The 121,896-nt window shown below is 39.3% G+C and overlaps 3 protein-coding genes across 5 annotated transcripts; all 3 read right to left on the reverse strand.

The window, feature by feature from the left end:
* Positions 1-31,216: 31,216 nt before the first annotated feature.
* Positions 31,217-35,995, reverse strand: LOC125232737 (fibroin heavy chain-like). Of its 3 annotated transcripts, none has more exons than XM_048138499.1 (4): positions 35,929-35,995; positions 34,560-34,589; positions 33,906-34,086; positions 31,217-33,863 (listed from the first exon to the last, which is right to left on the reverse strand). In XM_048138499.1, exons 1-4 carry the CDS (start codon positions 35,962-35,964, stop codon positions 31,357-31,359), a joined length of 2,754 nt encoding a protein of 917 aa, XP_047994456.1. In that variant the 5' UTR covers positions 35,965-35,995; the 3' UTR covers positions 31,217-31,356. The 3 variants fall into 3 exon arrangements, with proteins under 3 accessions (XP_047994456.1, XP_047994457.1, XP_047994455.1); XM_048138500.1 differs by having other exon boundaries at positions 31,217-33,846; positions 33,889-34,086; XM_048138498.1 differs by having other exon boundaries at positions 31,217-34,086.
* Positions 35,996-44,384: 8,389 nt separating this feature from the next.
* LOC125232651 (sodium channel protein Nach-like) lies at positions 44,385-55,523 on the reverse strand. Its single transcript, XM_048138406.1, has 9 exons — positions 55,318-55,523; positions 54,684-54,893; positions 54,372-54,540; positions 53,793-53,920; positions 47,077-47,203; positions 46,605-46,754; positions 45,993-46,173; positions 45,578-45,770; positions 44,385-44,543 (listed from the first exon to the last, which is right to left on the reverse strand). Exons 1-9 carry the CDS (start codon positions 55,521-55,523, stop codon positions 44,432-44,434), a joined length of 1,476 nt encoding a protein of 491 aa, XP_047994363.1. The 3' UTR covers positions 44,385-44,431.
* A 1,702-nt stretch (positions 55,524-57,225) lies between these two features.
* LOC125232539 lies at positions 57,226-121,371 on the reverse strand. Its single transcript, XM_048138247.1, has 5 exons — positions 121,035-121,371; positions 79,929-80,034; positions 78,834-79,017; positions 63,678-63,911; positions 57,226-60,550 (listed from the first exon to the last, which is right to left on the reverse strand). Exons 2-5 carry the CDS (start codon positions 80,013-80,015, stop codon positions 60,459-60,461), a joined length of 597 nt encoding a protein of 198 aa, XP_047994204.1. The 5' UTR covers positions 80,016-80,034; positions 121,035-121,371; the 3' UTR covers positions 57,226-60,458.
* Positions 121,372-121,896: the final 525 nt, after the last annotated feature.

A 121,896-nucleotide genomic window follows, 5' to 3' on the forward strand; every position in this document is an offset into this window, starting at 1 on the left:
TTTGTTGTCTTTGTAATTAACCTCTTCAAGGATTGTCTGTAACCTTGGTCTAGCTAACGTTAGTAATAATGCATGATTGAGTATTCTAACCGTTGGTCGATTAACGGCAGTTTGAGGTCAATTTGTAGTACATATATGTATATATCGTACTTAGAAAACTTTCCGAGCTGTAGCTTTTTATTTCTAAATGAATTGGTTCAGAAGTCTCTTCTGGGTCGATTGCTACAGAAGTGATACTTTTGTCAGTTCGGTATACTGAACAACATATACTGGAACATTATCCGCCATTAGTCCGACTAGACGTTTCAGCCGGACAGCTATAAGTTTGCTGAAATACAGACTAATATCCAGGTTTCACAGAGTAATGAGCCTAGTACAAGAATTTTCCTTTGCGGTAAGTTATTTTGTAGCTAATAGTCAACATTTGCTAAGTACCTGAGTGGTTCTTCTGCATTTCTAAAGTCCGTATCAAGACCCAAGACCATGCGTCAATTATTGACGCCCGTGAGTTGATGAGACTAGAGCTCTAATCATTCATTTAGAAGAATCTGCACTCTAGGAATAGCGTAAAACAGTAGCATAAATTAATGGATTTTCTTTTTCCCATTGGTATTTTCACCGCCCCCTCTCCCTTTCTGATTGGGCAAGAAGAGCTTTGTAATATAAAGTGGTTTTTCATTCTGTTTATCATCACTATTATGTATATTTCTTAATTCGCTTAGTATCTGGCAACAAAGTGCTAGTTAATTGCTACCGAAGCTCCACCCACACGTTTTTAGATGTGGAAGTGGATTTTCACAACGTCAAACCTGCTATATTGTAATAAACCTCTATCATGACGAGCATTTTAAAAGTTGACATGACAAATTAGGTTGGCAATAACGGCGTTGCTTTACAGTAATTGGATCACACATTCGTCATCATTATGGCCGTTCAGATATTCACGAGTGAGAGAAATTTGGACATTCCTCACAATCATTCATCTGTTGGTCAGGTGACCACGCTGATTATGTATTAGCTAATTAGGCAATTGAGACGACGCCGATGTCGTTCACTTTACCTGTCTAAAACGACCCCACTTATGGGAACCCATCACGTGATGATTTTTGTCTAATAAGACAATGACTAAACTGTGTAATTGTGTATGTCTCAGGTTAACACGTACGCTGTGGTTCTGATTCGAAAGACCTTCTACGAAGTATATATGTTTAGAAATACCTTATACAAAGTATGTTTAGTTAAGAGTTGTGCTAATTCTTATAGTTCTTAATTATTATTATTATTATTACTTTTTTTTTTTTGTCATGATATTTTTATGCAATAAAGTTTTTATCTATCTATCTATCTAATTACCGCAAAGTAGATCTTAAAGCGACATAATCTCATTGAGATTCGAGTACAAATACAACATTTTGCCTCGTGATCATAACGCTCGTCTCATGACACGAAAGGTGAATTAATGCATAGCATGTAATAACCCAATGGGTTCTCACAGGATGTCGTAAATCATCGCATAGGGCAACGAAATCCAAATTCCAAGTCGCTGCAAAGTTCAATCTTTTACGGGGCGCCGCTTGTCAATTTATATGACAGTGTACTTTTTCGCACAGCACAACTTTACTCATGTTGTCTCTAATGACGAATCATGTCTGCACAATGAATGATTTCCTTCGTCATATCACGAGGCGATGCCCTATTGGATCGTGGGCCCTATCTTTTCATAGGCCAGGTTATCTAAAGGGACCTCATCTGTCGTTTCAAGACATCTCTTGTGTCCTGTCACCTCACGAGGCGAAGCTATGACTTTTCAAGGGACGAACCTATGTCGTCTCACGGGACGTCGCTCTGTCTCGTCTTACGTGAGCGTAGCATTTGTCCTTTATATTCTTTATGACGGTGCATAGGATTACACTGCGTCCCATCGCTGTCAATTTTCTTCATCGTCTCCATGCCACCACACAGGAACAACCCTGTCGTCTCGCGGGACAATGCAATGTCATCTCATTGGACGACGCCTGTCGTGTCACGGCACGACGCCATGTCGTCTAACGGGACGACGCTTGTCGTCTCACGGGACTACGCCATGTCATCTCACTGGACGACGTCATGTCGTCTCACGGGACGACGCCTGTCGTCTCACGGGACGACGTCTTTCGTCTCACGGGACGACGTCTGTTGTCTCACGGGACGACATCTGTCGTTTCACAGGACGACGTCTGTCGTCTCACAGGACAACCTCTATCGTCTAACGGGACGATATCTTTCGTCTCACGGGACGATGTCTGTCGTCTCACGGGACGACGTCTGTCGTCTCACAGGACGACGTCTGTCGTCTCACAGGACGACATCTGTCGTCTCACAGGACGACGTCTGTCGTCTCACGGGACGATGTCTGTCGTCTCACGGGACGACGCCATGTCAGTCTCACGTGAGTGAGGCATATCTATCCGCGTACTTATGACGGTGCCTACAGGAGGTCACTGCGTCTCGTCGCTGGGCCAAAGGCACCGAGCGGAATATCATGAAGTTAGAAGTAATCATAATCTTCTCGATGTTTTAAATTTCTCGAACTTTTTAAGACTTGCTTTTGTAAACGTGTTGCTCGGCCGAGTTACAAAAGCGTACTGAGGAAAAAGCAGCCGAGCGCTGGTAACCGGGCGACACTAGTACTTGACTGGCGCGCCAGATGGCGCTACTAGACGAGGAATTCACTCGATTAGGGCCGAGTTATGAAGGTGTTAATCTCATTAGTGGTTCAAGCGAAGGCACGGACACCTAAATACGTCTATTATCGTCGCATTACAATCACGCGCATAATATAAATACCTAAGCGCTGGTAGCGTAGCGGTAAAAGCGGGCGACTTTCAATCCGGAGGTCGTGGGTTCAAATCCCGGTTCCTAAGTTTTTCGGGACTTATGTACGAAGGAAAATATCGTGACAAAAACGGAATTTTAAAATTGTCTCTGACCCTTTCCAGTTTAACCTTTTGGTTTGAAAGGTCTGTGTGCGTAGCCGAATGCACAAACGCTCACGAAACGCTCACGATAATATCTCTTTCGTAGCTATCTATCTCTATCGCTCTTGCGTAATATTGGCGCGACAGAGCCAGACTACATTTCTCTAGCGTTACGATTTCGTTTCGCGTTGCAGAAATGCCATTCGGCTACGGCACCAGATGGCGGCAGTCGCTTTCGTAAAAAGTAAGGTCTACGCTAAATCTTGGGATTAGGTGTGAAAGACCTAAACCAGGACCCCAGGCTCTTATGAGCCGTGGTATAGAAATACTATAGATATATACAATTATACATAGATAGAATACTCTTTATTGGCACAAAGAGTATTCTATCTATAGTATTTCTATAACAAAACAAAGGATTAAAATAGAGGCAGACAACAGGCCGTTTTATCGCTAAAGAACGTTCTCTTCCAGACAACCTTTGGGTAACAGAAATTAAAAACATAATCGAAAATCTAGATAGAGGAAAATGCAGAGATAAAAAATGAATAGAAAATAATGCGACCACATTGAACTAATTTCTATAATAGAGAAGTGAAGTAAGATAATATGTCAGTTATAAAAAACATGTTAGAGTGTTCGAAATACAAATAGAACAAATAGTAAAAAGGTTTGACAGAAAATAATATCGGGACAAGTAGGAGGAAGAAGTATGTACCTATAATGCAAGTCATTGACATAAACAAGAATTATGTCACTACAAGCCGAGATTATTTACTTCCTCATACCCTCACTTCCGAATAGTTAATGTTTGTGTGTCAAACACTTCCGACCAATCTGTTTATTTTATCTGTGTGCTCGTGTGTGCCGTGACATTCACACGTCACGGTCGAGTTGGGAAACACTTATCATAGTTCTGATGAAATTACTAAGGGTCAACTTTTATTAAAATTATTTTGAAGATAAATTAATAGGTGTACCAATAACGGTGAGATTACCATGAGTTTTTAATACCTACGTTTTTCTACTCCCGAACTGTTATTCTTCATTTACAGGTTTTTGAGGATCTATGCATGAGCACGAGCTCATGCATAGATCTTCAAAACCCTACATAATAGTATTAATAGTACATTGTGCAACAAGGGGAGGAAGTTGAATATTACTAACGAGAGTAAGTTAAATCGCGACGGCTTGCCGGAGCGATTTAAAGACTCGAGTTAGTATATTCATACTCCCCGAGGTGCACACAATGTTTTTCATCACACTCGCAATATAAAAAATATGTAAGTAAATAACTTACTTGGGAGAACGATTTTGCCTGCGTGCAATAGCACATTTAAAGTGCGGGTGTGATGAAAAAAGTGGGGAATACCCAAAGCCCAACGTCCGCCGGCTTTACGCGCATGCGCGCAGTATCGAAAAAACTGAAAACGCATTGTTTGGCTCTGTAATCATGGTCACGCATTGTTATAACGATACTGCGCGCGTGCGCGGAAAAGCTGTGGACAGTTGAGCTGACAGTGCAAACCTTTGCGTCAAAATACAGGAAACAGTGTGAATTTCACGAAAGTTATTCAAGAAAACTATTAAAAACTAAGTGCATGGTCGTAGAAAAAGTATTGTATTCAACGGTGAGTCAAAAAATACTCGTGGCGTCTTAATAACCCACGCCATTCGTCTTTTTTGACCTCCTTTAAACGCCTGTTTGCATAAAATACTACTTTCCATAGCACAACTTTATGGCCATCTACCCCGGAATTGCCCTAAAATAACACATGTATAAGTATTTAATTCTGTCAACCTACATACATGAACTTGGTGAGGGCGGTTATAAATAACAACATGAACGTACAATCATGCTGACTGTCATAACACTTCTCCATCATGCTGATTCATGGAAATGTACTGATAACCCGGAAACGGATCACTTTTTTCGTATAATCTATAATTATAATTATACAGTTTGCAGGAAAGTACCTCTAATGTAAAATAAAGCTGTTGCTCAAAATATTGAGTTTCATGTCTTTATTTTTGTGTAATAATAGTTTATTTTTTAAGGAAACATATAATGATGTGTAGCGGGTTTATTATTTATATTACCACATCTTAAGCGCGTCACACGCTAAAAAGATGAAAAAATTAGCATACAAAAACTATATTTGCCGATGACTATAATTTTATCAAGATTTGGCACGTGTTTAACGAATACGAGTAAGTACATATTCAATTCTAAAATCATAATCATAGGTAACAATAAAACGAACCCTTGGTAAAATAATGCAATATGTGACTTTACGTCGATATTCTTTTTATTGCGGAAAAAAGCTTAAAATAGTACATTCTACAGTATACTTTAAGAAAATTATTTTTATCTCTTTTAGTTTCTGAGATATTTTTCTGAAGGTAATTAAAAGCAATGGACGTAAAATAATGCCACAAATGCATATGCTTCGTTTTTTTACGTCGTTTCCGGGAGCGCAATACGGCGCGCATGCCGTCGTAAAATCAGTTGTGTCAGTGTTACTGGAACATTTACATGTAGGTACCGCTCGATAGATCAAAATTGGCATAAATAGGGTGCAAAAATAATATCCCGAATGGAGAATAGTTTTAAATGTTATTAAGACAGTCTTGCGTAAAACTATCGCATCTGCACATACGGCTGCTGAAGTTCTGTTTTTTGGAGTAAATTAGGCAGTCGGATCATCACATACGATATTCTTTATTGATTTTTGGCATATTAATAAAAACTATCTTAAAATGTTTTAGGTATGTTTTGCTGATACTATGCTATGAATTTAACGTAATTCTGACGTTTTTTAAAATATTTACAAATAACGACGGATCATCACATGCGTCACTTGACCTTTGGTAAAATAATGCTGTATGTGCACATCCGACGTACTATTTTAAAAAATAATGCATTAAATAAGACAGAGTTAAGCGTATAGAATTACTTGCATTTACAAAAATACTCACGCAAAATTTTGGGGACATTGCTTTAAACACTAAAAAGTTATCCTCAAAAATTCACTCGCGAAATTTTTAAACCTCTCTCCTGAAAAGTGAACATTTTGTAGATGTGTCATTATTTGACCAAGGGTACGAAGAATAGGCTTATCATTCTTCTACTCAAATTACAATAATTTACCAGAAGCAACATCTATGATGACAATAATGACACAAAACACATATAAGCGGAAAAGTTATTTTCTTGTAAACCTATTTTAAAAACATTCCATGTCGCATCGCGTGATCAATTGGTTATTTATTTCTATTGTAGCATTAGAGCACTCTCACACTGTCCGATCTGATATCAGTGCCGGTAGACAAGTGACAAATCGATAACACTCCGCAGCATATCATAAAATTATCTCTCTGTCTATTGTTTTTCAGTATTACTACGACATGGGGCCCATTTCTCGAAGCTACAAGTTACAATTTACAAGTGGTTGTCAATGTCTAATATGACAAGTTGGAAAGAGACTTCCGCTTGTTATTTGTAACTTTCAGTTTTGAGAAATGGGCCCATGGTCAGTTGGGTTTGGCCATAACAGAGTGTCAGCGGTGGACCACTTGATTCTACCTTCTTGTCCTTTATAGGAACGGAACTTGGGCTTTGCGGAGACTACATGTTTAAGTGTGGCTGGAGAAACTCTCCGACATGTGACTGCGGAGCCTCTGCCCAGACAATACATCACATAATTCATGACTGCCCAAAGAGGAAATACACTGGCCACTCCCTGGACTTGCTCAGTCCTGATGTGAACGCAGCCCGTTGGGTGAAGAAGCTGGATATAAAATTGTAGTCCTTAAGTTGATAATAGTTTGTTAGTAAGCGACCAGTTTATAGCCATACGATTAAATAAAATGTCCTTTATAGAATAAAATAATATCGCAAGTTGCAAAAAAGCTCTAAGCCCTATGGTATTCAGTCTTTAATTTCACGTCGTAGTGAACGAAATAAATTGTCACTGTCGCATCTACTAATATTCAAAAGTAATACCAGTAATAGAGACATAAAGCGTTTCGCTACCGTAGCATTTGTAACCTTTGCTAAGCCGCCTGATCGGGCGATGTGAAAACTCTCTTATGGAAGAAAAGTGTAACTAACCTTCATCTCATCATATACAGCAACCATTACAAAATCATTTTAAATTTGGAATTTGCTCGAAGTTCTAAGATATTACGATAAACAATTGAATGGGTATTCAAATGGCAGTTATGGAGAACCGTATTACGGGTATTATATGGATGTTATAAGACTCTTGGGCTGAGAAGGAGGTTTAGTCAGGATGAGAGCGGTGCAGTGTTTGTTAGTGCTGGTGCTTCTGTTGTGGCAGGCTTCGGCCGTGCCAGCCGCCAGTGTAGTAAGTTAAAATCCACCTGTTCATCACATTTTAGTACTAAAATGTCATATAAACTTTCCTGGATATTTTTCATTCTTCTGACCTCAGAACTGCGTGGTTTAATAGTTATTTGTTATACAAGGGTGCAAAGTTGTATTTTAACGCCGAGTGTGGAATTGAAAAACGAGCAAGTGAAAGGATTCTATAGTTGAACCACGAGCGAAGCGAGTGGTTCGAGAATAGAATCCTGAACTTAGCGAGTTTTTCAATACACGAGAAATAAAATACATTTGCACCCGAGTGTAACACAAAACTTTTCCCCTCACTATAGCGAGGAAAGTATAACGCAAAAAACGCATTTATCACTGCTTCCAGTACTACCACAGGTGGTAAAACATCGTCATCACTAGACTAGCGGAGCGAAACGTCGATCCAAAATTTGATTATGTCTATAATAAATATTATTAAAAATAAATTTGAAACATGTTTTTCCATTGTTGTAATTAACAATTGTAAAAAAGATTCTTGGGTGACAGATGAACTCTATCAATATAAAAAATTACTATTTGATATTACTGAAATCGGAAAACTAGTGCCCGACAACAATACGATTTCCAAATTAATAGGCGACATGAATAACAAATATTCCAAACTATTATATTTAAAAAAATCCTCGCACTACATAAACAAAATACAAACATCCAAAAATACCGTAAAGTCCATGTGGAGCGTGATTAACCAAGAAAAAGGTAAAGCGGCCCGCGAACTGCTTGAGTTCACGGACGTTATTAGAGACCCTGCTGGTAATCCGTTTCTTAGCAAGAAGGATGCTGCAGATTCAATTAATTGTAGATTCGCGGAGGCGGCGGCGGCGTGCAGCGCGCAGCCCGCCGCGCGCGCCGCCGCGCTCGGCGCCCTGCGCGCTGCCCGCCCTCCTGCCGATCGGTGCATCCGATTGAAGCCGTTTTCGCCGGGTGATGTATTTACCATTATCATGTCAGGTGTTGCAAATAAAACAACGAGAGACATTTTTGATATTTCGGTAGTTATGCTCAGAGCGGTAGCTGCGGATCTAGCACCGATCCTGGCGATCGCGTACAATAGGTGTATTCGCGAGGGAGTATTTCCGGAAGCTCTAAAAGAGAGTCGGATAGCGCCACTGTACAAAGGCAAAGGCAAGAGAGAAGATATGGACGCATACCGACCGGTAGCGATTATCCCCGTCCTGGCTAAAATCTTTGAATATGGTCTCAGCGCGAGGATAACAGACTTCCTCGAATCGACCGATGCACTCTCTGAGCAACAATATGCGTATCTCAAAGGTCGATCAACGACAGCGCTAACACGTGCGGTCGTGCGCCGTATCTTAGAGGCCCGAGAAACCAAAAAACAGGTCGCAGTAATCTGCTGTGATCTGTCTAAAGCCTTCGACTTGGCAGATCATGGAGTCCTAGAAGATAAGCTTCGCCACTACGGCTTCGATGACCGAGCACTGAGTCTCATGATAGACATGTTGCGCAATAGAACTCAGGTCGTGGTGGCAGACGGGGGACGACTACGATCAGACCCGGTTCGAACACACATAGGCGTAGCGCAAGGATCGTCCGTCTCCAACATACTGTTCTCGCTGCTGCTGAACGACCTACCAGAGGCAGTGCACAGCGGTGAGACATTCATGTATGCGGACGACGTAGCTGTGGTGGTTACTGGTGAGAGCTGTGACGCACTTAGCAACCAACTGAATATTACTGCCGCACTACTTTCCGAGTGGTTCAACAAAAATGGCCTCACCTTAAACATACGGAAAACGCACTTTGTCCACTTCGATCTCTCGGGAAAGGAAACGAGACCCATATTTGTGCACACCAATGGGCTTAATATCGAGCAAGCTACGAGCTCAACTTTTCTAGGCTTCGAACTAGACAGGGCATTGACATGGGCGGACCACATTGACAAGGTGTGTCACAAGCTGTCAGCGGCATGCTTCGCGCTTAAACGTCTCGCTCGGTTATTGCCCCGCGATATGCTGAGAGCCTGCTATTTTGCATCGGTGCATGCACATCTTCAATACGGGACCGAGATGTGGGCTCGAGCCGCAGACTGGGAACGAGTATTTCGGCTACAAAAGCGCGCCGTACGGGCCATAGTCCGAATCACCCAAACAGAATCGGCGAAACCTCACTTCCAAGCCCTTGGCATCTTAACCTTGCCGTCGATGCTAATATTTGAAGCTGCAATATATGCACGCTCGCAAGCAGACAGCGCCCCGGCGGAGCCAGCTCACGCGGCCGCGCGCCGCTACCCCGCGCGCCGCGGCCGCGCCGCCCGCAGGCTCGCCCCCGTGCCGCACAAGCTGGCCAAGTCGGACAGGCTTATTCACATATTGGGCCCACGAGTATACAATTGTCTTCCGGATGCAATAGTAGCCGTTAATAGCGCAGTAGTGTTTAAATACAAGTTAAAACAGTGGTTAGTCGAGCAAGCGTTCTATGACCACAAAGAGTTCTTTAATGAAAAACCTAGGATATAAGATATTAATAAAATAACCTACCATATGTCGTAGAAGGATCTTAATCTTTATGTACCTGCTGTATAAAATTATGTGACTTGTAATTTGTATTATTAATAAATATTATGATTATGATTATGATTCACTCACTTTTATCAATTTTAAAGCAGAAAAAATTACTATATTCAAGGTCAAATTACTTTACCCGCTAGTGGATAAAATGCGTTTTTACCCGCTGGTATTAAAGGACAAAACACGTGTTTCCGAGCTAGCGAGGAGAAAATTAAATTATTCGGTTTCCTTATGTAACACTATGTATACCGGCGGCAGATCATACAATCTTGAATATTGTAAAATCTCAAGGCATATCGTGTACAAATACGGTTCTCGTTATTTAAGTCGACGGAGTCCCGCTATGCGGGGCTCATTTTTCTGGGCATGTTGCTATCCGAGCGTTTTCTGAAGAAATCTAACCAATTTTCCTATCCTTTCTAAGTACCTATCTCTGATAGATTATTTTCGCAGTTCATTGCTAAGCTAAGTAACATTAGCTTGATAATTTTGAATTAAGTACAATTGATAAAATTTGTGGACGACCTTTTGGAACCACTTTGCATGATTTGACTTTTATTTTAGAACATGCTTGTTTTGTGTTTAACCCTTCATGTTGAGTTTAAACATGTTGTGACAGTTTGTCAATGTTATAAGTATGCCATGGAAAATTCCCAGAATTTTATGCGCAAACAAGCCCATACCTACTGCATTCAAAATATTCAAATCATGGGCGGAACTAGAAACCCGCCGTGTGGGTATGGAAATGAGACAAGTTTGTGCGCATTTTTTGCCCCCCAAATAACATGTTTCATGTTATATGTGACTCAGCAAAAATAGTGCTTACGATATTTGGTTTATTATGGTTAACAAGAATGACAAATCCGATTTTTTAAGTAGATTTCTTGACACCAAACATGATCTATCTACTATTATTTTATTTTATTTATTTATTCTATATTAAAAATCTTACATTTGTTCATACACCAGAGTGCCATGAAACCCTATCAGGTTTGTGTTGACACTCGATTCGTGGATACATTTTACATTTAATTTATTGTGATACATAGGATAAATTAAAATTACAAAGCAATAACTTACACTACAAAATTAGCGGGTAAAAATGAAATAGCACCCACTCAAGTAGATACACAACCGACCGTGCATTGCATTCCTTATCTCACTGCATCGTGCGCGTCCAGAAGGACTTAAGCGGCTAAGGTTTTCCGTAAGCGTATCGCGTTAGTTAAGTAGACGTTAATTAGAATAGATCGGACGAGTTTGCGTAGGCACTGAGTGGGGCGAGTGGCGGATACAGGATGATTTTCTTAGCTACCAGCCAATAATTGATCCAAGAACAATTAGTTAATATATATGCATTAGCTATTAAGCTTAATTAATTGTAGGTGTTTAATTATTTCTTATTTAATATCTTTCTAAATGTGTATATATTATATATAATTAATAATTTTAACATATTATGTTAGAAATTATGTTGAGATGCAATCAAAAAAGTATTTTTTAAGTAAGTTTTTTTTATTTTTCTCGTTTATAGTTTCTTTTAGGTTTAAGGGTATCTCATTAAATAGTCTTGGTGCAATATACGCTATTGTTCTTTCGCCATATTTGTTGATACTGTTAATAATTCTTACTTTCTTTTGAGAAATCTTTCTTAGGTTTATTTTTAGTTCGAGAGGTTTCATGATTTCTTTGTTATGAATGTTTTCCAATAAAATTAGGTATTGTAATTTAAAATGAATGGGCATCACCTTACAGAATTTGAACAGTTTGCTATAGTCGTCTCTAAATTGTTTTTTTATGTTTTTGGGAACTATAAGCTTTAGTAGTCTAAGTTGAAGGTTGTATATTTTGTCTAAGTAACTTTTAAACGTTCTACCATAGCTTGTAAGCCCATATGTTATGATTGATTCAGCTAGTGAATTGTACATGTTGATTAATATTTTGTAAGGTATTTTATATCTGATAATCGAGAACTTTGAAAGTATTGCTCGCAATTTATCGCACACAACATCAATGTGTGGACCCCAATTAAAGCGTTCATCTATGATGATCCCGAGGTATGCGGCTTGATTAGTCTGTTGTATTGTTGGACATGAGCATCTAGATAAGTTGTTGTCGGTTGTTACATGAAGACAGTTATGATTGTGAGCTATAAGCTTAATATTGGTTGGTTCTAATCTACGGCGTGAGCATATGTGTATTAACTGGGTTTTTTGTGCATTCAGTACTAGTCCTGCATCATGTGACCATTTGCTTATAGCGGTAAAGTCAGCTTGTAGTTTCTTAAGAGCTACATTTACATTTTTGTCTGATATGACCAGGCAAGTGTCATCTGCATATTGGTAGATGGAGCAGTATTTGATTACATTACCTGCATCATTCACGTACGACAGATAATGTAACGGACCGAGTACTGATCCCTGAGCTGTGCCGATAGTCACATCCACGTCTTCGCTCAGAGAGTTACCTATTTTGACTTTGTAACTTCTGTCGTTGAGATAACTTTTACACCAATTTAGTAAAGGACCTCTTATGCCAGTGTTGCCTAATTTTTCGATTAATAAGTCGTGTTTTAAGGTATCGAATGCCTTACTATAATCTATCAAAACTAGGAGCACATGTTCTTTATTGTTTAAGTGGTTATTTATTTCTTCTGTAAATTCTGATAAGAGCATAGTCGTACTTTTTTTGGGCCTGAATCCGAATTGTCTATCCGTGAGTATGTTGTGCGTGTCATAGAATTTTAATATTAATTTAGATATGTATTTTTCAAAGATTTTGTCTATTATTGGTAGTATTGTTATAGGCCTATAGTTTTCATAAATATCAGTTTTACCTTTTTTATAGATTGGTCTAACGATACCCGTTTTTAATTCTTTTGGATAAATTCCCGTGCTTATGCTACTATTGATTAAGTTTGCTATTGCATTAGAAATGTCCTCACTAGCCAGTTTTATGTCTAAAGGGCGTATGGAATCACAGCCGGGGCCTTTATGCGGATCTATATGCCTTATTATTTTTTTAATATCAAGATTAGTACATTTTTTATAATATATTGACTTATCAGAGAGTCGTGTAAAGCTGACCTTATCTAAAATTGTTTTGTTACACTGTGGTACTGTGGTACAAATTGAATTATGGAAGGATGTTGCAAAGTTGTCGGCAATGTTTTTTGAGATAAATGGTTAGAACCAAATGCTTTATCTATTATATTTTCAATTGTATTTTTATTTCTACCCGTAAGCTCATTTAGTATTAGCCATAAATTTCTAGGATTACTTCTACATTCGTTAATTTTGTCGTTTATAGATTTGTTTTTTGAATAGTTAATCTTTTTATGTATTTTATTTCTTTCTTTATTATACACTGATCGTACGTACCGTACTAGGTACGGTACATACTTTTTTACATGACGCACACAAACGCACCTAGCTCGAGTAAAGGCGGTCATCAGCTATATAATATTATGTATGTATGTTTTTATACTTACAATTTTACCTCTTCTTCTTCTTCGTACCCTTATGGCACGTTATGTGGGGTCGGTACAACTTGTCTTCCTCTTGCATTCTCTTCTATCTTTTTTAACCGCCACCTCAAATCTCTCAAGGAAGGAAGGTTTTCAATTCGTCTGTATGTTTTTTTTTATATAAAAATTAAGATTAACCTCTTAAGATGGTATTATGATTAAGCTTTGTTCTTCCTCAATATTTCGTAACTCTAAACCGGATTCCTTGATATTTAAATAATTTAAGGATATTAATAGCACGAGGAAATCTTTACAGCGGTGGATTATTACTTATCTTTGAATCTAATTACCTGACCTTGTCAATTTTCTAAGACGATTTTTTTCTAGTTGCGTTTGAAATGTTTAGGGCTTATGTTTCTTCAAAACGGATGATACACGTATAGTACGGTTACAATGTGTAAATTCTGAGGAAGATTCCCTTAACCATTTCTTAAAATATCCACCAAATTGTAGCATAGGATGACTGTGCCAGTCGAAACGGGCTAAATATTCGAATTTGACTAAAGCGGCTTGCTAAACTGTTTCCTAAAGGCTGATATTCGTAGGCCGTTGAATAAATAAAATGCTAAATTATTATGGACAAAGTCTATCAAAGATTACCGTCATAAAAATGTCAACGATCTTACACGTGTACTTTGTGGTCGGAAAAACTTTACCGCGCCTTTTCTATGTCGTATCGTACTTGGAGGTGTGGCCATCAGTGAATTCTTGTAACATTTGACGTCACCCTGAATCTAAGCGAAAATACCAACAAACCTTTGTCTTGTCATGAGTTTATTTATGTACCTATATGTTATTGTTATTAATCCAAAATTATGCCACGCAGCCAATAGGCAAAGACTGCTTGTGTTTAATTATGCAAATTATAATTATGACACTAAAATAATAGTCAAAGTTATTATCTCTTAACGATGACTTCTGAAATTAAAAATATTTACAAAGCTATATACTCTACCAAAGGAAAGTCCTTAAAATCTTAACAAGGTCACCCTAAACTTCGTTGTTCACAGTTGGGTCACGATCCCTCCTCCCACCCCCAGCGCTGGCCGCCGTCTCCGAGCTGACGTCCCGCGTGGTCAACAAGGCCCCCCGCCTCAACATGAAGGACGCCAGGTTCCCCATCCCAGGACCACAGGATATAGAGGCTATCAAGAAAGTGGCCCAGATCCTGGCGATGTTAGGAGAACAGGTACTAGGGTAGGTTGGAGTTAGCTTAAGGTTACACTTGACAGCAAAGCTCCTCATCTTAATATGAAGGAAGGCAGGTTCCCCATCCCAGGACCCCAGGATATAGAAGCTATCAAGAAAGTGGCCCAGATCCTGGCGGTGTTAGGAGAACAGGTACTAGGGTAGGTTCGAGTTAGCTTATGGTTAAAATTGACAGCAAAGCTTCTCATCTTAATATGAAGAAAGCCAGGTTCCCCATCCCAAGACCCCAGGATATACAGGCCATCAAGAAAATCGCCCAGATCCTGGCTATGCTGGGAGAACAGGTACCAGGGTAGGTTGAAGTCAGCTTACGTTAAAGGATCTACGGGTAGCCAGAAAGGTCCCCCGTCTTGATATGAACGGTGCAAGATTCGTCATCCTAGGAGTTAGGACCCCAAGATAGAGGCCATCGAGAAGGTTGAAAAATTCTGGCCATGCCGGGAGAATAGCTACCAAGGGTAGGTTGTCAGCTTAACTTGCATAGATCCTGACATCAGCCATGACCAATATATGGGCCTCAATCAGAACGACGCAAGGCTCCCTATCCCCAGGCCTCAGGATATAGAAGGCATCAAGAATATGGAACAGATCCTGGGTAGGTATACTTAACGATTTTTGAGATTTTAAGAATAGATCGAGAGTATAAAAGATAAGGTTGTAGTTTAAGTTATGAAGGGTATTCCTGATACAGGGGGACCAACCCATTTCTGGTCCCCAGAACATTTAGAAGCCTCAACGAAAGTTAAAAAAATATTGGCTACATAAATTCTTAATGTTTTCTTCAAAGCTTTGTGATAACCAGGTCTCAAGTAAGAGTTTGAGCCAGTTGGATGGATATATTTGTGCATGGCGATAATAATATAAACACTAAACAGCCCCTTCTGTTGCAGGTGATCCCTGCAATAATAGGGGAGCCGAGCACCGGCGGCGGAGCTGTGTGCGATCCTGTGGAGGATGCTCCCAACGACGCCGTCAGCGAATCTTAGACTAGACTTGCCACTGAGTTTTCACCACTCTGTTTTATTTACCTAGTTTTATTGGGCATTTTCCGCAAGTTGACAACCATGTCGACAATAGAAGAGGTAGACCTACTCTACAAAACCTAGCATTGTTTTCAGGTTGCTAAAATCCTCCAGTGTGTTCGACGTACCTAAGTACTTGTTCCTATATACTTCTTCCACCACTGTCTTTGTTTATTTTGCTATAATAAGGTACTAGTGCTCGAAAGTGTACAGTAGATACCACTTTAAATCTTGATTGTCAATAAATATGACAAAAACGTATCTTCTATATTGGGCTAACGTGTAGATTACTTGGTAATTCTACCTTAGATATTGTAGCCTTATAAGGTATACGCGATATACGAGTATAGCAGTTTCAATTAAAGCATAGCAAGTCTTCTCAGACTTGCGATTATTGAAAATTTCGCGAAAATTTCGTTGATGCCTTTGCCTCAAGGCAATTCCGAGATTTGGTTACGACGAATATTTACACTTCCTAAATTTTTTTTTTAAATTCTGCTAATGTTTTAAACGATTTCACCGATTATAACACTGTTTTAAAATACAACTTCGGTGTTCGGATTGGAGGTCTTCATTAATTTGAGTAAATTCTTATCTCCTTTCAATTCTTGTGTCCTATTATTTAGAGCCATTTGCTGAATGTTGCTTCCCGCTTTTTCACTTAAGTTTCCCTCTCAGTCCATATTTATGTTTTAACAACAAATATTGGAGGAGTTATTATTGTTAAAAAGCTATCCAGTTTTCATTGCATTTTAATTTAATATTTTCACAAAACTATTATTTTCAGAGCACAATTCTTTGTCATTTGGAGACAGACTGAAGAAAACCCAGTTGGTATTTTATTATTTAAGAATAATTTAAGGTTTATAAAGGGTAACTTATTAGCGACTTTCTGTATATTAATAATAAACTGGAGATTGATTGCAGTGGTGTGTCTTTATTTTAGTATGTAAGTATTTGTAAATCAATCCAAGGGCACTCTCAAACACTGTAAATAGGTTGTTTATTTAATAATTGAAATCTTCAGGTAGGTACTGTTTGAGAACAAAGCAAATATTAGCCACACGATTTTATGGATTTCCACAATTTGTCAATATCACGTTTTTAGACTCTTCTTTTTATATTCAACACTGGTTAATTAGTTCATTACGATACAAGTGGGGGAAAAAAGGAAGTACGAAAGGAGTGGCGATAAATTAAAAGATCGACACGAGTTACGAATCTCCTTTTCGCATGAGTATTGTACAAAGATGTACATTTTTTGCAACTATGCATATGCACTCTGACCCAAAACAACATCTTAATGCAACTGATGCATCTGGACTTTGTCCAAAAGTAGACCGTCATTTTGCATACGCATGAAAATCTCCCACACAACCTAGTTGTAATTAAACATAAGAATTTGTGTATTCGCATTACATTTTTTACCGTGACAGTAAACACAACTATTCAGATTTTATGCATTTTTGCTGATACCCTGGCGCCCGTACCTTGACATTCTCTTACATAAAGTTTTTGGTCCTTCGATAAAGAGACCTTCGGTTCGGTTTTGTCGCCGTCGTCGCGAGATTCAGTGCCAGAGGTTTTGGAATAGAATCAGTGACATATTTGACATTATACGCGAGTGCTACGTATCAGCATTGACATCAAGCATCCAGCATCAGCATTGACATCAAGCATCCAGCATCAGCATTGACATCAAGCATCCAGCATCAGCATTGACATCAAGAATCCAGCATCAGCATTGACATCCTGTATCTGGTACCAGAATACGGAGAAGTAGCTGCCTTTCAAGTAAGATCTTTCCATATTTATTCTTTGTACGATTGCCATCATGTCTAATGAGTTAATCGCGAGGCAAGCCGTGATTTTGGAGGAGATTAAACGGATACAGGGGAATTTCAAGAAGGACTCCGCGGTCAGGAAGACTTCTAAATATCTGACAGATAGATTACGAAAGTTGGAAGAGTTGTGGTTAGAGTGTGTAGATAATAACGCTCAATTGCAGAAAGAGCATGACAAAAGCCATCAATATTTTACTGAGAATATCTTCAACGTAATTTCGACGTGGTACGAGGGAACTCAGAAGGCCCTGCAGGCTAGCAACGTGCCCGCAACGTTGACTACGGAGACGGGAGTTGGTGACGTGAAGAAGACCGGCGTCGAAGAGGGGGTGTCAGCCGCGGACAAGGATAGTCAAGAGGGGACGGCGGCAGACATTATTTTTGACACTAAGAAGTTTCTCGGAGATGACACGAAGTTGATGGAACATAAGCAGCTTCAAAATGCAAATTTCAGAGCTCTAAAAAGATACGTGGAAAGTATTAGCCTTGATACAATAAGTGAAAAATGGGAAATTGAGGATAAGCTTAAATTGTTGCAAACGCGCTGGACTGCCGTAGAGAATGCTCATTTGCAAATTGACAGTATTACAAACGGCACTGACATTGACTATTATGACAGTTATATGCTCCACGAATTGAAATATGAGCGATTAAAAAAGGGTCTTAACAGTAAGCTTTCATCGTCCATTCATCAACAGCTCACTTTGCCTAAGCTGGATTGTAGTAAACCTCTTTATTTATATCCTTATTTATTGTCAACTGCCTATTTAAAATTGTCATTCACATACGTCATGTTTTGCTAATTAAAACCTATGATATGGGTTTTGCTTATTATTTCAATTTAATTAGCAAACAAAACGACTTTTAAGCATGGATAAATACTTACGCCCGGAACGGTTTGAAGGGGATCCATCAAAAAGCACCGCTACCACAGAATGGAAGCATTGGAAGAAAACCTTTAACAACTTCCTTGCGGTGCAAGTTCTTACATCCGATCCGGTAAAATTAAACATACTAATTAACCACTTATCTCCGAATATCTATGACTTTGTAAGCGAGTGCCAGACGTTTGAACAAGCGATTGACGTACTAGATGGTATTTTTATCAAACCCCAAAACATCCTGTACGCACGACACGCTCTCGCCACTCGAAAACAGAACAGCGATGAAACCATCGACACATATGTTCAAGCTCTAAAACATTTATCTAAAGATTGTAACTTCACTGCTGTCGACAGTAATAAAAACCGAGACGATAACATTCGCGATGCCTTCATAGCAGGAATTTCTTCAACAAAAATAAGAGAAAGACTTCTTGAAAACCTTAGCCTAACGTTGGATGAAGCTCACAACCAAGCTCGCTCCTTAGAGATGGCAGAAGTCAACACACGACATTATAATAATCCTGCTCCTGTGAATGCGATTAGCGAAAACTTTCGGAATACTCCCACCTCTAGTGAAGCCGTCTCCGCTGCCACACCAACCCTCCCCAATCGCTCAAATCGTAAATGTTTTTACTGTGGAGGACGCGTGCACGCACGCAAAACTTGTCCCGCTTTCGACACCTCTTGTCAACTTTGCAACAAGAAGGGACATTATGCTAGCGTTTGTCGAAGCAGGAACACAACCAGCGCTGCGGTATTCGATACGAATGATGTCAGTGAAAATATCGTCGCCGCTTCACCATCATCTTTACGCCGAACGATTGTGCCTACATATATCAAAGGTATCAAAGCTGAAGTCTTGCTAGATAGCGGCAGTGCACATAGCTATATGAGTTCAGAATTCGCTGAATTAAGCTCAATGAAGAGTAAGCCAAGTAAGCAAACTATAACGATGGCTCAACGAAGTCATAGCGCGCCATGTAAAGGAGAAGTTAATATCACTCTTACATTGGGTAAGCACTCATACGAAAATGTGAAATTACAAATAGTAGAAGACCTATGTGCCGACGTGATTATAGGACTTGACGTACTTAGTCAGCATTCCTCTGTAGAATTCGAGTTTGGCGGCCCCAGAGAGCCATTAATTGTTTGTAACGTGACCGAAGCATCTGTGCCTGCAGTACCCCTATTCGGAAACTTAACTCCAGGATACAAACCAATCGCCATCAAGTCACGGCGATACAGTAACGATGATCGATGTTTCATTGAAAACGAGGTAAAGAACCTTTTGAAGGGAGGCATCATAGAAGAAAGTAGGTCACCATGGCGAGCGCAAGTACTAATTACTAAATCTGCGACTCATAAGAAACGTCTTGTAATCGACTACTCAAGAACAATCAATCGGTACACTGAACTAGATGCTTATCCACTCCCCAGCATTGAAGAATTAATTTCAAAAGTAGCGACATACTCTGTCTTTAGCGCTATAGACTTAAAAGCGCTTATCACCAGGTGCCGATATTGCCAGAGGAAAGACATTTTACTGCCTTCGAAGCCGCCGGAAATCTATATCAATTCCGACGGATCCCGTTCGGTGTTACTAATGGAGTTTCCAGCTTCCAGAGAACCATCGATTGGCTTATACGGGCAGAAAAATTAACTGGCACATTTGCTTATCTTGATGACATAACAATATGCGGCAAGACACCTGAAGAACATGACACAAATTTGAGAAATTTTCTCAAGGCTGCTGAGAAGTATGGATTAACCATAAATGAAAGCAAGTCAATTTACAAACAAACCTCAATCAATATACTTGGTTACACTATCGCCAACAACGTCATTAAGCCTGACAGCTCCCGGCTAGAACCTCTCTTAAACTTGCCACCACCACATGATTTGCCTAGTATGCGTAGAGCTTTAGGTATGTTCGCCCACTACTCAAAGTGGATACCAAACTTTTCAGAAAAAGTTCACGAGCTTGCAAACATGAAAACATTTCCACTGACTGGAAATTTGATGAAACAGTTTGAAGAACTTAAAAACTATATAGTAAAATCATGTGTTCACGCCATTGACGATAAAGTGCCTTTTACGGTGGAGACAGATGCGTCTGAGCACTCAATTGCGGCAACACTTTCACAAGCCGGCAGGCCTGTAGCATTTTATTCGAGAACTCTCAATCGAAGTGAACAAAACCATTCGGCCATTGAGAAGGAAGCTTACGCAATCGTCGAATCCTTGAAGAAATGGCGGCATTTTCTAATTGGAAAACAATTTATGCTCGTAACTGATCAGCGCTCTGTCTCTTTCATGTTTGATAAGAAACACGCAAGTAAAATCAAAAACGAGAAAATCCAACGCTGGCGTCTAGAGCTATCTCCATATAAATATAACATCGTGTACAGGCCTGGCACGCAGAACCACGTAGCGGACGCCCTCTCTCGCGTCTGTGGTACTATCGACGCATCCGCCAGACTGCGATCTCTCCACGAGGCACTCTGTCATCCAGGAGTAACAAGAATGGCACATTGGGTTCGCTCCAAGAACTTAGCCTACTCCATTGAGGAGATAAGAAGTATGACGAAGCAGTGTCGCATTTGTTCAGAGATAAAGCCTACATTTTTAAAGGCAAATGAGCAAAATAAACTTATTAAAGCCACCTCGGCTTTTGAAAGGCTAAGTATGGATTTTAAGGGGCCAGTGCCATCAAAAACTAATAACAAATACATTTTGACAGTGATTGATGAGTACTCACGATTTCCATTCGCATTTCCATGTTCCGATATTAGCGCGAAAACTGTAATTAAGCATTTAGATACAATTTTTAGCATGTTTGGCACGCCGGGCTATGTGCACTCAGATCGTGGAACGTCATTTTTATCGGCAGAAGTAAAAGAATATCTTCACTCCAGACAAGTAGCTACAAGTCGTACAACGCCGTACAATCCTCAAGGCAACGGCCAAGTTGAAAAGCTAAATTATACGCTCTGGAAAGCGATACAGTTGGCATTAAAAACCAAAAATTTGCCAATTGAAGCATGGGAAGCAGTTCTACCACAGGCATTGCACTCTATACGATCGCTTCTATGTACCAGTACCAACTGTACGCCACACGAAAGAATGTTTCGCCATACTCGAAGATCAGCAAACGGAGACTCAATACCAACATGGCTAACGGATTCGAGTAAAGTCCTAATGCGACGTTTCGATAGAAAGACGAAATACCATCCGCTAGTCGAAGAGGTAGAAGTGCTAGAAACTAATCCCACATATTCGTACGTTCGGACTTTGGACGGTCGTGAGACCACTGTGTCCAATCGACATTTGGCGCCTCTCGGGTGTAACGAGGGAGACGTTCTTGAGATCGGCGACTCTGAGGAGGTTGGGTTGGACAGACCGCAGACACCGCCTGTACCATCGTGTTCGCCAACACCGATAACACCTCATTCATCACCGACACCTCCTTCATCACCGACAGCACATTCGCCTCCAGCTTCGCCTTTTGCCACGCCTTCTTCACAGTCACCATCGGAAAGCTTGCAAGACGAGGCAGAGCAACCGCGCCCAGACAGTGGTGAACCTACAGGTTCAGACGCACCCCGAAGATCTGGTAGAACCCGTAACGCGCCAAAGTTTTTACTGGATTATATTTGGCCGGGGTGAATGTAGTAAACCTCTTTATTTATATCCTTATTTATTGTCAACTGCCTATTTAAAATTGTCATTCACATACGTCATGTTTTGCTAATTAAAACCTATGATATGGGTTTTGCTTATTATTTCAATTTATTTTTCCCCAATTTTTTGGAAACTACACCCAATGGCCTACTTTCAAAGAGTTGTACACCGTGGCTATTCATACCAATCCTGCGCTAACAAAGGCACAGAAAATGCAGCATTTGAAAGGAAAGCTAAAAGGAGAGGCGGAAAAACTTGTGCAGCATCTCCAAATAACCGCCGAAAATTATGATGTTTGCTGGGAGTTATTGACACATAGATACAATAACAAGCAAGTTTTATTTACGAAGCAATTCCAGACGTTTATGAGACAGCCTAGTATACAAAAACAAGCGTCGACAGATTTGAAGCGGTTATATGACACTAGCATGGAAACAATACATGCTATACATAACTTGGGCGTAGATACGGCAAGTTGCGACCCAATACTTGTCTATATACTATGCGAAAAGTTGGACACTGACACATATTCAGATTACATGGAAATGAGAGCGCATCCACGCGAATTACCCTCTCTTGATGAGTTCATGGGGTTCATAGAGGCGAAGTTTACAGCTCTAGAGCCTTTGACAAAGCGTAAACCTGACAGCAATGTGGCCAAACCTGTACAATCGGGTCACCGACAAGCGTATACTTTTAATAAGTTCACAAAATCAACAAACCAATCAGCAAGAGGCCCGATTAACTCGAAATATTCTAACTATCACGCATCTACCATTAAATTTAAATGTCCATTATGCAATGACGAGCATGCGTTATTTCAATGCCAGCGTTTTCTCGGCATGACACCGAGTGAGCAACTAAAGTATGTCACTAAGGCCAACATATGCAAAAATTGTTTATACGTACATACCAAGAATTATTGCAAGTCTGAGAAACGTTGTAAAGAGTGCGACGGAGCGCACAATACGGTCATACATAAGAACCAACCGTCGTCTTCGTCCGCTAGCGTACCGCAGAGAGAGCAGAGACAGGGGCAAAACAGCTTCGTCGTGGGCAGTGATGCGGATTCGCTGTTACCCACGGCATTGATATACGTGGCCGACAACCACGGGACTTATCACACCCTTCGAGCGCTGATAGACCAAGGGAGCGAAGTTTCATTAGTCTCCGAAAATGCAGTACAGACTCTAGGCTTACAAAGACAAGCGTTAGCCGGGAATATCACAGGGGTCGGAACCCTATCCAACAAAAGTAGGGGAAAGGTACATTTGCAATGTAAATCGTTGCATAATGAGTTCGAGTTCTTCACAGATGCACTAATATTATCACGTGTGGTCCGCGATTTACCCAGTGTAAGCTTTGCAAAAAGAAACTGGGGACATCTTGACAACCTTACGTTAGCAGACCCACAATACAACATTTCCCGGAAAATAGATCTTTTATTGAACGTTCAAGTTTACTCGCAGATAGTAATGAACGGCCTCGTGAAGGGTGAAACAGGACCCATAAGTCAGCAGACGCAAGTAGGATGGATACTTTCAGGCGCCATCAAATCTTACAATTGCCATGTGGTTATAAATGACACAGAAGATTTAGCAAGATATTGGGAGGTGGAAGACATCACTGATAATAACCAACAACTGACATCACAGGACGAGTACTGTGAAAACTTTTATGTAGCCACTACTCGGCGATTAGAAAACGGAAGATATGAGGTCCGATTACCCATGAAAGAAAATTTTGAACAACAGTTGGGGGAATCGAAACCTCAGGCGATAGCCCAGTTTCGTCAGCTGGAAAGGAAGCTCATGAAAGATGACAACCTGTCGGTAGGCTACAAAAAATTCATAAACGAATACCTAGAGATGGGTCACATGAAGGAATGTTCCGCAGTGGTCAATCCCCAATGTCATCTGAGTCATCATGCAGTGCATAAGACCGATTCTTTGACTACAAAGCTCAGGGTCGTCTTCAATGGATCCCAAAGGACCTCCTCGGGACATAGTCTGAATGATTTAATGGAATGTGGACCCAAATTACACCAAGATTTGCAAACCCTCCTACTCCAATGGAGAAGATACAAATTTGTTATGACTACCGATTGCGAAAAGATGTATAGAATGATTTTAGTTCACGAAGCAGATCAACATCTCCAGAAAATCATCTGGCGAGATAACCCGACTCAACCATTAAAGGAATATCAATTGACAACGGTGACTTATGGCCAAAAGGCTGCCCCATTTCTGGCACTAAGAACATTAAAACAACTGGCAACAGACGATGGAAAAAAATACCCTTTAGCGGCAGAAGTCATAAATAATGAGATTTATGTTGATGACATTTTGACAGGAAGTGACAACTTAGCCCAAGCGCTAGAAATCCAAAACCAATTGATAAGCATACTCAAGGGAGCCGGATTTAACTTAAGAAAATGGATGAGCAATACACAAATTTTGCTGGAAAATATCCCGGACGACAGCATTAGTCCCACCGTGGTCGACTTCAATAACGCCCATACAACAAAAACGCTCGGGTTACAATGGCATCCCGCACGCGACACCTTCTCATTTAAAAACACGCTTAATGACAAACCCAAAGGGAAACTCACAAAACGCACTATACTATCCGAAATTTCAAAAATATATGACCCCTTGGGATTCCTGACACCACTGACAATAAAGGCTAAAATCCTGTTTCAATCTACATGGCAATCTAACTGCGAATGGGATGATGCCGTATCCGAACAAGTACAAAATGACTGGCATAAATTTACCACTGACATACATGACATAGAAAGTATAGAAATACCCCGATGGGTGGGTGACATAACACATCGTTTCGAGATACATGGATTCTGCGATGCGTCCGAAAAGGCTTACGCGTGCTGTATTTACGTCCGTACGACAGACGTACACAACAAATCGGTCGTGACTTTGATCGCCGCCAAATCCCGATTGGCACCCATAAGTCAAAGTCAGAAGCTGACTCTGCCTCGATTAGAGCTGTGCGCCACAGTACTTTTGGCACAACTCATGAAGAAAGTGATTCAAGCTTTTAAATGGGAACACATACATGACAATACTTTCGCATGGTCCGACTCTATGATTGCCTTAAGCTGGCTCAAGGGCGATCCTACGAAGTGGAAGACGTTCGTAAGCAACAGAGTCAAACAAGTGGTCGACGTTATTCCTGGTGAGCATTGGAACCATGTCAAATCAGAAGATAACGCCGCCGACTGTGCTACACGAGGCCTCAGCGTGTCCAATTTGAAAACGAACACGCTGTGGTGGCAAGGCCCTCAATGGTTACAACATTTTGACAACACATTTCTTGACAACCACATAAAACAAACAGACTGTGAAATCAAACCAAAACAAGCGAATGCTGTGCAATTAGAGCCTCCGTCGCTAATAATAGAATTGCTAAGTACGCATAACAACATGACTCACATTGTTAGAGTTCTAGCCTGGATTTTGCGCTTTACTGACGTAACACGTGCGACACAGCGGACTGTGCACGTTAAGTCATTCTACTTAACAGTGACCGAGTTACGAATTGCAGAAAGGGTCATTGTCAAGCACATTCAACATTACGACTTTCCTAACGAGATAAGGAAGTTACAGGCAAACAAAACTGTCAATACAAATAGCCCCATTTTGAAACTCAATCCGTTTTTAGATGAATACGGTATTCTGAGAGTTGGAGGCAGGCTCGACAACTCATCTTTACAGTACTCCACAAAACATCCGATGATTATCACAAAAAATAGCAAATTGACACAGTTACTCATAAACAGAGCACATACAGAGACCCTCCATGGGGGTCCGAAGCTGACCCTATCACATTTACGGTGCAAATACTGGATCGTCGGAGGGTACCAAGCAGTAAAAAAATACCTTCATCAATGCGTTACTTGCCGAAGATTCAACGCCGCTAAGCAACAACAAATCATGGCTGACCTACCTCAACCGAGAGTGACAGTATCTCGACCCTTCTTACACACTGGGGTCGACTTTACAGGTTTCGTTGACATCAAAGCAAACAAGGGAAGAGGAATAAAAACATCAAAGGCTTACATAGCGGTATTTGTTTGCCTTGCGACAAAAGCCGTACATCTAGAGTTGGTTTCTGAACTGAGCAGTTACGCATTCCTGGCAGCTTTCCGACGGTTCTGTGCACGACGTGGCGAACCAAGAGATATGTACAGCGACAATGGCACAAACTTTGTCGCCGCGAATCGACAACTCCAAGCAGAGCACAGGGAAATACTGCGCAGCATGGATACAACAGTAATAAATTGTCTTACGAACAAAGGCACCACCTGGCACTTTAACGCCCCAGCATGGCCTTCAGCAGGGGGTCTTTGGGAATCCAGCGTACGCAGTACCAAATATCATTTGAAGAGGACAATTGGAGAGCAAAAACTAACATACGAGGAGTTCTCGACTTTATTATGCCAGATTGAGGCATGTCTGAATTCGAGACCACTGTGCCCATTGACGGAAAACATTGAAGATTTGAAGTGCCTGACACCGGGTCACTTCCTCATTGTGGGCGAAGCCCACCTGACAGCCCCTGAACCAATCAATTCGGATTACGATCTCAGGAAGAGATGGCAACTAGTACAAAAAATTACCCGTGATTTCTGGCGCGTCTGGTCCCAAGAATACTTACAGCAACTACAAGCAAGAAATAAATGGCAGAAGCCCACAGAAGATTTACAGTTGAACGACATCGTATGCATCCGAAGCAATCAACCTGTCGGACGATGGGCATTAGGTCGAGTAATTGACACCCACCCTGGAAAGGATGGACACACAAGAGTGGTAACCCTAAAAACAGAAAATGGCATCATGAAACGGCCAATTGTACAACTAGTACCACTGGTTCATAATTCAACCACTAACACAAAAAATGACAACGAAGTTAACCACTCATCATTCACTACCACCCATACCAAACCTTCCTCGCAAACACGCAAGATGTCCTGGATGACGCTCTTATGTTACATCCTTCTGCTCCTCATGACACTATTCACGCCGGGCACTCAAGCCGAACTAAAAACCTTTAAATTAACTCCGTTAGAGACGGACCGGACACTGTACTTTGACAAGATATCTGACATGCAAGAAATCAAAGATGATTGGAAAATAGTTTTATACTATAACATGACAAACTATTGGCAAAATATAAATGCATTGAATACTTATGTGACACAGATAAAACGTTCGGCACGACCCGAAATGTTAGAACAATTCCACATTATTATCAACCAGCTCGACCAAGACATGCAAGAGTTGCGTTATTACAATACATTACTTAAAAATCAACCCATGGAAACTCATCGATATCGACGAGGGCTAGCCGATGGGGTGGGATATCTTGCAAACTCCCTGTTTGGGGTACTGGACCAGCGTTTCGCCGAAAAATATGAAACAGACATCCGAATGACACAACATAATGAACAACATTTATTACAATTAATAAAGAATCAAACTAGCATAATCGAAGCCGAGGGCAACATTCTAAAGCGCAACGAGCACACTATGAACAAACAATTTCGGATTCTTACTGACCACTTAAACAGACTAACAAAGGAATCAACCCAAGAATATACTCAACACGAAAATGCATTGCACATTATGACTTCCTCTATGGCAGCGAACGGAATCCTTCAACATCTGAAAAACATACAACAAACCGTTATAAATACGTTGACCAACATGTATCATGGTCACATCGACGTCCATCTCTTATCGCCCAAACAATTGCAAACTGAGCTAAACACAATAGCTCGCCATCTGGCCAGCAAACTGGCTCTTCCGGAGATTAATGACAATATACGCAACTTATACAAGTTACTCCAAATCCAAGCTCGCTTAACTGACCAATATCTTATAATAGAAGTAAAAATCCCTCTGCTAAGCGATGAAATATACGAAATTGACCGCTTAATAAGCATTCCGCAGCACGTATCACCCGACAACGTCATACAGGTTATTCCCGGAACCGATCTAATCGCCTTCAACATTAACCAAGATACATTCATACCAATGGAAAGCACTGATATCAACAGGTGTACCCAAATGAACGGAAAAAAGGTATTATGTCACTTGAACAATCCCATTTATGACGTACAACAAGGCAAATCCATTTGCAACACAGAAATACTAAATCATCAAAAGAAACATGACTCGTACTGCCATACGGAAACAAAACCCTGCGCCGACAAGTGGTACAAATTGCATAAACAAAACACATGGCTATTCGCCTGTTGCGAAGAATGCTTAGTTCGCATCTTATGCCCAGACGGTCTGGCGACAAAAGTACTTCATAGCAACGGACTGATTCAGCTCGGCCAAGGTTGTGTCTTGAAAGGCGACACATTTATGCTATACGCCAACAAAGATTACATCGAAGAAGCATTTACTGATTTAGATCCTCACAATTTATTACTCGAAGTGTCTCCATTAAATAATGTACTGAACACATCCCTCGCTCAGATGACTTTCCACAATGAAACACACGAACAAGAGTTTCAACAGCTCCATCGGGATATACAAATGCTTAAATCCCAGTCCCAAATTGAGGAGATGTCCACTCATGATCGATATCAATATATTACAATCGGAACATCCTTGAGCGTCAGCATTCCCGTACTGGTCATCCTGTTGTACACATACCACAAATATCGAACGGGGATCTGGAAATTTGAACGGCAACCCCGCTTGACAAAACGAACCAAAGTGATAGTGATAGTGAATGTGTTTATACTGAACCAAAGCCAAGTGCGCGAAAACATACAACCCCTCCGACTGAGGTGGTTTTTGACTCAAGTACTAATCTCTAAGTACCTATAGTTCCTAAGTAAAACTTACTTTCTATTATGTTTCAACCTACTAGCACTACTAAATTCTAATAATTTTAAATGATTTTAATGATTTGTAATGATTCTACCTGCACTTAATTTTATCATAGTTTACATTCATGTATTTTAGTCTACACTAGTTTTAACTAATTCAAATTGTCAACAATTCTACGTCCCTTTCCGAGGCGGCAGTATGTACAAAGATGTACATTTTTTGCAACTATGCATATGCACTCTGACCCAAAACAACATCTTAATGCAACTGATGCATCTGGACTTTGTCCAAAAGTAGACCGTCATTTTGCATACGCATGAAAATCTCCCACACAACCTAGTTGTAATTAAACATAAGAATTTGTGTATTCGCATTACATTTTTTACCGTGACAGTAAACACAACTATTCAGATTTTATGCATTTTTGCTGATACCCTGGCGCCCGTACCTTGACATTCTCTTACAAGTATCGAACGACGTTTTTCAGTACTGATGGCCCTCCGAAGTTTCGACATGACAAGAAATGAATCACTTCTCGCACTAGTTCGTAAAAAAAGCACCATCTGTACTGAAAAAATGTGCTCCCTTCGGTCGTGTTTTAATTTATCGCCACTCGTTACCAACTTCCTTTTTTCCGCACTTTTTGCTACAATTTTGATACAATGTAACTACCTCCTCCCCTAATATGTACTTCAATAGATTGTTTTATGAGTGTTAGTGAAAACTTTCTAGTTAGGTTATTTTTCAATACAGATGGTGTTTTTTTACGCACTAGCGCGAGAAGTGTTTCATTATATGACAGGTCGAAACTTCGGAGGGCCATCTGTACTGAAAAACGTCGTACGATAAACATGCGAAAAGGAAATTCGTAACTCGTGTCGATTTAAAACTCTCCCTTCGGTCGTGTTTTAATTTATCGCCGCTCGTTTCGAACTTCCTTTTTTACGCACTTGTATCGTAATGTACTATTTTGTAGTTTTACTGTTAGCATAGAATATATAATAGTACAAGTACAGAAGGCCCACTGCTTTGATGTTCACGAAATGCCGCCTTTTTAAATGCCTACAAAATTCTAACAAAGAAACGAGCCGCACGTGCGCAGCTTCGGATGATAGGGTTGCCTATATGGATTAAAACGAATTAATTCTCAGATAAAATGTTATACTATATATTTAAGTCTTGGGTACTTTCTAGGTATACGAGTATATACAGTTTTTATATATTTTGTTTAAGCCTTCAGCATCATAAACCTTGTTGGACACTTCCGTGGGACTTAAATAATCAATAAAATCTGTGTAAGATTGTCCTATTTTATTCATGATGTCTATTTAACTAAGCATTATTAGCCATTCCACACGTGGACATCGCATATGAACCCTAAAAAAATTCGCGACGTAATGTAACAATAGGAAGTGCGAATGTGCGTTCCGTGAGAACGCGCGCCACCCCTGATTAGGCCGCGAACTCGCGGCCGCCAGCATGTACTTGTAGCGTGGCGATAGAATCGCGGAGTGAGCCGCCCCTGCTGTTAGTCTAAAATTTGATTAGAATTTGTCCTTTTAGAAGGATGTAAATTTTGGATCTCAATGCTAAAAATTTCAATGCAAAAAAAATCAAATCAAGTAAAAATATACAAAAACAAAATAGTCAAAGCAGTGCAGTTGACTTTTCAAATATTATGTTAATGGTCACCTTGACCGCTCAAGCGCGTGTTGCAGATGCGTCCGACCGGTCATTGGCAGTTACGTTGGCGTTAAGTAATTATTAATGTCCATTATAATATAAATTACGAGGTTAAACTATTAGATTGTTAGCTTAGATTTGACTTCGGAAAGTTGCTTATGTGGCCTTTCCAGACTCGCCTAATTCATTCTCAGTAATAATTTCTGTAAAGATAATATTCATTATTATGTATTTGTTTTTTGTTTATTTACTAGTGACAGTAGTGACTATGTGAGATAAGATATCGGACTCTTCAGTGACATTATTATTCACTTTTGGCTATGGCTATTCGTTAGAAAACTTTTTCTTAACATCATTTCTATCCGAACTTCAAATCTTAGAAGCACTTACATTGCTTTTTTTCCATCTAGGTACAAATCAAGTATATTAGACAGACCGCCCTTCGTTAGTGCGTTTTCATATTATCCGATCTGATATCGGATGTATGACCGATATCCAGGCGCCATTCCATTACAGGCGCCATCTTGAATTTTTTCCAAGAAAATGAAATCCTTCCGACATCCGATATCGGATCGGATAATGTGAAAACGGACTTATTGGAATAAAATATCACAAAATTTTATAGTTTTCTTTATTTATCGAAGAAATTATTTTTTTACTCAATAAACAATTAAATAACTTAAATACTATTACAGCAAAAACTGCTGTAGATCAATATCAACATAAATCTAACATAAATTTCTCATTTGATTATTCAGCAATCTTCGTTGCTGGCTCCAGAACCGCCTTTAGCAGCATTTCCTCCAATATTGGCTTCTTTCTGGGCACTGCCAGAAGCACCGAGACCGGCACCCAGGCCGGCTTTAAGACCGGCTCCAGCTTTACCACCAGCATTCTTGCCAGCTTCTACTCCAGCGTTGGCTTCTTTCTCAGCATTACCAGCAGCGCCAGCGCCTGCTCCATGACCAGCTTTAAGACCGGCTCCAACTTTACCTCCAGCTCCTTTTCCGGCATCTACTCCAGCATTAGCTTGCTTCTCAGCGTCACCTTCGGCTTTACCACCAGCTCCAGCGCTACCTCCGGCTTTCTTTCCAGCCTCTACGCCACCGTTGGCTTGGTCCTTAGCATCACCTCCGGCTTTTTTTCCAGCGTCTACGCCACCGTTGGCTTGGTCCTTAGCATCACCTCCGGCTTTCTTTCCGGCGTCCACTCCACCGTTGGCTTGGTCCTTAGCATCACCTCCTGCTTTCTTTCCGGCGTGTACTCCACCGTTGGCTTGGTCCTTAGCATCACCTCTGGCTTTCTTTCCGGCGTGTACTCCACCGTTGGCTTGGTCCTTAGCATCACCTCCGGCTTTCTTTCCGGCGTGTACGCCACCGTTGGCTTGGTCCTTAGCATCACCTCCAGCTTTCTTTCCGGCGTGTACTCCACCGTTGGCTTGGTCCTTAGCATCACCTCCGGCTTTCTTTCCGGCGTGTACTCCACCGTTGGCTTGGTCCTTAGCATCACCTCCGGCTTTCTTTCCGGCGTGTACACCACCGTTGGCTTGGTCCTTAGCATCACCTCCGGCTTTCTTTCCGGCGTGTACTCCACCGTTGGCTTGGTCCTTAGCATCACCTCCAGCTTTCTTTCCGGCGTGTACTCCACCGTTGGCTTGGTCCTTAGCATCACCTCCGGCTTTCTTTCCGGCGTGTACTCCACCGTTGGCTTGGTCCTTAGCATCACCTCCAGCTTTCTTTCCGGCGTGTACTCCACCGTTGGCTTGGTCCTTAGCATCACCTCCGGCTTTCTTTCCGGCGTGTACTCCACCGTTGGCTTGGTCCTTAGCATCACCTCCGGCTTTCTTTCCGGCGTGTACTCCACCGTTGGCTTGGTCCTTAGCATCACCTCCAGCTTTCTTTCCGGCGTGTACTCCACCGTTGGCTTGGTCCTTAGCATCACCTCCAGCTTTCTTTCCGGCGTGTACTCCACCGTTGGCTTGGTCCTTAGCATCACCTCCGGCTTTCTTTCCGGCGTGTACTCCACCGTTGGCTTGGTCCTTAGCATCACCTCCAGCTTTCTTTCCGGCGTGTACTCCACCGTTGGCTTGGTCCTTAGCATCACCTCCGGCTTTCTTTCCGGCGTGTACTCCACCGTTGGCTTGGTCCTTAGCATCACCTCCGGCTTTCTTTCCGGCGTGTACTCCACCGTTGGCTTGGTCCTTAGCATCACCTCCAGCTTTCTTTCCGGCGTGTACTCCACCGTTGGCTTGGTCCTTAGCATCACCTCCGGCTTTCTTTCCGGCGTGTACTCCACCGTTGGCTTGGTCCTTAGCATCACCTCCGGCTTTCTTTCCGGCGTGTACGCCACCGTTGGCTTGGTCCTTAGCATCACCTCCAGCTTTCTTTCCGGCGTGTACTCCACCGTTGGCTTGGTCCTTAGCATCACCTCCAGCTTTCTTTCCGGCGTGTACTCCACCGTTGGCTTGGTCCTTAGCATCACCTCCGGCTTTCTTTCCGGCGTGTACTCCACCGTTGGCTTGGTCCTTAGCATCACCTCCAGCTTTCTTTCCAACGTGTACTCCACCGTTGGCTTGGTCCTTAGCATCACCTCCGGCTTTCTTTCCGGCGTGTACTCCACCGTTGGCTTGGTCCTTAGCATCACCTCCGGCTTTCTTTCCGGCGTGTACTCCACCGTTGGCTTGGTCCTTAGCATCACCTCCAGCTTTCTTTCCGGCGTGTACTCCACCGTTGGCTTGGTCCTTAGCATCACCTCCGGCTTTCTTTCCGGCGTGTACTCCACCGTTGGCTTGGTCCTTAGCATCACCTCCAGCTTTCTTTCCGGCGTGTACTCCACCGTTGGCTTGGTCCTTAGCATCACCTCCGGCTTTCTTGCCGGCGTGTACTCCACCGTTGGCTTGGTCCTTAGCATCACCTCCAGCTTTCTTTCCGGCGTGTACTCCACCGTTGGCTTGGTCCTTAGCATCACCTCCAGCTTTCTTTCCGGCGTGTACTCCACCGTTGGCTTGGTCCTTAGCATCACCTCCAGCTTTCTTTCCGGCGTGTACTCCACCGTTGACTTGATTTTCAGCATCACCTCCCGCTTTCTTTCCGGCGTCTACTCCACCGTCGACTTGATTCTTACCGTCACCAGCAGCGCCAACGCCGGCTCCAACAGCGCCGTTCACTTTACCCCCAACTTTACCAGCAACGTCACCAGCTACTTTGCTACCAGCATCAGCAACTCCTTTAACACCAGCGCCAATTTTGCCAGCAGCGTCACCACCAGCTCCAACACCAGCACTAACTTTGCCAGCAGCGTCACCAGCTACTTTTCTAGCAGCACCAGCGCCTCCCCCAACCCCAGCCCCAATACCAGCTCCAAGGGCGCCTCCGACGCCACCGCCAAGTTTCTCACAAGCTTCGCCACCAGCACCTTGGGCGCCACCGGCGGCTCCCACTCCTAAGTTAGCTCCGGTCTTAAGCCCAGCGCCGATGCCTCCAGCCTGGAGAGACAAATCAAATTTAGTATATCGTGAATAGTAAGAAAAACTTTGGTGGATATCATCTTTAGAGAAGAATAAAAAAGCAGGTACCGTAAAATCCCGTCTTTACACCTAGAACAGCTATCGATTGGTAGATTTAGTACATTTTAGGGAACCTTCAAAAGTTGCTAGGCTTATTGCTTGCTAGGAGGCAAATTCAACTTTATTTTATTAAACCAAGCGAAGGTATTTTAGACGATGAGACGGATTTTACGGTCTTCTTCTTCTTTATTGTGTCATCGAGATATTTTGCACACAACGCATGAAAACCTAGGATCCGCTTTGGCTAACAATCCTAAGAATATGGAGTAACCTATATTTACGAAAACGACAATTTTTTCAAACAAACGGGTAGGTACAACACTAAAAATATCGTATCCGTATTCTCATAGCTTAGTCCTGATCGACTGATAATAAATTGACAATGAACTCACCCCATGTGGTTTTGCTGCTGCCAAGGCAACCTGTAAAATGTAAAACAACACTTGTACTTCAGACTTTTGAAAAGAGTCCTCTCCTATGTACAAAAAATAATATCGGGACAGTTTTCCCGCTAGCAGTTTTAGAAGATTTGATCATTTGTAGACAAAACGAATTCTAACTGTTGCATGAAATTTGACGTAAAATTAAAATAACCCAATTATTATTACAGAATAAATATACAGTGTCTCTTTTCGCTTAAAAACTGTCATGCAGTTTGGCAAAGTTTTAAAGCTATTTTGATATTTATTTATTTATTTATTTATTTAAACTTTATTGCACAATATAAAGAAGTACAAATAGCGGACTTAATGCCAGATGGCATTTGATATGTGTTTTTTAGGGTTCCGTAGTCAACTAGGAACCCTTATAGTTTCGCCATGTCTGTCTGTCCGTCCGTCCGTCCGTCCGTCCGTCCGTCCGTCCGTCCGTCCGTCCGTCCGCGGATAATCTCAGTAACCGTAAGCACTAGAAAGCTAAAATTTGGTACCAATATGTATATCAATCACGCCAACAAAGTGCAAAAATAAAAAATGGAAAAAGATGTTTTATTAGGGTACCCGCCCTACATGTAAAGTGGGGGCTGATATTTTTTTTCATTTCAACCCCAACGTGTGATATATTGTTGGATAGGTATTTAAAAATGAATAAGGGTTTACTAAGATCGTTTTTTGATAATATTAATATTTTCGGAAATAATCGCTCCTAAAGGAAAAAAAAGTGCGTCCCCCCCCCTCTAACTTTTGAACCATATGTTTAAAAAATATGAAAAAAATCGCAAAAGTAGAACTTTATAAAAACTTTCTAGGAAAATTGTTTTGAACTTGATAGGTTCAGTAGTTTTTGATAAAAAAACGGAAAACTACGGAACCCTACACTGAGCGTGGCCCGACACGCTCTTGGCCGGTTTTTTTTGTTTTAAATAAATAAATTAAATATTCCGCCATTTAACAATCGTGTCGCTTACTTTCAAACTTGGGTAAATCTATTCTGCTTTAAGGTTGAATATATAAAATACATAATATTGATCAAAGATACTCAACCTTATATCAGAATGGATTCACCCAAGTTCGAAGTTAAGTGACACAATCGGCCTAAACAGAGATGTAGGTACTTAGCTAATAAAGCTCTTTTCATTGACGCTTAATGAAGTTGGTTAAAAATTGATTAAAAATGTAGGGGCAAAGGTTTAATTCCCATAGAAAATTTGAATTTCGAGCCATTTTACTGCTAAAAGCTAAAAGGTTGACCGTCTATAAAAATGTTGCAAACAAAGTCAAAGCCGTCGAAACGCTGGTAGAAACGGCCAAAAATATTACTTACGAGAACGAGGATTGTAAGAACTTTGATGGCAGCCATGGTACTTAGAAGCCCTTAGTTTCAGGTATATTTCATCAGTAGCCTGGAGTGGGTATTTATACCATTTTCGGTCAACACAAGTGTTCCGGATGACGTCAGAGCGATTGCTAAATTTAATAATTAATTATATTCGGTACAGTTCACTGCAATATATGGTTTCAATACACATGGTGTTTTTTTTCGCACTAGTCCGCAAACTGTTCCATTTCTTATCAGGGGCCCATTTCTCGAAGCTACAAGTTACAATTTACAAGTGGTTGTCAATGTCTAATATGACAAGTTGGAAAGAGACTTCCGCTTGTAACTTGTAGACATTATGTTAACGTTTGAACCCACTCTTAAGCCGAATCCTTGTTTTGTTCATAATTTTAATAGTGGCGACTATAGAAAAATTAACTTAGAATTACCTAAACTAAATTGGAACTCGCTATTTGAAAACAATGATTTAACAATCTGTGTCACAAAATTTTACGACATTTTAAATCGGTTAATTAATGATCACATCCCCAAGCGAAAGATTAATGTGTCAACGTCCGTCCCCGTGTGGTATACCAAACCATTAAGAAAGTTGCTAAGTGAAAAGCGCAAGTTTCACAGATTATGGAAAAAATATCGTAATCCTCTGGATTATGAGTCCTTTAAAATATTACGCAAACGGGCACAAAAAATGGAATTGCAATGTTATAACGGTTATATTTCTTACGCCGAAAATAAAATTAAATCATATCCAAACTATTTCTGGTCGTATATTAAGTCTATCAATACCAAAAATAAAATGCCACAGACTATGAAATACAAAGATATCACTAGTTCAGATGGTGCCGAAATTTGTAATTGGTTTAACGATCACTTTCACTCTGTTTTTGAACAGTCAAATCTTAGTAATTTTCAAATTGATACTTTGGTGCCACCCACTGAACCCATAATTGATATAAGTTATATATTAACCGCGCCACTGTCCATAGGCTATTAAACACAATTAATACTAATAAAGGCGCTGGCCCTGATGGTATCCATCCAATTCTTATAAAAAATTGCTCAGCAAATTTATCTTACCCACTTACTATTATTTTCCAAAAATCGATTAAAAATGGTTACGTTCCCGAAATTTGGAAAAAAGCTTTCGTAACTCCTATTCCTAAGGGCCAAATTAGCCAAAATATTGAACAGTATAGACCAATTTCTAAATTATGCCAGTTTAACAAAATTTTCGAAAAAATTGTCACAATGCAACTTACCCAAGTAGTCAAAAATCATATTAGCCTTAATCAACACGGTTTCTTCAAGGGTCGTTCGGTAGACACTAATTTATTAACATTCACAAATGACGTTTTAGTAGCTATGGATGGAGGCGCATCTGTAGAGGCCGTGTATGCTGACTTCGCCAAGGCTTTTGACAAGATATGTCACAACACACTTTTACTCAAGCTTTGGCACCTCGGAATACACGGAGACTTATTCCGTTGGATTAAATCTTACATAGAAAATCGGACCCAATGTGTTGTTCTGGCAGGTTATGCTTCGCAATGGAGGTCTATTAGTTCCGGAGTACCACAGGGATCTCATTTAGGCCCTTTACTATTTACGCTTTTTATTAATGATATAGACAAATATATTAAAAACTCAAAAGTGCTACTCTACGCGGATGATACCAAAATCTATAAAATAATTAATTCAGTCGAAGATTATCATTTGCTCCAAGAAGACTTGTTAAATCTTGAGGCCTTTTGTACTGAAAATAAATTATTTTTAAACCTGAATAAATGTTACGTAATCAATTTTTCAAAGAAAAAACATAATATTAACTATAATTTAACAATAGGTAACCATAATTTGAGTAGAGTAACACAAATTCGGGATCTTGGAGTCATTATGGACTCAAAACTAACATTTGTACCTCATTTAGACTCGATTGTAAAAAAAGCCTACAAGCAACTGGGTTTTGTTTTACGTGTAGGAAAGCCTTTCAAAAATATTGTAACTTATAAAATCCTTTTCAACAGTTTTGTTCGCAGTCATCTCGAGTTTGCCTGCGCAGTTTGGAAACCCTATCATAAGGTACATATTGCATGAGAGACTAGAACGAATCCAAAAGAAATTTGTTAGAACCCTTGATTTCAGAACCAGTCACACATACCTTAACTATAATGATTCGTTGGCACATCATAAACTCCAAACTCTCTCTAGTCGACGAGACTGTGTAGATTCTGTCCTACTTTTCAAAATTATGAACAATGTGTTAGATGTCCCCCAACTATTACAGCAAATTAATTTAAAAGTTCCTCGTAGACGTCAGCGCCTTTGTCAGAAGAAGAAAATATTTTCCATTCCCTTTAGTAGAACATGCTATGTACAAAATGTATTTATAACACGTGTTTGTAAATTATTTAACGATAATGAAAAACTTTATCAAATTGATTTGTTTAACAGTTCCATTAATTCAATAAAATGTATTTTCGGTCATTAATTTTCTAAATTACTGTTCTCGTAATGCCGGTAATTATGTTAGTACCCATAATTTTCTACATTTAAGTACCTACCCACATAGTTTTATAATCTTCATGTACCTACACCTATTTCAATTTTTCAATTTCAATTTCGTTTATTTCACATATAAGCTTACAGTGTAATACAACCAAAACACTTATATGGTAAAACACAAATATTATTAAACAAAATAAAAAAATGGAACGATTCGCGAAACTTGGCGAGAATAACTTGATGTTAATATAATAATTATAAAAATATAGACTATTGCCTGGCTCTCGTGAATCTACCCATGAAAGTAGTATTTTTATATAGACTGCAATATTGTAAAAAATAAGGAAACTCCAAGTCTAGATTTAAGAAAAAATTGTAACAATATTTGTAAACGACTGTTTGTTTCTCAAATAAATAAATAAAAAATAAAAAGTAACTTTTAGTTTTGAGAAATGGGCCCATGGGCCCCTGAGGCCCATGTATCAAAACATTCAAAACTGAAAGTCTCCTTCCAACTTGTCATATTAGACATTGACAACCACTTGTAAATTGTGACTTGTAGCTTCGATAAATGGGCCCCGTCCTAACTTCAATGGGTCATTTGTAATGAAGAGGTTCACCCTGTTGTTGCATAATTTTTTTATGAATAATTCTATTGTGCATAATCGATTTAGTCATAATTGGCTTTGTGCATAAACTGCTATGGCATAGTCAAGTTTAGCATAATCTGTTTAAGCAGATTGTGATTTGTCCGAATATTCTTTGTACATAAATTTGGTGCTCCGAATCATTTATACGCATAAATTTTATGTGCATAAACTTAGTGTTCCGATTTAATGTTTTGCCGAATTTATTTTGGTGGGTAGGTTTCACTTTTACCTAGCAGGGCGATTTTGTTGTGGTCGCAGTTGTAACCTAACCTAACCCACTTTTTCCTAGCGGTAATTTTCTGTTGTGGTCGCAGTTCTAACCTAACCTAACCCACTTTTCCTTAGTGGTGCTTTTCTGTTGTGGTCGCAGTTCTAACTTTTTTTTTTGTTCAGGGGGGGAAAATGCGTTCCGCATACCACTCGGGTACGAGGGGGGACCCGAGCGGTTATGTGGGACTCCCGTATTGGCTAATGAGGCCACGGTATACCCACTAAACCCCCCCCACATGCCACCTCGCCGCCTTGTTGGCGGGGTTACCGGAACACTTGCGCTCACAACGGCGACCCGTCACTGTACCCATAAGTGGCCGAGGAGGAAGGTGCGCCCTGTCATCTGGCGCACTCATTGTGGAGGGCCGTTGGGCATCCGCGTAGGAGCTGCACGTGGGCGGCTGCCGCCGGCGGGGTCGCCGTTGTGAGCGCAGTTCTAACCTAACCTAACCCATTTTTCCCTAGCGGTGCTTTTCTGTTGAGGTCGCAGTTCTAACCTAACCTAACCCATTTTTCCCTAGCGGTGCGTGTTTGTTGTGGTCGCAGTTCTAACCTAACCTAACCCACTTTTCCCTAGCGGTGCTTTTCTGTAATAGTCGCAGCTCTAACCTAACCTAACCCACTTTTCTGGAGCAGTGAGTATCTGTAGAGTTCGCAATTCTAACCTAGTGTAACCATTTTTCCTTAAAAGCGCATTTCTGCTTAACGAAAAATATGCCAAAAATATTTATGCTCATCTAATTTCTTCCTAATGACACTCGGCCTCAATAATAGTAGGCCAATATATTTTCGGACAAAATAATATTCGAAATATCGTGAATTATACAAAACAATGTTTATGCTACATTAACATTCGGCTAAAATCGATTATGCCAAATCTGTTATGACAAAAGCGTTTCGGACAAATAAAGTTATGCCACATAGAAGGAACCCGTAATGAAGAACGTCGTATTGTACTATTTCGGAAGCAGGAGCAAGCCAGGTCACTTTTAAAAAAATAAACATAGCACATAGGTATAATTATTTTACAATTTGTTCATATCAGGTTACCTATGGCCCATTTATCAAAGCTGAAAGTTACAAGTTACAAGCGGAATCCTCTTTTCAACTTGTCATATTCGAGAAATGGGCCACTAGTGTTAATTTTGACAGTATTTTAAATGTTTATTTCACAGACAATCACACACACATCACAATCTCAGAATGGGGCATTTTCTTTCATGCTTGAAGGCAAAGTGGCACTTTTCCTATCTGCTTATGAGAGAGCAAAGTAATGCTTAAATTGGCATGTATAATGTGTAGGCACTAGTTTCTATGAAAGCGCCTGCCATCTAACTTTCCAACAGTTCCATCCACAGATCAAACGTATCTACTGAGTTGTCCGTCTGTAATCGCAACTTGTAGCTTCCAGGTGTCAATTTTTGTACGTTGAAGTCAACATTAAAAATGCCTCGTTACGTTATATTTAATTGCAACAAACAACACAAAAATTATTAACACTTATGGGCCTGAGACTAGGGATGTCACGAATGTCGCATGTGTCACATTCGCGAATGCGAATGCGAATATTCAGAATGCGAATGTGCGAATGCGAATGCGAATGCGAATATCGCTGAATTTCATAAAAAACCAAAATAAAAACCAAGCAATCACCAACAACCCGCTAGGTAAAAAAATTAGAATGCTTACTATTGGTCAAAATGCCGAGTACGAACTTCACGCCGTACGAATTTGACCTATCTGCGCATGCGCGAGTCGACAGTCGACAACACAGAGAACCTCCTATAGAGTGGCAGTCTTGTATATTTGGTTCGCGATACGAGTCACCAGTGTTTGGGGTGCGAGGAGCGGGCGGGGAATGTGTTAAGCGCGCTGTGATTGGCCGTTTCAAGGACGGCGGGCAGTCGCGCCAGATGAAAAGGGACAGAAGTATGACTGTCCCTCTACTGACGCGTAAGTGGCCAATGTAAGTTGACCTATGCCGGCTCTGAATAAATTATAAATATGACTTATTTGTGGAATGTAATGCCGTCTGTTTTTAAATTTGAGCTTCTTGTTACCTTTCCACACCATTTCATACTACAGGTGGACATCTTTAAGGCATCAAAATACCCTTTTCCAATTTTTTTGTGCGAAAAACACGCGCTGCTTTCGGGTCTGTTACTTGGTCGATACTGATCGGGCACGGCGAGCGCCCGCGCTTATATCAGTGCAAATACTAGGAAGGCTGGCCACCGCGAGTCGTCTTGTAATAGATGTCTATAGGGGTTGGTCTGTGGTCGACAAGTAGCAATTGGAGCGGCCGGCGCGGGCGAGGAACAAGCTGCGACTTGCACACATTCGCATTCGCAAAACATTCGCATCGTTTGAAGCGAATGCGAATGTCAATGCAAATGTTTAAAAGAATGCGAATCATTCGCATATGTGAATGCGAATGCAAATATTCGTAACATCCCTACCTGAGACATATTTGAAATCACAGGCAAGTAACATCTTCAGTACAAAATCTGACACGTCACAAAATGATTCGGCCCCTGTACAAAAAGATGAACTTGTTTCTTCTATCTATCTAAATAAAGAGTGATGAACAGGCATCTTCTGGGCGTGCTCACTCCATCGTAGGCCACGTCTGTGCCTAAGGACTAGTCTGTGGGCCAAGATTAAGCCCATATATAATTAAAAAAAAAAGTTCCGTGATTCCAACGCATAGGTTAACGAGTTTGACTGTACTAGCTGTTTCATCACACTATTAAAACAGGTGGTATAATTATCTTATTACTTACCTTGTATTTGTTTTTAAGACAATGCGTGGTAAAAATAGTTTAAATGTACATTTTTGCATTCATTGCCAAAAATATATATTACGTCGTAGTAAAGGAAAAATAACTCGATGACAAAGAAAACACATTACAGTTAGCTCAAAAATCAAATTTATTTAAAATACGTAGGTATATGATTAACTTAATAAAAATACTAATTAACATTACTATAAAACTAATTCCGGGCCCTCTCAGGTGCAAAGGTGCCCATCACAATCGATGCGTTCCCAAGCTAAATTGCGAATGCGACAGCCTTTGCATCAGAAAAGACCCGGAACAGCTAAATAGCTCAAAAATTAATTTAAATTATATAATACCTAAATTATATCAATTAATTAGTATGAACTATTGTCATATATTCTATAAATATTTAATAGACAGAATAGACAAGACATGTTCGTTGTAAATATTTGTATTTACAGAGGTTGACATACAATTGGTCGTAAATTACTGAAAATTCTAAGGCCTTCGCCTAAGTGCGTTTTCACATTATCCGATCCGATATCGGATGTAGGACCGATATCCCATACATTACAGGCGCCATCTTGGATTTTTTCCATATCGGATCGGATAATTTGCACGGACTAACGCTTAAGATGGGTACGGGACGTCATAGCACAATTTTCCATACGACTATAATAAGTGACGGATATCCAGTTATTTTAACAAAAAATCATATAATTTTCAAAAAGTTGGGGGGAAAAAGCGGTACCACGGAACCGATTGAGGATTGAGTATCTGTATTTTATCTCTTTCAGTATATGGGTATCTTTATAAGAGTGTGCAGGACGACAAACATCCCAGTCAATTTTTAACCCCCGACGCAAACGACGGGGTTTTAAAGTAAGTTTGATGTATCTGTCTGTTTCTGTGTGTGACATCGTAGCTCCCGAATGGAGGAACCGATTTAGATTTTTTTTTTTTTGTTTGAAAGCTGAATTAGTCGGAAGTGTTCTTAGCCATGTTTCATTAAAATCGGTCCACTAAAAAAATGTTAATTTTACTTTCACAATGTCACGGCCGGGGGTTTTCCAAATTTTAATTTTGTGGTTCGGTTATTTTTTATGCTTATGATATGCGCAGTCGCTTGCTCCTTTTGTAATGGTGGAGCCATCTCACGGTGCAATGGAACACTAACTCGCACAAGGACACCAAGCTCACGCTCAACAGGATCACCCATTGGCTGCTGATCGAAGCTAAAAAAAACATTATAAAAGTCAATCGCCACAATTAAGTATAAATAATCCATAAAACGGTCAAACACATTTTAGACAACGCTATGAACTGTAGAAATTACAATACAAATGGGATAAGTTCGCCTTTGTACAAATTATGTGTGTTTTTATTTTTGTACAATAAAGTGTATTTCTACTACTACTACTAGGTACTATAAATTTAGCTACTGGATCTCTTCTCAACCCCACAAAGTGGAAAGGCTTGTCGGAAGCCTGGCAATTAGTTGAGAGTAGGAAATAGAAATAGGCAAAATAATATTCCATAAATTTTCCTCCGCAGGTACTAGCCCCCTATACTATATCACACATCTTCGTCTATGTGAGGTGGACGGGTAGTCTACATATGTCGCAGCGATATAGGTATATAGGTCATCCCACGCCGATCAAAATGGAATTCCAAGCGCCATACCAAGTTATCTAAATCCGGATCTACAAAAATTAATATTTCAAGGTTTTGGGTGTTGACAAACCCATAACCCCAGGACCTAAGGTACTAAGGTAGAATAGAATAGAATAGAATAGAATAGAATATTTTTTGTTTAACATCAGTTTGGACAAATATAACAGCGATATAAATACAACACAATCTATGTAGATGCTAAATTGGGAGCCCACTCAGCATATTGCCAGGGCATGCCGAAGCGCTGATTTTCAGTGGGTCCCGGACTAAATAAACTAAGCAAAGAGCTAAACTAAGTGACAGCACAAATATCAAACAGATGCGGAATACCACCACTGTACAAGTAAATTGACAGCAGACATAAGACGTAATATTAACGTAAAGTAAGCTCTATCACCCGAACTTAGGTGGCTAAACCAAACATAATTAGACCAGCTTTTGCCCGTGGCTTTCGGTCGCTAGAAAGAGACAAAATGTAACCTATGTCACTTTCCATCCCTTCAATTCTCCACTTAAAAAACCACGTCAATTCGTCGCTCCGTTTTACCGTGAAAGGCGAACAAACAAACAGACACACACACACTTTCCTATTTATAGTAACTTGTAGGAATACTAACCGATCGTTTCAAACCAGTCGGTGTTGCTCATGACGGAGTAAAGGTGCTGGTCTTCTGAAGAGTAGAAGAAGTGGACCACGCTTGTATTGATCAAAGTTAGGCCGTGTCTGTAAAAAATATATTAATGGAAAGGTACCTATTCTATCAGGTTAGAGTATCTCTTTCGTCTTCTATCAGCTATTTCCTCGCTAATAAATCTTATGTTTCTGCACTTCGAAAAAAAATCTCTGTCGTTATGTGCCTTCCTGTATATTTTGACGTTAGTTTAAACAAAGAGCCAAGTCGTACGCGTCCCTAAAATTACTGTTTCTCCCTCCTAACCAGATAGGATAAAGAATTAAAACTGAAATAAATTACACGCATGAAAGAAAAAGTGACCAAGGCCTGGAGGCACTGGAGTGCCTGAGGCTGGAATCGAACCAGCGTACTCTGCAATCGCAGCAGATGCCTGTTTCCGCTCGCCACCAAGGTCACAGCTGTTGAGGTCGAAATTATATCTCATATGAGTAATCTATAAAAGGACTCGTAACCTCTTCTGACCATCCCTAGAGTAGAACGATATGGTTCTTGCCCCCCCCCCCCTCATGTGAACCAAACTCAGGTTGCTTTCAACATAGCTCGAGAGATGGCGCTGCTAAATCAATTCTAATTAACACAAGGATAAAGAATAAAGACTGACAAACTCACGTGAAATTTTCCAGGAACACAGAGTTGTGCCGACCATGATATGGGGTCGTAAGAAACTGTGATATGGTAGACAGGACGGTTGCAGTCAGCACTGCATCTTGCTTAGCACTTTCCTCACTGATTCCTCTAAGATATTCTCAAGACATGTATGTTGCTGCTATCCGCTGTAGATGTTAGCAAGATTCTTTGTTTCATAACTCATAAGACACATTGACGAAAGACGTACTCAGTGTACTCACGTGAATTTATTCAAGAACACAGACTTGTGCCGATCGTGGTAAGGGGCATAACAAGCTGTCACATGGTAGTTGGGACGAGCGCAGTCCGCACAACAATCATAACAGTTTTTTGCTTAGCACCTTCCCCACTGGCTCCTCTAAGATTGTCTCAAGAAATATATCGGATAACCACGATTCTCTGTCTAATAAGATACGTTGATGAACGACGAACTCACGTGAATTTATCCAAGAACACAGACTTGTGCCGACCGTGGTAAGGTGCATAAGAAGCTGTCACATGGTAGACGGGACGAGCACAGTCAGCACAGCAATCGGAGCAGAAGAGGGCGTCCTGAAGCTCCTCGCTGAGAGCCTCCCCGGCTGTTTCTTCTAGGGAGTATCCCATGGGGTGGTAGTATATGAACTTTTCTGGAAATAAACACATTTAAATAACTGCTGGAGGTTAATGGAACGGTAATTGCTTAACGTCAGACAAAAGCTTGATTGTCACCAAATCATTTAGTAAGGTCTCATTGTGCGTGCAAGACTAGTTCCTTCCTTGGCTGTAGGAAGAAAGGCACACAACCACACAGCTGCAGTGTAGCATCATGACACTCCAAGAGACCTTAGCTGCCACTCGGTGGCACCTACCTCGGTGCTTGTTCAAACAGCTGAGTTCATTGAGCGTGCAGACTAGTTCCTTCCTCGGTTGTAGGAAGAAGGGCACACAACCACAGAGCTGCAGAGCGGCATCGCGACGACACTCCAGCAGACACCAGGAGTAACTGCGGCTGTCGCGAGTGTGGCTTGGCTTGGAGATGCGGCAGCCGCGCTAATAACAAGACCATGTTTATGAAGATTGTGAAGCACGATCTTAGTAAAAAGTATAGTAAGCAGAAAACTGGATCATGCGAGTTAGAAGAACTTGAACATTGGCAAAGTGGCTAATTAAATCCAATGTTGTGGGAGAATAGGTTGATAGATTGTGTGAGAGATGATATGAAACCTAAGCAAGTGAATGATGAAATGACGTCCGTATGGATGAAGATGACATGCTGCGCCGACCCCAAGTAGTTAATTGGGATAAGGTTAAGCGACCGATAATTTTGGCGGTGGTCATGGTCAGTGAAGGACAGATAGGTAATCAATGTAATCATACTGTGTTTTTAAGAAAAAACTGCTGAAATATTATCCATGGAAGGTTGGTTGAGTTTTTTTTATACCTACTATGAAATGAGTTTTTCTGACTAATAGTGAACATACCCACGCCTCGGTGAAGTAGACGATCTCGGGGCTGACGACTTGTGCTCGGACGTTTATTGTGTAGTAGGTTGAGGTCTCACGCGGAGCGAGCTGAACGCGCACGGATCCGCCCTCCAGGAACGGGTATTCAGCTCCGTCGAATATCAGCATCTAGCGATCATATTACTAATTTTGTCATTTTGTAAGCCCTTTATCGTTCACTAAGATCGTTCTCGTCTTGGTAAACCGATCCAATAGATAGACATTAGAGCAGGGTTGATCAAAACAAGGAATTTGGCAAATACTTCTCCAGCTAGGTAAAATCCAGTTCCCGCACAGGAAGCCGCTACCTCGAAATTGACCTAGCGGCAGTTTTGAAAGATTCGAAGGAATAATAGGCAACATGGTCCTGACAAAGAACCATTCGCTGACAGCTTGATGTTTCCATTAAAGAATCATAAAAGGTTAAGGGAACTTGTAGAAAACAAGATACCTCAGTCCCACTTGAAGGTTTTCTGACATAAGCGAAGTCGTCAACGTCTTCTCTGATGGCCACTGAGAGGCCGTTCTCTGAACCGACCTTCTTCAAGATCTTCGGAGGAGTTTGGCGGTCTACATTTCTGGAAATAATAATAAATAAAGACATCACCATTTTATAATAGAGGTATACTAGAAAACAAAGATGCAAATGTTTTGAAGTGCTTGTCGAATCAATTTTGTCAGTTTTATAAAACAAGCTTTCAGAATCTAGCTTATGAAAACTGTGGTAAAGTCCGCCTGAAACAAGAGTGAGCGCTAACGAACCAGCTTGAAATCGCATCTGGCTTTTGCATCCCTCGGTTTACGATGTAACTTCGGTATATTTTGACTCGGCATAAGCAGCTCTGTACCATTTTAGTTTTTAGGTAAAGAAAATTAAAGGAAAGATTTTTTAAGTACTTAATATGTAAGTATTGGTCAGGACACATCATGTTGGATGCATCCAGACAGATGGGCCAAAATAGCGATCGAATGGGCTGTTGGAAAAATCAGCATGCTTTATAAACCAAAGAAAATGTTAGGTAACCACGTAAACGCACTTAGAACATAATTTAAATGTTTGAATAAAAAGTCAGATGAATGTTCTGGTGCGTTGGGAATTCATTCTTGTTTCGATCCTACTACTACTAACATCCTAAATTGTATCAGTGTCTTCCGTTCTCCGTTCAAGTAATAAACCATCTTCATAACCAAGTCATCGTTTCCTTCTATCAGGTCATGGGCCTGCGCTCTTCCAATAAAAATCAAGTTTTGAGCGATAAAAAGTGAATATAGTTAATACGGTTGCCGACGGCAATGGCGTCGTCCAGTATAAGTTCCTCAGCTCCACTCGTAATGGAAAAACTAAAGGGAATTGAAAACTATAGTTTTTGGAAATTTATGATGAAAATGGTGTTGATTCACGAAGATCTATGGGAATTTGTGGAAAAAGAGGTTGACGAGAAAAAATCCGAAGATGTGAAGAAAAGCCAGAAAGCGCTCGCACGCATTGCATTATCCGTGCAATCGACGGCCTTCGTGCACATAAGGAACGTGACCTCGGCACACAAAGCATGGAAGAATCTTCAGAATGCTTATGAAGATAAGGGATTATGTCGAAGACTAGGCCTGTTGCGAACTTTGTTAAGCACAAAGTTGACGGAATGTCAAAGTATGGAAAGATATGTCAACAGAATCACGAACGTCGCACAACAGTTACAAGATATCGATGCAAAGTTGGATGATGACTTTGTTGCGGTAATCATGCTGAGCGGACTTCCTGAGGACTACGACCCGCTGATCATGGCAATTGAGAACTCAGACCTCAAGTTGACTAGCGAAGTTGTATCGGCGAAGTTGCTGCAGGAGACGTTGCGACGTGAGGACAGCAAACGCGACGGAGATGGAGTTACAGCTCTGGCGGCTGCGAGGAAGCTTCCCAGGTGTTTTGCTTGTAAAAAGATGGGACATATCAAGAAAGATTGTCCAACGTTGAACAAAAAGAAAAGTAGCAAGGTGATGTCATCGTCAAAGGTTCTGCTCACGGCGCTGTCGGTGAACGTTGAAAGTGATCTTTGGTACGTGGACAGTGGGTCGGCGAGTCATCTTTGTCGAGATGTGAACATGATGAGTGACATGAAGTCAGATAAATCGTTGCAAGTGACTGTGGCTAACGGAGATAAACTATTTACGACTGGTAGAGGCAATGTTAACGTGGAACAACGTGATGGCAATGTAAAATAAATAAATAAATAAATAAATAAATAAATATTATAGGACATTCTTACACAGATTGACTGAGGCCCACGGTAAGCTCAAGAAGGCTTGTGTTGTGGGTACTCAGCAACGATATATATAATATATAAATACTTATATACATAGAAAACATCCATGACTCAGGAACAAATATCTGTGCTCATCACACAAATAAATGCCCTTACCGGGATTCGAACCCGGGACCGCGGCGCAGCAGGCAGGGTCACTACCGACTGCGCCAGACCGGTCGACAACCGGTCGGATGTAAAGACTATAAGTGACGTGTATTATGTACCTAACTTAGCAGCTAACTTATTGTCAGTAAGTGCCATGGCTAAAAAAGGCTATAAGATAGTATTCGACTCCGATGGTTGTGAAATTTTAGATAATGGGGTTATTGCCGCGACGGCTTCTTTGAAAAATGACGTGTATATCCTTGACACTGTTGAGGCTTGTTCGAAGGTTCCTTTACAGAATAAACAGGTGGCCAACGCAGCAGTGGAGGAGGAGCGTGTGGTTTCTAGCGACGAAACTGTCTCTGCAGCTTCAGAGAAAGTTTGGCATCGTCGTCTTTCGCATCTCAACAGAAGAAGCATGGAACTTTTAAGAAAAGGTATGGCTTCTGGTATATCGTATGATAGTAGAGATTTTGAAACGTGTATAGCGTGTGTCCAAGGTAAAGCGAGTAAGGTACCGTTTCCGAAGAAATCTCACAACAGGGCTAAAGAGGTCCTGGGTTTAGTGCATACAGACGTCTGGGGACCGCTACCATCGGCCTCATTCAGCGGTGCTAGATATTTCTTGCTCTTCATAGATGATTATTCTAGGAAGACGTTTGTGTACTTTTTAAATAAAAAAGGTGAAGTATTTGATAGGTTCAAAGAGTTTAAGGCTTTAGTGGAGAACCAGACAGGTAAAAAGATAAAATCGCTACGCAGCGACAACGGAGGGGAATACACCAGTTCTGCTTTTCAGGCATACCTCAGGAGCAATGGCATCGTGCATCAAACAACAGTTCCCGGCTGCGCTGCCCAGAACGGGGTCGCGGAGCGCGCGAACAGGACAGTGATGCAGGCGGCAAGGTGCATGCTACAAGATGCAGGCCTGAGCAACGAATTTTGGGCGGAAGCTGTCAACACGGCAGTCTACGTTAAGAACCGTTGTCCTACGAAAGCTGTACTGGGGAGCACTCCTGAAGAAAAGTGGAGTGGCAAAAAGGTATCACTGAGTCATTTACGTATCTTTGGTTCTGTGGCTTATGCTATGACTTCAAAGCGTTCAAAATTAGATCCGAAATGCAAAAAGTACATTTTGGTTGGGTATTGTGAGCATACAAAGGGTTACAGGCTCGTAGACCCGGAACAACCAACAAAATGCATCAAAGCCCGAGATGTAACCTTTTTAGAAAATACGTTCATTGAAAAAACATCAAATGATGACATTGACAGTGTCATTGTGTCAACTGAAATATTTACACAAACTAAAAATGCAGATGTAAATAAAAATGTTGAGTTCAAATTGTCTGACCCATCTTCTGTACAAACAGAAACGTCTGTAGTGAGTGGTACGTCTGATAATGCTAATTTGACAACAAATTCTCAGAATACAAGCGATCGAACGAGTACGATCACAATTCATGATTCGTCTAGCTCTAGTGAATGTGATGATCCGGCCGATAAAACTTATATTCCAGAGGAGGAGAGTACGGAAACTTCGGTATATGACAGTTCATCGGGTTCGATACTTTCCGGATTATTGGCGGGTACGTGCGATCCAGATGCTCCACGAACTGTACGAGAGGCACTGAGTGGTCCAGATGCAGACAATTGGAAAGAAGCTATGTCTTGTGAGTACAACTCATTTATTAAGAACAAATGTTGGACATTGACAGATCGACGAGAGTCACAAAAACCTGTCAAATGCAAATGGGTGTTCAAAGTGAAACGTGGATTGAACGGTGAACTCCTAAAATATAGGGCACGCCTGGTAGCTAAAGGCTTCAACAATATGGCATAGACTATGAGGAGACGTTTTCACCAGTTGTCAGATACTCCACAATACGTATTCTGCTAGCTTTAGCTGCTGAGTATGGTATGAAGATTGAACATCTTGACGTAAAAACAGCATTTCTCAATGGTGATTTGAAGGAGACTGTGTTCATGGAACAACCGGAAGGCTTTGTAGTTAAAGGGCGAGAAAGTAAGGTCTACAAATTAAATAAAGCTATTTACGGGTTGAAACAAGCTTCAAAGGCATGGTACGAGAAGATTGATCATGTTCTCTGTAATAAGTTGAAGTTCAAGAAGTCATCATCTGAGCCTTGTGTCTATTTTCAGCGCCAAAAGGGGTCGCTTATAATCATTGCTCTTTACGTTGACGACATCATATTGTTTTCAACAGGTAATGAACGTGATAAGCTAGATGTCAAAGTCAAGTTAATGAAAGAATTTGACATGACAGATCTAGGGTCAGCTCATCAAGTATTAGGTATGAGATTGTGTAGAGAAGAAAAGCAAATTACTCTTGATCAATCGAACTATATCGCGATGGTGCTGAAGAAATATAAAATGGAAGAATGTAAGTGTTCGCCTACTCCTATGGAAACCGGACTTAAATTACCTAAGGGAAATCAAAGAGATGATACCCCATAATGGACGGTGATGCCATTATGGACAAAAAAACACAAATCCTTAAAAATAAGTATCTAAAATTAGTTTCTAAAAACTGACGGCTATGTACCATAAACTAGAGTTGTAGGGCTGCTTCATTTTGAAGTTTCAATTAATTCGGTTATTTCTGAAGGATTTGGCGACCAGATAAAATTCATCAGTTTACTGAAAAAAATATCAAGACGAATTCTTAGTAATGTTGCTAAGAGAGTTGAGTTCATGTATAAAATAATAAAAAAATAATACTCGGTGTAAACTTGAATGCGTTTTACTTACTGCATTAAGCATGAGATAAGGTATAAAACATACTAGTTTGTTGCTCCAAAGATATAAAGAAATCGCTTTATTTTGCGAGTGTCCATTACTGGAACCGAAAAACTGCCTACCTCCTATGATGGACAAGGAACAATTTACAAAACCAAAATTTACAAGAAACAATCCTATGTTAAAATAACTCAAACTAATTGTATTTATGGTATATAAAATTGACTCATTGAGTATCCGTTGGCTTTAAAAGTAAAATTTTAAACTTATTTCACTGTCCATAATGGGGGATCCATTACTGGAGAACTGCCGTCCATAATTGGAGAAAAAACACCTGGTTTTAATTTGTTAAGTATGAAGAAACTAATAGGAGTATCCATTCTGCAATACGCCTGAAATGTAAAAAAAGGATAGGATATTCAAGATTTAACACGCTTAGCGGTAGAATTTTAACATTTATGAGTGAAATATCAAAAACAGGCGAAATTTTTCCTAAAACTGTCCATGATTGGGTCCGTTACCTTATAGAGGTTTAGTAGGTTCACTAATGTATATTGCTATCTGTACCTACCCGACCAGACATTGCGTACGCAGTCAGCTACTTAAGTCAATTTAATGAATCATTTACAGAGACCCACTGGAAAGCGGCGAAAAGAGTCCTGCGTTACTTGAAAGGTACCATGGATCTCCGTTTGACTTTTAAGAAAGGCAAGCAGCTGGACATCACTGTATTCGCAGATGCAGACTGGGGTGGAGACACCGTGGACAGGCGGTCGTACACGGGATATGTCTTCAAAGTAGGTGAGTCAATTGTTACTTGGGCAAGTTGTAAACAAAAAACAGTTAGCCTTAGCTCAACCGAAGCCGAATACTATTCTTTGTCGAACTCCTGTAAAGAGGGTTTGTTTATTCGTACATTTCTAAAAGAAATTAACGAAGAAATTGTGCCGACAATTTTCAATGACAATCAGTCAGCGCAGAAATTGTGTAGGAACTCTTTACATCATGCTAGGAGTAAGCATATAGATATTCGCCACCACTTTATTCGGCAACTTGTGAATAGTAATACGATTACTATTGAGTATCTTAATACAAATGATATGTTGGCAGATATACTGACAAAGGCGTTGTGTAAAGTTAAACACTATAAGTTTGTGAGACAGCTCATGTTACTTTCATGTAAGTAAATGCGTTAAAACTCTGTATTTATTCGATAGTTAAGAATGTGTTCTTAATGTAATTACCATCATGGTTATTTCTGTTACTTGTTAGTTTGCTTATACATGATAGTGATTACATGATATTTAAATGATTGCATATCAATATAATTACAATTCATAATGTGAATAACTGAACTTGGTTGATGCATTGTAGCGAAAGTTCAGTGCATATGTTTTTGTTAATTGATTTATTGTTACTGTGAAGTGTAGGTCACTTCTTTAGTTATGAATTTGTTTGTGTGTTGAAACAAGACTGTTTTTGGTTTAAGGGCCAGTGTTGGAAAAATCAGCATGCTTTATAAACCAAAGAAAATGTTAGGTAACCACATAAACGCACTTAGAACATAATTTAAATGTTTGAATAAAAAGTCAGATGAATGTTCTGGTGCGTTGGGAATTCATTCTTGTTTCGATCCTACTACTACTAACATCCTAAATTGTATCAGTGTCTTCCGTTCTCCGTTCAACTAATAAACCATCTTCATAACCAAGTCATCGTTTCCTTCTATCATGGGCACCTTTCCATCAGGCGGGCCGTATGCTTGTTTGCCACCGACGTAATAGTATTAAAAAAAAAACCACCAATTACCCGAGGCTGAGGTAGGCCAAAAATGAGATGGCGGAAAGACCTTGACACATTTTGTGGCGATTGGCGGGAGCATGCACAAAGCCGTGACGAGTGGTGGAAAACAGGGGAGGCCTTAGTCCAGCAGTGGGACACATTAAAAGGCTATTTAAAAAAAGTAAGTCAACATAAATGAAGATAAAGCATTAAAACTCACTCGTATCGCCCGTTGAAAACGCAGCAAACCCCAACAGAAGTGATGCGCCTCGCGAACAGTCTCTCGCAGGGTGTCTGTCTGCCGGCCCAGGAGCATTTCAGCAGGACGTCCTCGCAGCTTGGAGCTAGCTGAAAGCAGAACTTTTTTAAAGTATGCTGTGTATTCGATTTTTGAGAACATGTGATACTACTTCAATCCACTAAACTTGAAGAGCAGAAAAATGTGGATAGAATTATTTATGAAAATAACTGTCCGGTCAGCCTCGATCTACATCAACCATGAGTAAGGTAACGTTCAGTCCCCCAGAAGTCACCTGAGAGTGATGTAGTGCATGAACTTAAGTGGGCTATTTCACTCCAGTGACACTTGACACTGACTATTTCTGGGTTGATAAGTAACATTGTTACTCGGCGTCAATATTTCCTTGTTGAACAGGCAATGAACGGCGAAGTGTCACTGTCGGGCGACAATTGTCATTGTCACGCGTTGCAGTGTCAAGGTCAGCAGGGCGCCAGAATCCTGCAGGTTCCAACGAATAGCTGCGTGAGAGTGGGTTTAACACTGGTACTGGGCTCTTACCTCCAGCATAAGTAAGGAAATGTTCAGTCCGCCAGGAGCCACTTGAGAGACGTAGTGCATAAACTGTAGATCAATCTTGGGCAGCGCCAGGGTTAACAGGGCGCCAGAATCTAGCAGGTTCCGACGAATAGTTGCAGCGGAATAGGTGCGGTTCCGGTCAATCTGGGATCTGGACGAAAAATTACATTTATTCAAAACCGACTGATATGGCCTAGCGAAGCGTTTGGCGGAGCGTGCAGCGGGGCAAGCGAGCAGGCGTCCACATGCAGCGTCAACTCAGACACGCGTATTATGACTCAGGCTTTCACTTACACTTTCTGTGCAAACATATTCAGCTTCCGCCTGCTGACCACATTAAAGCTGCACAACGCCACGGCAGGGAAGGCCAGGTCCTGGATGGAGTGCTGCGCGCTCTGCAGGCTGATGACGAGGGGCGGCTCCATCACCAGCTGCCGCAGGTTCAGGGAGAGGGTCACAAGACCCGCTACCAAGCAGATGGTTGCTAGAAGCATCCAGCGGTATCTACAATGTTCAAGAGAAAACTCTGCTTATGTTTATGAAAGCTACTGCATTCTAACCCTCGGTTGCCACTACTGCCAGGTTCAGGAAGAGTGTCATAAGACTCACTACCAAGCAGATGATTGCTAGAAAAATCCAGCGGTAAGATTTAAAACATGATTTGATGATGTAATATTTCAGTATAACAGACTAAAGACCTCCAATGACATTTGTTCTTGCGTTATCACGGTTTTTGTTACGACTCACGGGAGTCCGCTTGACAACTAATCTGACATCTAAATAATTGATGTAAGTTGGTAGTAAGCGCTGGTATTTATAGAAGCAACTACTACCTATTTACTCTCCTCACTTTAAAGAGACTGTACCTACGCATTGTCATCATGTCTGGACCTCCAGAGCCCGACATTGCAAGAAACTTAGTACTTACCTCTCGCTTTGTGTTGTGTCTTCATTAACAATCCTCTTCACGCCTCCTACAGAGCAGTTCCTCCAAAACTCTTCCATGGCGTCTCTGAAGCTGCCCCTCACGCGGGCTTCGAACCCCCATTGTGAGCCGAACCTCAGTGGACGGGACAGGTCCAGTTTGCGACGTTGGACCTTCTTGGACCAGAGTATTGGATCTACTGTTCGCATCACGTACGTATCGCCTGAACGTACGTATCTACGATGTTGTCTTAAGCTAAGTCAAGTGATTTGTATTAGATAGTATAATATATTTTAGTGCATCACAGTAATTATTTCTACAAATAATAAGCTATTTTCTACAAATAATAAGTCCTAAGATCCTTTAAGTTAAAATATTTTTATGTCAGCAAAGTCGGGCTTCGAGTGTTGCAATTGCAAATCGGTAGGCGTTCGAAATAAAATATTTTTATTTTTATTCCAATTATTCCAAATGAACTGGGACAAGTCATGAAATGACACAATATAACGTTGCATTAAGTATTTGAACTGTTTTTTTTTATAGAAAACATGAAAAGTATGGTTGACGTATTGAGATAACTTTAAATGATAGTTTTTTTATCTCTTTAAAAAAATACCATTTCAATATCTTAAACGATATTTCAGTTCACTCGCTCTGTAAATAACTTTGTTTAGTTCAGTTGGTTTTATTTTATTTACAGTTATATTACTTAGGTATTGATTTGACTTGCCACAGTTGCGTGTGTCATGTTGTCATTTAAATATGCATAAGTAAAAATCCGACACTGATATGCTAATCAAGGGTATTTGGAATATTAAATTATTCTAATTGAGCGTGAAGTCACGAAAGACCATAAGTAAGGTCAATGTGGATAATTCCGTCATAGGGACTATTACGTCTACGAGCATCGTTCCAAAATAATTTTTAAGAAAAAAAAAACCGCCTTCCTTTGGGGTTCTGGTGATAAATACTTTCAAATGTTGGATTATGTTATCAATTCGTCTGTATATTTTTTAATGTTTGTTATTCGATATCTCCGTCATTTCTGAACCAATTTTGAAATCTGGATGATTCTGAAGTACTTACAGATGAGAATGATTATCAGAACGGAACTCTAACCAGGGGCGACTCACTCTTCATGAGCAGTTCCACTGCACCAAATGTCACTGTTCTGGACGTAAGTGCATGCTGTTCTTATAAAAATACCAAAGTCACTATAAGTGTGCCGTTCAGATTTGAGGAGTTCCGTTCTGACCATCATCAGCAATTCCACTGCACCAAATATCACTGTTCTGGACGTAAGTGCATGCTGTTCTTATAAAAATACCAAAGTCACTATAAGTGTGCCGTTCAGATTTGAGGAGTTCCATTCTGACCATCATCAGGAGTTCCACTGCACCAAATGTCACTGTTCCGTACGTAAATGCATGCTGTTCCTTTAAAAACACAAAAATCACCAAATGTATGCCTTTCAGATTTGAGGAGTCCCTCGATTTCTCCAGGATCCCATCATCAGAACTGGGTTCTGAGAAAAATGGGACCAATCTGTATGCATATACATTCAATCAAAAAAAAAATTTTCAAAATCGGTTTAGTAACGACGGAGATATCGAGGAACAAACATTTAAAAAAAAAACCATACAGACGACTTGATAAAACCCCTTCCTTTGAGATTTGGAAGGCGGTTAAAAAACAATGTAAGGCAACATGGGGTAAGATTGAACAGTTTTTCTTGAGAACTAAGATGAATAATGTTGCGTTGCGTTTGCGCATGACGAAGCTCTAAGAAAGCTGATCCAGCAAGAAAGGTCCTTCAATATTATCCTTCTCCCATGTTTCTTTACACAATTGATATTCTACCGGAACTGGGGAATCAAAAATAGAAGAGGTAATAATAATGAATATACGAGCTTCAAATTTGGTAACTCTTTATTTATATTTAGAACTTTGACAACAATTAAGTTTCAAAATAAATATTATATACAATATATTTTGTCTGAAATTATTTCACAATTTTTTTATTCAAAGTAGTTTAATTAGAGTTTTATGAGAATTAAATAATTATGTCTGTTCTTGAAACGTACGGTATAAGATTTAATTTCCAGTCTATAATTTAATAAAAACAAAGTGTATTCGTTTAGTTAACAGCTATCATTAAGAAAATATTGTGATACAGTTTGTCGTCAGTATCTATAAATAAAATCTTCAGAGACATATATAACATTTATATTATTTAATCTTATGCTAAGCACCTTTGGCGTGGGACTAACAATTAAATAATAAACTAATATGAACAACATTTACAACAGGAAACTTAAGTAAATTATAGAAACAAAGCCTTCTTAAACTTATAAAATAAGCTTACGACATTTCCCCTTCGCGGGGTTACTCCGGCAAAACAACGCAAAGCAGATTACACATACATCTTTTATGAGAATATGTATCAATAAGAAATTAAATAGGGCATATTGATTTTACAAATGGCTTATATTTTCTTTGTTTGATGCGAATTGAGACATCACACACACTGTGAATTGATACATGCAAAATTAAACGAAAGTCAAGTGTGAGAAATTAAGAACCGCGTCAGCTAGCAACACGCCACCAAGTTCGTATCAAAACCAGAAAATTTCGAAACCGTGACAATTCTCTAAATCAGGTCAATCTCTATTTTACATTCATTTTCATGGATAAAAAATTACATTTTTGTGAATGGAAATGTTACTCTTCATTTTAATAAAAATCTCGAAAATGGCAAGTAGGTATGTAATTGTAAGTATTTCAATGGTAATTAAGATTTTGGTAATTTTGCTAATAGAACTTAAATGTATTTTGTAAAATAGGTAGGTACTAGTTTGAAAACTTTTTTATAGCTGTTGCTAAAGTTATTTTGTGTGATGATAATTCAATAACGGTGTAGATAAATGTCACTACATACCTAATATTAACATTTACATACATATTCATTATACACAGGGCAAAGGCACCTTGGTCCAGGTTTGCCCCTTAATAGAGTTTTCTATTTTATCTCACTTCAGAAACATTTGGACGCAGTTACCCCTCTTTTTTGTCGGGGGTTGAAACGACATTCATTATACCAACACAATTGTTTTACCTAGTTTTCCTACGTGACTCAGTAATACCAAAGTAATTTCTATTATAAAATATTAACAGGGTTTCTTAAACAGTTATTTATAGAAGCATTCCATTTAGTTACCTAGCAATATATTGTGCATACAATTTTACGGGTGTACTTATAGGTATAAATATTACAGTAGGTATACCTAACACTATATGCAGCATTGTGGTTGCCTTTATCACATCGACATTACATTACACGGTATCTGAAAATACCTAACATAGGACGTACACGGTTTACTGATTCGTTATCGACGCGACAATTGCAACCACAATATTATGGTGGTTACCCTGATAGAAGAATACACATAGAAATTTTAATTAGGCCCATAAAATATCAATCAGAATTTAAATATAGTATCAATAATATGAATAGCAATAAAGGCATCTATGACGAAATCTCCAATATTAGACTATGGGAACTGACTGGTCAAAACCCTTTAGACAAAGAAATTCTTCTGCGGAAATGGCGCTGGATAGGTCATGTTTTACGAAGGCCAAACAACCACCTATCCAAGCAAGGATTGACCTGGAAAATTCCCGGAAAAAGAGGGCAAGGTCGCCCACGTACCACCTGGAAAAGCACAGTGGAAAAAGAGGCGGCATCAGTTGGCCTCGGCTGGGCGGAGCTGGAGGAGGCCGCGCTGGACCGCGAACAATGGAAATCCCTTCTGAGAGCCCTATGTCTCTGATGAGGGATAACAGGATATCATCATCATCATCATCATGACGAAATATTGAGTAAAATAGTATTGAAAAACCCTGTTGTAATAAATATGATATTACAATTTCGTAGATGTATAACAATTATTTATACGTGTTCAAATATAGGGTTTAAGGTAAGATAAATAACGTGTCCATCTAGAGGTACAGAATCATCAAGTGATGTAATGAGCTGATCACTCTTCATAGAAAACGAAGTGTGAAGCCACGGCCCGGACCCGGACCGTTTTAATGACAGATATTCTTAATGAGAATACATTGCCATTGCTAAATATTTACAAAGAAATTCCTCCTTCAAGGATCAAGTTATGAGTACCTAACGTCGAGCCTAAGCTGTCTTAATCTAACATCGAAAATTATCGAAAAAAACAATTTTGTATCGCCATAGAAGGGTCAATGGGGCCTGCCCACAACAATGTGTTAATTTTATAGCAGTTGGTCTTACTCCTATTTTATTTTCATAAGAGACTTTCGTGGCATCTAAAAGGTCGTCATTTGGTTCTATCAAATTCCAACTGAACAGAGGGTACGTAGCCGAATGGCACAAGCGCTCACGAAATCCTCACGAAACGAAACTCTCGTAGATATTTATCTCTATCGCTCGTGCGTATTGGTGTGACAGAGCCAGACTACCTTTCGCGGCGTTTCGTTTTCGTTTCGCGTCGCAGAAATGCCATTGGGCTACGGCACCTGATTCTGAACGTCACTAAATAAAAAGAGGAGTAGTCACATCCCCCATTTTCTCGTAATGGGTCAGTGTGAAATCCGTACGAGGTTCATCTGTTATCGCAGTACGAAGATCGCAGTGGCATTCTGAGCCTCACATTATCTTCGGAAATGCTGGGCTAGCATGTGGGTGCATGTTGTTGCTTGTACATGTAAGATAAGCACATAGCGAATAGCGATAGCGTGTGTAGCTGTGTGAGATTCGCGTTCTGGCACCGGCACGGGCGAGTTCAAAGCAGAGATACGTCCCATTGTTTTGTATTCCGAGCCTTATATCCTGGAGATTAGAGGTAAAGACGGCTATAGACCGCTAAGCTTGTGACCGCTAGCTATCTCAGACAGAAGACACGTGGATAGTTTCCGACCGTCCTGATGTACTCTGAGCGATCTCCTGGAGTTGCATGCTAGACTGGCAGGTGGGCTGGAGAAGACGCCTGATGGTGTCACAAGTAGGCCACGAAGACAGACAGCAGCAGGAGAGTTGTACTCTGAGCCTCATCTTCAGGAGTTGCTGGCTAGACAGGAACGGGCAGGCGGGCTGGAGGGGGCGCCTGGTGTCACAGATATGCCACGAAGAGCAGCATGGACAGCAGCAAGAGAGAGGCACCGCTGACTCCCGTGCGGCCTGAGCTGGACAGGATGTGCTTCCCTGGAATGAGAGATAGAAAGAGTTATTGATTTAGACTAACACGATTTGCACTCATAATTTTAGAACAAAACGGGACTTAATCGCGTAAACACTTACATTTATATAGAAAGAGCGTAAACACTTACATTTATATAGAAAGAGTTGATAAATAATGATCGGGTCTCTATTGGTTCCCATAATTTTTTTAGTCCGATTTTTACAATCCATAACGTTGTTAGTCATAATTTTTAATAGTCATATTATCATTAGTCATAAAGTTGAATGTCAGAAATTGGAGGTCAGATTTTTGCAAGTCATCATTATTGTTAGTCATAAACATTGTTTGGCATAATAATCAAATTGCATTTTGTATTATGGACATAATGTTGAAAGCAATAAACATGTTTGTCATAATTGTCGTAAAGTATATTTTCGCAAGTAATAATGATTACTGTCCACATTAACTTTAATCATAACATTCAATGGGATGTATATTATTTTTCATTAAGTTTGAAGTCATAATGTTTGTTCGTGTTCACTATCGTTAGTCATAATTTAGTTTTTCACAGAAGATACTTTTTTCGTCTTTTACATGTTATGTGTTTAATTTTTCATGTCGCTTTTAAGAATATTAGGCCCCGCCAGCGATTCGACGGAGCCCCGCTATGCGGGGCTCCTATTTATTCTCTGAATGACACAAGGTAACTAACGAACCTACCCGAGAAATGAAAATTTTCTCGTTGGGCTCACTGATTTTCCCGCCATTTCGTCTTTTACATGTTATGTGTTTAATTTTTTCATGTTGCTTTTAAGAATATTAGGCCCAGCCAGAGATTCGACGGAGCCCCGCTATGCGGGGCTCCTATTTCTGCTCTGAATGACACAAGGTAACTAACGAACCTACCCGAGAAATGAAAATTTTCTCGTTGGGCTCACTGATTTTCCCGCCATTTCGTCTTTTACATGTTATGTGTTTTATTTTTTCATGTTGCTTTTAAAAGTATTAGGGCCCGCCAGCGATTCGACGGAGCCTCGCTATGCGGGGCTCCTATTTTTGCTCTGAATGACACAAGGTAACTAGCGAACCTAGCTGAGAAATGAGGATTAAAATACTCAATGAGCTCACTGATTTTCCCGCCATTTCTTCCTTTGCATGCTGATTTTTGTAGTATTCGGCTTCGTCAACGAGTAGAAGGGCAGGGGTCCTATTTCCGTTCTAATGGACGCGAGGTAAATGCGGACTACCAATAAAGTCATAAGGTATAATGTATCGATTGTCCACATTTTCGTTAGTCATAATTTGGTTTTTCTCAAAAACGCGTAACTTTTCAGGATTGCCATAAAACAAACCTAACCTAACCTATCTATAGGTGACCCTAATGAAACCGTTTCAGAATTATGACTAATGATAATCTGGCTAACAAAGGGATCCGTTTTAAATGTTATATTCATCAACTTTCTTGATTCTAAGATTATAGTATTCTATAATATGGGTTGTTAACGTTAGAACTATTAAACGTTATTCGTAACAAAGATTATGACTTATGAGGTTTATGCCTTAAAACTGTATGCAGAACAATCAGTAGGGCTTCAAAAAATATGCCTAGTAATAATCCTGGATAATTATTGTTATGCCTTTCAATTTTATACTCATCAACTTTATGACTTTTAAGGTTATGGCATCCAATATTATGGGTTGTTAATGTTAGTACCATTAAGCATTATTCGTAACAAAAATTATGACTAGTGATGTTTATGACCACAAAATATATGAATAACAACTTATGACTAACGAAATTCTGACCAAAAAGTTTATGGGAAAGAAAGGGGTCCCCAAGTTAATAAAACAGCTAATAGTGGCTCCAATATTCATCTTTTTTCGTGCCAGCAACCATCTTCTATGGTAAGTACATGGTATGACAATTAGATTAACCTTTCATATCTGTGGCCGCTACTCCAAGACTCTGCACTACGACTATCAACTCTTCGGCTAGCTACATCTGCTATCTTCTCTGTTATTTAAGTGACTCAACATAATATATGACTTGGTCTCCAAAAGACGGACATTTCTCGTCAATTGTTGATTCGCACTGTCTATAGCTATAGATGAAATAGTATATACTCACAGCTCTCTTATCTGATGGACACCATGTACTTATCTACTTACATAGACTAGCCTGCCAATCAGCTACAGGCGCCCACAAATAGACCTAGGCCTCTGGGGGCAAACTGCAGTCACCAGTTCCAGTAACTCGATCATCATCCGTACCTCTAAGTTTGTGGTCATGCAACACTGCTTTCCTACCCGTGGCTACTCTTTATTTTAATAAGTAATCATAATAGTAAAATTTAATCATTAGATCCAAATGTGAGGTTATTACACGAAACTGTTTTGTTTTATTTTTAATTGGAGAATATTTGGTTTTATGGAAGAGAGTTGAAATTGCATATCAGGTAACCAAAATTCACACGGAGCCCCTAGAGAGGCTTTGCGGAGCCCTAGGGATCCGCGGAGCACACTTTGAGTATGGCTGCTCTAGACTGATCCCAGTGGCCGTCGACTCTCCGGGATGGGCATGGATAATTTAAGGTTAAACAAACTTACCTGAAGTGAAGTTTGACCATAAAAAATTATACTAGAAGTTGCATCCGAAAAGATTGATCGTAATATTTTTTGTTGTTCCCACACCCAAAAATGTTCCCTAAGCAATCGCAAAACAGCACTTAGGGTTCTCTAAAATAATGACTCGAACTCGGGTGCAAGGACCGGTTAACGGTGGGGGAGAGTAGTCTTTTAAGTACTTTTTATTAGTTTTTATAGCTTTAAACTATTGTGCAATGCCTGATACATTGACAAGAAGACTACAGAGCGACATTAAATCTTGAGGTTGCAACGTCGTACTTAGTATAATTTATAATATACTCACATCTCTCAGTCAGCTTCTTATAGCAACAACAGTCTCTAAGGGCCACTTGCACCAACGAAAATAGACAGAAAAGAAAATAGAATTTCATAGATGACAGCCCACTAACCCAGAGTTAAGTGGTTGGTGCAAGTGGGCCTTATTCTTTTATACTTACTTCGCACAGTCGTGCACTGAAGGTTTACACCGGGACCCATGGAAAAACGGGAGGCATTTATACTCACATCTCTCAGCCAGCTTCTTATAGCAGCAGCAGTCCCTTATCCTTTTGTACTTCGCACAGTCATGTACCAGTGGCTTGCACCGTCCAGGGCCCATGTAACAGGTGTGTGGTAGCCATGGAAACGGTTCCGGGAAGGACTGTCGCTCGCAGCAGCAGTGGTCAGCAAGCACTCGCGTCTCGCAGTATTGCAGCTCGCGCTTGGAGCACGTGCCGCAGCCGGGAAGAGTGTCGGGGACTGGAATGTGAGATAGGTTATGTTAATGAGGTCCTTACTTCCACAATTAGCCACGATTATAATTTTAAAAGTATCTGGTGTGTCCCAAACGAAGCTGGGACTATATTTTGGGATCCACTGAGCGTTTATACACTGAAATACATACTATTTGACTTCTTGTAGCTACATTGAGTTGATTCTCAGCTTCTCGAGAGATCTGTATCAAAGTGAGATAAAGTTAGAAAATTCAAGCAGATTCTTGATTATTCCCATCATAAACTAGTTTAGATGTTATAATGGTCGTCTTCAAGAGTGATGAGCATCTTAAAGTTTTTGTCCCTAAGAGAAAAGTAGACCCCCTTGCATACAGTACGCGAGGGGGTCTAACTTTTCTCTGCAGCTGAATGTACCTACCAATTTCTATGTGACATAGGTACTTAGTTCTACTTAACACTTATACTACTTATAGGAACCCCTTTAGGTATTAAGGCAAGGTTCCAAGAACGTCGTGCATTAGTATTCCCGGCACTTCGAAATGGCCAACTTGAAGAGAACCGTTGACTCACGTCGAAAGTATGCAGGCAATGCGGGTCCAGGGTACAAATACAACAAGGTACAAGTACAAGTACAAAACAGGCTTCAAATGCAATCTTGGTATTGCACTAACAAATACTACATACCTAGGTAAACACTATACGTTAGGTACCGTAATTTTGAAGTGTAAATACCTACAAATAGGTACGTTCTAAAGTTCTAGGTAGTAAAGACAAATTGTAAAAGTAGATATTTTTAAGACATGCGTATATATTTTCTTCTTAACTGCCCGATTCAAACTATAAAATAAGTAGAATATACGATAAGAATCAGATATATCGGTGTAAAAAATTATGTGTTTGTTTGTTAGCTACATATGTTTGTAACGATTTTGAGGACCGTCGCCGTCGGACAAATTTTATTTTAAACGTCAAACTGGTATGACATTGATTATGATGTCTAGGTACGCAAATTAAAATCGTAGCTAACTTAGCTTAGTCTAATTCTACATTGCCGCATATACAATAATTATGTATAATAATTAGTCCGTCAGTTAGATTATCAAAGAATTTTAGACACGTATTTTTTTCTTTTTTCTCATTTCTACTTAGAAGTGACGTCACAAGTATAGGTCACGTAGTGGGGGCTCCGGAACTTTGATGCTCTATACTTTTGTATTTTTTCATTTTAATTAGAAAAAGCGAAAAATATATATTCATTATTTTTGGATGACCTAACTGACGGACTAAACAGAATGTCATTTTTTTATGTAGTCGTCATCCCTATTGTCTGAGTCATTAGTTAAGAAATAAACCATTTCATTTCATTTCACGCACCACCGCGCCTATGGTCTCAAAGTTTGCCGCGCACTATAGATAGGTATAATATTACAATCTAGATGTATACGTAGATAGGCAAGCTTCACAATCTAGATCAATAGTGCACCCCGCACACGCGTCATCTCTCTCATTCATCCGATATCGGCCGTGCAACTGGTGTTCGCGCTTTCCGTAGATATTGTACAATTATTTTGATTTTCTTTTTATTTGGGTGAAGGCTTAGTAAAACTAGGTCAAGAACTTCGTGGAACTTTTCTGGGAACAGTATGAAAGTTAAAGATTTGGATACACTTTATAAAACATAGGTACATTAAGTAAGACATTTAATGACATTTAAGTTTTCGCGTCTTGTACGTATTTAAAGTCGCGATTAATTATCATTATATTTAACCTTCTTTACAACGTTTCGGCCAGGCGCCGTAGCCGAATGGCATTTCTGCGACGCGAAACCAAAACGAAACGCCGCGAAAGGTAGCCTGGCACTGTCGCGCCAATACGCACGAGCTCTAGAGATAGATAACGAGCGTTTCGTTTCGTGAGCGTTTGTGCCATTCAGCTACGCACCCTGGCACTTGCCAAGGCCACAGTGACTTTAAGTAATATTAGCATTTTTATGAAGTAGAAGATGCGAATTACAAGGGCTCATGTGGATTTAGAGGTCATTTTAAGATGTCTCTAGAAAACTTTTTGATCGTGCTGGTTATCAAAATGTTGGCACATCTGATTTTGGTAACTTTTTTATCAAGGGAGCTTTGACCCTAATAAATTTAAATATTTATGTATTAAATGATACCTATGTCAAAAACTCAAGGGAGTACATTCATGACATTACACTTAAGTAGGAAGTATTTTCCTGCTATAAGATTAATTGGCAACAAATTTTTATACGACATAATTATTCTACATGTCTAGAATAATGTTTAGGCACGTCGCCATAGAACAATAGTGTCCAAAACAGATGTGCACTGGTTATTGAATGAATGACGATTGATTTGAACTCCTTCCTGCCAGTAATGGCGTGGCTCACTGACCACCTGTTTCGGAACTTATTCTTCACTAGCTGTTGCCCGCGGCTTCGCTCGCGTTCGAAAGAGACAAAAAGTAGCCTATGTCACTCTCCATCACTTCAACTATCTCCACTTATAAAATCACGTCGATTCGTCGCTCCGTTTTGCCGTCAAAGACGGACAAACAAACAGACACACGCACACTTTCCCATTTATAATATTAGTATGGATAACAGACATACAGTATCATCATCATCCTCCTTGCGTTATCCCGGCATTTGCCACGGCTCCTGGGACCCTGGGTTCCGCTCTGACAACTAATCCTAAGATTTTGCGTAGGCACTAGTTTTTACGAAAGCGACTACACTCTGGCCTTCCAACCAACCCAAAGGGTAACTAGGCCTTATTGGAATAGTCCGGTTTTCTCACGATGTTTTTCTTCACCGTAAAGCGACTGGCAAATATCAAATGACGTTTCGCACATATGTAAATTCTGAAAAACTCATTGGTACGAGACGGGGTTCGAACCCGCGGCCTCCGGATTGAAAGTATCTATATACATACAGTAACACTATACACTTGGTAAGTATTTATACTAGTATTAGAAAAATCTAGGACAGCCTTAGCCCTTTTTTTAGGGGGTAGGGCATAGCGAATGATATTCCGCTTTGTGTGGTAGGGCACAGCACAGCGGATATCATCTCGCTGAAATCTAGGGCAGAGCCCAACTAGGGTAGTACCTCCGCCTTACAGAAGACCGCAGCCAAATAGCACTAGACCCTACTCATAGTGTTGTGTTCCTGCCGGTGAGTAAGGCTGCCAGAGCTCAACGAGGGTTCGGTGTGCTGATGACGGGAGGACTTACGGAACTGACTAATTCCGTCTATTGTCCTTTGAGTCCTCGGCAACCCGAACCCTCCTTGGAACTTGTGCACTCCTTTTTACTGTGTATTTAACACATGCAAAAGGGAATGTACAAATTTCTAATGGGGTGGCAACGCGCATGTGACACTCTTTGAGTTGCAGGCGTCCATAGGTTACGGTGACCGCTTTCCATCATGCGGGCCGTACGCTTGTTTGCCACCGACGTAGTATTAAAAAAAAATCACGTAGTCCCCCAGTAAGCTTACAGGGCAACGCACCTCCAACCCTTGTGATGTTTCGAGTGTCCATGGGCCATCAGGCGACCTGGCTGCTCGTTTGCCTCCTATCTCATAAACCTCATTAGGCTTTAGAGGTTTTTAGATAGAATGTAGCCATTTTGGGAAAACGCAAAAGTAAAATATCCTTAGTTATCTGCCTACTTAATTTTAACACAGCCAAGTCACGACAATCTTATGCGCCTTAATATGCTATTGACACTTAAGAACTATATAGCAATTTTCGCGTTTTTTTTTTCAAGAACTTTCCAAAAAGTGGATCGACAAATAAAATGTTACTTAATTAGAATCTGCTTACAAAATTTCATGAGAATAAATGGCATTCGACGACCGGTCTGCCTCAGTCGGTAGTGACTATAAGCCGCGGTCCTGGGTTCGAATCCCGGTAAGGGCATTTATTTGTGTGATGAGCACAGATATTTGTTCCTGAGTCATGGATGTTTTCTACGTATATAAGTATGTATTTATCTATTTAAGTATGTATATCGTCGCTTAGCACCCATAGCACAAGCTTTGCTTAGTTTGGGGCTAAGTTGATCTGTGTAAGGTGTCCCCAATATTTATTTATTTATTTATTTTTATAAATTGAGAATTGCGACCTAGAGGAAGAGAAACACATCGAGTTAAACCGTAGACTCTAACTCTGTCGCAGATAATTATTTGTGTCACATCAATAACAAATCAAGTTCGATTGGTCAAACTTCAAATAAGCCTCTATAGGTATCGGAGCCGTGTCCTCTCGCTGCGTATTGTGTTTCGTCTTGCACGACCGGCCAAGTGCACTTTTTATCGTTTTGTAACGTACACCGTGCACCGGTAGCCTTCCTGGCTTTTTTATTGCGTCTGAATTACTGCCACGGCTATACAGCAGTTTCTGATAAAGCCCGGCCAAGGGTACTTGTTAGGTAACCTATTTGTTTGATAAGGTTCTAATACCAATTATTAACTTCCTTTGAACAAAAGGAACAAATTAAATAAGGTTTTTTTACTGTCGCCTGCGGTATTTCCGGACCGATACGACCTTTAAACCTTCAAGAAAAGAGCGTACACCCAACTTAAAGGCCGGCAACGCACCTACAACACACTTGCACACTTTTGGTATTTCGGGTGTCCATAGGCGGCAGTGATCGCTATTACCATCAGGCGACCTGTCTGCTCGTTTGCCTCCTATCCCATAAAATAAAAATAAAAAAACACCATGTCGACGTCCGGCTTATAATTTAAGGTCTACTAATTTATAACTCTTTGTTTGATAAGGTCCTAATTTAAGTGTTGACTAAAACTAAAAAGTTTATTCAATTCAAACTTTAATATAAATCATATATTAGCTCTAGATATGACGTAGATAGGATATGACAATATCAACAATGACGTTTTTGTTTAAAGAAACGTCACTTTATATTGCACTGGAGCAAATTTTTGGCGTCTATTTAAGTTCAAAAGGCATTAAATCTTGAATTTCCTTAATTTATATTTCATGTCAACTCATTTAAAAGCAAAAATACATCTATTACCGGCGCTATCACAACAAAACATGAAAAAATAAACACACGTCGAGCAACCGGCTATTTCCGTGCCCGTTCTAACCACATATCTCCAAATATAGTTTATCATTATCTTGCCATTACTACAGACTAGTAAATAAAAAGACGGACAACTTTCGTACATCACCAACTCACCGTGTACCGTATGTGTCCACTGTGTCTCAAAATAGGGTCCATACAAACAAACGATCTTGCATAAGAACTGCTGCCTGCTGCAACTTGTATAAGAACTGCACGCATGTAAGTCGGGATGCAGTTCTCATAGCTTTGTAAGGGTGATGATGAAAACAGTCAAAATTATAACTGAACTTTTAGTCAAAATGTGTCCAAAAAATAAAGGCCGTTCTCTGCGCTCGTGTAACATTGTTGACTTATGTCCTTGTCAAAAGTTTGAAACTGGCATATTCACTAACTACTACATAAACTAACTCACAATGCATTTGTTCGTCTTGTCATTGTTGCAAGCTAGATGCATTGCGTTTGAGTTGACACAGTTGCAAGCGTTTAAGACCGCAAAAAAACTCGTGATAAAATAATGAATAAATAAATAAATATTATGGGACAATCTTAACAGATAAACGTCCCCACGGTAAGCACAAGCAAGAAGGCTTGTTGTTGGCACCCAGACAACGAGGTATACAAAATATGTATGGACATGAGTCATGGGACTCAGGAACAAAAATATCTGTGCTCATCACACAAACAAATGCCCTTACCGGGATTCAAACCCTGGACTGCGGCTTAGCAGGTAGGGTCGCTAGGCCAAACCGGTCGCAAATAAAATAATGAAAGTATGTAGGAGTACGATATTATCACGTTATCCCATAAGATCTCATGACAATCTTGACTGTTGATGTAGGGAACAAATCAAATTATTTTATTAAATATTTTTTGATTTGTTTTTTTAAGTAGTAATACTACTATATATATCAGTCTACTTCAGTTTATAATCTTGACTGTATCGGTCTCGGTACCAGTTTCGTTTATTCCATTCATGCTAGCTTTTGTCTAATGACATGTACTTGTCACGTTGTCAGTCTTTATATTGACCAGTCTCAGCGTTCGGATGACAAACCGAAGTGACAAAGCCGTGACAAATCCGCTGACACGCCCCCGGCCTTCGGTGGGCTGTAATTTGGTGACCTTGGGCAGTTTGGACATTTCTCAATGTACGTGCTAAACGGAAATTATACATACAATGGTCAAAAAACGCTATATTTGCGTCAATTTTATACTCTACAACAACTTTTTCAGCACAAATCGGACATTCAAAACGTAACATATTGGAGGGAGATTCTTCGAGTGCTTATTTTAGAAAATTTTCAGTATTTTTTACTGGCAAAATAGTTTTCCAGGGTACCTATATTCTGGTACTTTGTTACACTTTTTTGAGTAATCCTGAAATCTACACGATTTACACGAATGCCGGGAGAATGCAAGGAGGATGGATAAACACTTCGTTATTAAAAAATCAATACATTTATACTTATATATGAAGACGACCGGTCTGGTCTAGCGAGTTAGTGACCCCGCCTGCTAATCCGCGGTCCTGGGTTCGAATCCCGGTAGGGGTATTTGTTTGTGTGGTGAACACTGATATTTGTTCCTGAGTCATGGATGTTTGCTATGTACCTATATAAGTATTTGTCACCGTGTCTTTTTTGTTTTCCGTTAAATTCGACATTTCGTTAGGTTGGTTATCAGGATCATACATACATACAACACATACATACAATCACGCCTGTTTCCCATAAAGGGGTAGGCAGAGCACATGAAACTGCTAAAGTTACAGTGCCACTCTTGGCAAATAAGGGGTTGAAAGAAAACGAAACTGCGACATCAGGATCACTTTTAGTTAAATTCGCAAAAAAAATTCATCGTTGTCATACATAATAAATAAATAAATTAGTGTGAGAGACCCTTAAGAAGAATATTCAAGTTAGTGTCAAGTGATTGACGGCACATGTCAAAACAAATAACATTGGGAAGTGGTAAAGGCTGTCACACACGTGTTCAGTGATTATTTTAATTTTTTTAATAACTTCGATAACCGTAGGAGTTAACGGAATTCAATAAAAACAGGGTGTATATGTGTATCGTTGTCTGAGTACCCACAACACAAGCCTTCTTGAGCGGTCAATCTGTGTAAGAATGTCCTATAATATTTATTTATTTATTATAATTATTTTATTTCACACAACATTAAATTGTCAAACAATCATTATCAAGTCACACCCAATTGAGTCGATACATTCAAATCAATCTATTCATAGCAATTAATATCAATTACACACTAGATGCATCAGTGTCACAGCTAAAAATAGTTCCAACTACCCAAGACTGGTAATCAGCAGTTCGTAAAGAATTCGCTCAATGAGTCGCCCACACTATCCTGCTTTACTCGAGACATGCAAAATAGCAATTTACGCATTTATTATGAGGATTGCGTGTGGAAATGACCTGTTTATCTCTCATTGTTTAATTTAAACTATTGAGAATTAAGTATCTGAGGATGGTGACGAAGAAAAAAAAAAGCGCTGGTGGCCTAGCGGTAAGAGCGTGCGACTTTCAATCCGGAGGTCGCGGGTTCGAACCCCGGCTCGTACCAATGAGTTTTCGGAACTTATGTGCGAAATATGATTTGATATTTGCCAGTCGCTTTTCGGTGAAGGAAAACATCGTGAGGAAACCGGACTAATTCCAATAAGGCCTAGTTACCCTTTGGGTTGAAAGGTCAGATGGCAGTCGCTTTCGTAAAACTAGTGCCTATGCCAAATCTTGGGATTAGTTGTCACAGCGGACCCCAGGCTCCCATGAGCCGCGTCAAATGCCGGGATAACGCAAGGAGGATGATGATGGTGACGAAGAAAAAATAAAACAAATTCGACGAATTTGTAACATGTAATTAGGTATCTCAAAAAGCTTTTAAAGTATATATAGTCCTCCTCACCGATTTCGGCGATGGCGACCCCAGCAACTATGGATTACGCCTGTTATGGGCTCTAATATGGCTGGCCAGGCCGAATTTCGCCTTAAAGACTCTTTGGCAAGTGCCCAACAAACAGTGACCTACAAAATTGTTGGAACTATTAATGAATTCATTGATAAATTCGCCGTGCACTTTTGCAGCTCACCGTACATATGGATTACAATCGGATTGTAATTTGTATGGAAGCTTTGGCGTGCATCAGTGCCTATGATACTCCGTGTTTTTTTTTATTATTTCCGTTAAATTCAATTCGTATTGGGCTCATTAACAGAAGTGATATATCGCTTTTTTAAATTAGAAAAAAATCGTTCTCATACATAAAACAATTGGTGTAAACAATTGTTGGTAAACCAATAAATATAAAATAAAATAAAATAAAAAAAAACCGGCCAAGGGCGTGTCGGACCACGCTCAGTGTAGGGTTCCGTAGTTTTCCGTATTTTTCTCAAAAACTACTGAACCTATGAAGTTCAAAACAATTTTCCTAGAAAGTCTTTATAAAGTTCTACTTTTATGATTTTTTTCATATTTTTTAAACATATGGTTCAAAAGTTAGAGGGGGGGGACGCACTTTTTTTTCCTTTAGGAGCGATTATTTCCGAAAATATTAATATTATCAAAAAACGATCTTAGTAAACCCTTATTCATTTTTAAATACCTATCCAACAATATATCACACGTTGGGGTTGGAATGAAAAAAAATATCAGCCCCCACTTTACATGTAGGGGGGGTACCCTAATAAAACATTTTTTCCATTTTTTATTTTTGCACTTTGTTGGCGTGATTGATATACATATTGGTACCAAATTTCAGCTTTCTAGTGCTAACGGTTACTGAGATTATCCGCGGACGGACGGACGGACGGACGGACAGACAGACATGGCGAAACTATAAGGGTTCCTAGTTGACTACGGAACCCTAAAAATGATCTAATAAGTGTTGGAGAACCTTAAGAATAATATAAAGTTACTCGTAGTGTCCAAGTATCTGACTGAAGAAACAACTTATTAACATTACCTTAAATAGTGTTAAGTTTCTTAGAGAAATTAATTGTTTGACCTTAAAAGAACCATCCCTTTTTAACAGAAATAAGAAACACGGTGCATTCCCGTAACTATTTTCCTTAAATATTATTTACTTTGTATAAAACAAAGCAAACTTATTTGTCACTGAAGGTGACCGCCGGACGGCGATTATCTCACACATATCATAGCCGCTTAACTGCAAGACCATTTTATTTCCCCTAATAACACTCTGGCATACTGCTTAGAGCCAAAAAGTCATATCTCCCTATGAAACTTAAACAATGGTGACATTTTGGTTATTAAAGTAAATGTCGGTTGACATAGACCTCTTACCGACTAGATGGGGTAATACAATCTACTCGTCTACTCCACAAGGCTCAAGGTATGTCCCTTTTAGGGTCCCCCCACATCCAGCGTCTCGCGAGCGTCGCGTCGGGCCAACTGTATGGGCAAAGCCGTCTTTTTCCTTACAGTTGGCCCGACGCTACGCTCGCGAGACGCTAGATGTGGGGGGACCCTTTCTATACCTAGGAAAAAGTTGTGTCCTGAGATTCAGTTGCCTAAACAAACTGAATGATTCTTTTGCAACCCTTGAATGCGGCGCACCATTTGTACTGTACATTTGATGTATAATTATATAATTAGGATTCAACTAGACTGCACTGAAGTATGACAGAAGGACCTAACGTTTCTCAGTGTTTACTACACTGAATTTAAATAAATACAAATAAATACTCCAATTTTAATACGAGAAAAGTTATATACTTACTGCAACTTAACAGACGGTCTTGTCGCTAAAAAGTCATGTCTTCCACGATTTTTTTATAATCATAACGCGGAGTCTAACAGACTATGGTCTATAATGACACAGCTCAATCATGGCGCGAATTAGTCGCTAACGAAGCTAATTGCAGCCTGTCATGTCACGTGACAATGACACGGTGACACAGTCGCGACAGATGACATGTTTGAGTAGGTTGATAAATTGTTCTGAACTTTGCACCCGTTAAAGTTCATTGTTAAAACTCCTCTGCCGAAGAAAACAAGGAGCAAGTACAAGTATAGTTAACCAATTGGAACCCTAGGCCACTCTGCAACCCTGTCAAAATGACAAGCAGTAAGAGATGTCTTACAATCTGATCAACAGATATCGGATTTCGTGAGGCGAAACTTCTTGACAGCTATATAGGGACTTCCTATATCGACAAACTCATTTATTTATTTAAACTTTATTGCACATAAATAAAATAAAAATGTACAAATGGCGGACTTAATGCCTAATGGCATTCTCTACCAGTCAACCATCGGGCCAAACAGAGACAAGTAAAAATTTATCGATACTAGTTCTATATACTAGTGACCGCCCCCAACATTGTGTGTGTTTTTTGTAACTATTGTTCTGAAGACCAGTATGAAATTCATACATAAGCGTCTAAATAAATAGCACCGAAATAAATTGTGACGAGTAAACTTTTAAAAACGTTTTCAAAAAAGAAGAAGAAAATTGGTCTGCTGATTAATAACGACACTATGACATAGTTCTACAGTGGCCTAGGGTTTCAATTGGTTGACTGTACAAAGCTCCGTTCCTCTTATCTTACCTTAGTGCCAGTCGCCATCTTTACACCAAAGTTTTTTTTTATTGGACTTTTATTTCATCTGAAGTTGAGTAGTACATGATGGCCCTTACTTATCTATATTATGTGAAATACTTAGCTTAGTCATTATTTTATTTATTATGTAAAAATGCCTTAATCACATGAAACTGACAGACATAATACGGACCACACTTGTAACATAAAAAAAAGTTGTTTATTTCAAATTAACACACATGTTTACAATTTTGCTGACCTCCACACTAGGCAATGCCTGTCCTGTGGAGGAGAGATTTACGATGGAGATTCAATTTCGCGACGTTTCGGTTCAATAAATAACGTTGCAAACATCGAAACCCACGGCCTGATCTGAACACCGAACAATATGAACGATAATAGTTATTTCAGTACAGATGGTGTTTTTTTTTACGCACTAGTGCGATAAGTGGTTCATTATATGATAGGTCGAAACTTTGGTAGATCATCTGTACTGAAAAACGTCGTACGATACACGTGCGAAAAGGAAATTCGTAACTCGTGTCGATTTAAAACACTCCCTTCGGTCGTGTTTTAATTTATCGCCACTCGTTTCGAACTTCCTTTTTTACGCACTTGTATCGTAATGTACTATTGTCTACTTAAAATCGGCATAATATCATTGTTATGTACAGTCAACCAATTAGAATCATAGGCTACTAGAACCCTGTCGTATTGACACCGTGCTTCGTTTGCTATAAAACTCACTTTGACTTTTACTATGAAAGGGTTCTACAGTGGCCTAGGATTCAGATTGGTTGACTGTACTTATATCCATTTTTAATATGCCACTATACACGGTGTAACATGAGAAAACGGAATAATTTTAACAGCGTATACCTCATCGGGATACCCCCATTTGCCAGAATTTCATTTGCCATAATTTTATTTTCCATCCTATTCAACAATCATAATATTGTTTCTCATAACATCTTATGCCATAATCATTGTTTACTATATTAATATAGTGCCAGAAACTTTGTTTCCCATAAAGTCAGTTTCCATAATGTCATTTGTCAGAATCATCGAAATCCGTAATTACCACATTCCATACCATCATTTGTCATACAAATTAGCGTCCAGAAAAGTCAATTTCCATAATGTGCTTTGGCAGAATCGAAAACTACTATAATAGGTACTAGAAGGACTAGAGAATGAAACTGCTATCAGAAAGTAGGTTAGGTTAGGTTAGAACTGTGACCCCCTGGAAAATGAAACTGCTATCAGAAAGTAGGTTAGGTTAGGTTAGAACTGTGAACCTCTGGAAAAGGAAACTGTTTGAAAAGTAGGTTAGGTTAGGTTAGAACTTTGACCCCCCGGAAAATGAAAATACTATCAGACAGTAGGTTAGGTTAGGTTAGAATTGCGACCCCCTGGAAAATGAAACTGCTATCAAAAAGTAGGTTAGGTTAGGTTAGAACTGTGACCCCTGGAAAATGAAACTGCTATCAGAAAGTAGGTTAGGTTAGGTAATAATATGGGCAACAATTAATATGGCAATAATTGCTTATGGCGTTTGAATATTCTATGAAACCATATTATTGCACTTAATAATATGGCTAACAAATAGTATGGCATTGTATGATTATGGAAGGTAATATTCGGATAAACAAACGAGTATGTCATATGACTTTTATGGTAAACAAATCATTCGGGCAAATGAAATTCAGGCAAGTTAGATTCGGGCAAATGAATATTATGTTAAATGACTGTCGGGCAAACAATAGACAACCATATTTATTTACACTGACGATCTCGGAAACCGCTCTAACGATTTCGCAGAAATTTATTATGTGGGGGTTTTTGGGGGTGAAAAATCGGTCTAACTTATCCTTAGGTCCCGGAAAACGCGAATTTTCGAGTTTTCATGCGTTTTTCTTCGCGCGCCATCTCGTGTGCAGTAGTTGTACTGTTAAGACAGAATTCTTTCGGTCGATGTAAGTACTATATTTGAGTTTTTGTGGCGAAATGCGCGCCATCTCGTGTGGAGTAGTTGTGTTGTTAAGGCTGAGAATTCTTTCGCTCGATGTAGGTACTATTCATTTTTGAACTAGATGGCGACACATGTCAAGGATACGAAACAGAACCGAGCGAAGCTCGGTTGCCCAGATATTTAGAAGAATAAAATGTCATATAAACTTTTCTATATCTATTTTCTATATCGCCCACTTTAGGATTTATAAGCATTAAAAAAATACCAATTACTTACTTATTATTTGAATGCGATGATGCCGTTATCGGACATAATCTAAATATCCTCATTGATAGATATCTAAAACTAACTATAATGACTCAGTGCAAAAAAGTACACCTACCTTTTTTTAGAAAAAATTGTTAATTTTTATTTTAAGTACCAGTTTTAAGAATCATATTTACTTTTCATGTGAAAATAGTATTTTCACAATATAATATTTTCAAAATACATAAAAAAAAATTACACAAAACAATTTTTTTTGGCTAAATTTGCTTGACGTCATATAACATTTTATATTTATTTTGCCCTCAGAAATGCGTAGTTTAAATCTTTCGGTTTCCTCATGTCACACCGTGTATAGTCATTTTAGAATTTGGAGCAAATTCTGGAGTTGCGTACCTACGGTATAAAAATAAAAAAAGATTGGCTCCACTCTTCCTTGCTGCAGAATCGCACCATGACAATACGCCGCTATTATCCACATGCGAGTAGGCACACATTATGAGCACCATTAGCGCGTTATCCGCGCGTAAACCGCCGTGTAATCGTACGTGGTTTAATTAAATCCTCTATACGCTATTTACAAAAGCAAAAAGCCGTAAATCACTGGTATTTTCAATGAAAAATGTCGTTGCGTCAATAAATATAAACAGTTTTGCTGAAATCCCTACATTCCAAGGCCATATTGATCGAAATGAAATTGGCGTGAATCATAATTTTACGGTTTGACTCATATATTTTCAGTCATTCGCTCGACATGGTTCGAAGTACCTAATACCTACATGAAATCTACAAATTAGTAAGGTACTCAAAACATGTCGCTCAACTAAACTGAATTACATGTTCAGTTCAGTTAGTAAGTTCAAGTAGCACTGTTTCTCAAGGTGAGGCATGTTGGAACTTCTGAATTAGAAGTGATAGATTACCTATCAACTCCTATCGAATGAGGAAAGCCAATTTGCGATCTCTGAAGGTTAGAGAATAGTAGCATAAGCGGTCACTTTGGTTAGCCCCCAGATGAGTATGAGCTCACCGCCATTGTCGGATACTGTATCCGACCAACCCTAGACAGTTACCACACGATCGTCGTATCCGGGGACAGATTCCCACCCTACACTCACAACCTTCAACGAAGGGTCGTTAACGTATTCTGATGCGCCCACCGCCAGTCTTGGTACTACGCGTCAAGCCTTTAAACAGTGACCACACTATTGTCCTATCCGGGAACATCAGAGTGACTCTCACCCCACATGCACAATTGCAGCATAACCTTCAACAATAGGTACGTAGGCAGTAAACGTGTCCTGATGAGTATGCGCCTGCGCCGGCCTCGGGTCCGGTTTAATCCGGCTCATTAGTCTGATTCGGCGCCGTCTTCTCCAATTAGCAGAGTGATTGCGTCATTCCTTAACTGGGGCGGTGTTTGACAAAGTTTGGCTGCGATCGGAGTGGGCCTTGGTCTTCTATTAAACCATAAGTATGTAAATTACGAAGGAAATGCCAAAGGCCCGAAGATCGTAAAGTAATTGCATCAATCCTTAACTGCGGCGGTGTTTGACAAAGTTTGGCTGGGATCGGAGTGGGCCTTGGTCTTCTATTAAGCATTTAAATTACTGGCACAAAGGCCCGAATAACTCAGGTATACTGATGAAGAGTAATTTCGTCGTATCTTGAATGGGGCGGTGTTTGACAAAGTTTGAATTAAATAGCTTAGATGGGAGGTCCTTGATCTTCGATTGAACTTGTAAGCATGTAAATTATAGGCACGAATGCGCGAAAAACGTACAGGTTTGAATCCACAAAAAACATGGTATAATTGAAGTGAATAAATATATACTTGCCTAGAGCGACGACGATCGCTATGCCATTTTTCACTTCATAGTGAACTTCCAGTAGGAAAACAAGTTAAGTGGTATGTCCAAAAATCCTTAATACTATCGATGGTCGATCTTTCAATCTCAATCGCATGTTCCACTGAAATAACTATGAAAAAAGTAGTATATGCTCTAAATTACTCACTTTTGTCCAAATCCAGTGCTATGGCGGCCTTCCTAGCGTCCATAGTGGAGATCTCGTGTTCCACGAAGTACTCCTCATAGCGGACCTCCAGCAGGCCCTCGTAGGCCTCCGCGTCGGAGTCGTTGGCGCGGCTCGCGTTCGTGCGCCCCGTGCCTACTGACTTTGTGTTCGCTGCGTGTCGGACCTGCAGGGTTAGCACATGATTGCCGCGGGAGTATGTCGCCGCGAGATAGACTACCCGTCCTTATGTCATTAATACAGTTAGAAGAAGACGTGTCATCTATCTCGCGGCGACATACTCTCGCGGTCATCATGTGCTAGGCCTACTGGAAGTAATACTTTTAGTTAAATACAGTGAAAAAGGACACTTTATAAAAGTCTGATAGAAATACAATTAGAGATACCTAGTCTACCTACCGTTCTGAGTTCACCAGTTGGTACCTCTTCAGATATTTATTTATTTATTATTTATTTATAATATGTCGAAGCCACCAACACTAGCGCCTACTCCACCTTGCGTTAGCTTTGACTCCCTAGTGAAGACCTGAGTGCGCGTTCATTTGTAGCTCATGGGCATTTTCAGAATTTGAGTCCCCCCAATTAGCAAAAGTTAACAAAAATTAACTTGATGTCTGTTTTGTGACGACAATGAAGCATAAAATCTGTCTAAAAATTTACCTTTTTCACATTCTGAATGTAGATGTTGGGTAGACAGAATAACGTCTGTGACAAAGATCACTTTGCAGGCTAGCATACACCGGGCCCAGGATCGAGTGGCGTGGAGACAACTGGTGAAGAGTGTCCACATTCGTCACGTCCCTCGGCCATGAGGATACGACAAAGAAGAAGAGTTTAGATTATCGCTTAATGTAATTAATACAAAAACGATATGTTTATTGAAGTTTCATGCTTAATTATCGTCACAAAACTGACAGTGAGTTAATTTTTGTTAACAACTTTCGCTAATTGGGGGGTCCCAAATTCTGAAAATGCTCTCATACAAAGTGTTCTAAGCCGACGCTGTATAGGGTGCACGCTCGCTCGCTCGCTTACATGCATCACTGCGTCCACTAAGACCTTGCTCGATACACTTACCATGACTTCAGGGACCCGGAAGATGACGTCGGCGAGCGCGAGCGGCAGCAGCAGCGCGACCGCGGCGCGCGCGCACCCCGCCGCCATCCCATCGCAGGCGCAACTCCTGCGGCAAACACATTGCGTTATAGTTAGAGGGCATATAGTAACCACAAAAATATATTGCTTTAGAGCTAAGCAGAGGCTACAGAAACCAATGGCTCTATAATCTAAGCCAAATCACCGCCACGCCGATTTCCTTTTACACCCTATCTACATCTGGTGGGCAATTATGGTCGCGCGATAAGTGATAAAACATCGGGCCGAATCTAATAGCCGATAGGGAATCGCACTTACAAATAGTGCGATAGGGACGGCCCGGTATTTTATCATTTATCGCGCGACCATGATTGCCCTGCTGATAGCGGATCGGACAATGTGAAGACTGTTAGGTGCATCTTAGGTACTAACATGGCCGGGGTGAGCAATGCGGCATGTGGCCTAATGCTAGGTTTATACGGGCTCAGTGCGTGTCACTAAGGCCGTTTTCACATTATCCGATCCGATATCGGATGTCGGAAGGATTCTAATAGAAAAAATCCAAGATGGCGCCTGTAATGTATGGGATATCGGTCCGACATCCGATATCGGACCGGATAATGTGAAAACGCACTTACACTTGTCACATGCGTGTAAACACATTGTATGAGTGCTTAGCATTAGTGCTACTGCGAGTGCTAGTGAATAGAAGTCGGTTCTTTACTAAGCGACAAGTATCTATCGCCCGAGTAAAAAATAATAATACTTGCCACTTTACAAGGGTGTAAAAATTACTGAGAGTGATTAGTTTACTTCGTTACCATGACAATGTCTTGTAACTAATACTATTCTCTAATACCCATGTCGCTCCTTGAAAAACACAGTGACACTATCCAAAAAACATAGGTTTTTAGTTAACAACGCCATCTAGGTCGCGCGTTCATAACGAACGCAATGCAAAGACACCTATCGATTTAGCTCGCTTAGAAGCGACAGGGGGCGCTAATGTCACTATGGCGAATAGTGGGAATAGACGCGTGGGGGACGGGAACAATGTCATGTTTGCATTAATGATCTGGACGCCGATCAAAATGTAGTGAACTGTAAGACGAAAGTTGTCATTTTGTGTTTAGTGACGGTGTTCCGCGAGATTGAATGGTAAGTATGACAATTTTCTTATGGAACATTGTATCAATCCTTAAAGTGTCACTTTGAACTTGTAATAACTATTCAATATTGAGTTTCATTTTAAAGTAACAGTGTAATTTTTGCTATAATGACACTAGTACTTTAACAATTCTAAACGTTTTCAGATAGGTATAGTGACACTGTGCACGTAATGACGGTTTGGCTTTAAACTATTAGGCTTAATGCAGGTTAAAAATAAAGTTGTACTGTACTTTTACTTAAAATGACGTTATGGTCTTAACTCGCTAAAAAGAATTTGCATGAATGAATCGTCATTATCTGTTTAGTGTCATTTTTGATTGTATGAATTACCATAATTACGCTTGCAAAGAAATGGAATACCGCTGTTATGAGTTTAAAGCCACTTTAACTGGTAATGGTAGCTTTAAGCGCGTTGACTGATAATTGTCACTTTAAGTTTTATGTCATGCTTTGCGGTAATTAAAATTACAAAACAGTTAATGATTAATTACCTTCTAGACATATTACGTTTAATATCATTGTTCCATTTAAGTTTAGCACATAAACCTACACAATTTTGATGAAATTCTATGAAAAAGACATTTTACTCTATTTTTTTGTAAAATACCTATAAACAGCGCTAATAAAAATGAAGGTTATTTTTTGTATAATTATTTTTTACGAAGTAATTGCTATTTTTGTGATCTACAAGACACAATTACTAATTTAAGATACAATTTAAAAACTATGATTGCTAGTGGATAAATTTCTTGTGCATTAATATAACAAAATTATTAGCCATAAATAAGCTAGGCTAGCAAAGGCTCAACGATATTCAAGGCTCAAAAATTCAAAGCAATCATCAATAGTATAAACACACCAGCATCTACAGATCACCTATTTGCTACATCGCCACGAGCATGCACATTTCAAGCGGCCGACTAAACTTCGCATAAGTTAGGGTATACCACGTCGTCAAAAAAAATCGCACCTCGCGCAAAATCGTTTCAAGCAAAAATATCTCTAATCTTATTGACTGTAATCTATCAATATTTGTATCATTTCAAAGTACAATTAAAGCCCTTTAAGAGAAAAGGTGTATAACTTTCTTAAAAACAATAATCGCCAATCTGCCGTGGTTTTAAAAAAAAGGTATTGATGCGATTTTAATGGGACTCTAGGTGTGCTACCCCAGACGGTTTTAGAAGGAGCTGTAAAGGTGTCATGTGGATCTTTTGCACTCCAAAAGTCACCGAGGACGAACGCCTGCAGAAGAAAAAGCCTTGAAGGCAATAGGGGTAAAACACCAGAAAAAGCAGCTCAAGTGGTGGTACTGCTCCTAAACGGACTACGGCAATAGCAAGTTGCTGAACGCCTAAGCATAATCCGTTTCCGGGTGCGACGAGTCTTGTTGCGGTTTCTGGAGACCAGTAGCTACATCAGAAGGCCAGGATCTGAGAGAAGACGCTGCACCACCGCTAGAGACGACCGGTACATTGTATCGGCCTCTTTGCGGAACCGCTTTCTTATCGCTCCTGAGCTGCAGATACTGCTTAGAACAGCTCGAAGGACTGTAGTGAGTGTATCCATGATCAGAAGAAGATTGAGGGAGAAGAAAATGTTACCCCGAAGAGCTGACAGAGGCTACCAATTGAAGTCAGAGCCAATACCCCAATCGAATTGCTATAAGGCTTAAGGATTGGACGTTGCAGCAATAGAGGAAAGTTTTGTTCCCCAACGAGACGAAGGAGATCATTTACACCAACTATAGACGCAAAAGGGTGTACAGGATTCAAGGAGAGCAGGTTACACCAGTCTTCACCGAAGAAACAGTCAGTTACGGGAGCGGCTCGTGCATGTTCTGGGGCGGCATTTCCATCGACGGAAAAACGGATCCTTAACTGCAGGCAGTTACATTATGGAGATCTTAGAAGAACGTATGGTCTCGTACGCTGAGTTTTTTGGACCTGATTTCCAATTCATGCACGTCTACGCCCGTTGCCATACTGCCTTGATAGTGCGGGACTCCCTAATGCATGAGGTCGGAATGCACCGTAATGGAGTGGCAGCAACGAGCCCCGACCTGAACCCCATTGAACATCTCTGGGATGAGTTGAAACGGGATCCTGCTCCAGCCACCGTCAACGAGCTGGAAGCCGTAGTTATTGAGGAATGGGAAATTATTCCTCAAAAACTGATCGTAACACTGATCAGGTCCACAACTGATCGCATGGAAGCTACAGGAAGGGCCAGAGGGAAGAACACTGGGTTTTTATTGCGTTTGATTTTTTTTTAAATTTTAACCTGACTTTGGTTACTTTTTCCTGACAATTTTAATTTTTTGTATAAAATGTCATGAATTTTATGGATATTAAAATAAATGTTGTATTACTAACGCAAATGTCAAGACTAAAAGTGATTTTTGTTTCTAATATTTTTTAGTTATATTTTATTGTTTAAGAGGGCAAGCCAGGAGTGTTTACACTAGTTTTTAAGGGCAGTAATGCTAAATAGATACAGGGTTTGAGACTGAATGTCATTTAGTTCAATAAATTTTAATGTATATACATAAAAGGTGGTTTGATTGCTAATTATTCATTGAAATAAAAGGTAAATTTCATAAAAAAATGGCTATAGTGTCATTTTTCCACAAAGTAAAACGAAGATATAAAATTGTCATGTGTCCCTAAACAAAAATAAATGGAAAAGTGTCACTACCATTTTGTTTAAGCTTAATTATCTTAGAAACAAAATAAAAAAAATACAATTTACTATTATATCTATCAGGTTTAGTCACAAAACTAACAAGATCTGCCAAAAAATTACAAGTTTGTTGTAAAAATGGCAATTTTTGACAATTCAAAAATTTCAAAACTTTAAACCATTGTACCCAAAAAAGACGTTTTTCATTTAATGACACTATGTTTTTCAAGGAGCGATGTGTAGACGGCTACTTGCCACTTGTCACTTTGCTGAGAAGCCCCTAATCGCTAATACTAATGACAAATACTAAGCCCGTGTAAACCTAGCTTTAGCCGTCGTCCATCAAGTCTATGCAATTTGGTCGCGTGAAGTGAGTCAATGTCACTGCGCCGTGTGACCACGAGCAAGATATTTGAAGATATTTTGGACAACAGCGCCGCCAGGCTCCGTGCTGCTTGCGTCTATTCCTCGTCTAGTTCGTCACCATAGAAACTATGCAATATTTTCAGTTTTAATTTAGCTGTTACTCTGTAAGTGTGAATGAAAAGCTTCGGACCGGACCCAATAGTAAACATTTGAAACGAACCAATTTCCTTCTCAGAGAAGACAGTTTAGGTCATATATGCGCTTAACTTATTGCGTAAAAAAGGATAAAAAGCTTATCTGCAACCCTTAATCCTTAATCTAAGTGTAGATAAGATAAATAATCTCTAATACGATAACGGCGTCACCAATTAAGATATCGAATCCAGGACACAATACGAAATTAAATTAATTAGTTATGATTATGACGGGAGAATGCGAATTGCGCCCGCAAAAGGTAACTTTTACTAAAACCGAAAATTGCATACAGTTTCCGTGACATTGACGCTATCGAGTAACGTTCCTACTCTAAGAATTTGTTGGTAGACGCTTTAAAAAGCACTGGTGGCCTAGCTATAAGAGCGTGCGACTTTTGATCCGGAGGTTGCGGTTTCGAACCCCGGCTCGTACCATTCGTACCAATGAGTTTTTCGAAACTTATGTGCGAAATGGCATTTGATATTTGCCAGTTGCTTTTCGGTGATGGAAAACATCGTGAGGAAACCGGACTAATTCCAATCAAGCCTAGTTACCCTTCTGGTTGGAAGGTCAGATGGCAGTCGCTTTCGTAAAACTAGTGCCTACGCCAAATATTGGGATTTATTGTCAGAGTGGACCCCAGGCTCCCATGAGCCGTGGCAAATTCCGGGATAACACAAGGAGGATGATGATGTTATTGTTGGTAGACGCTCTGTAAGCGACCTCTAGTGGCAGAGGTGAGAACTTCAGAAGTGCAACGTTCTTGGCGGCGGCGCGGGCGCGCGTGTTGCCTACTAATGGGATATTGGCTCGCATTACGACATTTACGACACATTAGACTTATAAGAATAATCACTGTCGTTTGTCTCTTTATTTTTCAGTAATAGTTTATTAAATAACTATTCAATATACAGGGTGTCCCACAGCTATGCCACATACAGAGTGTAACAAAAATGGTGGTGATCCGTTTAAAGGGCGTACTCAGTATCGTATTTCTTATCAGGAAAAAGTAGAAGAAAATTTTTTTTTCGCTTTCGGAAAGTATATTTAAAATGTCATATATAGGATATTTTGCTGAAAGAAGACTTTATTTTATTTTTTAAACTTAGTTTGACCATTGATTTCACATTGTATAGTTTGTTCATTTCATTCATTCCAGTCAACTCCTGTAATTCGATCTGTATTGTCGTATTCTCGATGTTCAGTCCGCATGTCAAAACTGAAGAATGCAACTGGCCTAACTTGAATTTGCATGTCCTCATCGTTGAGTAGGTTTTGCACGGTGTTTATCAGGCGGTTTGAATGCATGTGCGAATTTTGCGATGCTAATAAAATGTTATTAGCCTGTTGTCCTTCTTAACTGCAATTTATAGGCTAATTTATTTTATATAGGTGCCTAAGGTACCAAACACGGATCAGTACGATTAAAGCAAATTGAAAAGCATACCTACTTATGGTAGGTCATGTAGGTAAGGTAAGATACCTCCTCCTATGTATCATCATCATCCTCCATGCGTTATCCCGGCATTTGCCACGGCTCATGGGAGCCTGGGGTTCGCTTTGACAACTATTGCCAAGATTTGGCGTAAGCACCAGTTTTTACGAAAGTGACTGCCATCTGACCTTCCAACCCGAAGGGTAAACTAGACCTTATTGGAACTAGTACGGTTTCCTCACGATGTTTTCCTTCACCGAAAAGCGACTGGCAAATATCAAATGACAGTTCGCACATAAATTCTCAAAAAAACTCATTGGTGCGAGCCGGGGTTCGAACCCGCGACCTCCGGAACGAAAGTCGCACGTACTTACAGCTAGGCTACCAGCGCTTCTGCATAGTACCTCCTATAAAGTTTTAAATTATTAGTAACATTGATGCCTCCCTAAAAAAATTCCTTTTGCTATTTCATAATACATTATTACTTTAATCGTATCGGTATATGTAAACTACTACTACAAAGAAATATATAAACAAATTTGACAAGCGCGGGAACCGACCCATATAAATAATGAAATATTCAAGTGACGAGTGCGCGCGCGCCCTAATTCCCTTTCATTGGGTCAGTGGCGCAAACTGGCACAAAGGGTCTGATGATCGTGCGACGCCTGACTATAACACTTGGCCTTCGTCGCAGTGAGAAATAGATTGTGTCTTAAATAATAGGTAAATAAATAATTATCTCGAAAGGAAAGTGTGTAATAACTGTGACAAATAGGTTTAATTGCTGTCTAGAAAAAGCTTTATATAATATAATATATATTATATAAAGCTTTTTCTTAAGCACATATTATGTGCATGTGTTTAGTAAAACGTCCCACTTTGTCGGTTACCATTAAGACGAAATTTACATGTATCCTTATATGAATAAACTTACAAAGCGGCTTTATAGCAATCGACAAAAATGGGACGTTTTCCCGTGCACACTGACATATATTGGTTTAGTAGTAAAAATGATACATAAACTTTTTTGTTTACGCGTCTACACTCTTTCTGCTAGGTAAATACCAACTGAAAATCACAAGCATTGTATTTTTACAAAAGTATGTGTGTGTTCTTCTTCTTAAAAAAATACAATTAAAATGTAATAAATAATATGTAAGAATCTAAATATTAATGTTGTAGCTAGAGCATTTCCTTTACCTACACGTCCATCGTCCATTTTGATTCAGAAAGCTGTTTATCTATGTATAAATTTTCCAGAGATAACGTTTTGTGAATGCACAAAGTTGCAGTTGCAATGTTTGACACAGTTTCAGCTCGCCATGCATTAAAGTTTCGGGGACAATGTGATGCAACATTCATCTCAGTAAAGTTTGCTCAGCGGACAGTATTATGATATAACAATATAAATGTAGTTGTTGTAGTTTATGTACAAAGCGTACAATGGCTTTAGCACTAAGTTAAATTACTAACGTATATAGTTACTAAAGGCACAGAATATATAATAGTACAAGTACAAGTGGTAGTAGGTACCAGTGGCGGCTGGTGAAAAGGTTCAGTGTTGCCTAGCACAAAAGAAACCTACCTTAACATTAGGTACTTTACTAGTACATAATCAATTTTAGGCAAGCCAGTGGGAATCGGCTTGTATGAACTGGTAGGTACGTAACTAATAAACAGAACACGTGCAGTGGGTACATAGTACATACAGTTTTTGTTAACAGGATAGCTTCCTGTACAAAAGTAGTAGTCTTCTCTGAGTATCTATTGATTTGTATTATGAAAAATAGTTTTACGGAATATTATGTCATCAGGTAGCATGTTCGTCTTATTTAGCAGCAAGAGCAATTTATTATGACAACTATATTATTACCATTTCCAAAAAAAATAATACGCAATTAGCGGCTCCCGGTTTTCATACTGTAAACAACCTAATATAAAATAATAACATCTAACCATAACCCATCAATAAAATCATATTAAAATAAAACTCATTCGACCAAAGGTCATATGAAAAGCTATGCCAAGGTTATCATAATTCGTTAAGCTGAAAAGCTAATTCTTCTTCTTGTTATAAAATAAAACGTTACGGTATTGTAGTTACAGATCATAATCAATTCGTTGTTCACTGTTCAGTTAGGTTAGAGCATATCGTAACGACGCTACAAATACAGGGTGGACAGAAATTCTAACGATTGTTGCTGTTCTACGACAAGCAGAAGTGAAAATTTATAGTTGACCCAAGATATTTCTGCAATGCAGTTGCAATAACAAACACTAGGATGTCAAATGTGAGGTTCTATGAAAATGTGATATTTATTACGACTTGCCCTGACTTTGTATCATTTTACTTGACTTCATCGTTTCAAAAAAGCGAAAACAACAACAAAATGTAACATGAACTTATGCCGCGAATAGATTAACGTGCTAGTCAAAATATTTATTTAAGTATTTATCTATTGTTCCCACTCTCCCACCTCAAAAATAAGTACTTAAGAGTTTGTGCGCGACATAGGCCGTAGATTACGGCAAAAAGGAGAGGGCCCCCGCGCTGAATCGTTTTTGGTGCAAAAGTTATCCATAACCATCCAAAGGGGTAACGCCATAAGTATTATGGGTACTTTTGCACCAGAAACGATAAGGAGCGGGGTTTAATAGTTAGTTTATTTGTAAATATTTATTTGAAGTTACCTTTTATTAAAATGTAGTACTCAAATAAATATAAATAAATAAATATAAATAACAAATAACAACCTTCCACCAAAAATACAAAACTCGACATGTGTTACGCCTGTCTGCGAGGCACCTTCAGGAGATATTGACGGTGCAAGGTCCGGCAACTGACAGTTACTATATATCACTTTTTACTTTTATATGTTGACTGTATGTTATGAGGTATTTCCGTAGCTACATTTAAGGTTATCCTGTATAATAAAACATAACATAAAAGCAATGTCCTTGAGGATGCATTACTCTACTTATATCTTCGATAGCTCGTAATCGTAACGGACTCGTAAAAATCTGACGAACTATAATACACCTCGTAAATCTGAGTATACGTACGTACAACGTAATATAACGTAAATAGAAAGCAATAGAATGGATATAGGTTGTGAATCAATGCTTTTTGACGGCCTTGAAATCGTCTTCTATAAAAATCTTCTTAAAATGTTAAGGATGACCTAGGTGCGTTTCTTTTTACGGGTAGGTTTTTTGTTCCATACTTCTCAGAGCGTCATTTTTCATTACATCAGCAATTCCGGTCAACTTTGTACAAAAATTAAAGGAAAAGTTAAATTTGTTTTTATTAATTCCTATTTTGTTACCAAGATTTTGTTGATGAATTGAGATTTTATATTTTTAAGGAAAAGTTAAATTTGTTTTTATTAATTCCTATTTTGTTACCAAGATTTTGTTGATGAATTGAGATTTCACGGCTTTGAGGGTTCCCGAGAATATCAGTCCCAGAACGTTGACTTCAAAGGTTAAAGAGAATATTGACAGCTGTTGTCTGTACTTTCCTGCTGAAATCGGTCTTAAGACAAGTTCGGTTTACCGTACTATAGAGGCGAAAGTGCATGATGGAGATTTAAGAGGGGCAGTCAGACTTCTGTTCTCCGATTCCACTCTCGCGCCGGCTAGTGCAGACACGTTGGAGGCTCTGATTCAGAAGCACCCGTCACCTTCAAGGCAGTTGAATTTCCCCCCTGAGCCTAATTTGTCGAGTCCTTTTTTGACAGTGACACAGGAGGAGGTCGTGAGCGCTTTGGGGTCCTTTTACAATGGGTCTGCGTCTGGGCTGGACGGCTTGCGCCCTCAACATTTGAAAGAGCTGACTTCTTTGTCGGCTGGAGATAATGGCAGAAAATTGTTGGAGTCCCTCACAAGGCTTTGTAACTTCCTTTTACGTGGCATGGTTAATCCCCAGGCTTGTCCATATCTGTATGGGGCATCTTTGTGTGCCTTGACGAAGAAAGATGGTGGGATTAGGCCAATTGCTGTTGGGAATACGTTGCGACGCCTTGTTTCCAAACTTTCTTGTCGTGCAGTTAGGGAGGAGATGGCGAAATATCTTCAGCCATGTCAGGTTGGATTCGGAACGCCTTTGGGGTGTGAGGCAGCTATCCATGCAGTGCGGTCATATGCCATGGCTCCGGAGAACGTTTCTAGTGTGATACTGAAAGTGGATATTAGAAACGCTTTCAATTCTGTGGAGAGGGATGTAATTTTGAGGGAAGTTAAGGATAGGGTACCATCGTTATTTCCGTTCCTTCACCAATGTTATTCTTCCACAAGTAATCTCTTTTATGGGACTGATCCGATTGCATCACAGGTAGGTGCTCAGCAGGGCGATCCGTTGGGCCCTCTCCTTTTTTGTTTAGCCATGCAAGGTGTCATCCGTTCGCTAGCCAGTCCTTTAAACGTCTGGTATTTGGATGATGGTACGTTGGGTGGAGCGCCGGATGTCGTGTTGGGGGATGTGAGGAAGCTAGTGCAAGCGTTATCAGCCGTTGGCTTGCAGGTGAATGCTGAGAAGTGCGAGTTGTTTCTTTGTGGTCCGGAAACTAGGGGGTTGGTAGCCGATTTTGAAGATGTTTTGCCTGGCTTAAGGTTGGTGGAGAAGTCATCTTTAGTGCTCCTTGGGGCGCCGATTTTTTCGGAGGGGTTAATCAGGTGGTTCAGGACAAAACCGTGGCGCTTTCAGAGTCTATGAAGCACTTGCAGCATGTCTCGGCGCATGTATCTTTGGTGTTGTTACGTAACTGTTTATCAATCCCACGCGTAACATACACTTTGAGAACGGCACCGACTTGGATGCATATGCAGGTTGTGATGAGATTCGATGAGGTGCTCCAAAGCGGTCTGGAGTCCATCCTGAATGTCCGGTTTGAGGAATCCCAGTGGTTGCAGGCTACTCTTCCCATTCGGCATGGCGGGTTGGGGGTGCGTCGCATGCAGGATGTGGGACTTGTAGCTTTTCTTGCATCTTCACACGCGTCTCAGGGTCTGGTTGCGCGTATTTTGTCAGTTCGTGAGATCGATATGCACATGCCTTTTGTGGGTAGCGCATTGGATGAGTGGGCTGTTCGCTATTCCAGCGGGGCCAGACCGGACAACCTCGGAGCTCAGAGATCGTGGGATGACCTTCTGTGCCGTCAGGCATACGAACAGTTGCTGGAGAGCGCATCGGGGTTGAGTTGGCTCGGTTAAAGGCGGCAGTAGCGCCCGAGTCGGGGGCCTGGCTACACGCCTTGCCATCATCGCACTTGGGTACGTTGTTGGATAACGACTCCTTGAGGATTGGTGCTGCGTTAAGGCTCGGGTGTACTGTGTGTGAGCCTCATCCATGTGTCTGTGGTGTAACGGTGGAGGCAAATGGGCACCATGGGCTGAGTTGTGCGCGGTGTGCTGGTAGGTTTCCTCGACATCATGCGATTAATGATATCGTTCGCAGGGCGATGGTGTCGGCGAACCTGCCGTGCGTGTTGGAGCCCCAGGGCCTTAGTCGTACGGATGGAAAGAGGCCTGACGGTCTCACTCTCGTTCCGTGGGCTAAAGGTCGTAGTCTGTTGTGGGATGCTACGTGTGTGAGCACGTTTGCTCCATCACATCTGGCACAGACTACGCGTGCGGCGGGCGGGGCGGCGGAGTACGCGGCAAGGCAAAAGCATACCAAGTACTCGAACTTGAAGCCGGTGTACGATTTTGTCCCTGTTGCGGTTGAGTCGGCTGGTCCCTGGTGCGCCGAAGCCAAGGATTTTGTGAAGGCCCTGGGTAGACGCTTGCGGGATAGGGGTTGCGATCCTAGATCGGGTTCGTACCTGGTACAACGTATATCGTTGGCTATACAGCGCGGCAACGCGGCTGGTATTTTGGGGACGTTTGTTCCGGGTACTGACCGGGTTGGGATATAAGGTTTTTATTAAGGGTATTGTGTTTGCCTTTTTTTTTTTTTGTGTGCTTGAGTTTTGACGATGCGTGTTGCGGATAATGTATGTTATGGTAATGTTTTATTTTGACGAAACCTTAGGTGGATGGACACTCTGTTATATGACGAAGCCTGCGCTGTGGATCTAAACGTATGTATTTTTTAATGATTTCTTTTGTTCAATAAAAATACAGATTTGTACATTAAAGTTTAATGCAATAAGAGTTAAATAAAGTTTTTCTGAATTGAGATTTTATTTTTCATCATTAAGGTTCTCTAGTATCTATATTTTCTTAATTATAACAATTATCCTGTATATATCTTACGAAAGTGGAATTATATTACTAAATGTTGGTAACAAAATAGGATCAATTAAAATTTGCTGACGTGGCATTGTACAAAGTTGACGGGAATTGCTGACTTAGTCATTTTTTTCCACTTTTGAACTTATTCTGATTACTGGAGTCCGTAATATAATCTTTTAAAAATATTCAAAACATGTTCCGATCGTCTGAAAAAACGTCCGCGGCAAGCCATCGTAAAAAAAAACACCTTTATACAACTACAACAATACTTTTTACAACAGAGTGATTCAGTAAGGATTTTGTGGGTAACATTGCAACCCGATATACTGAGGCTTCTCTTCCTGTTGATAACTAATCACGTATTAATTAAGGGAAACACCCTTCGGTGTAACCAGAGACCACAATAACGAAAGTGAACAAAATCATTTGTCTACTTGTTAACCTGCCAGTTCGTACAGGGTGGCTCAAAAATCAATAAACTAAAAATAATAATTTCAAGAAAATGTTTCATTTTGCGTATCAAAGCAAAAATTATATTGATTTAGACTAACACGATTTGCACTTACTAATATACTTTCCCCATCACGGAACAATGGTATTCCGGACCTTTGGGAGGCGTGCGCGGGGCCGAAGCCAACGCGTAGAGGCCCTTTTGACACTTTAATGAAATGTAAGGGGTACACCGAGCGGATGTTGCCCTTGCCCGTATCATGGGACACACGCAGAGGCAACACCCGCCAGGGTGTAAGGACTATTTGAGAGTTAATGGAATCTAAAATGAACTGGTCTATTTTGATGAAAGTGATGGACTAAATACTGGGCTATGGATAAAAAACCGGACGCCTGCCTAATAAAACGGTATCCAATTTTATTTCCGGCAGACGGTGACTCGTCCCCACAACCCACCCCTAACCACTAATATACTTATTTTTACGCGATTAAGTCCCGTTTTGTTCTAAAATTATGAAAGCAAATATTAGCTACAATATAGTTATTTCAAATTTGTAGTATAATTTTGTTATTAATAAGCACAGTACCTATTGGTTGTGGCAAAATATTATGTTACTAAAAAAATGTCCTAACTAATAAAATTACCAGCATATCTAGAGCCCAAGCAAAGGAAAGTACCAACAGCACTCATAGAATAAGCTTTCTGTTCACCAAATATGAAATTATATAATTTTTTTTTTAAATAGATATCCACTAGTACAAAAAAATGGCGAGAGTATAAACTTTTATTGAACCACTTTACAAACAGTTTATTATCAATGCCATTGCAACGACCGTTACTACGCCCAAATAACGCGGAGAGCAAAAACTGCAGCATTTGTACCGGCACAGTTTTTCTTTTTTTCCAATTTACTGGAAGCTTTTTGCTCTGTCACTTTGTTTCGAGTTGCAATTTTCAAACCGCAAACCATTGGCAATTTTTCATTTAGTGACTATTTTTGTCACTATAATAACTGGACGACAAAAAAACATTCAGGTTGAATAAAAAAATGACCTTATTTTTTGTGTTAAAGCAGGTTGATTCGAGTATCAGTTTCGTTAAAAATTCCAAAGTCAATAGTTAGTCATACTAAGCTAACAAAAATTCCGATACTTAGTCTGCTTTAATTGCTTCAAACGTCTGTGTAATTTTGTGTCGCAGTCTTATAAAAGTTTGACGTTTAATTTAACCAAAATCGATGTTAACTTCAATTTTTTTACGACTTTGGAAGTGAAAGTAAGAGTGAAATAAAACTACCTAAGCAATTCCCTAAAAGTTTGTACATTTGGATGACCTAGTGGATCATGCTCAGCTTCATGGACTCTATCAGCCTACCAATCTTAATCAAAATCGGAGACATGAATCGTGATCCAAATGTAGATACAAACTTTTCGAGAATTGCTCATCTATGGAAACCCGATAGAAGCCGTTACTATAGTTTAATTTACACAGCAGTTAACAAACTTCAGTGCGGAATGCATCGTATTCAATGTCATAGCCATTTTTGCAACGTTTTTCGCGAACCTAGCACAACGTGCTCTAAATCCGGAAGCCGACGTTCACCGACCACCATTCACATGCTAATGCTTATTGTATTTAATATGTACAGTGCGGGCTTTGATGCCGGAACACTAGGCTTTAGTAAAGTTAGATTCTAAATAATCTATGTTAACGGACCAACTAGTAAATGTATACCAGTACACATTTTTGATCTGTTATCCCTGGACTACATAAGCCCAATTTTTTAACCCCCGACGCAAAAACGACGGGGTGTTATAAGTTTGACGTGTCTGTCTGTTTGTCTGTGTGTGTGTGTGTGTGTGGCATCCCGAACGGATGAACCGATTTCTATTTGTCTGAAAACTGAATGTTTTTGTTTGAAATGTTTGTGTTTTTTTTTGTTTGAAAACTGAATTTGTCGGGAGTGTTCTTACTGTTCTTAACCATGTCTCATGAAAATCCACTACAGTCCGGTCCGGTCCACTACATATGTCGGGGGTTTCTTCAAAATTTTAATTAAGTGGTTATTAAAAAACTCTGTTTATAGTTTTTCAGAGACCATAGTCCATTTAAAATGAATCACACCGTATTCAAGCCATTTACTCAGACAAGGAAGGGTAACGAAAATGATAATAATGTATAAAATAACAATAAATAGCTACTGAGTACTGAGTTACCTCACGGTGTTAGACGCAACAGTTGTATGTAATTTATAATTTATTTTAATCGATTTATAAACTACATAAAATACCACATTATTATCAACAATAAAACTCATTTCTTACAACATAAATCTCTAAACCACAAAAACTCCTTCTTCCGCGACACACTTAATAAAAAAGTCTTGAGCAGTTTCTCATCTCAAGTGTGGCCGTTACTCAATCCTAATTATTAAGTTTAAAGCACTTTGGGCACTTTCCTACACGTGTGCTTATACGGAACTTATCTTATCAGAACTTGAGATAAGAGTTACGGCGAGGTAACATACTTGTAAGCTTATCAGATTCTTTGCACAAACTGAATATTTTAAGTGTTATGGAATAATTGGCAATTTTTGGTCTAAATAATTTATTTTCCCCTCACTAGCTCGGAAACACGTGTTTTGTCCTTTAATACCAGCGGGTAAAAACGCATTTTAGCCACTAGTGGGTAAAGTAATTTGACCTTGAATAAAGTCAAATTAACTGATTTAAAATTGATAAAAGTAGGTGAATCTAGTATTATAGATGATTTACCACTTGTGGAAGCAGTGATAAACGCATTTTTTGCGTTGTAGTTTCCTCGCTTTAGTGAGGGGAAAAGTTTTGTGTTACACTCGGGTGCAAATGTATTTTACTTCTCGTGTGTTAAAAAACTCGCAAGTTCAGGATTCTATTCTCGAACCACTCGCTTCGCTCGTGGTTTAACTATAGAATCCTTTCACTTGCTCGTTTTTCAATTCCAGTATCTATCAATAGTCTTTATAATACATATTTAATTGTAATGTGATAAATAATTTGATCTCTTATGTACTGTACCTAATTAAGACCTAATAATATATGTATGCAATAAATGCTTATCGACTTATGACACTCGGCGTTAATATACAACTTTGCCCCCTTGTACAACAAATAACTATTAATTTTTATAAATAAATACTTAATGCTTCTACTACATTTTGATGTTAACAATATCCAGTTTTGCTAACTAGAATGACGATTTGACCATGTTGTGACTGTATTAAGGATTTCATCACACCTTTCTTCCCACGAGTGTCGTAGAATTTGACTGCGGAATATTAGTAAAATTGCAACATGTCACTGCAACACATATTACGATTTCGTTTTTTTTACAACCACTTAATTGATACAAGTAAGTGCGTTTTCACATGATCCGATCCGATATCGGATGTCGGACCGATATCCCATACATTACAGCCGACATCTTGGATTTTTCCATTGAAATCCTTCCGATATCGGATCGGATTGGTAATGTGAAAACGGACTTATAGTGGCACTGAAACTTGAGTAGTGTCATGTGCTCTGTTTCCCTTTAAGTATGCATTTAATGACAATTTACGATTGATTAACACAAAGCCACCAAATACTAGCCAGTAGCTAAATAAAGCCATGAACTGACTAACAAAGCCATCGTTACTACCAAAATAATGCAATAACTATTAAAAAATCCACCCACTTATCCATTCGCAAATTAAACCTTAATATAATTCATATACAGTGACTTTTATCAATTTATCAACATGCAGATAAGTCCTTTAGTTATGATAGTCTCGGTTGGATGCGCGGGAGAGGCGCTAGTGAACCGTGGTGATAGATGAAAGAGATGAATATATAATTATTGATTGGTGTGAAAGAGTTAGATGAAATTATAATGGACACATTTTTCACGGTGCCCATACCGCGAAAATCTTAAAAAGTTGTTGTTACTTAACGAGTTATTTGTAGTAAAACTTACATCATTTTACAGTGTCTTGTAAGATGTATTTAGAATTATACAAACATACATACAATCACGCCTGTATCCCATAAAGGGGTAGGCAGATCACATGAAACTACTAAAGCTTCAGGGCCACTCTTGGCAAATAAGGGGTTAAAAGAAAACGAAACTGTGGCATTGTTGCAGTGACAGGTTGCCAGCCTCTCGCCTACACCACAATTTAACCCATATCCCATAGTCGCCTTCTACGACACCCACGGGAAGAAAGGGGGTGGTGAAATTCTTAACCCGTCACCACACAGGCATTTAGAATTATCTGATAAGATAAGATAATGGAAACGCGAATATATGACACTTCAAGTAATTCCTGTTGGACAGCGACGTGTGTGTGTTTAATTTTTTTTTAATTAGTAAAAAAAAAAAAAAAATTATCAAAGAATAACGGCGTCGACCCGATATCAGTCGTTACCCGGGTTCTCTGACCTCCACCCTTTTTTAAAGAGCCCTATGCCAAAGGACAGCTGACGTCATTTTGAAAAGTAGGTCACTTAAGTTCACTAGTGGTCAATGAGAAAGTCAGTAAAAATGCCAAGAGTTCCATGATAATTATTAATATCTACTTATCAACGAATAATCGGTCGTCGCCTGGGGTCATTGACCTGCACCCTTTTAAAGGGCCCTGGTGGTAGGGCAGGTGATGTCAGCTGTGTGGGGGTCAACTAAATTGTCGACTTAGGTAATGTCTAGACTTTAAAGTAATCGATGAAGACAAATGCCATTTTTCAAACAAGTGTCTATAAAATTATGAGCAATTATTATTGTTGTTGTTGTTATTACAACAAAATATTTTTAGGACACCCTGTATTTGTACAACCTATTTGTTTACCCCAAAATGTAGGCACATACAACTAGAAGGGGTAGACCTCTACTATAATTTTTATTAAATTATTTAAACTTTTTAAACTTTATTTCACATAAGTGTACATTGTGAACTTAATGCATCATGGCATTCTCTAGTTACAGGTAAAAAATAAGTTAAAAAAGGTTCCTAGCATAGTTGGGAATCTAAAAAGCGCCATCTAGAATTTGTTTCAGGCAATGTTCTCCGCATAAGTACTCTTCGACCAAAGATATCAATAGTATTAATTTATCAACATACATACAGACAGACATACAAGTACATAAATGATTTGCACAAACGTCCGGCCAGCTGCCGAGCCCATACATACAAAGGGTCATTCATACAAACTCTTTGAACAGATCACCTGTATTTACCGGTAATAAGGGTTACAATACTTTAGCAGTCTTAAGCAAATAGAGATAATGCTTGCAAATATTATTATTGGAAAGAATTACTCGAGTATGTAATCTGTACCTACACCTCAGAACTTGGAACATAGATTGACGCAGACATATAAAATAAATATAAATATTGGGGACACCTTACTCAGATCAACTTAGCCCCAAACCAGGGGCGGCTCACTCCGGGATTGTATCGCCGCGCTACAAGTACATGCTGGCGGCCGCGAGTTCGCGGCCTAATCAGGCCCCGTAGCCGAATGGCATTTCTCCGACGCCAAACGAAAGCGATACGCCGCTGGCTCTGTCGCGCCAATACGCAAGCGCGATAGAGATAGATATCTACTAGCGCATCGTTTCGTGAGCGTTTCGTGAGCGATTGTGCCATTCGGCTAGCCACCCAGGGGTGGGGTGGCGCGCGTTCTCACGGAACGCACGTTCGCACTTTCTATTGTATTACTTTACGTCGCGAGTTTTTTTTAAGGTTCATATGCGATGTCCACATGTGGAATGGCTAATAATGCATAGTTAAATAGACATCATGAATAAAATAGGACAATTTTACACAGATCTTATTGATTAAGTCCCACGGAAAAGTTCAATAAGGCTTGTGATGCTGAAGGCTTAAACAAAAATATATAAATACTGTACGAGTATATATACACCTAGACGGTACCCAAGGCTTGAATATATAGTATAACATTTTATCTGAGAATTAATTAGTTTTAATCCATAGGCAACCCTATCATCCGACGCTGCGCACGTGCGGCTCGTTTCTTTGTTAGAATTTTGTAGGCATTTAAAAAGGCGGCATTTCGTGAACATCAAAGAAGTGGGCCTTCTGTACTTGTACTATTATATATTCTGTGCCCAAACTAAGCAAAGCTTGTACTATGGGTGCTAAGCGACGATATACATACTTAAATAGGCTACTTTCCTCGTAGTCAAATCAGCTTCTTTTTAAGAACTGTCAAAACGATTTTGAATGACTTACTAATATGGAATGAATATGAAATCGAATTGAGTGACGTCACGGTCAACTGATTTACTTTATATATTTCTATCTGATTTATAAAATATAAATTGGAGTTAAAAATAACTTCTGTCCCTGTTTTTCTTATAATTATCTGATGCTTTATTTTGTGTATGGTATAAAATATTTTATTTTAAGTACAGTCAAGTTGCCTATAGATAAATACATACTGTCACTAAATATTAGACCAAGTGCACATAGTTAAAATTATAACAGAAATTATCCATAACGTAGTAATCGTATATAAGTATAAGTAAACTATCCAAATTTGACCTTTCTGTATGTCAATTTTGTTATTCTGCACATGTCGGAATTTATAACTCAGATGTACATAGAAAGTAGGCATAGAAACAGAGTTAGTGACAATGCGGGTTCGATTTCACTTTCAATGGCAAAATTAAATACATAGGTACAGTCACCGGCAAAAATAACTGACGATTTCTGTACCTTGTCACTTTTACGTCGTGTTTGAAGAGTCATACGAAATTGTCAAACGATTAAGCGACAAGGTACAGAAATCATCTCTTATTTTTGCCGGTGACTGTACGTAGTACGTTGCTGAATCTCTGAATCTACCTACTAATATACAAAAAAATAACAACAAGATATATGTAAAGACTGTCGTCGGTGATCGAGTCGAGGTAACCGTAAATTCGAGGTCCATTAGGACCAATAATATAAATCAATCAGGCTATTTTGCGTTAATGATTAAAATGAGACCCAAACAATTCGAATCAATGATCTCCAAAACAAATCGCGCAAAAATAAGTAAGTTAATTAAACTGTAAAATTAACTAAAATTATAAGAAAATACTTGACTAGCAAATCATTTTCAATTACGAGTACTATTTACATAGTGCTTCATTATAGGCGTCAAGTAGCAATTAAAAGTATGAACCATTAATAATTATTGCATTGGTGCACAGTGTATACTGTATAGACTACCGTGCACCGTGAGACCCTTGCCTCGCAACCTGGGACAACTATTCACAAAACATTATACTAGTCAGACCACGCTAAGTTTGCAGAAAATTGATGGCTGAGCAAATCTTATACTTTTAAACGAGCAATTCTTGTATATTTATTTATTTATATATACCGACGATCTCGGAAACCGCTCTAACGATTTCTCTGAAATTTGTTATGTGGGGGTTTTCGGGGGTAAAAAATCGATCTAGCGTAGCCTTAGATCCCGGAAAACGCGAATTTTCGAGTTTTCATGAGTTTTTCTTTCGCGTTAGTAAACGTAAAATATAGTCGTTAATTTCGCCGCGCGCGCATCGATTCCGCTTAGCTCAGTCGTACGAGGTCGATCTAATGTACGCAGATAGATCGTAGGTGTCAGGGTTTCGAATCCCGGCCAGAAATTAAGTTGTTTTTTGTCTTTTTTTTGTTTTTGTATTTATAAGTTTTTTTTTTATCTAAAGACGTGATATATTAAAATAGAACCGAGCGAAGCTCGGTCGCCCAGATATTGTTAATTTAAACTTAAAAATTCTGTACTAATTCCTTTTTTCTATGGTACTAATTTCTAGGTACTTGCACAAGCTGGGTCGGGCTATCAAAATCGCTGAACGCAGTTTTGCACAACGTTCTAGCCGTAGAACTAACTATTTCTATCGTAATTTATACACTAGATCCGATCTCCGTCATCCGATTTGCGTCATTTTTCGGATCTAGTGCGATAATTTCTACGGCTGCTACGGATCGAATTAGAATCGAACGTAGTACGAAACCGCTGTAATAGGACATGACATAATAGTCATGATTTTTAATTACATTAAAATTTGTAGACCCTAAAATTTGCAACAAATTATATTCGAAACATAATTTTAGGGTAATTTTACGAGTTTTCGAACTAAACTGGTTAGCTACGAAGTATAATTAAGCTGTCGCAGTGAATATCGGTTTAACTATTGTGTGCAAATGAGCCGATCGACGGTCTACTATTAGATATCGATAGTTTTCTTATTGTTATGCGCGTTTGCGTCACTATTGGTATGTATTATGTGGTCTGTCACACAGAAGTTTAGGAATACAGGCTGGTTGAAATAAACATTGTCCTTATAAGTTTTGTATATCCTCATCATCATTATAATAGGTATATTTTTTCTTTATAGTAAAAATACTCATAGTATAGGTACTATCAGCTGCAAAAGTGCATGGGGAATTTATAAATGAATTATAATTTTTATATTAAAGGAAAAAATGGAAAAATTTACGCTTCCGGCGGGACTTGAACCCGCATCTTTTTTGCAATCCGTGCAATGCTCATAACCAATTGAGCTACGGAAGTCGCGCCGGACATCGCAAATCTTTCCATGCCTTTCCTTATGTACACACGTCTTGGGGTGACGTCTAGCGCCATCTACCGACAGACTATTATATCTTGTAACGGCACTGGAGCACGGTTGCACGGATTGCAAAAAGGATGCGGGTTCAAGTCCCGCCGGAAGCGTAAATTTTTCCATTTTGTCCTTTAATAAAAAAAAATAAATTCATTTAAAAATAATAATTATTTAATATAAAAATGTTTAGAATCGTTAGCAGACGTTTCTGCTTGTTAAAAATGAATTATAATTTCTCCATGAACTTTTGCAGCTGATAGTACCTATACTTTAATAAGCTAATGCCTAGCCAAGGTGACAATACAATAGGACCTCAATAATCCGACCCTTCTGTAATCCGAACGCTATTTCTGCTTTTACGAGAAAAACGTGACAAAGCTATTTATTTGTCATAAAATACTACCCGGTAAACTAAAATATCGGATTATAAAGGAAATTCTGATAAATAATACGTTTACAGATAAATACGCATTTCAATTAAGTATACAATTTTATTTGTACTTTAATACAAAATAAGTAATAACCTATTTACACTATGTATGTATAGGTAACCCGAACGGTTCACTAATTCGAACAGGGGTTGAATTTACAGGGTTCGCATTAACGAGGTTCTGCTGTAATCAACGAGACGGTTTGTATTGTACCCTGATTCTTCAATTATGTGACAAACTCGACAAAGACAGTAGCGTTTCGTTACGAGGTATAAGTGATCGACAATATCCACATTTTACTCATTATACTACCTACAGACGGACGGATAAGACATCTCATTGGTGGAAAATCGCTTAATATCTTTTAATTTTGGCGTTGGTATACGGGACACCCTGTATAAATAATAGTTCTTGTATACCCGGGATGACAAAAACCAAGTACCTTTGGTACGTGGAAGTTTCCAGCCAGTCTTCCTTACCTTGCTTCATTACCTTATCGTAACTAGTCCAGTAAAGAGGACATCCTGTCAATCCGCTCATTTACTTGCCACGCATCTTTTTGGCGCCATTATGTCAAGTTGAGCCACTTCAGGCAATGTGCCACTTCCTAGAGTGGGTAGTTTGATAATGATGGCAAAAGGTGACACAGACGCCGATGCAATCCTGTTTCGAAACGTTAGACCCTAGAAAAGTCCTATGTATACATATTCCAATTTCGACGAACGGATAATTTCAACTGATTGTACCTACACTTCTTCGTGTTTTACATTATTAAACTACATTACGATTCGGATTTTAATACGATTGAATAAATTATGGAGTTATTTTATTTAGAGTTTTAGACTATAGGTAAGTATTCAATATTTTAACCTAAAACTAATCCCTTTAATTTATAACTTGTCACTTTGTTTATGATTTATGAAATGTCTTATACGTTAGGTTAGGTTTAGGTTTAACTTTATAATATCATGTAAGTATGACGTTACGATTTGATTGTATAATGAACACCTACCTACTTCTAGGAACTAGTTTTATTTTTGTGTCAAGATCAAAATGAAAGTTTTCTTAGTTCCCTGCAGCTTGGTGTACAGAGTTGCATCAAGCCAAGTATGCTATCAAAACCGCGGTCAGACGCTACTTAGGTACCTATTAGGTACAGTCAGCCAATTGGAACCCTAACTAGAACTATGTCACAGTGACGTTATAAATCAGATTGTAAGAAATCTCTTACTGCTTGTCATTTCAACATGGTTGTAGAGTGGCCCAATTGGTTGACTAAGTATACTTATGCAGGAGTATGTAGCCAGGACAATGGCTAAAGACCTGAGCAAGACCACATACGTGATCTGATGCGTGTGCGCATGCCACAGACCACTTCTCCTAAACTAAGCATTGATGGTACAAAAAATATAACTAACTAACTATTGTGGCTCAGTGATCCAAAGTGAATCTTGGCCTCCGAAACGAGAGATCGCCACCTGTCCCGATCCTGCGCAGCCTCTTGCCAGTCTCTGACTTGAAGCCGACGCAGATCCTCCACCACACTGTCCTCCCAGCGGTACCTGGGTCGACCCGCCGGGCGGCCACCAGCCGGTCGACCCAAGAACGCTCTCTTGACAGCCCGATCGTCTCCCATTCTGAGTAAATATATATTGTGTAAATCAAGGCTCTTTTACAAATAAGTAGGTGCTATAATTTATAATAGTAAATGGTGGGGACAATCAATGTCATAGTTCTAATAGTAATAAGATTTCAGAATTTAAGGGATGGCGAAAAAAAATATGACTGCGCAATGCGCATACTGTTACTGCCAACAACATTGATTTTAAGTAACACTGAGGTGATCACCAACAGTTTATGAAGCACTCTACCTACTCAGATGCTTTTGGCAACTCTACTTACCAGCTGTCACTTGATATTTACTTGATAATATGTAGAGTCCACTGAAAATGTTTGAGCAATTGAGTGGCTGCATGGTCAATTGCAATGTGTAGGAACTAGGATGTGTGACACATGATTAATATGCAATAAACACTGGTGACCAGAGAGCTGGCGGCTTTCTCTCGCAGCGCATAAGCATTGCTATTTTGCGAGGGAATACCGCCAGCACCTTTGGCACAATGCCGCGGGGGCCCCTATTTAGATATATTTTAATTTAGATTAGGTTTGCATTTTTTTTTAGAGTAAGCTTATGTTATTTAAGTTTTATTACCTAATAAACACCTTTAGTAAATAAATTATGTGCTTAAGTAGAGTAGGTACCTACACATATTTGTCAGTGCAAGGCATGTACCATCTACTGTCAAGTGATCTGCGTTAGACACGCATTATGCAACGCATGCGCCGTTGTGCCGCTAACCAAGATTGGTATTCCTTTTCCTACCTAAGCTAGCGGGCTTTGGATACAGATAAAATACATTATTTTTGATTCTAGACTGCTACCAATAAATAAATAAATATTATAGGAAATTAATATTTAGAGAGTTTTCATGTGAAAGCTCCAAGCACTGGCATGTGCCAAGGAGTGGTATTTTTTTGCCGGCGGCTATATTTCCGCGCTCATATAACCCGGCAACCTTCAAATCGGCATCTTAGGCCACGTCTTTGCCTTTGGCTAATAGTCTGTACCCATGAGTAAGCGCATTTATAATAAAAGAAAATCGGGTCCGCCATCTTACTTTCTGACTAACTATTAAATCCAGATGTCGGATTGGATAATGAGAAAAAACTCTTACACAGATTGACCCAACGCTAAGCAAGAAAGCTTATTTATATTATTAAATTAAAACGGGACTTAATCGCGTAAAACTTACGTTTTATATTTAACCCGACGTTTCGGATATGACATTACGTCCGTGGTCACGGGTAGACTGGCTGGGAGTTGTATCAACATCTTCTAGCTGTACGAGTTTTTCGAACTACCCGCACTTGATTGTCATCAGTCACTTTTACGCTAGGGTTGCCACTCCGCCTATATACAACACTCACGACATCCGATGGTATGGGACGGGAAGTTTTCTCACGTTTACACTTGCTAATCACTGGATTCCACGAAGATGAAATCCCTTGCCCTTCATTTTGATTGAAATTACGATGTTTCCTGATTTCAATCGCTTCACGTACTTTCCTGCTATAGTAAAGACGTTCAGTTGAAAGGACTTTGGGATTATGCAGTTCAATCCAGTGGTTTGGTCCTGACTCTAGCAAATGCTTGGCAACCGCAGACTTATTTATTTGTCGTTTTTTGACCGCCGCGATATGTTCCTTGAGCCTTTCCGCTATGGTGCGTTTGGTTTCTCCAATATAAGAACTACCACAGCTACAGTCAATCTTATAAACGCCTGGCGTCTGATATGGAATAACATCCTTTGCTGACCTTAGTTGCCCCGCCACCCTCGACAACGGCATGTACACAGTCTGTATCCTCTGTCTGTATCAGACGAAAGCCTGCGAAGAAGCATCCGAATGTTGCAAGACGACCGGCATTTATGCCCTATGTCAAGGGAGTGACAGACAAGGTTGGTACCATACTAAAGAAGTATTCGATACAGCCAGGATTGGAACCCAGGGACTGTCGGCTTACCAGGCAGAGTAGCACATACTTGGTTAGACCGGTCGTCAAACCGAAGCATAAAGAAGTATACATAGTGTGAACTGGTACCAAAATACAACAATGTTAAATAATGACGTTGTTGCTATAGTGCCATATTTTTTATTGGGAAATAAAAGCTTTCTACGTATGTCGTGTAGGCAATCTGCTTGCCCCATCTAACTAGAACGTGCAAATCCATAAATCGTCTGAGGCATAGAGTACCTAAATTGCCTAGTCCACCCTTAGTAGTAGAAGGGTTATTACATTTATACTTGAGGAGTTATAGTTAGGGAGCGGTGTGCTAAAATCAGCGGTATGTGTTACACTCTGATGTTCCAGCCATGTGTACATAGGCTGTGGTGACAGCTTACCGTCATACCACCAACGTAGTATATATATACTACTTATATACAGTACAGATGTAGTGCGAAAAGATTTACCTTCGTATTGTTACGGAAACGTAAGGTGACGGACCCAATCATGGACAGTTTAAGAAAAAAATTCGCCTGTTTTTGATATTTCACTGATAAATGTAAAAATTATACCACCAAGCGTGTTAAATTTTGAATGTCCTATCCTTCTTCTACATTTCAAGCGTATTGCAGAATAGATACTCCTATTGGTTTCTTCATAGTTAACAAATTAAAACTAGGTATTTTTTCTCCAATTATGGACGGCAGTTCTCCAGTAATGGATCCCCCATTATGGACAGTGAAATAAGTTTAAAATTTTACTTTTAAAGCCAACTGATACGCAATGAGTCAATTTTATACACCATAAATACAATTAGTTTGGGTTATTTTAACATAGGATTGTTTCTTGTAAATTTTGGTTTTGTAAATTGTTCCTTGTCCATCATAGGAGGTAGGCAGTTTTTCGGGTCCAGTAATGGACACTCGCAAAATAACGTCATTTCTTTATATCTTTGGAGCAACAAACTAGTATGTTTTAAACGTTATCTCATGATTAATGCAGTAAGTAAAACGCATTCAAGATTACACCGTGCGTTATTTTTTTATTATTTTATACATGAACTCATCTCTCTTAGCAACATTACTAAGAATTCGTCTTGATATTTTTTTCAGTAAACTGGTGATTTTTATCTTGTCTCCAAATCCTTCAGAAATAACCGAATTAATTAAAACTTCAAAATTAAACAGCTCTACAACTCTAGTTTATGGTACATAGCCGTCAGTTTTTAGAAACTTATTTTAGATACTTATTTTTAAGGATTTGTGTTTTTTTGTCCATAATGGCATCACCGTCCATTATGGGGTATTTTACCTTACGAACGTGTCATGCTATTTCAGTCAGTCTCAGTACTTCAGTAGGTACAAGAGACATTGACTGAAGTAGCGTGACAAATACGAACGTTTCCGGAAAAATACGAAGGAAACCCTTTCCGCATTACATCTGTACATTATAGTCACAACGCAGTATACGATCAGGACGCGAACTTGGCTTAGCACGTTTGTAGTTTCTTGCCCCTCGCGTGTGGAAGGGACATTGTCCTAATTACTGTCCTAAAGTGTGAAGCCGCCTTAACCGGGCACTGCACGCGAAGTGGCTGATGACAGTAATGACTCATACAGTACATGGTGTATGTGCAGAACACTGTCCCAATCTGTCCTTTCACATACTTATTACATTTCCCCACGTTTAATTGTGTTATAATATGGAAAATATCTGGGCGACAGAGCTTCGCTCGGTTCTATTTTATTATATGATATATCACGTCTTTAGATAAAAAAAAACTCTTATAAATACAAAAAAAACTTTATTTCTGCAATGGCCGGGATTCGAAACCCTGACACCTGCGATGTGCTTGCGAACATTAGACCGACCTCTTACGACTGAGCTACGCTCAGCCAATACGCGGTCGGTGAAATTAACTACCATATGTTGCGTTTACTAACGCGAAAGAAAAACGCATGAAAACTCGAAAATTCGCGTTTTCCGGGATCTAAGGCTAAGCTAGTATAGATCAATTTTTCGCCTCCGAAAACCCCCACATAACAAATTTCAGCGAAATCGTTAGAGCGGTTTCCGAGATCGTCGGTATATATATATATATATATATAAATAAATAAATATACAAGAATTGCTCGTTTAAAGGTATAAGATAATTTCGCGCTCGCTACGCTCGCGTTCGCATTTGTATTCTATATGGCTAGTTTGACTCGAAAACCCTTGGACTTTCCATATCTACATACGTGTTAGTCAATCTATGTACAATTGTACATTGATTGGATTGCATAGTTTCTTGTGAAGTATAAAATTAAATACGTTATCAGCATCAAGGCTAGCACATGATTGGCGCAAGATTATGTCGCCGCGACATAGACTACACGTCCATATGTCATTAACATACACACAATTAAAAAAAGACGTGTGATGTATGTTGCGCAAGATACTGTCGCGCCAATTATGTGCTAGCACCGCAGGAAGAGCTAAAATACTCGCGATTCAATTCCATTCCGTAATGGTTTCCAGCCAGTTGGTTCTAATAAAGGGGTCGTTACTGCCGCAGACGAGTTAATTGTGAGCTTTTATTAAATGCGTTTACTTTAGTTAAAGATACTATCAATGTGCAAAATGTTCTCAAATATTAATTGTTAAATTTGTTTTTTATCATGCAGATACGTCTGCGAGCGATAATACATATTTTTAAACTAAAGGAAAAATGGGAAAATTCGCACCTCCGGCAGGACTCGAACCTGCGACCTCTGGCCTTGCCGGGGCCATCCCGCTTCCAACTGCGCCACGGAGGCAATACTAATAATACAATTACTTAGAGATGTATAAGGTCTCTAAATGTCGAATTACAACTAATACTACATTTAAAATACGAAGTACAAATACAAAAAAAGGCAAATTACTTTAGAGGACCAAATGACTGTAAATGTCACAACTAAAGATAAAATGTATAGGTACTTAATCTAATTCTTCTTAGAGATGTATAGGATCTCCAAGAGTCAAAATCATATGATTAAAATATTCACTAAAAGACAGGAAACACAAGAACCGAAAAAAGGGTCCTAATCCATACTAATATTATAAATGGGAATGTGTGTGTGTATGTTTGTTTGTCCGTCTTTCACGGCAAAACGGAGCGACGAATTGACGTGATTTTTAAAGTGGATATAGTTGAAAGAATGGAGAGTGACATAGGCTACTTTTGTCTCTTTCTTACGCTAGCGAAGCCGCGGGAAAAAGCTAGTATAATATAAATCAAAATTAAAGTTACTAATTAGGTAAGCTTACACAGACCGGTATTCACAGACAGCACCCGTTCACGAGTATGACGCGTATCTCAGCCATCGAAACCGCTCTAATTCAAAATATGTGGTATCGATATCGTTTCTGATAAATAAATAATTGACTATCATTACGTCTTCACCATGATTTCTTTTGCGTAACTCGTTAATTTGGTTCGTTTGTTACTGTGAATAGAATAATTGCAGGTCTTCTATCTAAGGGCATTTAAAAAGGATTTTAATGTTTTAATTGTGCCCTTGCGTGATCATTACCAATTGTTGTAGTCAGTGACAACAAGCAGATATGCACTTGTACTTTCCAAATAAGTCCCATTGGCAAAATTTACAAGATAACGGCAATAGACCACTTTCCTGCCAGTCAAATCAGTTTCTGTTTAATAACTATAAAACGAATTGTTAATATAGGATTAACATGAAATCGACCTACCTAAAGTGACGTCAATTCCTTTACTAAAATATTTGTATCCGATTTATTAAATTATCCATATTGTTCTTCTTATTATCTATCTGGTACTTTATTTCATGCATGGTATAAAATATTTGAAAGGTTGAAGTGACTAAATGAATCTTTAATTCGAATCCCGGTAAGGGCATCAGTTTGTGGGATGAATAGTGACATTTATTTAGCTCCTGACTCATGGATATATCTTACATACCTTCCTATTTAATCTCATAACCGGACTTAGTCAAGTTACGTAAGTATGTCTCTTTAATACATGCGCGGATCCAGGGCGGAGCCTAGGTTGGCCATACAAATAGACCACGTGCCCCCCCCCCCCTCCAGGGCACGAAGCTGGATCCGCGCTTGCTTTAATATTTATTATGTATTTATTCCATCATCAGATCTCGCCTGAAGATTTATTTCTATAGTTCTATTATTCTATGAATGAAATCTGAAGCATTTTCCCGCATTACAGTAATAGAACGAGCCTTGTGTACACGGAACTAGCAACAATAAACGCCATAGCCATTACGCCAATCAGCAATTGCTCCTACTCTGATCGTCGGAAAACTAAGCTAATGCTGTACACTCACAGACAATAAAAACAAAACTTTGTAACGCAACTGTAAGAGGCAGCACAGTAGCTCTAGAAAATTTAGTCGCGTTATGAAATTCAAGAACTGGGGACCGATTTTTGAATTTCGAACGCATGAATTCGCCGTTCGAAGTCTGTGGAAAACGACGTAATGCTACGACTTTCGAACGGCGAATTCATGCGTTCCAGATTCAAAAATCGGTCCCCTCCCCTGGCATGCCAGCCGCGTTCAAAAAACATGCATCTTAGCCTATTTTGTAGTGTCAAGGTGCTTGCACAACTGGCATGCCAGTAACGTACAAAATACTCGCAGGTCAGCCATTTACCAGTAATTTTGTACGCCGCTGGCATGCCAGTAGTGTGTGGCATATGTTTACCGCAGGCTTGACGTGAATGTGTAAGTTTAAGTTTTAAGTTTCAAATTCGGACCACCGAAATTAGGTATGTATTTTGTTATTTTTTACAGACCTCCGTACTTAATAGGAGGCTATAGATACGCGTAGTCTGATGGGCAATTTCAGAATTTGGGTCCCCCCAATTAGTAAAAGTTGTTAACAAAAATTAACTCGCTGTCAGTTATGTGACGACAATTAAGCATCAAATTTGGCTAAAAATTTACTTTTTTCACATTCTGAATGTATGTAATTAACACAATAACAATATTTTTATTAAAATTTCATTTTTAATTATCGTCGCAAAATTGACAAAGAGTTAACTTTTGTTAACAACTTTCGCTAATTGGGGGGTCCCAAATTCTAAAAATGCCCTGATGCGTTACTTTTCAAGCTGACTGTAGGTAATACTAATGATCGGAATTGTCGGAAAACTGCGCTAATGCTGTAATACAGTAATGCGTTTAGTGAGGTTGATTCACTGTGAAATTGTTCACACTACGAGTAGGTACGAGTACAACAGAGGCAGGTAGTAGGTAATTAGAATAGAATAGAATAGAATTCATTTATTCAGCCAATACAAAAATATTTACTTACTTACTTACTTACATCACTACAAACATCAGAAATAGAAACACAAAGACTTAAAACAAAACAGTAGAAATAGAAATGAGAGGCCGAAATGGTCTCCACTCAGCAATGCCTGACACGACAGACAGATTATAAACTTATAAAGCGATTTATAGCGAATAAAATGGAGTTTATGAGCAGCCAGGTTTCGACGCGAAAAATAAACCGTTAGGTACAGTCAACAACGCAGCTGTGACTATAGACAAAGTGGCAAAAATATGTACATAATTATACAGAACTTTATTGTGTGTACATTAAGGTATGTATACATATTTTAGGCACTTTTCTATGACTGGACTGGACTAATCACCTCACCCCAACAACGGATGTTCGGAATTTAATAAAAATAAATAATATAAGAATGATGAGCATTTCATTACACTAGTCACACACTGCTTCTCGTACTCTGAAGTCTGAACATCCTGTGTTTCTTAGGCATGGTCATAGAAATAGAAATATTTATTAACATAAAAATGCAACTAGTAGGTAAACCGATACAAGACAGGTATACAGGATGCCCGGTAATTAATGGACAACCTTTTAACCACCAAGAGGGCACCTTATACTGGTACAGAAAATCGACTTTAAGGTTTAGTAAAAGTCGCCTGGTTTTCGAGATTTTCACACTTTTTAAAATTCTAATACTACCTAAAATTTTTAAAAGTGTGAAAATCTCGAAAACCAGGCGACTTTTACTAAACCTTAATGTCGATTTTCTGGACCAGTATAAGGTGCCCTCTTGGTGGTTAAAAGGTTGTCCATTAATTACCGGGCACCCGGTATACAGACATACCCCCTTATTCATAAACGTTCACTAAAGTTATCAAGCCGATAAAATTCGTTTGTCCCTTTCCGACGTATTAGTGTGATAGTAAGGGACAAACGAACTTTATCGGCTTGATAACTTTAGTGAACGTTTATGAATAAGGGGGATAATATTTAGCTTTGCCCGATTCGAACAATGTTTTATAAGATGAAGACACCGATATGATACATTTCGACTGAAAATGTCTCATTCGACACCGACAGATCATTATCATAACAATGTGACACCTTATTGTTGGTATCGGGCAGTTTCCTATTTAACTATTCCGCATGGAAAGGAATGAATCACTTTAATGGTTTATTTTGTATAGAAATGGTTTTCGAAGAGCCAACAAGATGTTAAAAATGGTGATTTTAGTTTAAATGGTTTCACTATGAATGCACGCGTAAACTAAGGCGGTTTGTACAATACAAACAAAATTAGTATGTTATTGTTAAAGTTAACTATGCTTTGGCTAACTTAATGTGATGCTTTAAAAACGTAACCAAAGAAATTACTTAAACTATGTTTTCCATGTGTTGAAATTCAGATGTACGTAATATTTTTCCCTAACGGCTCAGCCACGACTTCGGTCTAAGCGCGACAGCGGTGAGCGGCAGCCATACATTGGAGCGAGACACAGCGATGAGACTTTTCATTCGCACGTATGGTTGCCGCTCACCGCTGTCGCGCTTAGACCAATGTCGTGGCTGAGCCGCAAGTAAGCAGAATCGACCAAGACCGAGCAAGGTGGTGTGCTCTTGTGTTGGAGACCAAAACTCATTTTGGGTTATCGCGCCAGCCATGTAGGTAGTAGGGTAGTAGTAAGTAAGCAGAGACGACTCATTTTGACTCGGGTATGTTCTGTCGGCTTAGTCAAATTCACAATCATTAACGCTCAGTAGCAAACGAAAGGCATCTAAGTTTAAGCTGTCGCACAAATCCCGAAGAGCTTGTAGTAGATACGGTTAGGTTTGTATTCTCCATACAAACGCTCTCGACTATTTCCTCCCTGGTTTTTGAAGATAGAGCAATGAATTTTTTCGACACAGATTGTTATTATTTTTATCTGTGTCGAACCGTTTTGATTTTTTTGATATTCTGCTTTTTAAAGACTCTAGAGCCAATCAAAAATTTCCAAAAACGGCCTTTTTCATTGTGGCGCAAAAAAAGGTGTGATACTCAAGATTGGTAACAGTTAACCAAAAAAGCTAAACGGTCCGACATAGATTATTTCATTGTTATTCAGATTCTCTAATTTCGTTTCGAATGATTAAGTTTTGAAGGAGGAAAGAGTCGAGAGCGGAACCTCGATTTTAAAGATTTTTTTGAAATATCTTTTGACTGAGTTGTTCTTAATGGACAATTTTTTTTCGATTTAGTTAATAACACTTGTATATTTAACTAAAATTCCCAAGTTGAAAGGGGGGCTCCTTTCAATTTTAGCATTTTCGCTACCGTATCCTCTTAAAGACCGATAACTACGAACATTTAAGCTACGAAGAGTGATCGATTTCAACTGGTCTACAAACCCTGAACTAATTACTGTCTTCTTTAGTAGATATATCAGTACAGTGGTGTGGGAGTAGGTACGTTCCCGCAAACGAGACTATTTCAATCCTGTGCGGTTTCTGCCGCCGCTGCCGCTTTGTTGCGGTTTCATATAAATGTCGTGCCAGCTTCTGGTTTTAATCAGAATAGCAAAGAAACCATGACCTATATATTCCATGTCACGCATTCCACATACTTCAAAAAATTCAACAAACTCAAATTCAAAAACAAAAGTACCTACCTAACTAAAATTTTTGAAATATAAGAATGATAATTTTTAATTAAATTTCCTTATTTCTATAGGCTTACAAGGACGATAAAAGTCTAGTAGTACCTACCACTGCAAAATAGAGTAAGTAGAAATTATCTAATAGGGGCGGGGCGCCACAGTCTATGTAAACCGTTTTGCATGTGGCAAATATTGAGTCATTTTTGTATGAGAACAGTAAGTGATGCTGTAAGAAAAAAATGTTTTTTATTTATTTATTTATTGGATAATAAAAGAGAAATTACACTTTTTTTTACACAAGACCCATCGTTGGCAAAAACTTAAGGAGGTTTGTGTGCCGATGGGGAGTTCAATAATATTAATATTACTTAACTACATACATAATTATATCTAATATATACCTACGTATTTAATACTAGTTAGCAGTTCCATTTCTACTCTTAAGCCAGGCTGTAAGACAATGACATTGTAATAAAATGATTTCATTTCATTTCGTTTCAAAAGTCCGGTATGTCGAAGATGCGAGTACTTATACCTATGCTCATGTAGTCTGTAGGTACCTATAGTAAGGTACAGCGAGGCAAATCTCGACTGGGGGGCAAATTTAACTGGTCCATTTTTTCCATGTTTTACAATGTTCGCATTATTAAATAGAGTGTATATATAGTAGGCGTGTTCAGTGGACGCATGTAGAACTCAACATCATAGTGTAATAATGGAAATAATGGATTAGTTACAATTGCCCCCCAGTCGAGATTTGCCCCGCTGTACCTAATACTTACTAATGTAGGTATTTATCTAAGTTGTAGAAGGCCACTTCAGCAATGAATTTATTTGGATAGCCGCGTAACGCAGCCAAGTAGGCGCTAATTCCCTATGCACGGCGCATTAGCACACAACATATCAATACTCCTCATACTCGCACTGCTACTAGCTTATTCACTCGACTTCGTCTGCGTTTACGATATTGAGAAATCGGTGAATAAAATTGGTGAGCTTCCGAACTTTGAAAATGACTCTTATGTACCTATTTTAGGATAGAAATTGTTTTACATATTTATTCGACAAGTTTCCCATTTTCAATTTGTATCTGTATTTTTGTATTTGCAGTAAGTACTTAGGTACATGACATAATATAAAGTAATGGCATCTAACTGAACGACTGTATAAAGATAAACAAATCGTGCAACGTTAATTTGGAATAAGGCGCCAAATATTGGGACATTATTTTATCCACAGATTTGACCTAAAATTAAATTTGACCTAATATAAAAACTAACTTAAGGCAATATTCGACCGGGTATAAGGAAAGGGTTTGTTGCCAGGGTCTACGTAGATTCTCCTTTCTCTTTTACTTATAAAACATATACAGAAAGAGCTCAACCTATCTCTTTCACTAATCCCGTAAATCGATACGAAAATGGAATATACTGATTTGTTTATCCCTTTTCCATCTTCATAGACGCTGGATGAATACTTAGAACTTTATCCTTGAAAGATGTAAACAACCCTCGAAATGTATACCCTTGTTTACTATGTTATCTAGTATACAGATTTATGCTATGTACTTTATGTTTTTATTACCTACTCTACTCCTGAACACGAGACGAGGTGCCGTAGCCAAATGGCATTTCTCCGACGCGAAACGAAAACGAAACGCCGCGAAAGGTAGTCTGGCTCTGTCGCTCCAATGCGCAAGAGCGATAGAGATAGATATCTACGAACGTTTCGTTTCGTGAGCGTTTGTGGCATTCGGCTACGCACCCTGATGATTTAGTGACTATATTTCTGATTTTCAATGAATTAATTCTAAACTTTTTGGTCTTGGTTACATGCTGTCAACAACGGTTTAAATAACAAAACGGCTTTAAAGGCTAAAAACACTATTAGTAGAGACGATACGAGTATTATGTTATACACTTGTTCTGTGTCTATGTTTTAGATGAAAGACTCAAGACTTAATAAAAGGTGTCATGTCATGTGTTTCAATTAAAATTGTACAATCCCTAACAACGAAAATAATCGATTATAATCCAAGTGTACACGTAACAAATCTGCAGTTTTTATGACAAGGAAAGAAAAAGAAATATTGTCGCGAACTACCTACTCGTCTCAGCGTCGCTAAATAGTACCTACACACCCGAGCGTGACCGATTTCAAGGAAAAACTAATCCACTTTTTATCAGCTTCGGTTCGATTCGTGATACAAACGTTAATTAAGGGTCCAATAGGTACCTCTAGTCACCAGTCCTGTAATCCATACTTAATATTATAAATGGGAAAGTGTGTGTGGGTGTCTGTTTGTTTGCCCGTCTTTTACATACCTACATAAACTCACACCGCGCCTGTTTTCCAGAACATGAAACTGCTGAAGTTTCAGTGGCGCTTAGAAATGAAGGGGTTGAAAGAAAACGAAATTGTCATCATCATCCTTCTTGCGTTATCCCGGCATTTGCCGCGGCTCATGGGGGCCTGGGGTCCGAAAAACGAAATAGGCTAGTTTCCTATACTTAAAATAAAATATTTTATGCAGTGCACGAAATAAAGCACCACATAATTAGAAGAAAAACATGGACAGCAGTTATGTTTAATAGTTATTTGTTATACAAGGGGGCAAAGTTGTATTTTAACGCCGAGTGTGGAATTGAAAAACGAGCAAGTGAATGGATTCTATAGTTGAACCACGAGCGAAGCGAGTGGTTCGAGAATAGAATCCTGAACTTGCGAGTTTTTTACCACACGAGAAGTAAAATACATTTGCACCCGAGTGTAACACAAAACTTTTCCCCTCATTATAGCGAGGAAACTACAACGCAAAAAATGCGTTTATCACTGCTTCCAGTAGTTCCACAGGTGGTAAATCGTCTTTATTACTAGATTCACCTACTTTTATCAATTTTAAAGCAGTTAATTTGACTTTATCCAAGGTCAAATTACTTTACCCACTAGTGGATAAAATGCGTTTTTACCCGCTGGTATTGAAGGACAAAACACGTGTTTCCGACCTAGTGAGGGGAAAACATAATTTCTATTTAATAAGTCAAAGAGAAAGACATAAAGTAAATTAATTAACGTGACGTCACTCCTCAGTATTTCATAGTAATTCCATATTAGCAAATCGTATTGACAGTTCTTAAAAAGGAGCTGATTTGACTAGTAGGAAACTAGCCTATATTGTGAATAATTGTGATAATTGCAGCAACACATTGTGACATTGCAGTTACATACAACAGGATGCTAGCTCATCGCTCACAACAGAATTGATCCCACATCGTTCCCAGTTGGCTTCTACGACACTCACGGGAGGACAGGCCCCGTAGCCGAATGGCATTTCTCCGACGCCAAACGAAAGCGATACGCCGCTGGCTCTGTCGCGCCAATACGCAAGCGCGATAGAGATAGATATCTACTAGCGCTTCGTTTCGTGAGCGTTTCGTGAGCGATTGTGCCATTCGGCTAGCCACCCTGGGGTGGTGAATTTTCATCCCGTCACCACACAGGGAATATTTAATTCATTATTTAACCCTCACGAGCTGCCCAGTAAGGACACTAGAGGGCGCAAAACGGACACAAAATTATGGATACGCAAGGACTTTGGGGACTTTGCCACACCCCACCGGGGTCCATGTGATACTTTTATGTAACACCTATTGCCAAAATTTAATGGCGAATTTATCAATGAATTCATTCATAATTTCTCCATGCACTTTTGCAGCTGATAGTACATAAGTAGTAGTAGTACATTAGTAGTAGCAAAACACTTTTTTTTTTTTTTTTTTTTTAATCTTATTTATTTTATAAGCCATACATCTAGTTTGATTAAGTCGGCTTAAAAATAACAAACTTTAGGTATTACCTAAATCAACAGTTATTGAAATTACATTTTAAACGTTGGTTTAACAGGATAATTAACTAAGGATTACTTTTATAATATTCAAATCTAAGGTCTAGTGACTGTATCATGAAACTCAAATTGTACAAGAAAATAATACAACACACAAGAAAAAGAGCTTATCACTAGTACAAAAGCGAACTTGTCCCTTTAAGGGATCTCTTCCAGTTAACCAGTTAAATAAGTAACATGGTTCGCAATGACTGCGGTAGTTTTGTAGCAACGCCTGTAAGTACTAGTACCTACTTATAGTCTGAAACGCTTCAGTAACGGCAGAGATTACAAGCCGTTGGCAGATCAGGTGTTGAAATCGATCGCTGTAATGAATGAATATGAGTCATAACTGAGGACAGGAAGTATCGCTGTCCTACTGAGTATTGTCAACGCAGTCGTGACATTGAGAAATTGAACAAATTATTGCGTTAGAAAACAGTATTTATTCCTTTAGGATACTGGATGCCTAGAATAGTACATTACATCAGAGGCCGGGAAAATGAGGATTTCCGGCCAAGTGGGTATATGCCGGATAGGGATACGAGGCCGGGAATCCGTTTTCACGCCGAGGCATGTATAGTGCTTTTCTCAAACATACAATGAAATAAAAAAAAATGCTCTAAAGGACAATATTTTATTTATTAAGTGACAAAATACAAATAGACATTATGAATACTAATTAAACGAATTTCATGTGCAAACGTCAACGATAAAAAGCTTATTCTAAAATTACATAACAATACATTGTTTGTGAACGATACGCTAGGATCCATTTTGGAACCAAATTGGAATACACTCAAACGTCAAGTGTGACAAGTATCCAGGTCACACAAAAATTAAAAAAAATGACATGACAGTACTGACAGCTTACTTAAAAAAGTTACTTTGCAGTTTGCAGGCCTAGGCCTAAAAAATAATATGAAATCCCTTTACAGTCCTCTCGAGTGGTTGCCCTCAAAAAAGCGATACTTCCCAGCCCATTTTAAGGAACGTAAAGACAATATTTCATTGCATGTTTGAGAAAAATATGTTCCTTAGCAGAAGCAAACGAAAAGTGATAGAGTAAGATTGAAGGACTGGCTTCTTTACAGCACAGCTTATTCAGATTCAGAAAACATCAGTAGGCTTAGCCAAGGTGACAATACAACACACATCCTTAGTCCGTAATTATTTACTTTTTTTAAACAATTGGCAACCTGCACAAATTTTCTACTTAAGCTTGGAAAAACAATATGTATTTTAATAGGAAAATGTTTACGCAAGCATGAGGGTGGGGGTAAGAACTTTGTTCACTTTGGCTGACAAGGGGGATGGGGGTTAAATAATTGTAATAAATCTGCTTACGTAGTACTTGAACGGCCCTTAAGTCTAAAGCTAAACATGGTAAATTAGCGTCGAGTTGTCCAAATGGCATGGTTAACTGCCCTAAAAGTTGTCGTCAAAAATATTTTTTGTAAAGACCGAGTTCGCTTGCATTCTTTCCAGTTAACTTGAATAGGTTATTATGTAGAAGTAGGCCGCTACTCACGCCAATTAAAGCCCTATTGTATTGGATACGTAACACTTGTGTCAATACATCGTTACTATGTCAACGTAAATAGATGAAAACTTAGTAAATTCTTGTATTTCTAACGTTTTCCGGGTATAATCCATAAAAAGATATTTGATTCAAACTTTAATACACGTAATAAAATTTGCTTTGAATACGATGTCAGTGTAAAGTCAAAAACGATGTTTCTTCAAACGAAAATCTCTTTCTGACACTGATGTATCCCATTCATATAGGTAATCCACGATAAGTTTGCAACGGTTTTCACAGCCTCGCTAGTGCAAACAAATCAATAAATAAATGTTGGGGACACCTTACACAGATCAACTTAGCCCCAAACTAAGCAAAGCTTGTACTGTGGGTGCTAAGCGACGATATACATACTTAAATAGATAAATACATACTTATATACATAGAAAACATCCATGACTCAGGAACAAATATGCGTGCAAATGATAATTTAAACGTCAAACCACGTCAAATTTTAACGAAACTATGACTTTAACCCTTGCAAAGGCGGGGCTATCAAAATCTATTGACACTTATCTTAGCCGAACTCTAATTCGTATCTTGAGCTAATTCTTAAAGTCTAAACCTACTCATTTATAAATGTATATTGAACATGGTCCTTCGAACCGGATAGGTAATAAATAGCAACCCAAAGTCCGTCTTATCTAGTTTCACGGATTTAAATAGAAGAAATTGCAGTAGTGGCATTTTAAGACGCTACAGGAGCGAAAATGCTAAAATGGAATGAGCCCCCGTTCCAATTTGGGAATTTTAGTTAAATACTAACTTTTAGTTAATATGTTTATATGTTATTAACTATATTTATCGAAAAAAAATGTCCATTAAGAACAACTCAGTTAAAAGATATTGAGAAATCGAGGTTCCGCTCTCGACTGTTTCCTCCTTCAAAACTTAATCAATCGGAACGAAATTTGAGAATCTGAATAAAAATGAAATAATTTGTGTCGGAACGTTTAGATTTTTTGGCTAATTGTTACCAATCTTGAGTATCACACCTTTTTTGCGCCATAATGGAAAAGGACGTTTTTAGAAATTTTTCATTGGCTCTAGCGTCTTTCAAAATAAACATGTCAAAAAAATCAAAACGGACCGACACAGATAAAAATAATAATAATCTGTGTTGAAAAAAATCATTGCTCTATCTTCAAAAACCAGGGAGGAAATAGTCGCGAGCGTTTGTATGGAGAATTGACTCCTCGTGTATCGTCTTAAACGACATATTTTAATGAATTTTGCGCGCGCAAGAAGGAAATTTGTAACTCATGTCGATTTAAAAAAACTCCCTTCGGTCGTGTTTTAATTAATCGCCACTCGTTTCGAACTTCTTTTCTGCACTTGTATCGTAATACTAATGTAGGCTAGTACTATTATCTACGACTTATTACGAATAAAATGTAACTCTACATGTATTACTCATTTCGCAATAAAAATGCAAGGTTTAATTAGAGCTTTTATTGCACATTTTATGGGCAGTTTGTTCCGTGTTAGTTTACCCTCGATGGGGATCGGACGACCTTGACATGCTCCCCTTTTCACAAACAAGCTTTAGCCATTTTAGTTATAGGTATGTAATACGTAATACTAAAGAAAGCACATTTTCCAAGTCTTCGATAAACGTATTTTTTTTAACCCCCGGCGCAAAAACGACGGGGTGTTATAAGTTTGACGTGTCTGTCTGTCTGTCGGTCTGTGTATGTGTCTGTCTGTGGCATCGTAGCTCCCGAACGGATGAACCGATTTCGATTTAGTTTTTTTTGTTTGAAAGCTGAGTTAGTCGGGAGTGTTCTTAGCCATGTTTCAAGAAATCGGTCAACTATGTTGCGGTCGGGGGTTTTTTCAAAATTCTTATTTTTATTTGCTCATGTTAGGCGGACTAAGATCTGATGATATGTTATAAATATGACCGGTATGTTCAAAAATTTTAGATAGAGCGTAATATTTCGAAGTAATTTATTATAATCATTAAATAAAATAAATAAATTCATATTACATACTTATTACTTACTAAATATGTGTACTATCGGTAACACTTAATTTGAGTTTTTTTTTTATTTATTTATAATGTAGACTTTCTTTTCGTATAGGAAACTCGCCTACAATTTTTTCCCTAATGAAAATCTCTGAATATGTTTTTCATACATATGTATGTACATAAATCAGGTAAAATATCTTTTATCTTAAACTTAACATTTCATATGTTTTCAATACTTAAATGCACTTAAGTAGGTATCATAACTAACGTGTTCACAAAAATACTGCATCCTGAAACTTTTCAATCACACGCAAAAACTCAACATGAAAATCCATTTTCACGGTAAGTAATTTTTTTTTCTCTTCACACACTATCACAATTCTTTTATTTAATGAAGTCAAGGCATGATTTTCACTAGTTTATTGCTTTCGACTTAAATAAAGGAAAACACGAAAAAATATGAAAATAGTTAGTATTACCTGTAGATGACTGAAAAGGCTTAACTTAAAACTTACCCGTGAAATCGAGCAATCCTTTCAATCCGGAGTATCGGTCACTTCACAAGTCCACAATATTCGTTCGGTCCGGGCGGAGGGCTCGGCGACGAATGGCGTTGTAAACAAAATACAAAGAGTCCGCGCGTGCGCTCTGCCTCGCGGTCGGCGCCCGACTAGTGGGTTGTATGGGCCTATGGGGTATGTCGCATGCATGGGAAAATTGAAGGGTTAACAGGGCCTAATGGGAATATCAATATCAAAATTAGTGAAATTGCGGTCATCTTTCTTTAAATTATATCGCAATTGTAGAGTTCGGTCACAGTATAATAAAGAGTACCTACTATCGTACAGTATGACCACTTCCGCTCCCCGCTGAAAGTGACGCCGGGGCGCTCTCGGTTACCTCACAGTTACCGCCTGTCAAAAACGCGAACAGCCGACCTTGGAGTTAGGTTATAGGGATGCTGATACGCAATAATGTGTTATCCCACATGAATTTTGCAATAAAATGTCAACTTCAATTGTCAAATTTTTGAGTTGACATCTTATTGCAAAATGCATGTGGGATGACACATTATTGCGTATTTATTTAATCTTTATTGCACGAAAGAAAAATCTTGTAGTACAAAATGGCGGACTTAATGCTTTAAAGCATCTCTACCAGTTAACCTCGAGGCTAAGCAGATACTGTGAGTGTATCAGTATCCTTTAGGGTGTATGGAGTATCACAGGAAAATGAGGGTTAAGGGCAGAATTTTCTCGAGTTTTCAGTAATTTGGCAGTATTGTTACATAAGTACATAAGTACTAACTAAGTTTAGAAAGTACGTATACATTTTTTATAAAATAGATTTTTTTCGGCCGGTGACCGACTAGTTTAT

Source organism: Leguminivora glycinivorella, chromosome 13 (assembly GCF_023078275.1).
Source record: "Leguminivora glycinivorella isolate SPB_JAAS2020 chromosome 13, LegGlyc_1.1, whole genome shotgun sequence".
NCBI classification, from domain to species: Eukaryota; Metazoa; Arthropoda; class Insecta; order Lepidoptera; family Tortricidae; genus Leguminivora; species Leguminivora glycinivorella.

Coding starts and splice junctions, on each gene's coding strand:
- LOC125232737 (XM_048138498.1), bottom strand. CDS start 35,964: ATGGCTGCCATCAAAGTTCTTACAATCCTCGTTCTC. Junction 34,590..35,928: donor TTCTTACAATCCTCGTTCTC/GTAAGTAATATT, acceptor TACATTTTACAG/GTTGCCTTGGCAGCAGCAAA. Junction 34,087..34,559: donor CAGCAGCAAAACCACATGGG/GTGAGTTCATTG, acceptor TTGTCTCTCCAG/GCTGGAGGCATCGGCGCTGG.
- LOC125232539 (XM_048138247.1), bottom strand. CDS start 80,015: ATGGCGGCGGGGTGCGCGCGCGCCGCGGTCGCGCTGCTGCTGCCGCTC. Junction 63,912..78,833: donor AGCACTGGATTTGGACAAAA/GTGAGTAATTTA, acceptor CTCACATTCCAG/TCCCCGACACTCTTCCCGGC. Junction 60,551..63,677: donor TAAGAAGCTGGCTGAGAGAT/GTGAGTATAAAT, acceptor CTCTCATTCCAG/GGAAGCACATCCTGTCCAGC.
- LOC125232651 (XM_048138406.1), bottom strand. CDS start 55,523: ATGCGAACAGTAGATCCAATACTCTGGTCCAAGAAGGTCCAACGTCGC. Junction 54,894..55,317: donor GACACAACACAAAGCGAGAG/GTAAGTACTAAG, acceptor TGAACATTGTAG/ATACCGCTGGATGCTTCTAG. Junction 44,544..45,577: donor GTGTTCTTGGATAAATTCAC/GTGAGTTCGTCG, acceptor TATTTTTTACAG/ACACGGCCTAACTTTGATCA.